General features: G+C 33.9%; 16 protein-coding genes and 1 non-coding gene across 26 annotated transcripts in view; 10 read left to right on the top strand and 7 right to left on the bottom strand.

The window, feature by feature from the left end:
• Positions 1-2,554, bottom strand: part of LOC133702176 (galactan beta-1,4-galactosyltransferase GALS3-like) — a 3,327-nt gene extending 773 nt beyond the window's left edge. The window contains exon 1 of the mRNA XM_062126432.1: positions 1,048-2,554. Coding sequence (XP_061982416.1) covers positions 1,048-2,297 — 1,250 coding nt within the window. The 5' untranslated portion in view covers positions 2,298-2,554. The remainder of the gene's footprint in view (positions 1-1,047) is intronic.
• Positions 2,555-13,291: 10,737 nt separating this feature from the next.
• LOC133700714 (uncharacterized) lies at positions 13,292-16,017 on the bottom strand. Its single transcript, XM_062124347.1, has 5 exons — positions 15,224-16,017; positions 15,057-15,114; positions 14,896-14,979; positions 14,664-14,799; positions 13,292-14,278 (listed from the first exon to the last, which is right to left on the bottom strand). Exons 1-5 carry the CDS (start codon positions 15,885-15,887, stop codon positions 13,967-13,969), a joined length of 1,254 nt encoding a protein of 417 aa, XP_061980331.1. The 5' UTR covers positions 15,888-16,017; the 3' UTR covers positions 13,292-13,966.
• Positions 16,018-27,979: 11,962 nt separating this feature from the next.
• Positions 27,980-32,659, bottom strand: LOC133701332 (uncharacterized). Its single transcript, XM_062125211.1, has 7 exons — positions 31,128-32,659; positions 30,858-30,988; positions 29,690-30,121; positions 29,090-29,564; positions 28,863-29,004; positions 28,474-28,567; positions 27,980-28,370 (listed from the first exon to the last, which is right to left on the bottom strand). Exons 1-7 carry the CDS (start codon positions 32,187-32,189, stop codon positions 28,253-28,255), a joined length of 2,454 nt encoding a protein of 817 aa, XP_061981195.1. The 5' UTR covers positions 32,190-32,659; the 3' UTR covers positions 27,980-28,252.
• A 4,497-nt stretch (positions 32,660-37,156) lies between these two features.
• On the top strand, positions 37,157-43,543 carry LOC133701667 (uncharacterized). The gene is made up of 3 exons (XM_062125678.1): positions 37,157-37,318; positions 37,430-37,567; positions 43,208-43,543. The coding sequence occupies exons 1-3, from the start codon at positions 37,228-37,230 to the stop codon at positions 43,222-43,224; spliced, it is 246 nt and encodes an 81-aa protein (XP_061981662.1). The 5' UTR covers positions 37,157-37,227; the 3' UTR covers positions 43,225-43,543.
• Positions 43,544-43,747: 204 nt separating this feature from the next.
• LOC133701666 (LRR receptor-like serine/threonine-protein kinase GSO1) lies at positions 43,748-48,155 on the bottom strand. Its single transcript, XM_062125677.1, has 2 exons — positions 44,268-48,155; positions 43,748-44,185 (listed from the first exon to the last, which is right to left on the bottom strand). Exons 1-2 carry the CDS (start codon positions 47,656-47,658, stop codon positions 43,812-43,814), a joined length of 3,765 nt encoding a protein of 1,254 aa, XP_061981661.1. The 5' UTR covers positions 47,659-48,155; the 3' UTR covers positions 43,748-43,811.
• Positions 48,156-60,259: 12,104 nt separating this feature from the next.
• On the top strand, positions 60,260-62,105 carry LOC133702274 (peroxidase 7). Its single transcript, XM_062126585.1, has 3 exons — positions 60,260-60,768; positions 61,070-61,412; positions 61,518-62,105. The coding sequence occupies exons 1-3, from the start codon at positions 60,322-60,324 to the stop codon at positions 61,928-61,930; spliced, it is 1,203 nt and encodes a 400-aa protein (XP_061982569.1). The 5' UTR covers positions 60,260-60,321; the 3' UTR covers positions 61,931-62,105.
• Positions 62,106-68,795: 6,690 nt separating this feature from the next.
• Positions 68,796-74,193, bottom strand: LOC133701221 (uncharacterized). Of its 3 annotated transcripts, none has more exons than XM_062125062.1 (7): positions 73,954-74,193; positions 73,784-73,870; positions 72,510-72,685; positions 72,054-72,154; positions 71,137-71,292; positions 70,191-70,246; positions 68,796-69,482 (listed from the first exon to the last, which is right to left on the bottom strand). In XM_062125062.1, the coding sequence occupies exons 2-7, from the start codon at positions 73,813-73,815 to the stop codon at positions 69,404-69,406; spliced, it is 600 nt and encodes a 199-aa protein (XP_061981046.1). In that variant the 5' UTR covers positions 73,816-73,870; positions 73,954-74,193; the 3' UTR covers positions 68,796-69,403. The 3 variants fall into 3 exon arrangements, with proteins under 3 accessions (XP_061981046.1, XP_061981047.1, XP_061981045.1); XM_062125063.1 differs by having other exon boundaries at positions 73,784-73,848; XM_062125061.1 differs by having other exon boundaries at positions 73,784-74,192.
• Positions 74,194-77,365: 3,172 nt separating this feature from the next.
• Positions 77,366-78,870, bottom strand: LOC133701431 (transcription factor MYB86-like). The gene is made up of 2 exons (XM_062125344.1): positions 78,690-78,870; positions 77,366-78,535 (listed from the first exon to the last, which is right to left on the bottom strand). Exons 1-2 carry the CDS (start codon positions 78,859-78,861, stop codon positions 77,685-77,687), a joined length of 1,023 nt encoding a protein of 340 aa, XP_061981328.1. The 5' UTR covers positions 78,862-78,870; the 3' UTR covers positions 77,366-77,684.
• A 9,801-nt stretch (positions 78,871-88,671) lies between these two features.
• On the top strand, positions 88,672-90,746 carry LOC133701326 (pentatricopeptide repeat-containing protein At5g66520-like). The gene has a single exon (XM_062125201.1). It carries the CDS (start codon positions 88,916-88,918, stop codon positions 90,197-90,199), a length of 1,284 nt encoding a protein of 427 aa, XP_061981185.1. The 5' UTR covers positions 88,672-88,915; the 3' UTR covers positions 90,200-90,746.
• A 2,325-nt stretch (positions 90,747-93,071) lies between these two features.
• On the top strand, positions 93,072-94,949 carry LOC133700704 (uncharacterized). Its single transcript, XM_062124332.1, has 2 exons — positions 93,072-93,374; positions 94,683-94,949. Exons 1-2 carry the CDS (start codon positions 93,146-93,148, stop codon positions 94,811-94,813), a joined length of 360 nt encoding a protein of 119 aa, XP_061980316.1. The 5' UTR covers positions 93,072-93,145; the 3' UTR covers positions 94,814-94,949.
• On the top strand, positions 93,850-93,937 carry LOC133702447 (small nucleolar RNA Z43). Its single transcript, XR_009843737.1, has one exon. It is a non-coding gene; the product is annotated as a small nucleolar RNA Z43 (small nucleolar RNA).
• A 7,273-nt stretch (positions 94,950-102,222) lies between the features above and the next one.
• LOC133700335 (vacuolar-sorting receptor 6-like) lies at positions 102,223-108,177 on the top strand. 2 transcript variants are annotated; one of them, XM_062123834.1, is made up of 13 exons: positions 102,232-102,847; positions 103,877-104,569; positions 104,649-104,737; positions 104,936-105,005; positions 105,623-105,706; positions 105,805-105,881; positions 106,023-106,104; positions 106,279-106,361; positions 106,499-106,562; positions 106,679-106,807; positions 107,287-107,390; positions 107,512-107,629; positions 107,733-108,177. In XM_062123834.1, exons 1-12 carry the CDS (start codon positions 102,529-102,531, stop codon positions 107,626-107,628), a joined length of 1,911 nt encoding a protein of 636 aa, XP_061979818.1. In that variant the 5' UTR covers positions 102,232-102,528; the 3' UTR covers position 107,629; positions 107,733-108,177. The 2 variants fall into 2 exon arrangements, with proteins under 2 accessions (XP_061979819.1, XP_061979818.1); XM_062123835.1 differs by lacking the exon at positions 107,733-108,177 and having other exon boundaries at positions 102,223-102,847; positions 107,512-107,632.
• Positions 108,178-109,430: 1,253 nt separating this feature from the next.
• On the top strand, positions 109,431-115,991 carry LOC133700544 (protein PLASTID TRANSCRIPTIONALLY ACTIVE 14). 5 transcript variants are annotated; one of them, XM_062124106.1, is made up of 13 exons: positions 109,431-109,585; positions 109,680-109,874; positions 110,124-110,261; positions 110,505-110,630; positions 110,867-110,995; positions 111,865-111,954; positions 112,073-112,223; positions 113,545-113,654; positions 114,165-114,236; positions 114,643-114,748; positions 114,859-115,059; positions 115,484-115,526; positions 115,610-115,991. In XM_062124106.1, the coding sequence occupies exons 1-13, from the start codon at positions 109,529-109,531 to the stop codon at positions 115,686-115,688; spliced, it is 1,497 nt and encodes a 498-aa protein (XP_061980090.1). In that variant the 5' UTR covers positions 109,431-109,528; the 3' UTR covers positions 115,689-115,991. The 5 variants fall into 5 exon arrangements, 3 of the variants coding, with proteins under 3 accessions (XP_061980090.1, XP_061980088.1, XP_061980089.1); XR_009843431.1 differs by having other exon boundaries at positions 109,445-109,585; positions 109,674-109,874; positions 115,366-115,526; XR_009843430.1 differs by having other exon boundaries at positions 109,445-109,585; positions 109,674-109,874; positions 115,358-115,526.
• A 1,671-nt stretch (positions 115,992-117,662) lies between these two features.
• LOC133700856 (small ribosomal subunit protein mS33) lies at positions 117,663-120,372 on the top strand. 3 transcript variants are annotated; one of them, XM_062124558.1, is made up of 3 exons: positions 117,663-117,805; positions 117,960-118,191; positions 119,894-120,372. In XM_062124558.1, exons 2-3 carry the CDS (start codon positions 117,965-117,967, stop codon positions 119,988-119,990), a joined length of 324 nt encoding a protein of 107 aa, XP_061980542.1. In that variant the 5' UTR covers positions 117,663-117,805; positions 117,960-117,964; the 3' UTR covers positions 119,991-120,372. The 3 variants fall into 3 exon arrangements, with proteins under 3 accessions (XP_061980542.1, XP_061980540.1, XP_061980541.1); XM_062124556.1 differs by having other exon boundaries at positions 117,699-117,848; XM_062124557.1 differs by having other exon boundaries at positions 117,761-117,870.
• A 2,203-nt stretch (positions 120,373-122,575) lies between these two features.
• On the top strand, positions 122,576-126,798 carry LOC133700825 (uncharacterized). Its single transcript, XM_062124510.1, has 9 exons — positions 122,576-122,895; positions 123,139-123,288; positions 124,049-124,225; positions 124,488-124,576; positions 124,662-124,726; positions 124,946-125,048; positions 125,669-125,779; positions 125,883-125,978; positions 126,321-126,798. Exons 1-9 carry the CDS (start codon positions 122,715-122,717, stop codon positions 126,411-126,413), a joined length of 1,065 nt encoding a protein of 354 aa, XP_061980494.1. The 5' UTR covers positions 122,576-122,714; the 3' UTR covers positions 126,414-126,798.
• Positions 126,799-128,525: 1,727 nt separating this feature from the next.
• LOC133701534 (pentatricopeptide repeat-containing protein At4g20090) lies at positions 128,526-133,568 on the top strand. Its single transcript, XM_062125469.1, has 2 exons — positions 128,526-130,747; positions 130,947-133,568. Exon 1 carries the CDS (start codon positions 128,721-128,723, stop codon positions 130,737-130,739), a length of 2,019 nt encoding a protein of 672 aa, XP_061981453.1. The 5' UTR covers positions 128,526-128,720; the 3' UTR covers positions 130,740-130,747; positions 130,947-133,568.
• A 1,367-nt stretch (positions 133,569-134,935) lies between these two features.
• LOC133701535 (cationic amino acid transporter 5-like) lies at positions 134,936-137,630 on the bottom strand. The gene has a single exon (XM_062125470.1). The coding sequence runs from the start codon at positions 136,853-136,855 to the stop codon at positions 135,086-135,088; it is 1,770 nt and encodes a 589-aa protein (XP_061981454.1). The 5' UTR covers positions 136,856-137,630; the 3' UTR covers positions 134,936-135,085.
• Positions 137,631-140,912: the final 3,282 nt, after the last annotated feature.

Here is a 140,912-nt window from a genome sequence, read left to right as displayed (position 1 = left end):
TTATGGGAACTCAGTATCATGATCAAAATCATAGATATTTTCGGTGAAGAGGTAAGAACCCCACATCATAACAAGTCCCAGCAGAAGCAGCCTCGGTATTGCAATCCTCTATTTCCCATCCATATTAACATCAATGCAATCTCACTATATTCTATGTCAGCATCGCTCACAGCTATCCAATTGATTTTCATTCATTTTCAAAGTTCATTTCGTCACCACAATCCAGTTTCCATTCCACAATGAACTCTTAACCTTTCTCTAAGAAGTGAACATCAGCGATCGAGCCTCAGTTTTTTATTATTCTTGGAAATACAATGACACTTGAACAAACACAAGATTGATAATAAAAAAAGAAATGACAAGCCCCAAAGTATAGTAATTACTAAGATAATATTGTTGGAACAAAATTCAAACCACCCCACTTCCACCTGCCCTAATACAACAACGAGAGAAAATCAAAGTTACGACACCAGAAGAATAATTCCAAACATGAGCAAACCACTGAATCATTTGTTTATCTGTTCAACATCAGTTCTAAAATGTTCCAATCCAGCAACCACCGCATTACAAATGGGTAAAGTATCAATACTATATTTCAAAAACCCAATAATGCTCTTAACATTTTGCTCAATCATTGGTTAAGTTAAAAACCCAATAAATACACGCGTAATTGCCAGAATGGAAAAGGAAAAGGAACCAAACAGCAAAACTAGAAAATTCAAAACAAGCTAAAAGCAGCCGACTGATGAGCTAATATCCCAAAAGCCTCAAGCAACCAACAATCCACCCCAATCTTTTAAGGCCTAGAACCTAATTTTCACCATATAAAAACTTCACCACTACTGTGCTAGCAGGACCTTCCTATGAACCTGCAGATCTCTGTTTTCACTCAAATATATATATCACAAATACTGGAACAAAAAAAAAAGAGACCCGTTTTGTAGTTCTGACTGCTTGAAATCAGTCGTGCTAATATAAAACTAAACTCAATTGTGCAAAAAAATAAAAAAAAGAGTGAAACTGGAAAGGGAGTGAGCATGGATATACCTGTAATATCTACCATAATCAGCAGAGAGGCAGAGCTTGCTACTCATAGGCATTTGCTCAAAAGTGAACTGGGTATAACCCGAGAGGGAATCCAGCACGGACTTGATAGTATTCTTCGGTGGCAAATAAATATACTCATCAACATCAAAAAAGAACATCCACTTAGCCATAAACTTATATCTATGCAGACAATCATTAACAACCATAAACTGATTATGGTAATACCCATCAAACCTCTCTTGTTCTTTTACATCTTGCAACGTAACATAACCCAATTCCATCCATGGCTTCAAGACTTCCAAAACCTCCTCATGAACCCCACCAGCATCATGTATCACGAAATGGGATCTTTCTCCAAATAATCTCACATGATAAGCAATCCATTCCCTCACTCTTTGTGGACTTAACCCACCATATAAAGGTGAGCCACAATACAAATAATCATATTTAGGCTTCGAACTAAAAACGGACATGTTTAAATCACCTGGAGATTCGTTTAAAACCTCAAATCTATCAGTAATGTTAAGATTTTTATCACCACCGCCTGATGTTGAGGCTTCCAAGAACAATTTCCCACCTGAATTCTCACCATTAACTGCCTCTGAAAAGGTACAATTCACTACAACAACAGTGTAAACACGACCATAGCCCCAGTCAGGGAGGATCCTGTAAGAGACGGTGGAGAAAGTAGAATTAGATGCAGAGGACGATTCAGGGACCCATTCACATTGGTAAGTGGGTGTTGAGTAGAGAAGGAGAGGTTTAGAAGCAAGGCCTATAATAGCAAAAGTGTTGTGTCCACCTCGGTAAGCACCCATGGTGATGAAATTATAAGCAGCTGAACCATAGGGGTTAAACACTCGCTTTATAACACCATTGTCAGCCACTTGATCTTTTTGAGGGGAGGGTGGAGATGGGGTTAGAGGTATGGTGGTGGTGGTGGAGTTGAGGGGGGCAATGGTGGTGGTGGTGGTGGTGGTGGAGTTGAGGGGGGCAATGGTGGTAGTGGTGGTGGTGGTGGTGGTGGTGGTGATTCTTGATATGCAAAAACGGAGATCAGAAGCAGAGATGGCGAAACGTGAAGGAAGAATCTGGAAAAGAGTAGCAATACTGCAAAGAACTAAAAGAGCTGTTAAAACAAGTTTAAGCTCTGCAGCACACGAGTTCATTACAACACAAGACACGAACATATTCCTCTTGTTATGCTCTCCCCCTCCAACTTTCTCTTTCTCTGATCTCTCTTTACCCATACTGGACGGACTTCTTTTATTCTCTCCGCGAAACACTTAAGATCAACGGGTTCTGCTTGAGAGAGAAGATAGAAAAGAGGTGACGACGGGGCAGAGAAAGCTAGCTAGCTCTCTTTACTCTTTTCTCTTGTTTCTTTTTTCAGTGCGTGGGACTTTTTCTGTCTGTGGGTGTTCTTATAACTGTTCTCAAGGGTAGATTCCAAATTGCTTGGCTGTCCATGTTAGGACATGATTGGTAGAGTGGAGGTAGTAATCTTTCTTCGTTGGGTGATTAGTTTATGTATTTTCTGAAATTAGAGTGGATTTGTCAATTATGTGGTTTGATTTGATTTGTACTCCGAAAATGAGAAGCTTCAAATTTGTTTGTAAATTCTAATTAATTAAAAGGCCAGATTATCCCGGAAAGATGGGGGGACAAAACACTCATTGTCAGTTTGTGAAAGGCAATTTTAAGGCAATTTTACGTTAATTATATATATATATATATATATATATATATATATATATATATATATATATATATATATATATATATATAAGACTGAGGGAGGGAGGGAGGGCATTGAAGAGAAAGTAATTAAAGAAACGTTGCAATTAGGAATTTAATCTTGATACGTATCACTTCTTGGCTTCTTGCGAGAAAATTCCACTTTTTTTTATAAAAAAAGAAAACGACTCGAAATCGAAAAGTAAGTAAGAAGAAAGACTCCACCAATGCAGATTCTAATTTGTGGTGCTATAATTTTCTATCTTTGGATCTTACATTTTTCTTTTAGGTCTGTTAAGTTTCTATTTCCTATATTTTTTTTCCCAGTATGTTTCTAAAGTTTCTCTATAGCCCCGCGTTTAAACTTGGTCTCTTTCAGCCACATGATTTTTAAATCCACTAGAGGCATTTAAATCGCAGTATATTTAATGGACTGGGTTTTGAAATGATACACACACACACACACACTAATCTTTTCTTCTTTTTTTTGTTAAAAAAGATTAAGATTATTCCTATATTCTACTTGGATTAACAAGAGGGATTTTTATTGTATCATGTGAGTAAAAATATTGTTATTTAAAACATTGTTTTCCTTATTCACACCAACATCTTTGACCAAATTATCCAGAGTAGAATAAGTCATTTATCATTTTAATTGCACAATAAAACAATCAAGATACTCATGAGATTAAAATTATAAAATTGGTGTTAAGTGGTATTTTTTTATTCTTCACAATAATTTAAAAAAAATAATAAAAAAGAACATAATAAAATAACCAAAATACTATTAAAAGCTAAAAAAATTAAAACTAGCCTTCAAGAAACTTTTTATCTTTTCACAATGGTTTTTTGTTATAATCATGTCAATAAGGGGTGATTTAGTATTTAACCAAGTATATAAAAAAAAAGTCGGGGCGCGTGTGGTGCACTTTGCACGCTTGGAAGGTGCCCATGCCCTTTGAGCGGCACATACATCATCTCCTAACATCCCAAAATACTTTTCCATCATGTCTTTGAAAGTGTCGCTGTATCATTTTTCTAATAGTGTGGTGTGTGTCAACGACAATAATCTGATTTGTCATTGGTGAGTTTTTTTCTCTCTTCTCAATCACAGTTAGGCCCTCTTTGTTGTTGGTATCTCAACTTCAATCATTATTTTAATTTCAATTTTTTTTCTTTCTAATTATTTGTCTTCAATTTCATAATTCCATCTCAATCCATCATATATATATATATATATATATATATGATTTGATCTTCAACATCTTGATTTTTTAGACTTTTTATTGAGTTGATTTTTCTTTTCAATTCCACCATACAATCAAAAACTTTGTTTTTATTTTTTATTTTAAATTTGATCATCATCATTTTGATTGTTTTTTGGTCTTTAGTTCAATTAATTTTTTTCAGTAACACCTTTCAATAGAAAATAAAATTTATTTTTTATTTTAATTTTAACCCCTATTATTTTAATTGTAATTTTTTAATTTAAATCCTTTTGTGTAATTGATATTCCTTTTCGAAGTTAATCCTTCAACATTTAACTGGTTGATAATTGAGTTTTGTGTTTTTTCAAATAAGATATTTTTGGTTCAATACCTTAGGTCATGAGTTTGAAAACACTATACAAATACTTTTCAGCTTTGTGATTGTTTATGTTTTTTTATCTATCTAATTATCCTGATTTTATGACCTGAATCGCAGGTTTGACAAATTAACCAGGGTTGGCTCACCCTTTATTCTCCAAGTTACAAGTCTATCAGACTAATTTGGATTGACTCGAGTCGAGTTTTTTTGTCATTTTTTATCTTATTATGTTGTATTTAACGAGCTAAGAATTTAATTGTATTGTTTGTTTTTTTTACAAAAATATTTTTTCTCGAGATTATTATTATTATTATTTAAATTTAATCTATTTATTATTATTATTTATTTTTTATCATCTAAATAAATAAATAAAACTAACTTATTTAGTGCATTCAAAATTTATAACTGGAGTCATAATTATTTTATTAAAAAAACATGTTTCCACTATTTATTTTAAATGCAAAAAAAAAAGAGCCTCGCTACGAAGCGTGGCTACATGTAAAGTCTACCTTGCAAACGTCGAGCTTGTAAAGAAAACGGCTAAAATCCAAAACTCAGGTCAAAGCGCGGTGCCAGGGTTGCATGGAAGAAATGTCTCTTAGATTTCCTGCCCCTTATTTCTGGTAATCGCTTATAATTCTATAGTTATTTTAATGGGATCCTCGTATTCAGCTTTAAATTTTTGTTGCCATGACTTCCCATTCACAAACAAGTTTCAATGCATCTTTCTATAATTATTTGACAACATCTGTCAAACAACTTAAAAAAAAAAGTGAGAGAGGCAAATGTTCACTTATTTATTTATTTGTTAAAGTGGATGTCCGGGTCAGCTTGCATGTACCTCGACTAATCTCATAAATCCTGAAGTTAACGACTAAGTAAACCTCCTGTGCCCCTGAGATTTGTGAGATTCAAATTAATGATTTTTAGAGAACAAATTTAGAATCTGATCAGTTAACTTATACCCCTCTTAAAGACTTGTTTGACAGTGTGATTGCCGGTGCTTTTTAAATAATTTTAATGTTTTTTTATTTTTTAAAAATTATTTTTGAGATCAGCACATCAAAAAGATTCAAAACGTACAAATCATATTAAATTTTAATAAAAAAAATCAAACTTTTTAAAAACACGGATTGAACCCCATTCCTAAACATTTTCTTAGTATAAAATGTTCATTTATTCGTGCAGTTGAATGGGCCTTCGACGAAAGAAAGAAATCTAGCACCTAAAATTATTAATATCGCTAGCATGGTTAAAAACATTTTAAACTAATTTTTTTTTACACCCTTATTTTCCTCCCAAGAGATTTTCTGAACGTTTTCATTTACACGTATCAATACATCATTAAAGATATTTAATTGTTATGTATAAATCCGCAACGTTTTGAATTGGAACAGAATATTAAGAATCAAATACAAATGTACAAGTGATAGCCGTTTTCATTTCTTCCTGTCCAATTAACATGATAAGCTAACCCTATCAAAATTCAATATGCACGGAAACGTGGTTTTTAAGGGATTGGACAAGGGTAATCACATTTTATCTCAATATTTTCTTCTTCGTGGCTTGTGAAATCGATAGTCGGTGATAGAAAATTTAACACTTATAAAATAGTTTTTTTTATGGTGTTTAGAACTTTCTAATGATAAAGTCTATAATTTTTAGTAAGTAACTGTAATAAATAAAAAAATGAGTTTTAAATTTTAAGAATATAAATGCTTGTTCTTGTTTTTTGTAGGATAAATATTTTAAAAATTAAAGTACGAATACTTAAAGAGAGAAAATTACAAACTCTTTAACTTAGCGGTTAAAGAGGTGTGTATATATATAACTCCTGAATCTTATTATATTATTTTAATGAAGGAATTAAAATATTATTTTATCATGATAACATTAATAAATGATAAATATCTTAAACACAATATTAATATTGATGGAAATATAATAGATCATTAAAAAAATTTTATATACTTAGTGGTGTAAAGAGATGATTATTATTGACATTAACATTTTATATTAAAAAAATCAAAAAAATAAACAAACAAAATATTGTAGCTCAATATGGGATTTATAATGTTTGAGAGATCCATATCCACTTGGGCTTGACATCGTGTTAAGCTCACGATGATGGGTCCGACAATTTATTAGGCTTATATCAATTTAAAATCAGCATGTAATTAAACCTAAAAAAATTAATCTGCTGGCCAAACCCGTTTTGAAAACAAGCCAGAACTATATCATCTTAAAAAAAATAATGAAAATTGACAATATAATTTACCAAAGTTAAAGTGCACAAAACACCAAAGCATAATTCCGAGCATGAACTTGGCAATAAAAAGAGAAGGCAAAAGAAGTGAACCAAACAAGGAATATTATGATCAGGGAGCATGCAAGATTCTCATTAAGTCAAATGAGAATCATACCTCTTAACATAATAAAAGCAAACAAAGAGGGAAGCGGATTGGAGACACTAGACAGATGGAGTCTTCTCTGAAACGGTGTGCTTCGTCTGTCATGGACGCTGTCCTCCCCCATAAAGGACACAGGCCTTAGATGGGACCACAAAATTCGCCGTTTTAATAACCAGAGAAACTAAAACCTCGTCATCAACAAGACACGTAGCTCATCTTGACACGTGGACCAATAAAGCTCCCACACTCAAAAGGTCATCAGTAGCATTGACTCGGTTAACGACTAGTCGGTAGGGTTCTGGACCTGATAATTCCTGCCATTGCGGGAATTCTTAAACAATTAATTTTATGGAAAGGATTTGCAGAGGAAGGCAATCTGTACAAGGCGCGAAAGAGTAATGGACGCGTGTCTCTTACTTGTTGAGTTGGACCCCGCATCACCAAACAGCTCAAGTGATATCATTGAGACTGGTTGTACCGTATTTACTCCTCTCGAATTAATTTTATTGTATTTTTATTTTCTTATGCGAGTAGAGTCGTTTATTTGTTGGAATTCTCTTCCATGGTAATTCTCCATTTATCGTCCCTTAATTCTCTTTAACAAAGATTTTATGGCTGTCACTGTTTTTTTAGCACATTATTACCTGTTCCTAGAGGTAAACATTGATCATTGATCTTGGATTACAGAAATCATTACCTAGGATTTGATTTCTCGAAAAATAATGATAATAATGGATGATCCGTTTAAAAGGTGGCCAAACAAGTAACTAACATGAAGATTTCCAACTATTATGATAAAAAATATATTTAAAAATAGGATGTGACAAGACCTTTTTAATTTCTTAATGATTTCTTTGGTTAAGTAAAATGCATCAATCACTGCAAATTGTCTCAATATATATATATATATATATATAGCAATAAGCATCGGGAAGGGACGCGTTGCCTGCAAGGGAGCTCTAATATTTTATTGATCGGTCGTCACCTTTGTCAGATGCTGCTTGACCCAAGACCATATGGTGTTTACTTGTAACCTTAGTTTTGTTTTCAATCACCACTTGTATTTCTGAAAAGGAGGACAGATAAAAAAGACTTAAATAATTTTTAGGGTTGCATGTTGTTTTTGTTTAAAAATTACAGGGATTAAAAATTACAGGGATAAACAACATGTTGTCAATCAATTAAAAATAAAATAAAATAAAAATGGTTTAGTTGTCTAGACTTGCCCCGGGCATCTTGGGTCACCAATGTCCAAGCAATTAAGTTATTTCTTTTTTTTTTTTTAATCTTATTTTTTAATATTTAATTTTTTAATATTTTTTAAATACTTTATTAATTTTTATTAATCTTCATGATTTATTTCAGTTTGTTTTCTTTAATGTTAAATAAATATCTTGATATTTGGTTAACATTTAATTTTATAAATATCTATTTTTGTTATTATATATATAAAGTTATTAATTCAAGTGGAGTTCATGACTTGAGTTGTATGTTTATCAAATCAAGTCATAAAATTCGAGTTGATCCAATATATATGTGAATATTAAAAAAAATAACCAAACCATGTTTTTTACCTATTATTCAAGTTTTTTTTAATTTATTAAATCGATTGTGTCATGTCATGTTAACTTTTATATAATTTAATTTTAATTTAAAATTAGACAATTAGTCGAACCACCAATACATTTAAAATTTAACATGTTAGACCAAATTTAATAACAATTTCAAATAAATTTTTACAATCAAAATATATATTTTTTGACCATCCCACGCCATAGCATGAGTGGGTAAACTAATCTATAGAATAATGCTAAATTTAGAGAGAAATTTAATTACGATGACAACTAGCACGCGTAAAATGAGACACCATCAAACTTATGATCTAGTGTGAGAACGGAGAAGTTTCTCTCGGATGGCACGGAATAAAAAGAATGGTAGTCTAGTCTGCGTTTTCTTTTCAATACACTTTTATTATTATTATTATTTCTAGAATGGTGTTTTTGTTTTATGTTTTTTAATTCAGATCAAACGCGAGAGAGTAAATTTAAATATTGAGAAAAACTATGCATTGGAAAATTGTTATTAGAAAATCGGAACGCGGTAATTAAGACGTTATTTAAATAACCCAGGTGTGGCCGACAGCACCGTTAACCTGGGATTAGGACATCCCATCACAGCTACCTTGTCATCATTAACATATATTATGCATGCAATTAATGCAGGTGTATCCTTACATCGAAATATGATCGTTAATATATATATATATATATATATATATATATATATATATATATATATATATATAACTTGTATATTTCTAGCTAGGACAACAGAAATCCAACTGAAACGATCATGGCATAGCAGCTGTGACTTGTGGATTTAATTAACAAAAAAAATAATAATTAAGATAATACTAAGGACCATTATAAATATTATCTCATCCAACGAAGATACCATCATACGGTACATACTACATATTACAAAGAATACTAAAAAAGCTCACTTTGCTGTATCCCCTCTTACAGTTCACCGTGAATTCTCATAGTGAATTTACTAAATTGTTTTTTTTTTTTAAATACAAAGACTAGTTTTAGGGGCATTTTTAAACTTTTATACCATATAAATTTTGTATTGTAAAATTAGTGAAGGGTATGTATTTTTTTTACTCTTTTTATTGCATAATGTAAAGTCTTAAATACCTTTGGAAGCAAATTTTTGGTTTGCTTTGGGAGAGAGGGTTTTTCTTTTCTTGAGGACAGTAAAATTACCAAAATAACCTTGAATTTTAAAACAAATGCTTTTGTCTTTAGGGGTATTGGCGTCTTTTGAACTCCAATTGTCATAACCCAATTTCCGACCCTTTTATTTTAATTATTATTATTATTTTATTTATTATTTATTGAAAAAGATAAAAAAAACAATGTTGAAAAGTAATAATAATGAAAAACAAGAAAAATGAAATAAATGAAGAATGAATTAAAAATTTGGGTTAAGAGCAACATGATTGGAAGTTTTGAGGTTTAATTAAACTTTTGAATTAATCTAATTAATCCAATCACGGGTTTAATTGGTGAATTAATAAATTTTGAGACTTAATTAAGCTTGAAATTAATTTAATTAATCCAATCAAGGTTTTAATTTGAGAATTGATAAGTTTTAAGACTTAATTGAGCTTGAAATTAATTTAATTAATCCAATCAAGGATTTAATTGGAGAATTGATAAGTTTTGAGACTTAATTAAGCTTGGAATTAATTTAATTAATCAAATCAAGGGTTTAATTGGATAATGGATAAGTTTTGAGACTTAATTAAACTTGAATTTAATTAAATTAATGAAATCAGGAACTTAATTGAAGAAATAACAAAGTTTGGGGTTAATTGGGGTCAAAATTGTAAAATTAAAATCCAAGAACTATATTGAAAATGGCGCGCAAATGCAGGGGGCCGATTATAGTTTAAACGAGGGGCTCAATTACAACAATTTTAAGACTTCAAGGGTTAAAATGAAAATAACCATTAAACAAAAAACAGTGCCGTTTCTAGACACTGTTCATCTTCCTCAACGGTTCAGCCGCCCACCGCCACCATTACACCTGCAATCAATGGATGAAACGACATTGTTCTCTGGCTATAAAAGCCAGAGAAAAAAAGGCCACAAAAAAAAAGGGAGGCTAGGGGGGAAGGAACCACAGAACCGGGAGAGACTAGAGAAAAAAAAAACAGACTTTCGTTCCCCTGTTTCTTCTCAAAGAAACAGAGTAGGCTAAAGAAAAAAGCCACGAACAGGAGGAAAGAAAAAAAGGAGGAGGCCAGGGGGAGAATGAAAAAAACAGGAGAGGCAGAAAAAAAGAAACCCAGAAAACAGATACAAAAAAAAGAGCCACGAACAGGGGGAGAAAAGAAGACCACGAACAAAAACAGAGAGAGGGGATTTTTTCAAACTCAAAACAGTAACACAGGGGAGTATAATAAGCAACTAGACAGAGAAAAAGCAGAGAACGACACAGGAGCATACAACGGAACCAAAGCAGAGCTTTGGCCGGTCTTCCATCACGCCTCCGTATCCTAAATCAGAGAGCAAACTAGGCGATTAAACATAGAGGAGGACAGGGAAACAAGAAACCCACAGAAGAAAGCATCAGCATCACAATTGGCTTCTTCTTCTCCATCGCCGACTTCCAAAACCAGAGGAAGAAGCTTGGAACAGCCCGCCATCACCTCCATCTTGCTCCCAGGTAAGCATCTCCAGTTTGCAAAATAATTCCCCATCACTGTGCATTAGAAATATAATTACATACTAACTGTTGCCAGCGTGCGTAAACAATTCACGCACGCTGGCGGGTAAAGGCCGCCTGGCCACTGGCTTGGGCCAGCGGCCAGGCTGGGCCGGATGGGTCCAGCCCAGCCCAGTCCCCATGGGCTGAGCTGAGCCCAGTCCCAAAAACAATAAAAAATAGAAAATATAAAAAATGTGCATGCATATATTTAAATTTAAATTTATTTGGTTTATTCAAAGAGTTAGAGTTAACAACACCATTTATTTTTGTTTTGGGTTACGTAATACTTACCAACACCAGAGTTGGAAGTATCCGTAGTCGAATATTCACTGACGCCAGAGTCAGGAATATTATAAACAAATCATCATAGCATAAACCATTAAAAATTTAGCAATTTGAGACAAAAATAACAATGCAGTTTGCCTTATGCAGAACGTTTAAGAGATGATAATATCTTTCCTTTTACGTAACCAGTCCCGAACCATAAAATCTCTGTTGACTAGTTAGGGTTCCTAGTGACCATAATACTAGGTGACGACTCCTCAAACAAGACATTTTCCTTTAAAAGAATCAGATGCCAGATATTTGTTCTTTTTCCACAGTCGAAGATCATTTTTAGGCTGCCGCGATGTCGGTTGCGACACCAATGTTTTTTTTAATATAAATTTCATATAGATCAAGAGTGTTTTAGTATTTATATATATAAAAAAATTGTTGGCACGTGATAAGAACGTGCTAGCGTGTGGAGGTTATTCGCGCCATCTGAGCGGCGCATGACACTTCTTTTAGTATCCATTGATTTGATGGGTTAACCCGAGCTAACTTAGATCTTTTTCTATTGTCACTTTTTTTACGTCCTGGATGTTAATTTTTTATCAACTCGGTTTATTTGCTATCATTAATTTTTTTTTAAGTATTACTAGATTAGATAAAGTTATCAAACCTAGTCGACTTAATGACTGAATTATCTAATTTGTTTAAAATCTCAAGTTTCGTATAGATTTTTTTTTTTTTTATAATAAGAAAAATTACCCAGCTTGCACCAACCATCTAGTTAATAGTCTAACTTTTGTATCAAGACGTTTGGTACTTGGAAGTGAATGAGAAGTGGCTGGATGTAGCTCCAAGCTGTATGCTGTCTATGCTCTCTGCTGATTTAGCTTAATAAAGACGAGCCTTTTATTATTAAAAATAGAAAGAAAAAAGTCGAAGAGTCCGATCATATTTCCAGTCCTAATAAGAGGGACGTGCCATTTTTGTTTTTCAAGTTCTGTTAATGGATGCTGTGGTGGCCTGGAGTGGAAATTGAGAAGCCCATAAAATTGCAATGCATGGACTATAAATTCCCAGGCCTGAATACATTGGATTACGACAGCCTAGTCTAGCCTCAACTTTCAACCAATTGCTGAAGGCTTTTATTTTAAATTTCTTTTCGTTCAACAATTTAGCACGGATACAGAAGCTACCCAAAGAGCATAGCGGCAGCCTTCTGGTCACTTAGCCTCATCTCCAGAGACTTTGAAAGGGCCCCAAGCTCTTACTTGCACTAGCCCATTGTATTTTCTTCCAGAGATACAGAAGCTACCCAAGGAGCATATGTTGCAGGGAGGTTTTAATGACGAAGTAGCTCATGCCTATGTTCTTGTGAAGCATCTAAGAAATGCCATTAAATGCTTATGGCAATGCCCTTTGAAGATGAACATGTGCATACACGTTCTTATGATGCCAATAAACTTATAGCTCAACTGACAATCATGTACTTGTAACCCCAAAAGCACTAGATTCGAGCTTTTCTTTTGAAAAAAAAGACGCATTCTCATGCTTGATCCCACCAAAAACCAAAAGGAGTTCATGAATGATCTCGCATTGAATAAAGGGGAATCCTGTTTAGTAGTGCTAGCACAACAAGGGCATTTGGGTGGGAGGTAGGTCATCACAGCTAGCTAGATGTCCCTCAACCCAAAGCTAGTGCCTTGGATTCCCCTCCAATATATGCCCACTTTACATGAAGTTAAAACCACGAATTAACTGTCATCAATCACCACATGATACTTTGCTGCGCAAAAGTATACGAAAAAAAGTAAACAGCTAAGAAGATGAGAGCTCGTGGAAGAGGAAGAGCATATGATTACTTAGGAGTCATTCTATATAATATATCTTTATATATAATGAGCTGCTACTAGAGACACATGATAATAAATTTTGTAAGGCAAAAGTCACAGAACAGCAGGTAGCAAAAATTGCACTCAAACAGTACATTTAATCCATGATATTACATGAACTTGGTATCCCTTACAAGTTAGAATTAAAAACTGGCCAATACAAATGTATCTGGGCTAATTTGTTAGGAAATGAGGTGCAATGCGAACAAGTCACTACTTGGCTTGGAAGGATCAAAGTCTTGTATCTCCTGAGAATATAATCTTTATCCTCAGGAAAGCTGCAGATACAACAATTCATCCAATCCACACAGTATGTAGCCAAGGAGAGAATATTTTGAAGGTCTAGGCCAAGATCTCTGCACTGATTACCCTCTCATGGCCAGTTTAAAGGAAGCTTGTAATGGAGAAGGGTGTGGTGGTCACAAAGGCATCGGGAGTTGAAACCGTGCATTTGTCATTGCCTGCCAACCTGCACATGCTATCGCGTGCCCATATGCCCCCACTTCCTATACTCTAATTTTTCATTTCATCATTCCATTCTATCTTGGCTCCATCACTGAAAACTCCCACATAGTCTCTCTACATAGCAAGCACTATATTAAAACATTACAAAGCATCACCTAGTTTATATCTGTAGTAAGATACTCAAAATAATTAACTATATTTGCTTCTTAATTTATGGTCACACTAGATGCCACATAATATGTTAATCATGTTGTCCATGCCCCCCCCACTTCTTACGCTTCACTTGCAAATTAACTTCTTCTGCGAAGGTGGGGCTACAGTACGAGGAAGTTTAGATGCCAAGGCTATGCACTGAAGGTGCCTTGGACAGGTGATCAAGTGGTCATTACTGAGTCCACCAGCCTGCATGAATGAATGGATGACAGTTGGACCAACAAATCTAAACCCTCTCTTCACCATGTCTTTGCTTATGGTTTCTGATTTTGAGGTCTTCACTGGGATCTTTTGGCATGATTTGTATTGGGTGGAGATAGGTTTGTGATTAACATATCCCCACAAGTACTTGTCAAAGGATCCAAATTCCCTTTTAACCTGAAAATAAATTAAAGTTTGATCAGGATAATTTAGACAGTAAAGTCCCTTAATCATGTCTATTGACATCGTAATATGGCAAGTACATGCTCAGTAACAAGGCCAAGTTAAGACAAATAATGATAACATGGCCAAGCACTTCCAACTACTGTGGTTGGGTCCACATGGTAGTTTTTTAAATGATTTTTAAGGTCATTAATGAACTATTAAATCAGTTCCTTCCAAAGTTCTTTTCTAGAAGAAACTTAATTTTGCATTACTTTTATCAAACAGGAAACTCATTAGTGAAGTAAGATGTTAGATTCCACAGAAATTGGTAAGAAATAAAGTGGTTGAAATGACTGTTGAGGAATATGAACAAGTGATGAAAGCTAAGTCGCATTACCTCCAGAATCCTATTAGAGTTGTCGACCACTCCTCGGACTTGGCTTATGTCTAAGCCATACTCAGCACTGATAGATGTTATTTTCTTTTCAGTGAATTTGGCGACAATTTCTGCATCAAACCCTGAAAACGCTTCCCTGCAGTAGCGATTAATGTCCGAGAACCAGTTAATCACAATTTCTGTCAATCAATATTTCAATGCAACCATTTTTTTTCCGGTTTAAATCACACACCTGAATGCCTCTCTTTTCTTCAGGACTGAAGTCCACTCTGATCCAACTTGTGCACCTGTCAGTGCTAGCAATTCAAACAGCAGCCTGCATATTAATAACATATTAGTTTCATGATTCATGAGTGCCATTATATACACTGTGTATGAGTAAAGAGAACTTACTTGTCATCATGGACAGGAACCCCCCATTCTTCATCATGGTAAGCAACATAGACAGGATCTGGTGAAACAGAAGTACGGATTGGACACTTCAGTTTCCTTTATTTTCAGTGTATAGAAGGTTAAGTCAATCAAATGGAATTAATTAATGTGTGTGATTCTCTTGAAACCTGAATTAGGAGTGATAAAACTACATCTCTTTTCCTCCCGAGTGATGGTACTTGTAGCCGGAGAATTAGCAGGAACAATTTTCCCTTGATACTTAGCAGACTTGGTTCTTCCATAATGAGCAATTCGCATTTTTCTTTGTTCTTGCATAACAGCAACTTGTTCCCTCCTAGCAGCAGCTATGCTACCTGGAGCCTCAACTAACAAAGAGGAAGAGTATTTCATAGCGAAAGTGTCAACAGAATGTGGAACTCCTGCAGTGCTAGATTTCTTCGACTTCTTTACCGTACTAGTTGTCACTTTTGTTGTGCTACGTGGTGTCAAAACCTTTTCAGCACTAGTATTTAATCCGCCAGGTTCATTTCCTCTCTTAACTGCTGGAGGTCTAGGTGATTTTAGCTTGGGAGAGATAGGAGGGGACAGTGCTGAAGGAAGCCTAGTTTTAGTACCTGCAGCATTACAAGCTGGTTGCATCAATGGTACAGGTGGTCCAGCTGGTTCCCGAGAAGGAGACTTTGGAGGTGAGTTCTTTTTAAGTGAATTGTGTCTTTCCAAGCTAGGAACTTGATTGGATTTTGGCTGAAGTACCGGACGGCCATTAATTTTAGCAATGGTAGTTGCAATATTACTGGTACTTTGGTTCAGCCTAGATTTAGAGGAACACATGCTAGTGAGGATGTGCTTTGTATAGACAGAAAACAGAGATGAGCGAGTGATTTGGGTGTAAGAAATTATTGAGTGAGATGAGAGATAGGCAATGGAGAAGGTGAAGGGCTTGAGGGTTTGGGAAGGACGTGGGGTTTATAAACTGGAAAGTGGGGACAGAGAGGAGGGAGTAGTAACATGGGTGGGTCGGGGTCTGCCATACAACCCTCTTGTGAGGGGTGTTGCTTTTAGGGTAATGTGAGCTAGCACAAGGATGACAACGACTCCAGGGTCTAGATTAGAATTACTATTATTTCTCTCAAGAAAAGAGAGTGTATGGGGATGGTGGTGGTGCCACTGCCAGCCTTGTCATGGACCCTAAAATTGCCACTTTTTTGTGCCTTTACTGCTAAATAGCCCATGATCTCTTCTCTAATCCCAAGTTAGAGTGAGGATCAAGGAGAGAATGACCAATCATTGCTCCCCCCGAGCTTGCTGGAATTCTCAAGGCCGTGGCAAGCACTTAAATAATAAAAAAGAAACGTGGTTTTGCTATGGTATTTGCTCAAGTTTAGTTGCCGAAGTGAATCAAATTAAAGTAACTAAAATCTTTCCGAGAATTTTTTTTTTTGTTTCGGGTATTGCAGACCTTGTAGTCATGATCCTTGTTTAGAGCAGCTTGTCTTATTTTAATTGCAATCTTTCAAGATGGAAGTGTATTCATGTCAGATGGTCCCAGATCCCAACTGTGATTCAAATGGACCATCTTCATTGAACTTCGAGACTTCGGATCATACACCCTTGTGTGTCAACAACTTGCGGTCTCTAGTTGAAGCAAAACATGCTCAACTATCTCGGATACAATATCTTTAATGGCATCATCGACATTTCCGCACACATTATTGCTAAAAAAACACGACTTCCGAGTTAGTTTTGCTTGATTTTCAATCAATAGTGTCATTGATATAAATGCAAGAAGGATGGATTAATGGAGGTGAAAAGTATTTTCTCCCCACGAGAGGAATATCTACTTCACTAACCAAGAAAGCTGACACGTTGAACAATATTTGTCAAAATTGGCAGTACCCTTTAACCATGTGATTTTAGGCTGTAGCCACGAAGTGAATCAAAGAACCACTAAAAAAAATAAAAATCACTAAATTAAAATAAGTTTTTACAGCCCATTTTTGTTTGTTTGATATGATCCTCGAGCCAATAATTGCTCTTAATAAATCTATAATTATAACAAAAGGTATCATCAAAAATTAATTTATACAAATTTCACAATGAATAATGCTAAATAATTTACGCAACCCTATGAGTTTTTAAGGTTTTAAAATTTAAATAGCAAATTCATATAAATAATGGAGAATAATAAGATAGAATTTCATATGTATATAAACATTAAAAAAAAGCATAAATGAACAATAAGATAATCTCTAGTAAACCATTTAAATTTCAATTGAAATACATTACATTGGGGATGCTGAAGGTGGAGGGGAAGGAAAAGATGTTGAGGTGGAAGGTTTAGGAGGAGGAGGAGGAAAATGTAGACCCACAACTCTACTTAATTGAGCCTAGTACAGCGCACTTATTTTCTCCAACTCAACAACCAAACTTTATTTTACACAATCGGCATGTGGTGTGTTTAAAGTTAAAATAAAGTGGCCCTCCCTCGGTTCAGGTTGATATCACAAGCAAATTATAAACTTTATCACTTATAATAATCTCCATCCACGCATGAGAATCTTGAGGAGAATGGGTGAAATGTCTTGATTTGGGCTAATTTTTTATTACCAGCAACGATATAGTGACTGCTCAACTATTTCCAACTTGCATGGATATATATAAATCAAAACCTGAAGAAGTTTTTCTTGCCTTAGCTTGACAAGCTAGGAATATCACGGATAGGGTCGGGGACAATCTGACCCTAAGAGGTTCACGCGGAAGGCAGTGGATCCCAGTGGTCAGGCGGCTGCTTTAAAAACAATGAGAAATCCAGGACTGCCATTGATGTCCAATCTACATCTTGGTGCTTCCAAGCGATTGTTAACAAAGCAATGCATGCCTTGGACAGGATAAGGCTAGCGGGCTAGGGCCAATACGCATTGATATCATCTACAGTGAATCCTGTTGGGTCAATTACTTGAATGACCCCAAATATCTGTCATCTACAGTGAATCCTGTTGGTTGAACTTCAAATACAATCGTTTAAAGCTTAGATTTTGGTATACACACTCTAAATATGTCCGGGAATATACTTTTATTGACAGGAAGGATAAAATTACAGCTGATTTTGTGTTTTTATAATATAAAGATTTAATATTTTTATATAGTAGTTGCTATTAAATTTAAAGCAAATACAGTTTCAGGACTAATATAAAATTAAAATTATAAATAACCTTTGAATAGAAAACAATAGACGTTTTTAAAATCTCTTAAAAACTTATTTAATTTTATGTACAACAAGAGAAGATGAAAAAAAAAATAAAAATAGACGCTCGTAAAATTGAGCACTAATAAAATTTCAGGATGTTTATTTAAGATTGCGATAACTTTATAAAAACCAAACCGAAATAAATTATGAAGATGAATTCCAAATCAATAAAATAATTAAGGATGAAATTAAGAAAAAAACTAAAAATGATTCAATTAAAATAGACGCTCATAAAATTAGACATCAACTAAATATCATAATATTTGTTTAAGATAATGATAACATTACAAAAAGTAAACCGAAATAAAATTATGAAGTATAATTCAAAACTAACAAAATATTAAAGGATAAAATTAAAACAATTAAAGGAATTCAATAAAAAAAATTAAAGGATAGAACTTTTCTAAAAAAGAATAAAAAAATAAAATAACTCCTTCGTTGTTCTCCTTCATTGTTTATATAAACAGTGAAAAATCTATGATTTTACCCTAGTTTTTTAGTAGAGTAGATAATATATCGATATAGGTTGGCACAAAGCACAACTCACTGGTGGCAATACTATTTAGATATATTTAAATTTCTAACGAATATTTTTCCAAAAACAATACCTAGTCAATTGCCCGCTGTTATGCATGTGATTTGTTTGTTTTTTTTTTATAAAAAAAATTATATATATATTTTAAATATACTAAATAAAAATCTTTTTTAAAAATAATATTTGCTAAAAAATTGATAAGATTTTAGTGTATTGATCATACAATACACAATCTTTCAACAATAAATATGTTTATATTTTTGGTCTTTGTGTAATTTAAATTTTCTATTTTTGATTGCCTTTTCTTTTATTTATGGTATTTGCATTTTTTTTAAGATTTTATTATGTTGATCCTACATTGTATCCTTATTAAGTTAAAATATAAATTATATATAAAAAAACCATAAGTTTTGGCAATATATATTTATTTGAATTTGTTTAATTTAGATTTATTATTTTATGCTTTTGTGTATTCTTAGTTTATGATATTTCCATATGATTAACACAAAATCTTCATGCAATTAATTAGGCAATTAATATATTATTTTTTTTGGATTTGTTGAATTTATAAAATTTTTTATTTCATGTTTTTTGGTGCATGGAATTTTAATATTTTTATTAATATTTTATTATGTTGATGATATTAAAAATAAAATTAATTCACATGAACCTATCACACACATTTAGTAAAATATATTCATAGCAGTCACCAATCCACACGAGTAGTTGATTTCGAGCCTGTTTGCCCCCTCCTTGTCAAGTGTTTACTGCTTTTCTTTAAAGTAAATCATCAAAAAAATATTTAGTAAGGATTTCCAAAATCATTTACTTAACTTTTACGAGTAGAAAGCGATTCTTATTAAAGCAAGTTAAATTTAAATTATTTTCACTTCAAAAGTGATGTCTTTTGAGATGGAAGAATGTTTATTTTATTTAAAAGACAAAAATAACCTTAAATATTTTAAAATTAACCGACCTCAATTAATAATTTCTTATACATAGTAATTATCTAATTTTTAATTACATAATTAATGACCTTAAATATTTTAAAATTAAGTAAACTAAATTATTTTATTTTAATTATATTAGCTTCTAGTTGTATGGGTCTTAATTATAGTATTTAGTAGTTTTATTTACTTAAAAAGACTATCCATACATCACTCAAAAAAACTATATAATGTTTTTATTATTCCTTTTTTTATGATATTTGTGTGTTTTTCAATGTAAGAACTCATTGTTATTTTTAAAATGTTTTTTTTAATTTATATCCTTAATGATAATTTTAATCCAAATAGCACAATATTACATTATCAAATACTTTTAAAAGTGATTTCACTAACAATATATATAGTACATCAGTCGATCACCAAACAAATCAATATGTGTAATTTCTATGTAAAAAAAATTGGTTCTAGTGAGTTATAATAAAATCACATATCTTTGTTTGATACTCAATAGTTTCCTTAGTTTTCTTTTAAAAAACAATTTGAATATTTTTGCAGTCAAATCACATTGGATTTTTTGGAAAGGAGTTTATAGATATGGTAGAGAACGTTTTGGTATCTTGAGCTTTTCCTATCTGTTTTTTTTTCTTTTTTAATCTTTTATGAGAATTTCTTTTTCTCTCAGTCTTTTTACAAGTTCCTAATATTAATTAAACACTAGTGATAGTGTGAATATGGTCTATTTCTAGTCTAATTTTCTTCATTCAATTTTAAATAGATTCAACTAATTTGTTCGTACAAAGTGTGTTAAATTCATGAATCCTTATAATTAGTCATTAATTATGGATAATTCTAGTATTAATAATCGACCAAATTGAGTATGATTCCATGAATGCAAGATGGCTCTTTATGATTATTGCCGTATCTCCAAAACTTTTAAAACAAAAACAAACAACATTCATCCTTAACAACTCCTTTAAAAATCAATAAATCATATATAATTAACCATATATTAAGTGATCTAGTTATAAGAGTTTGAGATTAAGATATTTGCTCTTTTTATAGGCTTATATTTGATCCATGTGGTTGCTAATATAATAACCACTAGAGGCTTATATGGTCGTTAACTTCAGAACCAGTAGGATTAGTCGAGATGCGCGTAAGCTGCTTTAACATCTACGTTAATAAAATAATAATAATAATAAAAAATCATAAATAATTATTAAATAAGCACATCTGGCACCCTATATACATTCCCTAGCAATCAAATCCCTCGAAAATTACAAAGTCATGAATCGTAATTAAGTAATCATAAGTGACAATTCTCAAAAGAAAAAGATCAAGATACATGCATATAGCATCACCTATTCTCCCCAGTTTAAAAGGCTGAACATATCATATACTCCTAGATATCATCACTACACACCTTTGATTTTGTTTTACTATATTATTATTATTATGCTATGCTATGGTATAAATTAAATTATGTTAAAAGGAAAATATTATACAAGAGATTGCAAGTAGTTTAAACAATAATATTGATGACAAAATCCTGACAAATTAAGGGCCATAATACTTTGAAAAGCATGTAAAGACTTGGATGTTGGATGTCTTTATGCATTGTATAGATCTGGCATGCAATCGATGAAAGCTTCTATTTCCAAGAATGACAATTAGCACTTTGATGCATTTTCAACACAATAATATTACTTGACTTGTTCTGTTTCCAAGAACATTAATTACATGGAACAGTAACACTTCTCGTAATATAGGTGGATGGCGTTTTGTCACTGGTAGAGCCAATTTTTTTGCGATGTAAAATAGCAATGCTCAAACGCTGTTAGTATATTTTAAAGAAGGAAAAACAATTCACGACTCGATATCATCGAGAGCAAATTGGATAAAAATAATGATAGCCAATCTTTGAAAACTCAATTAGAAAAGGATAATTTGTGCTTGATATTGTTGTAATTGCTGTAGTTGTAATTTTAAAAAAATTATTTTATAAAAAGATTTTTAGTTGAAGTTGGTTTGGAAAATATATGTTTAGTTAAAACTGTAGTTGAAATTGAAATTGAACAAAAAGTAATGTAATGTGTTTGGTTAAAAATGCTTTTGAAATTGAGATTATAAAATAATTTTTTTAAAAATATATTAATGTTTATGGTTTTTAATTTAAATATTATAAATTTAACTATTGCTACTACATCATAAAATAAATAATACTTTATATAAAATATTTTTTATTGTTCCATTAAATTATCTACAATTCCATCACGTATAAAATACATCCGACAAGGACTACAGTTTTCACAAAGTTCTTAAGAGCGCAATAACATCAAGTAAAATATAATCAGAAAAAAAAGAGATTGCGATCAAATTCTGCAAATGCTATGTCATCAAGCGATCTCCGTCTAGTTAATATAGTGTCATTGAATAATGTTTAACACTAGTTTTTTCGAATAAAACACAATATCTGTGAAATTTTTTTGGATTTTTTTATTTTACTGGGTTATACCTGGGTCAATGCATTTAGGTTTGGGACGGACCCGGGTCAATGTATTTAGGTTTGAATCGGACCTAGTCTGACCCATATGGGCTGGGCTAAACCCAGCCAGCTCGCCCCGGTCACTGGCCCAAGCCAGTGACCCGGTTGAGCAAAGCAACACGCATGTACTAAATTTACTCGTGTTGCTACACTGTTCAAGTGAATTAAAATTCACTTGAACAGTGTAATGTTGATTAAAGCAAAGCGGGATGAAGATGAAAGTTGAACACTTTTCTATTCCTCTGTTCTGCTCCTTCTCCTCTCATAGTGTCTGCTTGGTGCTGGAGTTGGACTCTTTCCATGTTTTCCCTAGCCCCTCATTCTCCTTCTTCTTCTTCTACACTTCAATGTTTCCACTGTTCACATGAACAATGGAGACATGGAAATGAAGAAAAAGAAGAAGAAGAAACGCGCGCTTCTGGTCACTGGAAGAAGAAGAAAAAACGCGCGCCTCTGGTTACCGGAAGGAAGTTCAGTTGCGCGCCACTGGCTACTGTGCTGTAACACAGTTTGCAAAAAAAGCAGCTCTAGGCTGCTTCTTCTCCCCCTACGTTGTAAACGCAATAAACAATGGGGCTCATGCACAGTAAATCCCATTTTTTTCTTTACCAAACAGCTTAAATTTGCGGTTTATTTAAAACGCAGTTGCAATTGTGTAAACAAACGGACTCAAAATAGAAAACAAACCAATGAATAAAAAAAAAATTTAAAAAGCAAAGTCCTAGCAAACTTGGGTGAAGTAGTCAAGAGTCGTGAGCGGGATTATGTGAATGAGATAACTCAATAGAAGATAAAACAAGAAAAAATACAAAGCTTAATTTTAAAAATAATTGGATTTTGAAGGACAGCCGAAAAAGAAAAAAAACGACCTCAAAAGATACCTGAGCCATCTGGTCAAACTTATTGCCTACGTCATGAGAAATGAATAACTTGATTGAAAGGAAACCAAAGAAAATCACAAAGTTTATTTTTCAAAATGAATAACGTCGAAGGATGTTATCGGTAAAAAAAAAATCAACCTGTGTTCATTTTTCAAACCGTAACCTTAACTAGTGACTAAATCAAAAGTACTCCATCTGCAAAATCACTATTTTAAAACTGTTGGTCGACCCGAGGTTTAGGCCAAGCCAAGTTTCAAAAGAAATTTAGGGATAATTGACCTAATATGAAATTATCAAAAAATTAGATCAACTTGTGGCTTGCTCAACTTAGAGCAAACCTGACTATAGATTTGGTTGACTCAGTTAATTCAGTTCAACCCACCTGACCCGTGACTTGATACTTTTTCTAAGTCGACCCCTGGATCGGGTCTAAAAACTATGGGAAAAACCATGAAGACAAACTCTCAAGAAATCAAATATCGAATGATAAAATAAAAAACATCAATTATATAAACGGATAAAAAAATAGCAATAAAGAGAATGATAATCTTATTTGAAAAATAAATAAATGAGAGAAAAACCTAAAATTTTGAATTGAAAGACAAAATTGAAAAGAAATATCAAATTTACAACGGAATCCAAAGCAAAAAAATTAAAATCAAGAGAATGAGGAACAAATCTGAAAAAAAATAAAAACAAATTAAGATTATGGATCCAATAATGATATTGAAGACAAATTAAAATTTGATAAAAAAAGAGCTAATAATCAAAATTAGAAATTTAAACATTGAGGACCAAACCTGAAATATCATCAAATTTTAAATTGAAGGGGAAAATTGAAAAGAAAAATCAAATTCATAAAAGAATTCAAAATATGAAATAAAAATTAAGAAAATGATGACCAAATTTGAAAGAATAAAAAATCAAGATTATGGATCTAAGAATGAAATTGAAAACAAATTAAAATTTGATTATAGAGCTAAGAATCAAAATTAAAAATGAAACATTGAGGGTTAGACCTGAAATATCATAAAATAAAAGGACAAATCATATTTTTTTAATGACCAACACAAAATTCAAGAAGGAGAAAGAGAGAAGAGAAAAACAAAAGAAGGGGCGGCCGACAACAACTATCCCTTGAAACACCACACTCGTCGCCCTATTTGGAAGGTTGCATCGTGATGTTTCCAATGTCATTGCATAAGCCAACATTCCTCAACTGGATGGTCTCTCACGCACCAATTATATAACGTCCAGCTGCCACATGCTAGAAAGCGCTATGTGCGAGCTTTCAATTTTTCTAAAATAATTTTTTAAAACACAAAAAGAATAAATTGCTCCTAACCTAACATGATAATAATAATAAAAAATATTTTAGAAGAAATTTAATCATTTAAGTTTTTAAAATAAAGTAAAAAACAAAAAATACTCGTGGATGCTAATTAGATGAAACAAATTTTAAGGGAAATTTAATAATTTGACGGTGTAATAAAAATATGATTGGGTTAAAATGCACCTAATAAATTTGGTAATAACATTTGTATCCCAAGAAAAAGACTAAATTACCCTCCCAACTAAGATAAATGGCTTTGTGTGGTAAGGGTAAGACGACAAATTTACTTTGCGAATCACTGTATATTCTGAGTGTATGTACAGTAAAAGTGAAATAGTGAGTTATTTTAGTTTTTTTTTTAATCAGTTCCTCACTTTCTTGACGTATCTCTTCATAGAGAAACCCTTCCCAAGTGCATTATTGTACTTTACAAAAACCAAATGTCGAGCTTGTCTTCTGTCCTGAGCAATCCGCTACATTTTTGAAACAATTGGTCACGGATCATGAAAAGTACAGCTCAATCTTGTTGCTAAGTTACCTACTCTTTGGTGGGACATCGGCGACATCCCCAATAATATGTATGCTGATGTCCACTACAGAAAGTTTGGGAAACAAAACCTTACACAACCTGGGAACTAATTTGCTGGAGCTGTTTTTTTCTTTCCCCTGTATTTATCTGTCTCAACATTACTGGATTCAATTCATCCCATGTAAAATCATTGCCATTATAGCAGATCTTTTAGTTTTTCATCTACATGTTCTTGGAATAGCTTGATAAATTTTGTTTTCAAGCTCTACTTTTGAAGGTTTTATTCATGGTCTATTACCATTGATGAAGCATGGTTTTGGCAGCTCATCTTTTTTCACAGTTTGCATGCCACAGTTCAACAATTCCTCTGAAACTCACATCAAATTCCAATTAACAGTAGCACAAAAAGGGGGGGGGGGAATTTGAAATGAACATCAGTACACAAGTTGTCTTATGAGCTGTAACAAGCTAATCTTGATTCCATGAAAGGGAAAAGCTAAGTGGCTATGTCCTATTTGTTTACGCAACAAGGTAACAGGAGGGCAAAATACCCCAGGAGGTGGACCTTGATGCCGGCATCTCTCAGTGTCAGCATTCTGGATGATATTTACCAAATCATTTATAAAAGAAAACGTAGATCAATATACTTGCTGAGAACAGAGACTTCTCATATTGTATGTTCAGATGATTTTAGACCCAGTATAAAGGAAGCCGTTGGCAATTTCTGAATTCATAGGGACCTTGTGTGTATGGTCACTTAAGAGTTAAATGGTAGGGACACATTAGTCATTGTTAAATTTAATAGGTTCAAACCTGTCTTTTTTACATTGTTTGAGAACAGTGTTATGACTAAAATAACCTTAAGAGCAAAAAAAATAATAATCTGTGTTTAGGGGTTTTATAAATATTTTTGTTTTTAATGCACAATATAGTTACTTAAATGCTCTTGAGTTAAAAAAAATTAAAACTTTTTAGGAGGGTTTTGTGGTCTTTTTCACTTGTTTTTTTTTTGTTATACTCACGCTACATAAGAGGTAATTTGGTTTTTTTATAAATAAAAAACATTAATATGTACAGTGCAATTACTTAAATGCTGCATTCAGGTGAAGCCAAGTTCTCCATCCATTTCTTGATTTCAATATCAGAAGCTCACGAAATTTGTAGTCTTTTCTTTGTAGTTTTATCATATGTAAACAATTACTTACTTGTTGGAGAGGAGGGTACTATTCACTTGGTTTTATTATACTTATGTTTTATGAAAGATGATTTGGTCTTTTTATAAATTTAAAATATTAATAAAAACAAAGTAGTTGGCGTAACCCATATCTTTTTGGTGGCATATGCATTGTCTTACGGTGGTGAAATGCTTTTTTCTATGATATCATTATAATCACATCAACGTCTTTTTTCCAGTGGTGCAACACATGTGTGTAGAGGTGTAGTGGTTGGGCTTTGATGAATTTTTTTCTTCTCATCCTTCTTTTCTCTCTCTTCTTCTTACCAAAGTATGAAAGTGTCATCTCATTTATTTTTTATATCTAATTTGGTTCTTTTTTTATTGTTATTTGTTTTATTTGTTTATCTTCTTTTAATTATTATTTTTCTTCAATTTTGTTTATCATTATTTGGTTTAATTTGATTTGTACATCAAATTTAGCCCCTATTCTTTTGACTTTTTAACCCTTTTACTAATTGAATTTTGTTTTCAATTTAATCTAACAACATTTAATTTTAATTTATTTTTATATTGAATTTGGTTCTTGTTTTTTTTTTTATTGTTGCTTATTTTTATTTTCAACTTCATCCCTTGGTTTTTTTAGTCCTGACCTCATGATGAGGTTATGGGTTTTTGAAGGTTAAAACAAGTTGACGTTGGTCTTTTTTAGGTCGTTTTTTAAAATTAATTTTTTTAAAAAAATTCATCATTTAACATTTAATTTTTTGAAAATTGATCTTCGTATTTTATTTTTAATTTTCCTTTCTATGGGGCTATCCAAATCCTGTGCCCAAGATCACGAGGTTAATGAGTTAACTATCCAAATCTTTATCTTTCATTGTTTTTTTTAAAAAATTATTTTTTCCAGTTTGCTAATACTACTGATAAATATAGATGTAGGTTGAAATGGCTGACTTTGTGATAAATGGGGCGGTTGCTTGTTTTTTTTGACAGGAGGTGGAGGAAGAGGAGGAAGGAGGTGGAGGAAGAGGAGGAAGGAGGTGGAGGAGGAGGAGGGGGAAATGCTTGTTATAACATATTAACATTTTTTTATAGAAAAACTCCATCGGTAAATAGTGACATGTAAAATTATTGACAGAATCAATGACAAATTCTTAATCAATTTTTTAAATATTTTAATTTGTCGGCTATTCTATCAGTAAGTATTGACTAAACATAAACCATCGTTATTTCTATTGAAAATTGCTAATGAAAATTCTCCATCGTCATTTCCAGTGGAAATTAATGATAATATATTTTTTTGTCAGTGTTTCTGTTGCTATTTACTAATTTTCTGGTTGTGGGAGTAGTTTTACATATCAAAATGTGGGGAAATTTCATAGGATAAGACTCTTGTCTTTTTCTTGAAGTACAGAGATCACAGAAAACCGTTTATGCAAGTTTTGTTCATTTCTGGCAAGTGAAAGGAGGAAAGAATGTGACACATTCTTTATTCTGCAGCTAGCATGCCTCCTTTTAATAATTTAAGAGCACAAATAGCTTCTGATTTTTTTTTTCTTAACATCTGCTTTCTTTATTCTCCATAATTATCATATGTGCGTCCACACACATACTGCGAGTCCATGTCTACATTTTTCTCTCGATTAGCTAAGTCATGATATTCAATAGACAGGAGACTGAAGAAGAAGAGGAAGAAGAGGAAGAGGAAGAAGAAGAAGAAGAGCCTTGGTAAATTAAATAGCAACAATCTCCCTAGACTGTTAAAATCTGTTACTCCTCAAAAACAAACAAAAAAAAAAAAACATTTACAGAGTAAATTTGGAAAGGAGAAACAGTATTGATCACAAATTAATTGCAGCTACACAGATTTGATGGTTATATTGATCAAATCAGGTAAAAGAAGCAAAGTAAAAGGATTTTCCGGTTTCTGAAGTCAGCATCAATTGAGTTAAGTTATACAAAAAAGACGGTCCTCTAGAGCAAGAACTCGTTCACCAGTGCATCATGAATCCAGGTATGCTCGCACGACATCCAATATTGGAGCTCGACATATTGGACATTTTCCACTACTCTGCAGCAGCTCGTGCGCACATTTGAGACAGGTGCACATATGCCCGCATCTGAAAATATCAGGCATCATATTAAGCTATTACCAATGTTCATGATATTGAAGAGGAGTAGCAATGAAGTTTCAAAATGACAAAGGGTTTCACAAGCAGGTACCTATACAGAAAAGAGTCGACCTGCGTTTCGTAGCAGATACAGCAGCTGCGTTTGTTTAGTCTCCTATCAAATGAATTCTTTCCATTCCCTTGAACTGTAGCAATAATTCCGGACTTGAATTGTTCATCAGGTCATTCCTTAAACAGCATAGGAATAGAGGAATATATGCAAGTATGCACTAAAGATTAAGGTTGAATTTGCTGTTGCGCCTACTACCTAGTAATACCTTCTTGGATGACTAGAGACAAAAAAATATAAAATAAAGAAGGAAATATTTGTAGTACAAGTAAGATAAAATTCCCCATTAAAGATTCTATATGATACAATATTAGGTTGATTAAATTGTTTTAACTTGTTTCCAGGAAAGAAAAACGGTTTTCTCAGCTCACCTGGATGTACTTCCGGCACCTTCAAGTAGTTTTGCGAATTCATTTGCATTTCCATGCAGCTCTGAATTGATTTTCGGAGTTCAGACATTTCACGCTGAAGTTGCTCCATGTGCCCTTTTAAATCGTACAGGAGTTCCATTTCCTGTGAGTTTAGAGTGTTATTTATTTTTCCATTAAGATATTTAAGAAAGGTAATTAACTTGAAACTGTGAAGTGAAATAACTCACAATTGATGAATGACTTAAGGAGGAAGAGTAACGCCTATCTTGATTGGAAACTTGAGATGGAGGAGTTAGGTGTAAAGCTTTTGTTTGAGCCTGTTGGCAAGCATCAGCAACTTCATGTTCATCAGAAAAATTCCATGACCTGAACGGATATTTAGAATGCTGACATGATGAGGATTGATCAAAATAATCAGTAGCTTCGATATTGTGATGGCTAGTTGGACTTCCTTCTTCTGATATGCTTTCTTCTCCTGCCGTTTCTCCTCCTCCACTTCCTCCATCCAATTCTTCTTCTTCTTGACTGTCTGCTGAGTGTGAGTGCCTTTGGAAGTAAGACAACATCAACTGTCCCATTCTCTCCTGACTGTCCTCATCTAGTTCTTCATCTTCTTGACTGACTTGTCTTTGTACACGAGACATCATCAGTTGGTCTATACTGTCTCGCAAATCGCTTGCAAGAAAACTTGATACTGTTCTTCTGCATTTGTAATTTGAAGCATCGAATTTATGCACCACATAATTCTATTTCTTCTTCTTTGGAAACTACTCTTAGTGATTTTTTAGTGGCAAAAAAAGTGAGGAAAACAAGGTGGACTATCTTACCTTTCAAGGAGTTGCCTTATGTCATCATTGCCTGAGCTACCACCACGCTTCTCTTCATAACGTGCTTTTCTTTGATCTTCCCAATAACTTCGTGGGCGAGCTATATCACTAAACCAGTCAGAATTGGTTTGTTCAAAATATTCCTCCTCTTCTATCTCATTATCTTCCCAGTCACCATTCAAGGGTGATGTTGTTTTGGAAGTTTCTGGAGGATCAAAATTTCCAACCTGCAGGCTTATTCCTTGCCATGTGACATCCGAACTTGCACAAGTTTTTTCATTAACTTTTTCTTGGACTTCACACGTGTTTGATGTTGAGATCTTAACTTGAGGTTCACTCTGCTGCTCAGCACTAGTAGAATTTTCTTGATGATGACCATCAGCAGTTGGCTGATTCTGTATGGAATTCTCAATGCCTGCACTGAATCTCTCCCTATGTTGAATTCAGGTTCCGGGTTAGCATAGGGAAGATTAAAAGAAAGATAAGTAGCCAATATTAGATCCAACATGTATATATTACAGTTGGCCCAAAGAGGCTGAAAGTTGCTAAATGTTTCAGCATCAACTCTCTCAACAACTTTTAGAGTTTCTACGGAAGCAGCAATTGGATATAGCTAGCAATAGTCTGGTTTTGAATTGGCAAAGCAATGACAATGAGAACTCTTTCAACAGCTTACCCAGGTTGATCCAAATCTCATACAATATGATTGTTGTTGATAAATGAACTTATATCCTAAATTTCGATTTCTAATTAGTAATTTTCTTTGTCTGCATCCAAATCTCATTCTTCATGATGGATACTTTTACCACATGACCTCAGTGCTCATTATTGTGCCTGGCAAACTTCAACTTCGTTGTAAGATGTAAATGACAGATATCATCAACTTGAGCAATAAATTTAGAAAGATTGCCTTGAACTGACCACTTCACATAAGATCAAATGGAATGACATCAAGGAAATAAATGACACGGCAGACATAAAATTCTCATATAAACAATATAATACGAGCAGCATGAACATTGGCGTTCACTTTGAATACATAATGTTTTCATATAGATGTTGTCAGCAATTTTAATATGCTATGGACCAATAACGCATGAAAATGGGTGAAATTGACATTTTTAAAGATGGTTTTCATTTGGAAGCCAAAATATGAATATTGTGATACCTGAGATGCATGATGGTAGACCCATGTTGTGATCGATCACTACTGGACGAGGCTGTTGATTGAGATGATCGCGGCCGCTGTTGATCTTCAAACCCCACACCACGATGCAGGAATCTCAGGCGAAGCAAGCACTGTAAAAGCATTGCAGCACACAAATAAGTAATTGTTCACATATGATAAAACTACAAAGAAAAGAGTAATCAATTGCACTGCAAATTTCGTGAGCTTCTGATATTGAAATCAAGAAATGGATGGAGAACTTGGCTTCACCTGAATGCGGCCGCGTTGAGCGAATTTTGAAACAGCGTGGCGCTCCCCTAACGAGCCGAGCTCCCTATGCCTTTCTTGTTCCATTTGCAAAAGTAAATCATTAAAGGCTTGTCGCCCTCTTATCTTTGGTGAATTTACAACCTGTGACAAGACTTTCTGCTCTGTCCGATCAGAAACTGAAGAATGCCTACGCTCTCTAGATAGGCCATCACCAGCACCGTTCAACGGCTGATCATCATCATTGCTATCAGATGTCAGTCTCCTAATGATGTCAACAATTTTAACTTTCTCGGGCTCTCCTGCATCTGTGTTCCTGAAATGTATGGATGAAGGTGCACTCTTTGCCGAGCCACAATCCACAAAAGCCTCCTTCTTCGTATTAGAGTCAGCTATATCAGATTGCCTTGATTTCTCCTCGGTATTGGGCGATGCAGTTTCAGTCTGGCTAGATACAGAACCGGTCCTGCTATTATTCATGCTATGGGACCTTTTCAGACACGCCTCCGATTGATTTAGCCTTGCCTCCCATATCTGAACAAGAGAAGAGGCCCCGCGATTCTTATTCATGCGGGGGTTATTGGATTGACCTGCAGGATTTTCAGAGTCTTGAGAGTTCTGCTGCATTGAAGATGGTTTCTTCAAAGATGCAATCAACAACCCAGCCTTCTCCCTCTGCATCTCAATTGTCGACACCATTTCTCGAGCCTGCATAGCGGCCCATTGGTCAAGAATCCTCGCTTGCTTGCCGCTCCTAATCGAAGAATCATGTGCATTCTTGGGAATGTTATCTTGGTTATCGGTCAAGCGCCGCAAGTTTTGATGATGATCATCAGTTTTGCTATTAACACGATTTGTTGGATTCTCATTAGAAGCAGAATCAGAAGTCACAGAGATGCAAGTACGGAGATTTTCTCCAACCAATCCTTTGAGATTCTTTTGAAAAGCAGCAGCAGCTGCTGCCCTGGCAGTGCTCTCCCTACTACATCTTTCATGCCGGTTGTGATCTCTTAGAACACAACCAAACGGTGAAGACGAAGCAATCTCAATTTGGGAAGAAGCCATTATTCTAACAAATGTACATCAGGACATACATTGGAATGAATGCAGCAATTTTGTGCATGCCATAAATGAGACACAACCCATTTTTCAAGAAAAAAGGAATGGATGGTGGGAGGGTTGTTAACAAAAATCAAACCTTCCAATACCTCAACAGATAATTCTATACCACAAAGAAACAGAGGATCTCTTCTGTTTTCAGGATACTAAACTAACAACCACCGCTAGCAATACAGGACATGCCTTAGCTTTTATTTCCTATTCTTAGGACTCTATGGTTGAAAACTGTTGTCTTGCCCTACAAACGAATGGCACTCACAGGTCAAAAATACTAGCAAGCAAGGCAAAGTGTTGGGTATCAATGTATTGGTATGGTGCGACTGGAAGGAACAAATTATGACTCGGGAAACTTCATAGATAAACTGAAGACATGGGGAGTTTTTGGTTTGGTGAAAGAAAAGGAGAGAGACGTTGGGTTTTTTTTTTGGATTTTAGCCGTTGTATTTTGTAGGGTCCATAAATTCAAGTTTAGGGAAAAAGCAAGAATCGTTGTCCTAAGAGCGTATCTCTTTTCTGTACATACCAAACACCCTTTCTAATCTTTTGACCTGACAGGTTTAAATCTGCTAATTGCTTAATTAGGTTGACATATTATTTACAGTAAGCTTGATTTGAGGGCATCATTTCACATCCTCATCGGGGTTTAATGGGATTCTTCTATCTCTGTGGACACGATCTCTATAATGGAATTCAGTTTCCTCTGTGTACTTATCAGCTAATTTTAGTTCCCTTCTTCCGTTGTGTATGCCTTGCTTTATTAATTTCCATTGTCATTTAACCATGTGGCTAGCACCACTAAAGAGTGGAAAAAGAAGGGACCTTCTCTGACAAAGAAAGGGTCTTGGATTACATGGAAGACTTGATGCAAATGCAAGAACCAGATTCTCAAAAAAGAAAGAGAAAGGAGAAGAGAAATTAGGAGGACTGGCAATTGATGATTGTGGAGTCCTCGGAGAAGCTGAACGAAAATATTGCCAAGGATAGACCGAATCATTTATTAAACTAAAACATTTTGAAAGATTTTCAACTTATTATTACTGACATGAAAGTAATTGGTGAAAATGGAACTATGTTTTTTTCTTTTGTTAAATAAACAGAAAAAGAAAGAAGAAAAGAAGGCAATATTTTCAGTAAATGTGTGATTTTGTTTTCATAATTTTTCGAATGTTCTTACTCTACAAGTATTATTGTTTTTTCATCCCGTACTTGTTAATTAAGTTGTTGGAGGTAACAGTGAAAGAAGGCAATATTTTCCTGGCCCTGCAAAAGTTTTCTGCATGGTAACTAAGCAAGTACAGTCATGGCAAAAAATCAAATAGATCTCTTATTATTAATGTTTTTACTAATTATGCAGGAATTCATGCTAACTTGACTCGGTCATTGTTTAAGGTCCTAGTTTTCGGTGGATTCCATGCTTATTTTATTATTCCTTTTTTTTTCTAATGTTAAATTGCGCATAACCAATTTCTTTTTATCAGTTTAAGAATTCTATTAACAAGAGAGAATTAATTAGGCTTATATATTTATTTTAGAAGGATCGCTTCCCATGGATCTTACAATTAAGAAAACTAAAAAGAATATTAATTTATAGAAAATTACAAAATATACTAAAGGGCTAGATAAATTAATGTAGTAATTCCTAGTGCCCAATTTTTTTCCATTTTCATCCTCAATCTTTTTTTTTCTATTGCAATCTTCTTTGTCTAATTTCATTATCAATTTGTCAAATTTTAAGAAAAAAAATTCAGCAATAGAGGATCAAAATCTAAAATAACAAGAAACTCCATGTTCAATCTCAAATTCAATAGAAAATGAATGTCTTTGCAATCCATTTAGTTTTTGAAATTCTAATTTTGATCTAAAGATTTATTTTTTTAACATTTCAACCCTGAGTTAAGAGAGGAGATAGAAAATCATCTAAAACAACGAAGGACAAAGAAAGTTGGTGAATCAAATGACCATTTTTTAGCTATAAGACTCATTGTTCTTAGTGTCAACAATTCTATTCTATAAGAAGAGTTCGATAGTGATGGTTTTTTCTTTGAACATGCTTGAAAAGCTAAACCAAATTAGTTTTTTATTTTTTTTATTTGGTTGATTTTTGTTTTTTAGTGATTTTTTCCTTGATTTTTTTTTCAGTTTCATCTTCAACATTTGGTTGATTTTCAATTGAGTTTCATAATTCGTTTACATTTGTTTTCCGTAGATTTGTCATAATCTCAAACAAATATCTTAATATCTTAATTCAATTTGGCATGGAGTGTAGTGCAGTTAAGTTATCTAGAACTTTAGCTAAAAATAATAAGACAACTTTTAAGAACATGAAACTTTTTTATAAAACAAAGTACCCTAAATTTACTCATTTCTTTTTCCTACTAATCCTTAAAAAAGAGTTCGATTAAAAGGATGCGTGTCACTTATGAATAATTTAACAAAAGCAACGATCTCCTAGTTCTTGATCTTATAGGTGAATTTGAACTTGCAATCTAATTTCTTGCTTTATTCCTTCAAGAAGAAAATTAAGGATATAACTTGATTTTGAAGACTATATCTAATACCAACTGATACTACCTTCTTAATCACGTAGTCAAACAACTCTCAATAAAGTAGATAATAAACTAGAAAGCTAAAAATTAAATTTGATAGAACCCTGACCTAGAGGTAACCATGTGCCTAAGAAGAATGAAAGGTATAAAAAAAAAACTTGAATCCAAAAATAACCTTGCATCTAAGAATCTTAAGTATGAAAATGACACTACGAAACTAGTTAATCTTTGATAAATCAGTGTATGATTTTTATCCCTAGAAAGAAAAATTATTTTGCCACAAACAAACAATAAGACAACCTATGTTTATTCTTTAACTTGTTACCCAAATTTGCAGCTCAAAAAAACATAATATAGTATCCTTTACATAACCCTGATAGACCCCTTTTGAGTTGCAAGATAATAAACCTAAACTAGTAATCAACTAACATAAGTCCAATAATAAAATAAACTATTAAACAATGTTTAATGGGCCAGAACAAACCTAAATTAAAAATAATTATTCAATATTATATAAATAGAATAGAATAGAATAGAATAATAAAAACAAAATCTTAATGTTAAAATTCGTCAATGTAGCCTGAATCTCAAATTTTCATATATTCCTGAAAAATTTTATTCTTAATTTCAAACACATCGTTCTCTTTCATATGAATGAATTACCGAGACTACAATATATAGTTGGAAATCTTGAGATGTCCTACACCTACCTAACTCGATTCATAGTACAATTCCACATATAGCTCCAGATATGTCCCAAACAGTGTACTAAGATCTAGTATGATATATTTGACAAGATTCATCTAGTAACTTCGGCCCTATGAAATAATATATTCTCGAACTCTATTTGACCTGAAAATTTACCACAATATACTTCCATATGTCTAGTATCTACATGTAACATTTTAACTTTATTTGATGTATAGTTTGAAAGATATTACTGATCTTGAAAAACTAGTCAACAAATATTTTAAGGCCAAATTCAAACTTGATTTTGTTCGTATCATTGAAGTTAATAGCCATAATGTTTTGTTTGTTAGTGAGATTGTAAAGGTTGTTATGGCTATGCATTTGATGCTATAAAATTGAAGTGGAGGTCTATATGAAGGTGATGGGAATTGAGGCTTCTTTTAAGAAGTAGATGAAAAGCATGGCTAATCAAGGGACTACAAACTTTGTGATGTATTGGCACTGGAGTACCAACAAATATGAATCTTGTAAAAAGATTCCCTTGGAAATTATGCAAAAAAATAAACAAATTAGTAAAAATAACTTAGACAAGAGGAAGATCTAATTTCACAATTTCTAGTGTTCATGGTTCAGGTTTTGAGGGTTTAGAAGTAAGATATCATGAGTTTTAGAAGAGACATATTAAAACTGAAGAGAAAGTGTATAATATGGATGTGATCTGTATATTCTCATATATTATATATGAAGGCAATTTCATCTTTTGATTCTTTTTGAAATTCTTGTTTAACCTATGATTTAAAATATCTCAAAGTACGACAAGAAAGTGAAAATGCAATCAAACCATGATTGTTTGTAATTATTCTTTTATACACACATAATTTTTGTATAAGATAAAGCTCCTACTTAAAATAATGAGATTTATGAATGATATGAAGGGTAACAAAGACATTATCTGACCAATTAGTTTATAGGTTGTACTATGTTGTGGATCGAATCATTTTTTTCTTAATATAACAAAAAAGGTTTAGATCTTAGATAATTATTTTGTATTATTATTAAACCTAACCAACGAGTCAATCTTGGAACCTTCATACTCGACTTGTTGTCTAACCCAAGTTTTAAATTAAATTGAGTGTGAGTTGCCTCTAACATAATTTAGTCAACTTAGTTAGTTCAATGGTAACTTAGTCGTTATGTAATAAAAGTTTGAAGATGAAATTGAAAAAAAAAACCTTTTAATTTGACTTTTTACTTAATTTAAGTTTAAAATTAAATTGTGTGAGAACTGTTTTAACATAATCAATTGATTTTAATATTAAAAAAATACCCCAAATAATTGTTGAAAAAAAATTAAAAAAGAAATTGACTTAACTAATGAAACCATTAAACTCCACAAAAAAAGGTATTTTTTTTGAAAAAAAAATGGGGTAGGATGGTAAGATCGAATAGGTTTGGATAAAAGTCACATGCAAATATAAAAATAACTCACTCATGTTTATTTTTATATTTTAAAAATAATTTTTAAAAAATTTATTTATTTTATTTTAAATTAGTAATTTTTTTAGTATTTTAATATTATTTTGATATAGTAATATTAAAAATAATTTTTAAAAATTAAAAAAATATTATTTTAATATATTTTTAAATAAAAAACATTGTAAAATACAATTGGTGGAACTGAACCAGAAAATGAAAACTCGAAGTCAAGCGAAGAAAGACTGGATTTTTGGTGAGAGAGAGAGAGAGAGATGGTGTTGAGTGCAACAGTGATTGGAGCACTGTTAGGACTGGGTACCCAGATGTACTCCAATGCTCTCCGCAAACTCCCTTACATGCGCCGTAAGTTTTTTTCAACACTCTTTTACCAACAAAATCACTAATCTTTTTTCTCTTCTTTCCATTTTATTCTTCAATTTTTTTATGATTATTTTTTTTTGTTTATGTTAATAGATCCGTGGGAACATGTGGTGGGCATGGGATTAGGAGTTGTTTTTGTGAATCAGTTGGTCAAATGGGATGCTCAGCTTGAACAAGACCTCGACAAGATGCTTCAAAAAGCTAAGGAAGCCAATGAGCGCCGCTACTTCGGTACTCTCTCCTTTTCCTATCTTGATCATATCTTCCTGCTTCAACAATTTTTCTTTACTGGGTTCGCATTGTTTTTCCTAATTTCTTCGTCATTTAGTTTGGGCCCTCGGTTTCTTCCTCTCAAGTTTGGGTTTTTTTTTTTTCTAATGTTGTTGATAATTGGAGGTATCAATTTGAGAAAACAAGTGTTTTTGTTATGATGGATTGAGTGCAGTCGAACTGTTCATATTTAGTCAAAACCTGTTAATTGGCATTGCGGTGTTAGTAATTCACTAATCAGTGCTATAATAAAAATCATCAATATTGAAGGGCGAAGTTGGAAAGAAAAGATGTGTGTGTGTGTGTGGGTAGACGAGGGAGACAAGGAAAATTGTTTCTAAAGTGGATTTTTAGGGAAAGAGGAAACGTGTAAAATGAGAATGAAAGAAATAGGAGAAAGTAGTGGACTAGTGGTTTTTGAGGGAAGAAAAAGGAAAAAATGGTGAGGTTGTTGTTACAACCAAAGATTGAAGAGTTGAAGTTTTTGTACTAGGAATGTACAAACATGATGGAGCTGGCAACATCTATGACAAGTCTGATTCATAGAAATGGCTTAGAGTCTGGGTTAGATGATGCTCCCACTGGAATTTAAACTCCTGTTGAACATCACCAAGTTTCTTGCTTTATGCACCATCCCCAAATCCAACCATACAAAACCTTGTTATCCCCTAGCAGGTGCATTATCAGTGATAAAGTTTATGTCTTCAAGGCTGTACTAGTTAGGTGATGGTTTAGCTGGACCTGTGTGAATTTTTGTTGTGTTGGACTGCTCCATCAACCTGATTAATAGCCCTGGCATTTCCTTTGAGCTAGTTTCTACCAAGAATTGAGCTGTGGATGTGATAAGTTGTTGTGAACATCTACGAGATGTAAAAGTACCGAAAAACTTAGTAAATGACCTTATCACGTGGATGTCTCTGTCAATTTCAACCTGCAATCATTCCTATGTCGGGTTATAGGAGGAATGCGTGCTGTTAACTTATGGAAAGTTAAGAAATTTTGCATTGAAACCTCATAGGAGTGACTATGTGCTTGTGTTGATTTAGAGTTTTCCAATGGGTTTCACTTACATCCACTATAGGTGCATCAGACCTATCTATAGATACTCTAAAGGATACCCTTATTCCATTCCAGTGCGGATCTCAGTTAATAGAAAATGGGCGCATAATTCTGTAAGACCTATTCTCCAACATGCTGATCTCTTCAATGGTGGATTTATTCAAAGTCCAAAGTGGAAGCCAATTTCAGTCTTGGTTGTGAATTTTATGTTGATATCTTTTCTTGATTTGGGAGGAGAAAAGAGTGTAAGACTTTGTGATTTTGTGCCATTGTGCAATCCTATGGTGTAACTAGCTGAAGAGAAACGCTAGAGTTTTTCAAAACTATCACACCTCGAAAAATGTTATGGGTTAGGATTGTGTCCTATCTTCTTTGTTGTGTCATGCTTTGGGTGCTTTTAGTCTACGCCATTAAATCTGGCTCAGACAGTGACCTGGTCAAGCTTTTGGGTCACCGAGTCATTTGTCAAACTGTTAGGTCAGAATTGGTTGAAGATAACAAGGTGTTTTGAATAAAATATTTGAATAAGATAAGAGCATGCTCTTTACTTCATTATTTAGTATTTGTTATATTTTTATTTCTTATAATTATATTAATTTGTTATAACTAATTATTTGTTGTCTCCACCAGTCAAATAAAACGGATCATTTCTATGGGAATACACATACAGGCAATAGAAAATATATGTTTTCTAGATTTTATATTTTATTTTCTGTTACTCTTTATATTAAAACGTTTATATGAAAAGGGATAAAAGATGCCTTTGAATACTTGTTTGTACTATAATATAAATATATCTTGCAAGGTATGAAGCATAAACATATTTTAATTACACTGCTTTTAGGTCTGTTTCCACTTGGCTGATTTCATTGGTTCTGGGCCGTCATAGTCTTTCTTCTTTTCTCTTGCTTTCATGTTTTGGATAATAACTTATTCTCCAACATGCTTTTGCAATTCTTTTTAGTCAGTTGATATGATTTTCCTTTATGTGAAAGTATCAGTACCTAGGGTTATTCAGAATCCAATTATTTCATGTCCAAAATCTATTCATAGTTCTGATGGTAAAATTCGATGATGTTAATGAATGAACTTAATGTATCAAATTTGAATTTTATATGATCTGATTTTATTAATATCAGAATCTGCTTATTATACGTTCATGTGTGTGCATTCTGTATATCTATGGAAATATGTAAAAATTGTCTATGAAAGTGTTATGTGTCTGTTCTGGATCTTTATTTAATGTACATCTCTATAAATTTGTTTGCGCATACACCTCCATGTGTTGGTTTGTGTGTTTGTTAATGCTTATATCTACATGTGCATGCTCCGTGATAAAATGTTTAATGAAATATAGTTAATCATAATTTGCTAGTCGACATATCCATGTGTTCATTTTTGTCTTGTAATAGGATTCAAGTCTTTTTTCTAATTTTAGATTTGGATACAGATTTGAATTTGGTTTTAGTGTTTCAGTAATCATATTAATATCCAAATCCCATTAAATCTGCACTGAACCCAACTTGGTTGCAGTCATAGTTGCAAACAGATGAGTGTGTTGCCACCTTTGCAAGTATTTCTATTTTATTCTACCCTATCAGATATTTGTATACCTATCCTTTCTGGCAAACACTTCTTTCTATTGCCATGCAACATTCAAAACTGTAATTTGATAATATAAAGAAGAAAATAGGAATAAATGTAAAAGAAACTTTAAACACAAGATTTAAATGACCTAACCAACCCACCCTTTGGAATATTATACTTTCATCCTGCATTGTTAACATCGATCAATCAATTATTGAAATGAGAGATCTTCAAACATTAAATGACCTAATCCTTCGTTCCCATTTGTTACCAGTTCCTTTTCCATCATATCCTTTTTTGTGTTGCTCTTTACCATCAGTATCTTTTGACAGACTGACTCTGTTTTTTGATAAGCAATAACAAAGTCTCGCTTTAACATTCTTAATCAACAGATATTCAAATTTTTTGTACATATGACTTGGCTGTATTCCGTGTTGTCAAAAGCAAAAGGAGCCCTAAGGCGTCAAGGCCATCAAATGCCTGAATAAAACAAGGCGCTATGCTATAAATTCAAATAAATTATATGTATAGCATTATAATATGTAAATCACAAATATATATGTTAAAAATTAAGATTATAAAATCAAAATCAAACTCAATATTTTAAAATAGTTGAAAAGGTTATACTATTCACCCTTAAAAACAAAATAAGACAATTTTAAAGAGCAAGTAGATTAAAATAGTGAAGCTTAAAATGCTAAAGTTTGGAATAAAGTAAGTTAATTAAAAAAATAATTATAAGCTAAAGTTTCACAAACGGTAAACACATCAAGAAAAAAAAGTCAATTGTGAAGTTTGAAACTAAAGTTTCAGAAACAATAAACACGACAAGGAAAAAATCAATTATGAAGTTTGATGAGTGATGAACTTGAGATTTGAGAAAGTGTTCTTTTATTAAAAAAAAAGGGTAAAAATTTCAGCAACATAACACCATGGATATTTAAAGAGAGAGAGAGAGAGAAGAAGACAGGTAAAAAAGAAATAAGATGGAGAGAGAGAGAGACCACATAAGTGAAGAAGAAAGAAAAAGAAAAAAGAAAATAAATGAAGAAGAAACAAACAAAAAGATGTACCGATTCTTTGGAAAAGCATGGTTGTCAAATGTGCCTCCCAACTCTATTTTGATGGTCCTTTTCTTCTTTTTCAACCCTACTCTTTACTATTACAACTATACTCTTAAATTATTATTGGTGGTGAATAGAAAGAATACGGGAAACATGTCAAAACATATATCAATTAAAAAAATGAAGAACAAAAAAATGCATATTTTGACTGGGCACTCGCTTCAGTGCCTGGTGCTTACATTTCAAGCGAGCGCCTAGGCAACACCTATTTAAATTGCCTCGCTTGGAAAAATAAAGGGTGCTGGGTCTCACCTCGCCTAAAGCGCCTCTTGACAACACTGGCTGCATTTGAGCATTATCTTTTACACTGCCTCCCATCGCTGATCTTCCAGTGCAGCGCACATGCTCTCTCTGCATGGACCCACCCACCAACGCACAAAATATCCTTGTAAAACATGAGTCAAACTTTGTTGTAATCAATTAATAGTTTGTCTTTTGATTAAGTTAAAGAAGCTTGAGACTGTAATTTTGTTCTGCTTCTAACAAATCTGAACAGCCCTTCGAAATAATTACATCCTGCCATTTGAGCAGTGGCGAAGCCAGGAGTCATTTTCAGCAGGTTCTTTTAAAATACTGAATCTTATAGTTCATATGAAAGCATTGTATCAAGTATTTTTAAAATTATTTATTAAAATTGAGTGAATTCTCAAATAGTAAAAAAAAAAAGTTAATCAAACTAAAAACATGACAATATTTTGGTCTATTTTAATTTCATGATTAATTGATAATTTCAACTCAAATAATATCATGTTAAAGTCCTTAAAAAATTAAAGATAAAAAGCACCATTGCAAGGTAGGAATAAAATAAGTGTTAAATTAGGGAAATGATTTTAAATACAATTTTAATAAAGATACAAGGAAAATATTAATAGTAAGAAAAAGTTGATTGTTTAAAGTTATGGAAACATTAAAGAGAATGAAAGAAATATGAAACAATAGCTACTATTTTTTTGGAATGCAGCATTTGAATTAACCAACATCTGATAACTTTTATTGCAACGGGGCTTTTATTTTTTATTCTTTTGATTGGGCCGGGGGGTTGTACAAGTGATGCCTCAATTCAACATCACCGAGGCACTTGAGGGTGCAAATGCAGAAGCTAGAAGCCACATAAGGTTCCTGCTACCACCAGCCTATGGTCCTGCAAAGTGACTGCATATCGTATCATTTTGAGAGGAGGAATTGTAAGAAGTGAGAAGCAACATGAGGTTAAATAGTTACTGATACTGTCTATCTGTTTTCCCTTATATCTGTAGGCCTTAAATCTGACCCTAAAAACACTTTCCCAACTGACCTTCATACATTAATATTAAAATTGGCCTTGTATTGGGGACTATTTTAGTGGGACATTGGGGTGGAAATTATTTTCTGGGTTTAGTGTTAACTGTGTTAGAGTTTGAAGCACGAGGACAGGCATTGGTTTTGGCATCTCTAGGCATGTTTAGTGTAAAACATGAAGTTATGGATTTCATTTGCATCTGCTTTTTCATGTTCATGTGTAATTCTTTACTTCACTTTTCTAGCTCAGTTTGTAAATGCACCCGCGTAAACATGTGTATGTGTACACGTTCTTATGACACTTTTTCCTTATATTGTACCAATCTCGACAGAAGCAGCATGTAGTATCATCCATTTGATCTCTTCTCCTATCCTGCCATTTATACTTGCTTTATTTGAAAAACCCTAGTTTTGGTTATGCAAGACTCCTATACCTATTCCCCAATGTCTGACATTTTTCTTTCCAGTTCAAGAAAATTTTTCATTGCTTCTGTGTCAGTCTTCAAGTATAATTATCTTTCTTCACTGATCTAACTTTTCATTTCCTTTGCAGATGAAGATGATGATTAGAACCTGTTCTTGTCTTCTGAAAATTGTGGTCTCAGAACTAATGTTCTTCAAAGGGCCGTATATACACTTGTTTTCTTTTTTATCTTTTGATGCTGTGCTTGTGATCTTGTTAGTTGTTTTTCTTGCTTTTGCGACAAATAAAGATTTAGATGCTTTCATAATGTGGACAGCCTGGGTTTGGATCTTCAATAATACTTTGAAGCAATCTAGTGATTTTCTCCACTGGAAATATGATTGATGTAATGGATTTTTGGGCCCTTCGTGATCACCGTTTGATCTAAAGTTTGAAATGAGTTAATCTTAGGATTTGCTTGGTATTGCCCTGTTGTGTTACTGTTGCTATGTTTTATTTTACGGTTTCTTCGGTCTACACCACACCACCAAAGGTGCTATCATCAAAACAGCTTCCACCATGCTTTGGGGATCAGATTACATGCTTGTGGTTACAATAGTGAAAATACCATCAAGAAATGAAAATGACATCTTTTGAAGACTGACCTAGTTAGCACAAGATCTAAAAAAAAGGAGGAAAAAGAACGATGCTTAGATTGATAATCGGCTTCGATCTTAAAAATAGATTTCATCAGTTATGAATAAGGATCATTATTCATCTTGTCAAAATCCACCACCCTATTCTTGTACAAATGTAGTAACTGATCACACGCCTGTCGGGATGAGGGCCTCTCTTGTGGAGTGGTTTTTGTGCATTGCAGTGCTATTTCAAGCAATTGATACGCTGCCGATTCTTCACAAGGCAAGAGTGGTTTCAAAGCAGGATCGATCAACTCTTCACGTCCACATCCACCTTGCATTTCCATATGTTTCTCCACCCATCTCACCATGTCCATATCGACACCAAAGCTTGCATCAGTTGGCATTTTTCCACTTACGAGCTCCATCAGCACGATACCCATGCTATAAACATCACTCTTCTCCGTTGCCTTGAGCGAGTATGCATACTCTGAAAATGCATGATAAGTTATGACATGTGGGGAATGATGAACTTAAAGAAGCATAATTCTACGCAGAAATTGCTATAATACCTGGAGCAATATAACCATAAGAGCCCGCAAACCATGAATGCGATTCTGTATTGGAGTCGTAATTCTCCTCTAGTGCCTTTGCCAGTCCAAAATCCCCTAAGTGCGCCTCCATAGTGGAATCCAGCAATATATTGCTTGATTTGATATCTCTATGAATGATCTTTGGTACACAGTCATGGTGGATGTACTCCACTCCCTGGGCCAATCCCAAACCGATCTTTAACCTCGTCTCCCAGTCTAGGCTTTGCCTCTTCTTGATATTCACTGGTTGTTGATGCAGCCAATCCCACAAGCTCCCATTCTCCATGTATTCATAAATCAAGAGATTACAACCCGCTCCTTCGCTGCTACAATACCCTATCAGCTTCACTAAATGCCTGTGCCTAATCCTGCCAAGTGTCTTCACTTCTCTTGCGAAGCTTTTATTAAGTAGAAACTCATCTTTCCACAGAATCTTCTTAACTGCTACAGTTTCTCCACTTTGAAACTCAGTTCTGTAGATTGTTCCAGACCCACCTGAGCCAATGATGAACTCGTCACTAAGATTATTCGTTGCTGCCATAATGTCATCCCACCTGTAGTCTCTCTTGGCAGTACCCTTCCGGAAGAGTGGTTTGCGCTGAGCTTGGGAAGAACTGGAAGAGTAAATGCATTTCACTTCACTCACCCTTCTGAGAAATTCCAGCCTGTGTTTGATGAAGAGAGCAAGTCCAAGTGCGAGCAGAGCAACGGCAGTTAAGGTTGTAATTGCTGAGATTACCACTACTGATGACTCACTTAGGCCTGAACGCTGACTTGACACAGAGCAGTGATCAAGAGGGCTTCCACAGAGCTGCAGGTTTCCTTCAAATGCCTCAGTTGGCCAGTGTGAGAATTGCTCGCCTAATTTGCCTTGGAGATTATTGAAGGAAAGATTAAGCTTGCCAAGACTGCTCATGTCACCAACTTCAGGAGGGACTGCTCCAACTAGCTCATTGTGAGACAGATCAAGAGCTTCAAGTTTAGACAATTTTCCAATAGAAGAAGGAATTTGACCGCTGAGATTGTTGTAGCCAAGGTCCAAAATGCTTTGCAGATTCTGGAGTTGCCCGAGTTCAAAAGGTATTTCACCACTGAAGCTGTTATGCGAGAGCTGAAGCTCATACAGCTTGCTCAGCTTACCTAGGGCCGCAGGGATTGATCCTGATAATTGGTTTTGTTCGAGGTTGAGAACATTGAGAAACTCCAGCTTACCAACCTCAACAGGAAGAGTTCCATTCAGCAAATTACCATCAAGAGAAAGCACCAACAGTTTAGAACAATTGAACAGCTCCGGAGGAAGAGACCCGGAAAATTGATTGGAGGAGAGCTTGAGCTCCCCTAACTGTGGCAAATTTCCTAGCGATGACGGCAAAGGACCAGAAAGAAGGTTGTTGTTGAGATCAATGTGTGTCAATTTCTTGCACAACATAAGCTGTGGAGGTATTGGCCCTGTGAGCAAATTCCCTGACAGGTCTAACAGCGACAATTCACGGATTTTACCAAGCGTCCAAGGGACATTGCCAGTAAACTGGTTGTTCCCTAATCTAAGCCTTTCAAGAGAAGGCGAATTTCCTAACTGGGCAGGAATCTCATTGGCAAATGAATTGCTTGTAACATCAAACGAAAGAAAAGAACTCGAGCTACATAACGCGGCAATGCTACCATTGAATCTGTTTTTAGACAGATTTATTCTGGTCAGATGCCGTAAATTGGTAAGCGAATAAGGAAGATTACCTTCAAGGGAATTGTTGTAAAGCATGAGCTGCTCAAGAGCCTGGAGAAATCCAAAAGTAACAGGAATGCCACCAGATAGGCCATTGTCTGCCAAGTCTAGAATAATTAGTTGATGACAGTTGCCCAAAGCGGCGGGAATATGACCACCAAGCTCATTTTGCCTCAAATGAAGCAAATTCAGTCCCTTCAGCCTCCCAATAGTAACAGGAATCTCTCCACTGAAATGATTTCCAAAGAAATCAACCATTTTCAAGTTTGAACAATTGCCAATCTCCATAGGAATCTCCCCAGATAACTGATTGTCATAAAGATACAAGACTTCAAGATTTCCAAGCATTCCAATCTCCTTGGGAAGATTGCCTTGTAAACTGTTGTGATACAATGCAAGTTCCTTCAGGTTGCTTAAGTTTGCTATCAAAGGAGATATTGAACCCACCAAGCTGTTGTTGTGGAGATAGAGATGAGTCAATTGAATCGACTCGTAAATTTCAGTGGGAATTGATCCATTAAGGCTGTTGTTTGACAAATCAAGCTGCATCAGAGATGGACATAGTCTTAATTCTATCGGAATTGGGCCAGAAAGTTGAGTCTCAGACAGAATCAGGCTCTCCAAATTGGTATTGTTTGTACATAGGCTTCTTGGTATGACACCAGAAAGATTGTTATTTGACAAAACCATGTAAACAAGCTGATTCATGCTGCCAAACTCCTCTGGAACGCCTCCGGTGAGCATGTTCATTGACAAATCAAGATTCTGAAGATTACTCATTTTTGCTAGTGACTTTGGGATTGGGCCTTGAAGCTGGTTCCCCATGAAATTCAGATAGACGAGTTGACTCAGTTCGCCGAGTTGACTCGGTATGTCACCAGAGAGACTATTGTTTGCCAGGTTTAGTGTTTGGAGATTTTGAAGACGGCCCAATGCTCCAGGGATTGATCCATTAAGATTGTTGACAGCTACAGTGAAGACGGTGAGGCTTGAACAATTCCCTAGCTCGGCAGGAATCGGTCCTTCAAGTTGGTTCTGCTGTAAAATCAAGCTCTGGACTTGACTGAGCTGTCCAAGCTGGGGTGGTATTGGACCTGTGAGACTGCAGGAGGCCAAACCAAGAGTGACCAGGTTGACAAGATTACCAAATGAAGCAGGAATAGGTCCACTGAGTCCATTATCACCGATTCTCAGGACTTGGAGACTCTTGAGGGAACCGAGTTGAGTTGGGATGGGACCAGTGAGTTGGTTAGAGAACAAAAGCAAAGATTCCAACGAAGAGAGGTTTGAAAGAGTAGCAGGAATGGGACCCGTGAGGCCGTTAGAAGAAAGATCAAGTTGGAGCAGCTTTTGTAGACTACCGAGTGAGGGTGATATTGAGCCACTAAGAGATGAGTCAGATAAGTTTAAACTCACAACTTGCACTGAGCCATCAACTGAGTTCAAGCCACATGTAACTCCGGTCCATGTACAGAAGTTCGGGTTGCTTTCATTCCAATCAAGCAAAACTTTTTCCGGGTCTCCCTCAAATGATTTCTTCACCTCCAAAAGACTAGACAGCTCTTGGTTCTGGCACAGAACAAAACCAAATGAAAAGCAAAATAAAAGAGCAGCAAAAAGCAACAGCACTCGTTTTGGCACCGCCATAATATTTTTTATCACAAGATACAAGTTCAGAAAATGGCTTATAACAACATATAAATGGAAGGTGATTTCATGCTGGGTCTATTGCATGAAATGGTAGGTGGTGATCATATTGGCATTAAAGACAGAGAGCAGGTCTGTGTTGGTGAAGGTGGGTGGTCTTGGGGCAAGGGAAGACGCGTAGTTTGAGCAAAGAAGGCAGCAGCAGCAGCCATGTGAGGGAGCTTCATGCATGGCTCTTGAATTGCAAAGCAGATGGGCAGTGTATTGATGGCTGAGGCAGTGTTGGAAAGGTTGGCAGTGTCTTTTAAGAAGCCTTAAAATGGGTGACAAGAAGGGATAAGAAACCGTGATGAGTGAGTGAGCAGAATTTTGTCCAGGGCAACAAATGCCATAAATGACCGCCAAGCTGCTACAACTGGAACTGCGCCATTGATTAGAGTATGTTATAGGCAGTCTTAAATGAAGGGATATAGCTAGATTCAAAAGGTCAAACTTGGTCAGAGAAAGAACATGAAAGTGTGAGCATAAAAGGTCCAATAAATGAGAGAACACAAAAGAGAAGTCAAAGAATAATACTAAATAATTAATAAAATAGTTGTGATTGATTAAGAAAGGCTCGGACCATGGGTCGGATATGTTGATGCTGGATAATAAAAAATTATTAAAATATCATCATTTAAAAGAAAAGGTTAATCAAGTTTTCAAGGCTTCGTGACCGGTCAATTTAAGATTAATTTTTTTTAACACACAGCCTCCATCAGGGATGCATCAACTAAGTCCACTTTAAAAATATCAAAATAATAACTACAGGGATGCATCAACTCAGTCCATTTTAAAAATATCAAAATAATAATTATGAAAATATAATTTAATTGATCAGATTTTAAATTTATATTTTAAAAATTACCAGTTTGAATTTTATAAATCTTATGGCCACTGAAAACTTATATAGTCATTAATTTTAGAATTCATAAGATTAATCAAGACACGCGCAAGCTAGCATAGACATCCACGTCAAAAAAAAATTATCAAAATAATATCATTTAAGTTTTTAATGGACTATGAATTAGCTTTCTTTATCTAGTGAGTTAATTTCATGTTGCTTTTTTTAACACACAATCTAAGTTAGGAAATGGGTCAACTGTTAAAGTTTAAAAATAGTAAAATAACATTATTTAAAAAAAATTCATCGAATTTCTAATCAAGTTATGAATTAATTACTTGATTGATCAGGTTAATTTTAGGTTAATTTTTTTGACACACAACCCGGGATAGGGATAGGTCGACCAAGTCTAAGCTCGACCCTCCCGGACTGGATTTAATAACAGCGGAGCGAAACAAAGTAATGCAATGCTGGTAGGTTTTGATTGAATAAGAAAAGGTATGGGATTACATGGAGGTAGATACAGTGGTTACATGACCACAAGGGGATGAGATATTCGTGGGTTTGCTAGTTTTCTTGTTGTAGTGTGTTAGCTCTGACATACTGAGAAAGTGAGCGGTTGGATTGCTACTATTATTTCCCTTTTGTTTAGTTATAAGGCATCATCAATTTGTACTTCGAAGCTCTACAAAGTCAATGGATTCCTCGCATGAACTTGTCATTCCCCACGTAAGAAACACAACTTCCAAATCGCACCTTACCAGCGTATACATTACAAGTTCGATATTTTGGTTCAAAAGTATTACAGATTACCTAATCTGAAAAGCAAGTCTACAGAATATAATGATGCCATCACGATTTACAAGTTATTAATGCGTTGAGCTACCAAACCCTAGTGTCGTTTTGTGGCCTTTAAATTTGGATTGGTTGCATGTATGTAACCCTGTTGCCCACTCCAAAATGCCCTACTGAACTGTTTCCCCACTCAAATTATGCAAATTGGGTGTTGAGATGCTTTCAGGAGCAATCAATTACGTATTTTATTGTTTCTTATACTCTTCTTTTAATTTGTTCTGTGCAAGCAAACAAATCCATTTCCAACCTGCTTCAGCTAACCATTATTGTGGCACAAAACCTTTATCCATTTCCCTGCATTCGGTGTGGGAAGATTGACTCTATAATTTTTTTATCCATACAAAGTTCATCGATCTCAAGTGAGAATAAAAACATTCTTACAAATAAGTAAAAATGATGGCATCCCAAGTTCACAGAATCTTAGGATCCATGAAAAAAAGCAAAAAAAAAGAGAGGATATTATTTGTTGCCTTCATGCGAAGTATCTAATTATTATTTCGTGGGTAATTAAGTTTCTATGATCAAATTAATCCCCACAGATCATACTGTATGTGTAATTCAACATAGCCCCGAGTATTTCTTTGCAAAGGCACGTAGGTTTAAGATTTTGAAGCGTTGCAAATGGTAACTTGTTCATTGATCAGAGGGTCCATCCTATCAGTGATACGCAATTCTTTTAAATGGGAAACAATAATAGTACTGATGATCTAATTACCATTGACTAATTAAAATGGAACAAAAGAAGGAGAATCTGGTTAATATATTCTAACGTTGTCTGGTAGATCAGATAGAATTTTGTATTATTTCATTCTAGTCCTTGTTCTATAATTCCAGTGGCCACTTCATATAGATTAAAGGATAGAGACAACAGGAGCAAGAAAAAAGGATTATCCATGAAATGATTTAATAATATTTTTGGCAGACAATACATTTTTTCTACGTCGATTGTGACCACTAACATACACAGTTAACATAGCTTGTGGTAGATGTAGGGATATATGACAAATTATATTGTATATTTTTTTAAAAAATAAAGCTATTAATAAATTATTTTCTTTAAAAAAATAAATGAGGTCAGGAGAAGTTGTTGGGTCGGAGAGTCAAGCCTAGCTCCTGGCCCACCCATAAAATTAAGTCCATCATGTGAGCTTTTAAATTTCTTTTTTTGTTAATAGAGCAGGCGACACATTGTTTACTGAAATAACGGACGCATCGTCTATAAGTGCCTAGAATCCGGTCAATGATGTGTCTAAAAAAATAAGTTTTTTTTTACTCAAAAACTCATCTTTAACTTATTTCTTACACAAAACACCTAAGAAATATCTTGAGAACCTTGTTAAACCAATACATGACTTCCAAAAACACAAAAAAAACCTCCCCCAAACCCAAATTCAGATCTTAGATTTGTTTTTAGGTGTTTTCAAGGTAAAAAAAAACAACAACATAATATTAACTCTTATTGTCATATGAAACCATTTGACATAAAAATAAATCATTTTGGAGGTTGGAATCTTTCCTAACGACAACTTTCTCTATCTAAATTAGAATATGGTGATCTTCTCTCTCTCATTCACCCAAAAAAGGATTAAAAAATGAAAAATAAAGTTTAGTAAAAAAATATATGTTTAACATTTATAGGAACTAGTTACCTAATAGCTTAAAAAGATGAGGGACAAAAATGAATTTTGTAAATAAATTGAAGAGATATCATCTATTTTACTTATATTTTTCACTGCAGTTCTCTGTCTTTCAATTCAATTCTCGCCCCCTAAAAAATATGCAATTAGACTCAAATTCGAGTTCAAAATGGTTCAATTATGAGAAAAAAATGTTTAGGGATTAAATTTAAAATTTTCAAAAAAAATTGCCACTCAAAAGCAAAACAATAGTCTTACCATGTAATTTACATAATAAATAATAAAACACTGAGCTCTTTTAATTTTATATATAATAATGTAAGATCGATCGTGTGTTTATCATTTTGTACCTCCTGCATCCCCGAGTAAAGTACTAATGATCTTAGAGTGTGAGTTTTAAGCTCTACTTAGAGGTTGAGCTTAGTGGATATAATTTAACCCGTTTTATTTAACTAGAAAAAAAATGATGTTACACACATACATATATAAATTGATTAAGTCTTAATTAAAGATTAAAAAAAAATGATGTTATTCTCGCATACATAAATATATAAATGGACGGAGTCCTCATCAAGGATAAAAAAAAAAAATTACTACCTGGATAAACATGTTTCCAAGGGCAGTGGTTGGGCTTCAAACATTGTTTAAAGGAGGCCAAATTAAGTATTGTTTAAAAATGAGTACATATACGGCATCGTTTTTCTTATAAAAAAAGTAGTATAGTGACAAAAAAATATATCCAAACTAATATATTTGGAAACTTATTTTTTCAAGATAGCACAGCTGTACAAGATGTGAAGGTGAGACTTGTGCAATGTGCATCCAATTAAATTAAAAGTGGCACAAACTCTTTTTCCCTTATTTCTCTCGATCTCTTTCTCGACCATATCCTCTCTCTCTCTCTTCTCCCATGGCATCAAATATGGCTGTCACTGCCGTCACTCACAACACCTCTGTTTCCTCAATATTGAGTTTAATTAATCCCTTTTCACCGTCTATTAATTTATTTTATTTTTGTGATAATTTGTGTTAAGGTTAGGATTTTTGGTTAATTTAATAAATATCTTATTTACATATTATATATATGATGATATATGTTTTTTTTTTGTTATGTATTAGGTGAATTATTTGACATGGGAGGGTAAAAAGCCATTGAAGCCACTAACAATGCTGTGCACCTTGCTTTCACCACTTAGTTCTCCTCGTGTTATTTTGTATTTAACGAGGGTAAAAAAATCTAGTTAAATTGAATGGAAAAAAAAAACATAAAATAAAATTATGATAAGAGAACCAAACTCAAATATATATATATATATATATATATATATATATAAACACAGGCACTAAAGTAAACAAGAAATACTTTAGATACTTACCACAGCCAGCCGGATATCCTTTCAAGTTATTATCAATATAAATATTAACAATATACTAAAAGGCGTGGGGAAAACACTGTAGCTTCCCCACGCCTTTCACATCCTTTCACTTATTAATATATTATATTATTATAATTGTTATATTATATTATTATAATTGTTATTATTATTATTATAGAACTCTTTATTTTTTTTATTTTTTTAATGAATGTTTATTTGTTTGATTTAGTTTATTAATGTTAATTTTTTTTATTTAGTTATCAGATTTTCATGATACGGATCTCGGGTTTGATAGGTTAACCTGATTTGACGAGTTAACCCGGATTTTTTTCTTTTTAATTAATTTTTTTCATTTAGTTTAGTTTGTTGATGCTAAATTTCTTTCTATTTAATTTTCATACTTTCATGATACGTATCCTAGGCTTAACGGGTTAGCTTGGTTTGATGGGTTAACCCAGTTAAATCTAGGTAAACCCGTCAATTTTTTTTTCTATTTAGTTATCAAACTTTCATGACGCGAATCTCAGGTTTTACGGTTAACTTGGTTTGAAGGGTTAACCCAATTAATTCAATTTTTTTTCTTTTTCTTTATTAGTTTTTTTTCTTCCTGTTGGTTTTTTTAATTAATCTATTTAATTATCACACTTTTATGAAACGATCTTATAGCCGGACCCACATCCAATATTCTTAAATCCAGTGTTGCAGTCATGTTCAGTTAAACTTGGATCATGTAAGTTTAATGTTATTATTAATATTATTAATATTATTTTTAGATCAGGCGTTGCAGCCCAATCCAAGACTTTTGGGTATAGCTTTGCAGAAAAACTCAAAACTTTTAAATTTTAGTTTTTTAATATATTTTTTATGAAAAAAATAACCCGCGGCATCGCGCGGGTTATGTAACTAGTATAAAGTAAAAGATGTATATATGTTGCAAATAAAAGTATGTTGGAATTTAAGATTTGTACGAGAACATTCTCGGGTTATTCAAATCCTCGAAATTATGGGATGAAAATTTAGATATGAGAGGCCTCTAGAATCCTTATGTATAGTCCAAAATCCATCAATTCTCTCGTTTAATTTATTCTCTTAAGGAAAAAAACTAAATAAACATGCAATAATCAAGCCTCAATGTTGCATACTCTATTGCCACCAAAGATTATATCATGAGTTTCTTTCATCCGGCTACACTGCCAACCATTTTTGCTTTTAAAATCTTATATATATTAATTAAATTATTAAATTACTCTCCAATATAACTAAAAAATAAAAATGAAAATATAGAAAAACCCTTAGATGCAATTTAATTAATTTTTGGCTTTTAGAAATAATTCAGACATTTCTAATAACAAGTTTATTAATTTTTTACAGAGAAAAAAATCATCATTTTATAGTTTCAAATTAATTACAGTAAATAAATCTATATCTCACACCGAAAGTCTGAGTTTTTTAAGTTTTTGTTAATTGACACTAGTTTATTTATAAATAACTGAGAATGCTTCTTGGCTCTTTGCTCTTCTTTAGTCCTCTCCTCGTCTCCATCACCTCCTGAAAGGTCGTATAATTCTCAATTAATATATGAATTAATTAATTAACACTGGCTAAACTATTCCATGTCTCTATCCGATCGTTGCCCGAGACAAGCTGGTACTGGAAATAGCTTTCTGATGATAGTTGTGGATAAACATTAATTAATATTCACATTATTTCTTGATCATTGTTGAGAATACGACAGCTGTTATTCTCAAGAATCACAGGATTATACTGTGTGGTATTTGATGATTACGAGCTCAATCACATAATATATTGTATTTTTTTTGTAGGTAATTAAACACCAAACAAAATTCCTTAATTAATTAAAGAGTGGTGCATATAAGATAAGATAAGATAAAATATATTATAGTATAGTATTATTTGCCTTATGTTATATTTTGCCAGAATCATATCACATGTGGCAAGCGGAAAATTGATTATGTTCAAATTGATCAAACACAGGATGCTACGTCCAAGAGAATGAGACAAATGTATTTCTTATAAAAAAAAGTCTTAAACATCGCAGTCCTTCCTAATGTATTTCTTCTAGGGTTCTACTAATTACAGCAATATTATCTCGTGATTGTCACATTTTGCATCTATCAAATGAATGAGTTGCGGACTTGAAATTAAGTGATCTCAACTTTCTAAGTTAAAATGAATTTTAAAAGTATTTTTTATATGAAAAGTCACTTAATTCATGTTTATTTGAGTGATTTTTGATGATTTTGCTTTCTCATATATATTAAAAGTACCGTTTATAACATATAAAATTAACATTATTTTTAAATTATAATTTTTGAAAAAGAAAAGGCACTTTAAAAGACACTCGAAATCTTTTAGAAAATATTTTTTTTTTTTATATTTGATTATGATAATAAATCTTTTTGGTGTTTGGCATATATAAAGAATATGCTTTAAAAAGAAAACAGCAATAATTAATTAGTGGTGGAGTCTACGGTGTATTAACAAAACTAATTTTTTTAAAATATTTTTATCTTATAAGAACCGTGAGTTATTTTCTATTGTTTTATGTTTATTTTTCCTTTTAATATAAAACATTTCATATGAGAAATGAGAAAAATATTTTATATGAAATCATTGTAGCCTGAGGAGAAACAAATATTAATTTGTTGAAAAGTTCTATACCAATTGTTAAAAAAAATAGACACACAAATATTTAATTTTCTTGACAATTATTAATATATTGGTTACAAGACTTTTATATTTATAGAAAGGTTACAAGCTTAAACAATTATAATTTAATAAAGATTCTAATTAACTAGTGCTTAAAATAAATATTCTAAACATATATCCTTTTTTTATCAAGGATTTCTATTTAAAACTAGGATTTCTTAATATCTCAACAATCTCTTCTTTAAACTGATGTTCTTAAACACTCAATTTAACAATGGAAGACTCTCCTCTAAACAAGGTCTTCTTAAGTGCAAATACCAGGTAATCTTATAAGCGTCACAAATGACTTCAATATGAGGGATTTGATGAATAGATCAGCGGTTTGTTCTTCACTTTTATAATAAATTATCTCATTTGTTCCATCATTTATGAGATTTCTTAATAAGTGAAACTTCACATTAATATATTTCGTTCTACCATGTAGAACTGGATTTTTAGAAAGTCTAATGGTTGATTTGTTATCGCAAAAAAAATACCATAGGCCTTTGTCTCTTGATATTGGAGATGAGTTGCATAATATTAGTCACTAAGGTAAATACAAAGAGAATTAGTTAGTGATTCATGTATCTTACATTGATCTCTGGACAACTATGGGAGATCGTGTTTTTAAGGAGCGGGATTCGACAATTAATATGGATACCTACATGACATGGTATCTATTCATTACAAGTTGTTTCATTACACCGATCAGGTCACATTTCCTAAGACATCCATGCAATTCAATGCACTATGCCTCTCGATATCCGAGACAGAATCAATTGGTATGTAATATTGTTTTACATTTATTAAATATCAAATTAATTTTATTATGGATGATGATTACTAATTGGCTTTCAATGTATGTAATTAGATTAATTACTTGGTACACAAAGTTCAGAAAGTGGCAACGACTATCCGTGAATGTGTCGATGGAATGGGACGTATTGTGGCTAACACTATGCTTAATTTATATCATAGTGGGCTTCAAGAGGTTGAGCATCTTAAAGCAGTATTAATAGAAAATGAGATTGCTTATTATAAAAGTGTTAGGGATGGTGGTCCGTCCACGAGCATCCTAGGCCTTTCCACGAGCGACTCGGGTTCATCCACAAGCTGGGATGTTATTAGTCCTCCTTACACCTATATGGATATTAGAGACCCGACCTCGAGTTAGACGAGTTGGGGTGATGCTCCAAACCCGTACACGAGTGTTTCAAGCTCTTTTACGAGCTGGGGAGATTATTAAATATAGTTTACAAGTTATTATATGTTATGAAAATTATAAATAGATATATAATTAGTTTAGTTTTTAATAAAATATTATATTGTGTTAATTATCGGTCTAAATTTTTTATTTACGATTGAATATGTTATATGTTGCTCATATGAATTATGTTTCGATACTAGAAAATGATTATTTGTGATTATGCAAATTATTATTTTTTTAGGCAGGAAGGTGATGATAGAATAGACAATCCCAGGTTGTCTCTGTTAAAGAAGTTGTAAATACTATCTGCAACTTGCATATCACGATGGTATATGCGATAATGAAATCATATATAATATTCGTGACTCACATATTGCAGATGCTAATTGCAACACTCTCAACTGTATTAATTTTTTAAATATTTTTTTACATGTATTGCTTTAAAAAATAATTTTTTTAATTGTGCTAACTTAAAAAAAAAAAAAAAAACTCTCATTCGGTATGTATGATCGTGCATGATATCAAAAGCAATTAGGATAACCCATTTCAACAAGTAATATAAAATGTGTGTTTGACTTGAAGATACAATGATTGTTTTTCAAAAGTACAATTATTTTAAATCACAGACAACTCCTCATAAAATACATACTTTTTTAGGTGTATCTCAAAAAAAAAAAATTACTATATCTCCGAACCAAATAACCCTTGTTAATCGAAAAATAATTTTTTCTTCTCCTTTTCCAAAATTGGAGTCGAGACTTGTTTAATTAAAGCAAAAGAAGATAAAAATTCCCGGAAGGTCTTTTTCAATCGCATTTCCCTGCCCCTAGTAGTACTTGTCAGATCCCCATATAGTTCAGGTCTTGTCACGGGCCATTTATCCAAGGGTCGCTATCCCACGGACAGGGATGCATTGATCTTTGAATTTGAAAGGTAATTTCAGACCAAATTTCCGAAGAAAACATCCATATTGTCAAAACTGAATGACTAGAATAACTAGTCTAAACGTACAGCATGCGTAGCAATATTATTATTTTTTTATCTTGTCCAGTTCGTCAGTACAATCTAATTTCTGACTTAAGCTCACGTGACCCTTGGCTTAGTCCTTGGAGCTTTTGGTCCCCAGAACTGATCGATCTGTTTGCTTGGATTCCGAAGTTCACATGATGGGTCTAGCATTGGACGAGTCCTTGTGACTTTCAAGTTTCAAGGGTTTCGAAGAATGGTAGCTTCCCAACTTTCTTTTAGTTGTTGAAGTATTATCAGACAAGATTTCCACCGAGAGCAATTCGGTTTGGTTTGTTAACACGGACTTGTAACTTGAAATTGTAATAAGTATGACGTCACAATCACAACTCTTCGCGGTGTCACGTTCACACAGCTAGTTTTAGAAGACTTTCTCGTACTTGTCAAGCCAATTAACGACAAAGATTTCGGATCAAGCTAATCCAAGCTAAAGTAGGGCTCGACGAGCTGGTCAGTCTACTTAAAGGTTGGAATCGCTTGATTGGGTCGACGGCTTCTTTTGTGTTCAATGATTGAAGTTGAAAGTTGCCGTTTGGAGAAGTGAAATTTAAGAGAAGATTAGGAAAGTTCATTTAGAACGAGGATCAATCATGGCAACAAAAGAAAACGATAAAGGGACGAAAGTGTGTGTTTACTAATGGAGTCTAAGTTCAAATAGTGAAAAACTAGGGGCCAGGCATTTTTTTTTTTTGCATAAAAAAATGATATTTGTAGTAAATGTGTTATATAAAAAAATATTCGTGATTCGGTTCTTTAAACTAACTAAGATGAATAAATTAATTTTAATTTAATTAAATAAAAAAATGATAATATATGGATCTACAATTCATTAAATACGGAAGAACAAAATGGTTAACATCACCAACATAAAATTAAAGTAGACATATCAACAACAAAAAAGATCAAACAATAATTTTCAATGAAGAAAAAAAAAATTCATTGGTGATAAACGAGACCATCAACACGTGGTGCACCAATAAGAAGAGGATACATCGACACTTCTAAAGACACCACAAAAGACATTTTTTGATGCTGAAGGCATTGCACATGCTGCTCAAAATGCGAGGCTCCTATCACATACCTCTGGGTGTCATACATGTGCACCCATCTTTTTTCATTTAGTTAAATATAAAATTGACCCTGCACTGATTTTATAATTACGAAAAAACCTTTGTGGAAAAACAAAAACATCCCTTGACCTCAGACTTATTTTTTTTTTACTTTAAAGGTATTTTCATCGTTTTACCATACATTTTAATAGTTTATTATTTTTCATATTTAGTCAAATACCAAATTCCCCCTCATCTTAAATTATAATAATGAAAAAATTATTGTGAAAATAAAAAAATACCTCTTCATGTCAAGTTTAAATTTTTTGCTTTTAATAGTATTTTAGTCGTTTCAATATGTATTTAATATGTTAAAATCTTATTTGTCCAGGGTTAATTTGAAAATAATAAATGACTATTATAAAAAGATTTCAATACTCTTAAAAACAAATGTTAAGTTTTTTTAGTGGAAGATAAAATCACCATTTAACTTTTTTGGTGAAATTTTGTTATAAGTGTGCATCTACAATGATAGTCTGTTGTGTGGGATAAGTTCATATAGTAAAAATTTTGGAGGAAAAAACTCAAATTTTTCTCCAACTTTGTTTCCAAACTGAAAATTTGTGACCATATTATTCATTCATTTTTAATTGAATCCCCCAACTAAGAACTCTCCAGTGGGTTCTTGAAAGTTTAGAAATTCCTCAAATTGAGTTCTTCTATTAATATTCATGAATGTTTTCTGTTTAAAGTACAAATGACAACTGGTTTATGAAAAAATTTAACACTTTCATTTTAAGACTTGTGACCGTTTCAGATGAGATATCAAATTGGGAAATTTTACAACTTTGAAAATTTTATTAAAAAATTCGAGGGGCAATATTGAAAATTTTAGATTGTTCGAAATCTAATTTAAGGTTTCCGCATGATATAAACTTTTTTGTAGTAAGGACCACATTGTATATTTGGAGGAAAATGTGCACTATTAGCAAGGCTTTTCACACAAAAAACAAAAAAAAACGAAACTTGACTTAATATAATTGAAATTAGATTGTCATAAAATTAAACATGTATTGTAAGTGAAAATTGATGAGAGTGGCGATGGTGATTTTCGTAAATGTTTTTTTTTTCTACGGAGAATCGAAACGGAAGGAGAAAGAATGAACGGTTTGGATTATTTGGGCAAGGGGTGTGGGAATAATGAAAAAAAAATGATAGCATTAGCTTGTAATTTTCAAACTAGATGAACCAAATTAACAGTTTTTTCCTTGACATGGATTACATTATAATTTTATCTTTTATTTATGCTCTTGTCCTTTAATTTAATCTTCTTTTTTTTTGGATTTCTTCTTCTTCTTCTTCTTCTTCTTCTTCTAATGATAGAAATATCTTCGATATTGCTGGCTGGGAAGTCACTGCATCTCAGACGGGGTGCAGCCGAAACAACACAAGCATCTACAGTTGGACTGGGCCTAAACCACTGCTCTGTGATGGGTCTAGTATAAAACCAACCCGTACATTAATGACAGGCCATTAGCCCAAGTAGAATAATAAAATCGTGCAAAAAAAAGTCAATTATTTTTATTATGGCACCCCCCCACTACCAGCTTTGGCGTAGGGATACGGGCAGGCAACAATGCAAGCATTTTGAAGTCCATCGTTTTTTTTTTAAGAAAAAAAAATGAAAGTGACCGAGTTTCTGAACTCTACATTCTAGCAAGTCATCTCTTATTTGAGGGGGTGCCTCTCACGTAGTTCCCTACCTAACGAATAAAATATCCCATGATCATTTTGAAGAATACTAGCATACATTCTATATAAATTAGGAATTTTATGCATGACAACCCAATAAGCTCAAGTTTCTATCTTCTCGTCCGAACTAGTGTGCTTAACCCAAAAAAGAAAAAAAAAAGAAGAAGGAATGAAGTGCTCTTTTTCCTTTGGTTTTCTCCTCATCCTTGTTCTTCCCTTGATTTTAGCCTCAGCCCAGGACGGAAAATATGAACGCGCGGCCTACCATGATAATTACGAAGGAGCAGTCCAGAAAGATCAAGATTATGAGGGCCAATACCAAGATCAAGAAAAGGGACCAGCTAAGTATGATAAAAATTATGAAAAAGAAAGAACGCCAGCACAGAATGATCAACATTACGACCAAGAAGAACAAGATTATCATGTACCTTCATTGGAGATCTCAACATTGCTGGATAACTTGCCTTCAGATGATCTGGTATCTTTTGGATACTATAGCAAGAGCTGTCCTAAAGCTGAATCCATCATTAATAAACACGTGACCAAATGGGTTGAAGAGGACCGAACCCTTGCTGCGAGTCTCCTGAGGTTGCACTTCCATGACTGTGCCGTGCATGTAAGAATCCCTTCAAACTGTTTCCTTCGTTTGTACATTTATTTTGTTTAGCTATATTTACAATTTCTATTATTTGAATATTTTAGCTCAAATGCTCTTGTCAAATGACCTTCATACATTCCAATTCTCAAATCAACGTAAAAAAATAAATCTAGCAAATCATATCCCTCGGTCTTGCACCCCTGTACAATGCTCGTACCCAAATCCGAGCAACATATGTAGTTACAAGTGATTTTAATTAAACCCTACCTTTCCTCAATGGCATAAAATTAATTGCTTATTTATATATCGTTCTTTACAGGGTTGTGATGGCTCCATTCTGTTGAACCATGAGGGAAGTGAGAGAACAGCAGAGGCAAGCAAGTCTCTTAGGGGGTTTGAAGTAATCGATGCTATCAAAGCTGAGATGGAGAAAGAGTGCCCAAGAACTGTATCGTGCGCTGACATTCTTACCGCAGCCTCTAGAGATGCTACCGTTCTTCTTGGCGGTCCATACTGGGACGTGCCCTATGGAAGGAAAGATGGGAAAGTTTCTATTGACAAGGATGCTGAATTGGTGCCAATGGGCAGGGAAAACATCACTACCCTGATTGAATTCTACCAATCTAATGGTTTGAATGTCCTTGATTTGGTGGTTCTCTCAGGTGAATTAATAGCATAATTATTAGTTTTTAATTAAGAACTTGAGAGCCAAATGTGGATATGGATCTATACTAAATGTAGTTAATGCTCTGTTTTGTGTTTGACAGGGGCACATACAATTGGCAGGGCTACATGCGGTTCACTACAATATAGGCTGTACAACTATGCAGGAACCGGCAGACAAGATGAATCCCTTGATTATAGATACGCGAACTTCTTGAAAAGAAAATGCAGATGGGCCTCTGAGTATGTTGATCTAGATGCTACAACCCCACGGACTTTTGACAATGTTTACTACAAGAATCTTCAAGACAAGATGGGACTTCTGCACACAGATCAATCGCTATATTCTGATTCAAGGACTTCTCCAATTGTTGATGCGTTGGCTGATGCGCCTTCCGATTTCTTCGATCACCAGTTTGCAGTGTCGATGACAAAGCTCGGCAATATTCTAGTCCCTGCAGTTCAAGACGGAGGTGAAATTCGAACCAAGTGCTACTCCGTCAATTCTAATTATTGAAAGACTTTGTTTGTGTAATGTAATTGTTTTCTGAGTTTAATTTGCTCGTAATTTCCATGTTTTGTATTTTTTTTAAAATGATTTTGTCTTCCTGTTTATCAGCTGTGTATCAAAAATGAGAATGTTATTCAACAAATTAACCAATCTATAATGTCAAAATAGTTTTGACCGTCTATGTTTAACCTTAATTTCCAACAGCTAGCGAATTGCAAAGTGATGTTGTTTTTATCTAAAGCATTCCATGATGTTTTCATGTGTCTGACTCGGTCAGTGAGGAACAGGGATTAAGTAAACCTTAAACAAGATTAAATGGAATTTAAATCGGAATCCATAATAAAGTTTATGATATTACTAATTAAATATCCTATGAAATTGGTTAATATGGCTAGAAAAATTTGGAACGAAATACATGATTCAAAACGTGGAAAAGGCTAAATTTCCTTCCAAACAAATTGGTAATGCCAATTGAATCATGTGAAGATACTATTTTGCCCCCGTAACTTAGCCCTCTCCTTACAAATACGGAGGACAAAATAACAAATTGTGAGGGATACTATGTGAAGATACTATTATTAAAGATGGGTATGTTATATATAAATATTCAATGTGTATTTTAAATTTCCCAACAAATCTCCTTTCAGGACTCACCTGGTCAGGAGACTATAGGTTGTTTCCAAACGCTCCCTCACTGCCGTAAAGATCATCATCATCATCAAGCGGTAAACAAAAAAAAAAAAAAAAAAAAACGAAACCCCTCTCGTCGTCAAGCCCAAAAAAACATTATTTATCTAGCTGGCTCTCTGCATATTTTCACCGTCATTAGAACAGGACATTGATAAAGCCATCCACTTATCCCCATCACCCTCGACACATTGCTAAAGCAGTCCACCACCCTTTGCTTTCCTTCTTTTTATATATTCTTTTAGCTTGACTCCTCTCTCTCTCTCATTTGAAATATTCATATTACAAGTCTTTCTTCACAAGACACAAATCCTCTCTTTCCCTTTCAAGCTTGATTCTCACCTTTGCCAACCCTTAGTTTAACTGGACATGAATGTGTATATATATACATGTTAAAATCACTTAACCTTGTGTGATTCTTTATGGTTCATATATATTAATCCATTTTTTTGCATGGCTAGTGATGTAGGATCTCCCTATCTCGCTTCTTTAACCATATTATTTTTCCTTCTTATCATGTTCCACACCACCATGGCCAACAAAGACCATAGATTCCTACTTGGTACCACAAGGGATGGAGGATATTTCAAGAAAAGCCGCATGGAGTTTTCTTCTACGAGACCTGACATGGGCAATGCAAAGACAGTTTCAAAGGCTAATGTTATCCACATTCCTCCACAGAGTAGTAGAAGGAGAGGCCGGTTTCGAGCTCATAGATCTCCATTACCATGGCAAGAAGGAATTTTCAGTGCTAGCGCCCATGAAGTTCCTAGTGGTCCAAATCCCCTTTCCAATAGGTGAAAGGAGATTGAAGTACCAGAGTACTCAAGCTCAACTTTCTTTAATTATGTCTTAGTTTGTGTTTGTTTCTTCTTCTTTTTTTATACAGTTAATTAGGTTTTCTTGTTAGTTCTTATATATATATATATAATGTGAGATCACTACAGTTTATTCTTATAATTATTGGTTTCCCAAACAGTTCCTATCCACCAATCATTTAACCATGAGATATCTGTAAATGATGATAATGATAATATCTGGGGATTTCTTTTGATGTTGAATGCTCATGATTATGCCACACTTCTTCTTTTGTTTGCTTCTCTCAATTATTGCTGCCAATTGCCCTTGGTTTTACTAATTACTGTCCCCTTTTATTAATTTATCTCCCAAGAAAGAAAGAAAAAATCCATCCGAATCATGTAATTTATTCAGTCATCACCACTTGACCAAAAAGATTACAGAAAATAAATGAGTGGGTACGTAATTTGGAAGAATTAAGCCGAAAAGTAATTATATAAAACCTCAAAACAAAATGTCACTAGCATATATATATGTATATAATATTTTTCAGGAGTTATAATAAATTACTAGCATATAGTATTTTTTTTTTCCTTTATGTGAAAAATGGTTTTGCTTGTATAAATTGTATTATGGTTTACAGAAAGCATGATGTTCCTTTGTGAGGGCTGCCCTTCTTCAGTTGTATATGTAATATTTGAATACTCGCAGTCTACAACTGAAGTAATATTGTAATAATTAAGGTATCATTTAGGAACTCCCGTGTAAGGTAACCATTTCAAATCCTTCGAATTTTTTATTTGGATTTATACATCCTTAAATAAAAAGAAGAAAACAAAGTGGAAAAAGTTTGAGTAGTTAATTACTCGCTGGAATTCACTTTGAAGAGCGAGATCGATATATGATAAAAGAGAAAATCAAATACAATATCCATTAAAAATAATAAGAATATTTTCATGTAAGTTAAAAAACATTTTTTATTTTCTCTCTTTTTATGTTTATTTTTTAAAAATTAAATATAAGTAGTTATTCTTGTGGAATCTAAGATTTTTCAAGTGAAAGAGAAGAAGTACAAATTAGTAGAGTTAGCTAAAGCAAATTAAGAGATAGTTGTAATTTCACAAGCAAGTGAAAGGAGGGGACCGCCATTTCCACTTTTGATTCAATATGAAATCAATGTTTATTTGTTTTTTTTTGTTTAGAATTGCGTTTTAAAAGTATATTTAACTTGAAAAATGTTAAATTTATATTTTTTTGTAATTTCTAATAATTTTAATATACTAATGTTAAAAAAAATTTAATATATTATTTTTAAAAATACTATGAATCACACGAGAGGTGGAATAAGAGACATAATGATTAAAAAAATACTTGGGTTTGGGCTTTTGTTTAGGATGAGACTAAATACAATTATGAAAGGGGAAAGAAGGCCCAAATTACCATAGTTTTGCGTGTAAAGCTGGCGTGAAGGGTCCCTTTTCTTTCCTCATTTCAATTTCCCAAAATATCCCTGCTTCTCTCCTGTTTACCACATTTGCTGCCACTCTGTCTCTTTCATTCTTAAAGATGCATGAATCACCATGAAAGGGTCCTCTCTGTCCATATCTGCCTCAACCATGTCTTCATCCTCTTGTTGGCTACCTCCACTTGTATGTTTTTTAATGCAAGGAACTGCCTGTATGGCTGTATTAATTTGTCCCGAGTAAACTTAGACAGGAAACAAGGATGGATTTAATTCGAACTTTGAGAAATATATTTGAAACGATCGATCAAGTACTTATTCTTTATGATGACCAGCGTAAAAACTTGCACTGCCAAAAAGAAAAAAGGAAGTCCAATGCCTGGCCAAACAGAGAGAAAAGGGAATCTAGCTAGCTATATATTGTTCAAGGATTTTTTACTTTTAAGTTATGACGTTTTGAATGATCACATATTCCTTTGTGGAACGCAAGCATTCGTGCATGGAGTGGGTTCGAAATCATCCCATTAAGATTACGAGCTAGTTAAGATTCGACTGTAGATTATAATATAATGTTTCTTTTTTCTTTTCTTTTTTGGTTGATTGGTTTCTTTTTTCTTTTTAATACTTCAATTTGTTCGTATGAAGTTCTGTTAATTTGAAATCGAGTTTAATGGTTTGTTTTGGCTGTCTAACTTGTAGGATCCTAGGGTATCAGGAAAAAAATCTATTGCTCAGTTAATGCTTGATTTTGGTAAAATTAAATGAAATTTTATTAATTGAAACAATTAAAATTATGGGAATCGAATTTTACCAATAGACAAATATTCAACTGTTTTTTCTTTAAAGAATCAAGTACTCGATTGCATGGGAAGGGTAAAGATCAACACTTTTTTTCACTCAATTTTTTTTTCCAACTTGATCCTTTAAAATTGAGTTTATTTGGAATTGAACTTAATAATATTTTTTTGGTTTCCTAGAATAGGGATCCCTCAATATCAAGGAAAAATCTTGACGCATGAGATATGATTCAATTTTATTGATTTAAAATAATTAAAGCTTGATGAATCAAATTTAAAATTAATAAAAATTACAAGTGAATTCAACAAGTAGTGGCAAAGAGGTTAACATATACATTGCACGCGTCAGCGTGTGAAGGGAGCTATCGCGCTTTAGCAACGTGTGCAGTTTCCTCTAATGTCTAAACGCCACCATCCTTGGTGGCCCTGAAACGTCTCAACGAGATCTACTAGTTGTGCGACCCGTGTAGTTGATGGAGACATGTGGTGGCTTCCTTTTTATTTTTATTTTCCTTTTCCTTTCTCTTCTTTCCTTGGTTTATGCACTCATTCTCTCCAAATTACATTTATAATCTTTTTAATACCACCAACTTAAACACAAATAACTAGATTAACATTTGGTAAGTGGATGTGCTCTTCACATTATTATCTGAGATTTGATTTCTAATTAAGGCTACAAGAAAACAGTTTACTGTTTGTAAAGTAAGACAAGCATTAAACCTAGTTGCTTCACTACTGATGAAGTAATTAGAGAGTGTGCCTCTACTCTCCAAACCGTAGAATCTACTGAAGCCTCAAGATTATACTATTTCATGTGTTTATGTATCAATACATAATCATAGATGAAAATGCACACAGTTTCACAACTCAATATATAGCCGTTATACTTGTAGAGACAGATATTGACAGGGAGAAATGCAAAGAAATTTTCAAAGAGAGCCCGTTATAGACATTGTTTCCATCTTCTCGTTTTTGTTAGTTTTTTTTTTTAAAAAATTATTAAAAACTAATATTTTGTTTATATGCTGTCCATGATAGTCTTAACCCCTCTATAGATGTGTTTTATACGTGGACTCCTCATCATGGGAGATATACGTACCAATCTATATCCCTATAAGTTTTTTCTTCTAAAATATTAACGTCCATTTCAACTGCCTAAGAAGCAGGTATCAGAAATTCGAACTTATAATAAGTTATATGAATCTTGGATTTGGGTTTACCCCCTCATGGGAAATCCATTCATGATTCCAGTCCAACATTGTTGATGCATCGGTTCCAATATAAATGACCTATTTAAAGAGTATCTAAAATCTAAACTTGCACCAGGAAGAAAGAGGAGGAGGAGGAGGAGGAGGAAGAGTAAATTTGCATATCTAGCATGCCTAACTAGGAGACTGTTATAATTTGCTTGAAATAACCATTGATTAGTATACTTACATGTTTAATAATCTTACAGACTTATAATTTACAAATTCACAAATTAGTGTTACTATAACACTATGTATACTATGATGCTGCATATATATAAAGGTGACAAGATATTTGTAATGGATTATATTCCCTCACTTTCAATCATTATAAAAACTTTGCTAAAAGCAAGTTTAAGTCAAGACAGAGACGCCCATATGCATGTTTTGTTAGTATTTGCCATTGCCACAAGTCTAGAAGAACGGGCAGTAAGATGGTTTACTTTTGGCAATCAAAGCATCATGCTGTCTTCGCTTTTGATTTTGAGGAGTTCAATCACTTTAAGAAACTTTTGTAACAAAGACTCAAACCATACCTGCCTTCCTGTATTGCCTGCACTATATATGAGAGACTGTAGTTTTAAAACAACGCTTTGAAACATCAAACACCAGCAGTCTTGTCATCTTCAAAGGGAAAAGAACTGCTTGTCTCCCTCGATCAAAGTGAATAAAGGAGAATTTTCATAGCTGTTTTCCTTTCTTTTTACCCTTTACTAAAAGTTAAATTGTGGTCTGGTGCCTCTGCTTTTTGCATGGATAAGAAAACTTGAAAGCTACAGTTTTGGGGCTGGATTGAATGACATTTGGGTCACCTCACAAAACGCATGCACGCATGCATGCTGAACATCTATATATGGGTATAAAAAATTTGGTGTTTTCTTGGTTTTTAGCACAATAAAAAAAAAATAACACGGTAGAGAGAATATTAAAGATCTAGTATAGTTAAAACCCTACTATTGCACAATTTTATACAAAAATAAAACCATGATCCTCATTTTTTCCCTTTCCCCTTTTATTTCCCCTTTCCTCGTAGGCAATTGCCCCCACCCCCCAACTTCAAATCGAGATCACCACCGTCAAGCCATTTCCAGTCAAAAATACCACCACCGATCATCATAACCACCACCCATATTATATACTCGAATCGAGATCACCACCGCAGGTCAAGCCATTTCCAGTCAAAAGTGCCACCACCTGTCATCATAACCACCACCTATATTCTATATTTAGATGTATATTCAACACTTTTTTTATTATTAATTTGATGTAATTTATGCTAATGTGTGTTAATTTAATTTTAAAAAAACAACAGGCTTTATAATCGGACAAAAACCTGGCCACCTCACTTTACTATAAAACAGTACAACCGATCAAATCCATATGATGTGCTCTCAATCAGAGAAAATGGATGCTTAGTTAGCAGTATATTAGGAAAAGAAGACAAAAACTAGGTGCCTCACAGTGTAATAGCTAGGAGACAAACTTTTGGTTGTGCTGTTTAGTATCTATCCTCCTCTAGGAAATTGGTTTTCTTGCCCCTTGAATTATAACACATGCATCAGTCAGGTTCATATTTAATATTTTTTTACTAATTTTAATAGATCCTTAGGGTTTTTCTTGATAAATTAACGAGTTTGGTTATTTATTGAATAAAAATGTTTGATATTTAATTTAGTATTTTATAAAAAAATCTTCAAAGTTTCTAATTTTAAATCACATAAAACATATTTATTCAGTTAAAATTAAATTCATAGTATATTTTTTTTATTTGATTTTGAGATGAATGTACATGCTCCTATACAGCTATACTAAGAATAGGAAATAATAACAAAGACCATTAATTGTTTGAATAAAATTAATTTAATATGCATGAACAGATATCTATTAAAATATGATAGCACATATCACCATTATCATTCCCTTCAATTTGTCCAAAGCATTCTAAGGTAATGAGAAATAATTACTAGAGTTCAAGTGATATACAAATTAGAGATGATGACAGCACCTGAGTCTTTTCTTTTCCTGTAAAATCTCTATTAGAATAGTCCTTCCTGCTACTCTTGATGGACTGTATTTTTTTCTAATAACTTTTTGTTTTTAACAAGGCTCAAGCCCTAGAAGGATCCAAAAATAGATTTGGGTCCAGGCTCCGTGGCCTGGGCCTAGTGCCAAGAGCGCAACCTGGCACCTCTTAAGGCCAGACTTGGCATCATGAAAGATGGAGCGATTATAAAAGATATTGTCTAGAATTTAAAACTTGATGTGGAGTCCATCAATCTATCAGTCTTAGGGGGAGGAAAGTTATCATTTGGTCAAGCCTTGTTCAAATCCATGAAGTTCACACACATCTGTCACTTGCCAGTGATTTTCTTCACCATCACAACATTTGCCAGTCAGTAGTAGGGGTACATCACTTCTCGAAAGAAACCAGTGGAAAGAAGTTTATCCACCTCCTCTGTTATTGCCTTTTGCCTCTCTCCCCCAAAATTTATTTTCTTCTGCCAATGCCACCACCCACCATGGCCAAACCACCATCAAACCATGGCCAAACCATCATTGAAACCTTCCTAGCAACACTCCAAACGCAAGCAAAAGATCAAAAAGCCTTTTTGAACACAAATTAAACACCCACGTACATATACATATATAACACCATCACCCACCTAGGACATATTCCATGATCAAACTACCATCAAAACCTCATTTACAACCTCATTTACAACACCCGCAACAAGGGTAATGTGCCTAGCAACATTGAAGTTGGTGCCGACATCAATGATAACAATGACAGTTTTAGTAACAATGATGATGTTCACCTAAGCTACAATAACAATCACCGCGGCCTCAACCTTAGCCTCCTACACTTCCACAGCCACCACATCACCATATCCAGTGCCACTGCCACTGTTCTAATTTGCATATTCATAATTGAAGTATGCTAGTAGGCATTTGGGCATGTCAATGGTATTCTCTTGCTATAGAGTTGTTGTTTGGTGCAAATGAATGAGATTGACACAACATGCATGAGTTGAGAACAAACATTAGGCTTCTTTTTTTCCTCTTTATTCATCTACCTTTTGCCTCGAAAGGACCGTACGGGAAAAACAATTCTTAACAGTTAACACTAACAAATTGCCCTTAATTGGCTATCACAAAGAAAAATCCTTAAAGACTTTCTCAATAGCTACTCATGGAGCAGTTTGCCTTTATTTTTTAAATTGAAAGCAAACATTAAAACTAAAACCAAGAATTACATGTTTTAGAAGCCCACTAACCAGCATATAGATGAAGGCATAAAAATAGTACGAGAAGAGTACATGTTTCCTTTGACCTGCAAAACATCACATCCAGGGTATTTACCATAATTTCACTGAAATGAACAGTTCCAAATGCTCAAGCTCATGTTCAATGCATCACACAAGAGGAGAAGTTATTGTGTTAAACAATTGCTGCAGGAAAGGAAAAGAACTGAAAAGGAAAGAAAGCACTATTCATCTGAAATCATCAAGTTCAAATATTGCACAAAACAGAATTGCTGCAATGACCAAGATTTTCACAGACTAGCTCTTCACTGAACAAAATAAATACAAAACAAAACAACCAGCTGGGAAGTTGCCACTTGCTTTGCTGTAGGAGGAATACAATGCAAAAAAAAAATTTAAGTGCGAAATTCCAATGATATTGATCTCTCTATGATTTAGGTTTTAGCTAGCAATATAAAAGTAAAAAAAAAAAAAATGGCACGGTAAAATTGGGATCAAACCCATGAACTACTGCTATTGACCTTGTTTTTTTTTTACCAAACTCAAAATTTTATGTTTTTAAGTTCATCTATTTCCTAATAATAGCACTTCACTTCTTCTTCTTTTTTTTTTGAAAACTTTAAATGAAGTGCAATAAATAGGAGAGATATGATCCAGGCATACCTTCAACAATTTCTTACTTACTCCCTTAATTTTTATTTTATTTTTTTCGTTTCACTTTAACTTAAGGTTTTGAATGGTGAGACAAATTTAACACCTGACTCAATACCTATGTGCTAATGCTAATTTTAGTTCTATTGGTCTTCGTGACTCCTAGACTAGAAGTCAATTTATTTACATGATATCATACTCTCAAAGTTCCATAATATTATTTATCTAAGATGAATGTTCACTTCCAGGACTACTTGGCAACAAATCTGGTGCCTGCAAAATTTATCATATCTAAAGGATTTAATACCTCAAACCATTGTTTACTAGAACTGGGACCTTGTCTGCCCAGTGATGAATAAGGTATTCTATGCCTTATAAGTCTATCTGAAACCCTTTCTTGTTTTTCACGAACATCAACTGTCAAAATTGCTCCATTTATTAGCCCACATAAAACAACATTCCCCTGCAGCAAAATAAAAAACAGATATATTTCAGATATTGTAGGCAATTGATTGACAAAGAAAGTCTGTAGTGACAAATGGCAATAATCCTTTGTAATTATGTTCCATGTGCCTCATGATCTTTAAAATGAGATTAAATTTATGAATGAAATAATGAGCAGAAAGCCATCCAGATTACTATACCACTAGCAGCTGGAGATGTCAGCAAGCCAACCTAAACTTTAGAAATAGAATCAATTTCTTTTTCCATCATTTTCAGCCTGTCAAGCTGCTAAACCACAGATATAAATGCAAGATGGCAACTTTTTCACTTTCGTCTACCCATCAGATAGCATTTAGTTACTGTTTTAGGACAGAAAAAACAGAGACAGTAGAGACAGGAGGGGCATGTCTCTCATGTACTTCGGAAGTACAAAAATTCCCTACAAGATTATAACACAAACAAATTTATAAATTTATTTTATGTCTCTGTCTCTGTCTATTTAATCAAGCATATTTTTGCCCCCACTGTCCCCGTCTCTTTTTTCCTAAGATGGTAACCAAATGCCACCTTAGAGAATGATTCACTTTGTGGATACTGAAAATTTGACCAAATAAGTCGGTTTGGTTTTAGCTCGAGGTTCAGGAGAAAATATGCTTTATCAACTTATCAAACCATTTTCACTTCTTTAACAATCATAGTACAGTCATGTGAGATGATAATGTCCTGGTGGCCATGAGGCAACTTAATGCGGGTGTTGTACCAAAAAGATTAGAATGTTACCGATGGATTGAGCTGTTGAGCCAAAACATCACTTTTGCTTCTACACACCCATGATGCCATTCCAGTTACCAAATTGACCAGGGCAGCTCCCAGATTTGTTCCTGTAACAGCCAAAATAAACAAAAATGTTAATTCATGAAAATAACATAGAATTAATGTCAATGCGTTGTAGCTATCCCTGAACTCCTACCAAACTAATCATTAACACCCAGGTGGTCAATTATAGATACAGACTGGGACTGGCAAGTTTCTATTTATCTTTTTAAAGCATCAATCTGAATGAGAAAAGAACTAAACTAAACCTGATAACATGCAAAACTCCAAGACACGGTTTTCTAGCTAAGTTCTATTTCCTCACTCCAGAGTAGTGAACATAACACATATCTAAGCTAATTTCAAGACTGATAAGCTACAATAAAAACAAGACAGGAAAAAAAAGAACAAAAGAATACTTGCCAATCACTGCCTGACTTGAGTTAGGATTGCAATCTGCAGTCCAAATGGTGCAATTGAAAGATGCAGCCTTAAACAACATTCGACCTATAGCAGAACTTGAATCAAAATTGACTGGTTCAACAAGGTTAAGAATATAAACAGATCCTCCAGATGTCTCTGATCCGAGAGTAGCTAACCTGTTTCCTTAAATTAAGGAATTACAAGTGTGAAATAGAATTCCCTGCTTTCATAACAAAACAGTAAATAACAAGTATGATAAGTGAAAAGGGAATGGCTAAAGCAAACAAGATGTGCCAAGAGTAAATTGGAAATACATAAGTTACAAAGACGACACCCAAGACAAACAAATATGTCAAATCTCCTGAACAATCAGGACAGTGAAATCAAACATGGGATAAACAAGTTCAATTGCACATATATTGAGTTGTGATTTTTAAAAGAAAAACCATATGTACATGTAAATTAAAAGCAACGGACAATTAATTTAAGTACAGCATGAAATTCAAGATTAGGAAAGTTACCCACACCATAAAATTTTTTTTCCTTCAATCTCTTTGTCTACCAAACTATTGGCTTGGGAGCAAAAAATGCAATATAAAATGATGGAAGTTCTATCTTTTGCCACACCATTTTGCTCTCTTTATCGAGGTGAACACCACAACATTTTACTATTGAGCAACAACTCAAGCTCTAAAACTGAAAGATCACAAACTTTCGTACCTTTTTAGAGCATTTCGAATTTATTAAGTAAAAGCAGGTTCTTCTTAAACCAGAAATAGCATAGCATATGAAACACATGCACGAAGAGAAAATAATTGACCAATGAAGTCCCAAAATTTGGGAAGTGCAAATGTTACTAAAAGAAAGAATGGAAGGTGATAAATATGCCACATCACCTGAAAGGGGTTAGAAGAATTGTAAACGATATAAATAAAGTAATTGATTTTATTAATCCTTTGCTTCTCATAATACTCGTGTATGAAAAGGCATCCAATTTTGATCAATTACGACTAATGTGCACATAACCCTCAGTCCTGCAAAGCTAGGAAGAAGGAGCAAGTGTTGGAGTTGAGATTCTACCTTTGCCATAAAAGAAAATGAAAAGCAGAGCTAATGTAGGAGCACACTACGGGACACATTGCAATATATGTCATCAAAGGGTAAATTTTGCTAGGCAGCCGAAATATAAACATGCTTGAGGATAGGGCTTAGAAGCTGTAGTCACCAAGCCACACACACACACACACACACACACACACACAAGAAACACTGACCTGGGTATTGGCTGTGGATGGTTCTTGAGCATTGTTTGTAGAAGAAGAAGAACCCGGAATTGAACCTTCAAGAGGGGAATACCGATTCTTCTCTTTATCATAATAAAACCCCAGAAGTTCTACCAGCAACTTATTACTATTAACAACAAATCAAATTAAGAAGAAGAAACCTTGTGGCATGCTTTCCCAAGTAATAAAGAACTGTCTTTGTGAGTATCTTCTTCGTTTGTTTGGGCTGCGGAAGAAAGAGAGATCAAGGGAGAAGCAAGCGGCGGGTAACGGCGCTCTTGAAACAGTTGCTGATGGTTTTACGTAGCCAATGTTCCATCTCGGGCGGTTGGTTCGAGTTCGACCCAAGCTGAGCTACCTCGGAAGTAAGTAATAACGGAAACCCCGTTCAGGTCGTGTGGTGTTGGGTCGGGTTTTCCTGGCGTTGGTTTATACAAAGTTATCAAACCAATTTGATAGTTGATCTGGCCAAGAAATTGAGTATTGAGTTACACGAGTTGAATCAGATCAACTCAAAAAATTAATTTTTTTTTAAAAAATTTAATATTTCATATAAAAAAATTTAAAAACAATTCATGTGAATATATATTATATATGTTATGAATAATGAAGTTTAAAACATTATTTTAAAAGGTTTTTTTATTCTACATTGAAAAAATATTATGATATTATTTTAAGTTGAAGTATTTAAACTAATTTTTTTTATTATTTCACATTAAAAAAGCATAATTTTTTTCTTTCGAATATAGAGTATATATATTAAAAAATTTTAAATCTCATATTGAAAAAATAATTTTTTTCTTGTAAACATAGAGTATATATACTAAAGAATTTCAAATCCTACATTATTAAAATAAAACATTCTTTTAGTAAACTTTGAAAATAGTTAATAACCAACTAAAAATATATATAAAAAAAGAGAATATCTAGTTAAAAAAAAAACACGTTTTAAAAAAAAAATTCTATCGAGTTTTGCTAGGTTGCTTGAGTCATGGATTAACTATTTTTTTATTCTTGATGGTCTTTAACTTTACCCAAACCGGTCTATCTACTATATCGAGCAGTCCTAAATTGATGGCGGGGCCTATCTTGATTTAGAGCGTGTTTGGCAGTGTGGTTGCGGGTGCTTTTCAAATAACTTTTCGTGCCAAAATGCATGCCAACGATGTTTTTTTATTTTTTAAAAATTATTTTTGACATCAGCACATCAAAACGATCCAAAACGTACAAATCATATTAAATTTTATCAAAAAAAAAAAAAAAATTTTCAAATTTTTTAGGAACACGGCCGCAGCCGCGTTCCCAAACGGTGCCTTAATATCTATGGGTTTACAAGAAAGAACATTATTCGGTTTAATACGACAACTAAATAGAATAATTAATTGTTAGACTGGATTGAAGATTACCTCAAGGTCCTAAACCTCCTAAAAAGTTGTGCCTCTAAATTAGTTGTTAGATGTTAAGAAATATTTTTTTTTCAAGAATTATATGAATAAATGGTGGAAATTATGAATTATATGAATAAATGGTGGAAATTATGATAGAAGAAAAGGAACTTGTTCAATTCTTATTCTTTTTATCTTTTCACTCCTTACAAAGAATATTCACCAACATAATGATTCGCTAATATTTTTTTCATTATTTTCTTAAAAAATGAAAATTTAATGAATGAAAATCATGATATTACCAATAAAAAATTTAAATATTAGAATTTTTAAAAAAATTATAATGATATTACCAATAATTTTGATTTTCTTTCATTTTGTCTTCTTCAAATATTCCAACAAATCTATTAACATAATCAAGCATTTTAGTGATGGAGTGATTATGGAGATTTTTGTTCACGATTTAATGATAAAATATTCAAAATCTTCATGGTTTTATTGTAATGGATGAAAAAAAAGAATTAAAAAAAAAAACCTTTCTGGGCTGGTGGAAATTTCATATTGTACGTGTTGTTGCTATTATTAGTAGTCGGGCCTCACACGATTGGTAATAATTTACCACACGAGCTAGTTGTTTTTACACATGTTGCTTTTTATTAAAAAAAAAATTGTATGAATGAGCAGCACCTCTAGAAAACATTACACATATATTTGGGAGGAATCCAACCTAAACCTATCTCAGATACCTTTTAAGAATGGTGCAAATCAACCACAGATATATGATTTTTCAAAAAATTCAACGACAAGACTCAAAATATGAGACATGAATCTTAGTTTTATTGTTCAAATCATATTAATGAAATTCATAACCTCTTGAGCCATAAAAAACCAAAGATTTAATTACCCAGCATAACAGGGATGATCTATTAGGTTAACCTAAATTCTCGGTGGCCCGACATAACCGGAATAAAATCTAATTTTTTAATATATTTTTAATAAATTTTAAAAATATAAAATTAATTTATGAATATTTAGCCTCATATTTTTTTATAAATTATATCCACATGGATTATTTCTTAACTTTTTTATATGAGATATCTATATTACACCTTATACCTCACATTTATTTTTTATAGTTTATATCCACATAAATTATTTTTTATTTTTTTGATATGGGATAACTATACTATACTTCATGCCTCACATTTCTTTTTATAGTCTACATCCATATGAATTATTTCTAAATTTTTAGATACTTAATAACTATAGTACACCTCATGTTTCATAATTTTTTTTTTATAGTCTACATCTACATGTATTATTTCAAAACTTTTTCATATAGGATATTAAACTTTAAGTATTTTTATTTTTTCAGATTAACCCAAATCACTCCATATATATATATGACCTGGAACTAAGCTTTTTGGCCGAATCAATTTCAAACCAGGATTAACAACTATGAGTTCAACTAAACCTTTAGGAGCTTTTACACTTGTTGTTACTTAAAAACAGTATGAACCAAAACAATCCATTTCTATTCTGATGATTGAAATTGAAAAAAGAAAATCATTTTAGAGAATGATAGTGAAAGAACCTGTATATAATTCAATAGGTACTGTAATTAATCTGTGAAATTGATGACGGAGAGGGAATTCAAAGTGCAATCTTGAAGAATAATTTAAGCATAGAACCCAAAGTCTTCCCTCCCTAATATTTGCCAAGGCAGTGGCATTGATCATCACGCGTCATTTTTGGTTTGAATGTACAGCGCCCTTAATTTAATTAATTTGTAGCTAGCTAGAATGGGGTAAATTACCACCAAACTACATAATTGACAGCATCATGTCTCCTTGAATAATATCGTAGGTTGTCTTTACAAGTCTTTGCTGTTGTTCTGGTGGACAAAAGGTCTCTGTTTTAAAAGGGGAAACAATACTTTTTGTATAAAAATGGCCCTAGCTCGGTACAAATCGTTATTTTCGAAACGGTTTTAAGCATGAAATTACAAGATATATTAATTATTTTCACAAACCATTACATAAATTAATTAAACATGAGAAAAGAAAATCCAACTAATTATAATTATATTGTGTTCATCAGTTTATTAAATTCAGATCCTTTTAAGAAGTTAGGAAACTGTAAATTAAAGATTTTCTCATAGAACAACAAAACAATGAAAGAAGCTAGCTAGACACAATGATTTATATTATAAAAAAAGGGGGGAAATTAACAAGGGAAGGGACGTCACTTAATTATTGGATACAAATTTACAAAGCCTTCTTCCGTACTACCGATCCATCACAATCCAAGTTACAGAATTAATTAGTCCACCTGGCTAGAAACTATACTTAAAACAATAACACAAGAAAAACCCCATTGCTTTAACTCTTCATAGCGTCTTTCAGAATATATTACGTACTACTTCTTAATTACCAATACCATTCACAAGCATACCAGTACTAGTTTGAAAAATTTATGCAGAGTGAAATCTCTCATCGCCGCACCAATCACTTTTTCTCTTGCAAGGCCCATGAATTCCATGCAGGTTGAACTATGGGACTAGGGTTATAGTACATCCCACAAGGCAATAGAGTAGACTCCACAAAATCAAAATCGAAGGTGGAAGTTTCAAATGAAGCAACCATATTCTGCCCAGCACTTATTAACTCATTGGTCTTCTCAATCGTTTCCACTTGCTGTTCTGGCTGCTCTTTTTCAGATTTTATGGATTGAATGAGTTCATAGCCACCAGCCCACATGCAGCTCTCATCTAGCATGCCAAACTCAGATGGATGTGAAGCAGAAGAGGATACAGGGACACTTCCGATTGAAGACTTGCTTCCAGACTCCAAGAAAGCTAGTGTATTAGGGTTTTGGTATTCACATGTTGATATGGAAGAGAATTTGTGCAACAAGGGGGGATATGGATTGGTATCAGGAACTTGGGGAATCGTAGGGAATGGAATGAGGGGTGCTTTCATATCCATTGAAATATCATTGATTTGTGAATCTACTGTGAAAGTTGAGGTGGTTTGTTGATGGGAATATTGATAAGAGATCAGTTTGCATGCATTATTGTTATTGTTATGTTTGTAATTATTAGAGAGGAGATTATGAGTTTTTGGATCTAACCCTTGTGCAATGAGCTTCTTTTTGATGCACGAGTTCCAGAAGTTCTTGACCTCATTGTCAGTTCTACCAGGCAAATGCTTAGCTATTTGAGCCCATCTATTGCCTAGCATTCTGTGAATCTCAACGATGATACTTTCTTCTTGTGCAGTAAACGAACCTCTTTTGAGATCTGGTCTCAAGTAGTTTATCCATCTCAATCTACAACTCTTTCCACACCTTTGCAGCCCTGAAAGAAGAAGCCTCCATTAGAAGGAAAAGATACAATACAACCGGGGGGTTTGGCTTTGAAAGAACAAGAATTAAAGACCACTTCTTCATAAAAGAAAAACAAATAAACGGATCAATTAAAGAGCACCAGAGTGTGTGCGTGTGATCAGTACCTGCTAGCTTTGGAACAGAACTCCAAGAACCATGGCCATGGGTGGTTATATATTTTATTAGCTTCTCGTCTTCATCTGGAGACCATAACCCTCTCTTCACCTTCCGTTTGCTGCAGCATTGGTGGCCCGTTTTATTTCCCAAACCCTCCTGCATATCATCACAGCTCACCATTTAGATTTTTTTTTTTTTGGGGGGGGGGGGGGGGGGGGTGGGGGCTTTCCTTCCTTCTATGTTCTTGTCCTCCAGGTTTAATTAAATGCTTCCTCTCATGCACCTTTATATAAAGGCAGTCTCCCCTTGTTAATTTTGCATTGTACGTCTATATGCAAATTAATATGGAGAGGGAGGGAGAGAGAGAAAAGGTTGTGGAAATTTAACTTTGGGTGTACTCATGAGAGGACCACTGGTCTCATTGAGTGTCTTGGAAACTTCAAGTGTTGTTTTGAACCATTGCTCTCGACTTGATTACTACTTTCCTTTTAACCAAATAAAAAACATGTTACTACTAATTATTGGGTTGATTAGTAATTTGACATAATTAATTAGTCATCACAAAACGTGATACTTGAAGAAGCAACATACTTGTATAGCACATCTACTTTTAAGTATTTGTTTACTCAATATATCTTCATGTCTAATTAAGCTAGCTGTATGAAAATGAGTATGGGTTCTGAGGATGATTGATCTATGCAGATATTTTTCCGCTCGTTGCTTTTTAATCATGTCTTTTCCTTCCAATTTATGAAGAAGCTTGATGCATGCATATTGTTCTTGGATACGCACACACACACCAACACACACACACACCGTTCTGCTTCATTTTGCACTTGCTGAAATGTTTTCGTTGTGAATTTGTTGATAACCCACTATCCCTTTCCTGCATGCTTGACAAATTCAATGAGGAAGTAGGGCATTTTTTTTTAAGAATTACGAATGATTTATTAAGCAACTGTTATACTTAACAGATCGAAAAGGTATCAAGAGTCTGTAGAATCAGGAGATTTACAAACAAAACAAGAGACCCGTGCGGAGTCAGAACATATATAAACTAGTAAGTTGACAAGTGAAGTTAACGAAATTTGGTTTGAATTTAGTAAAACATAGGTGCAATGGAGCTGTAATGAATACTACATAACTAGCTAGCTACAAAGACCAAACCAAAAGTAATGTTACGCCATTGTGAAAAGGACATAATTACGGACGTTGGGGGATTAATCATAATATGGCCATTTAGGGAAGACCTAATGATTTAAAGATAAGCACATCATTTCTTGCATCTAAATTCAACATGAAAAAGCCCTCCACCCAGAGTGCTGTCTCCTTTTTTCCTTTTCAGAATATAAAACACATGCACACTACTACATATGCATATACACACACCTGCTCATATATAGATGTCAATATATATAAAAATAAATATAGTAAGCATATGATACCCTTTCTTCACTCAAACAGTTGCTTGAATGTGAGAATTTCTTGGTGTCAACGAAGATCATTATGATTGGACATGTCTGCTTTCATCATTTTCACCCTTCGCTTTCCTTGTTTTTCCTGTTACAGTTTATACCTTTCAGGGGAGAAAATCACGTGCTAAAGCAAAGCAGCAACGATCGAGGTCACAAATAATCTAGCACACAAACTTTAGGAGAAAAACCTGACCATTCAGCCTTTTGGGTTTCATTTACAATATCTTTGTTCATTTGGTTTCCTCTAATATAATCATTGCACTTAATTAAAGCAGGTTAAATCTTTCTATAATCTACAAAGCTTCTTTCACTCTTTCGAGAGGTGGAAGTCAAAGTGTCATCTATATATATATATATATATATATATATATATAGATATAGATATATATATATAGATGTTGTCAAGGCATGGTTCGGAATTCGTCCCCCGTCCTGATTGATTTTGTTTGGTAAATCGTCATTATTATATATGAGACTCTATAATTAGACCCTAAGAACTATATCCTTAGCTAGGTATAAGCAGCCTCCTGTAAATAAAACAGTGAGACGTTGTTAAAAGCTTTCTTTTAATTGTTGATAATTAAGTGGGCAAATTAATCACCCAATGCTCAAGTGGTAATTAAGAGCAACTGTGTATGACTAGCTAGGTTCGTTAATAAATGTAAGCCAGTAAGTGTCTCTAGCTCAATTTAGTGGGGCATGTATACATGCATAGATCATAAATATGGAAATCAAACTTTTCCTATGTACCTTAATAAAATGTATTGAATGAGCAACAACATGAGAATTAGCTTAGATTTTTAAATTTTCCCTCCTAAAAGGAGGCTCCAGCTCGAGATTTTTTGAGAGCAAAGAGACATTAATACTAATTGAGTAACATTTCAGCTAACAATTGGTTAGTTTGTCTAGCTAAGAGAATTAGGTAGAATGTATAGGATAAGGCTTTTAGGCTGTTAATGCCTCTCAATATATTGAGGAGTAAATTAATTTCAAAAGTCCGCCCTGATCTACTTATATCTGGTTAATTACATCTTCCATATATCTTGCAACCTTGTGTATATATCACATCATTAGTTTAAACCTGATAATTACTAATTACATCCTCTATATATCAACACAAAAGTCAGTAAAATAGTATTAATTTAGTGGCAAAATAACGGGAAAATAACCACATATATATATATATATATATATATATATATATATATAACCCATTTTAAGGGAAGCAAGGAATGTAGTGTCGATGGGAGGGTTTTAGTTTCAAGGATCATTTATAAGAATGAAAGAGAATATTTGTTATAGATTGAATCGGATTTGATCCGACCGAAATAGTAGAGACATGCTTCACTGTTCATTTAAGTGAATAATGACAATTCTGGGAATTTCACTTTCTTTCTTATTTTTGAAATTAGGTTACAGACTCTTTCTCTTATAGAGAAGCTTTACAAGATGACTATGAAAACGGCAAGTAATTAAAGAATCCCTACAAATCAGGATACAATGAATTAGGATCAGTTACGGAATAATTCCTATATTGGACTCTACAGCTCATGCTAATATTAATTCCTAAACTGTACAGCTCACGCTAACATTCCCCCTCAAGTTGGTGCAAAGATATCTTCGATGCCCAACTTGCTAAGTGAGTCCTGAAACACTTTGTTTGAGACGGCCTTTGTGAGCACATCCGCAAGTTGACCTTCTGATCTAACAAAAGGAAAGCATATCACTCCTTCTTCCAGATTTTGTTTGATGAAATGTCGATCTATCTCGATGTGTTTCGTTCGGTCATGCTGAATTGGATTTTGAGAAATTGCAATTGCGGCTTTATTGTCGCAATATAGATTCATCCTTGACTTGGGAGTAAATCCAATCTCGGAGAGTAATCTTCTAATCCAAAGGAGTTCGCAAAGACCTTTAGCCATTCCTCTGAACTCTGCCTCCGCGCTTGACAAAGCAACTACCTTCTGTTTTTTACTTCTCCAGGTCACCAAATTTCCCCCAACAAATGTAAAATATCCGGATGTAGATTTTCTATCAAACACATTTCCTGCCCAATCAGCATCTGTGTACCCTTCAACCTTCAAATGATCGTTCTTGGAGAACATAAGCCCTCTCCCCGGAGCGGACTTTAGGTACTGTAGTATTCGACTAACTGCGTCCATGTGATCCTTGCTAGGGCAATGCATGAATTGGCTAACCAAGCTGACAGCGTACGAAATATCTGGACGAGTATGAGATAAGTAGATTAATTTACCTACCAATCGTTGATACCTTTCTTTGTCAGCTGGTTCTTGATCGGGATACACTCCAAGCTTTTGATTCTGAACTGTTGGAGTGTCTGCCGGCTTGCAGTCAAGCATTCCTACCTCAGTCAGTAGATCTAATACATATTTTCTCTGTGAGAGAAAAATTCCCCGTTTTGATCTAGCCACTTCGATCCCTAAGAAGTATTTCAGTCCGCCCAAGTCCTTCATTTCGAATTCACCGGAAAGCTGCTTTTGTAATCTTTTAATTTCTTCCTCATCATCTCCTGTAATGATCATGTCATCTACATAAATTATCAGGACAGTTACCTTTCCTCGTTGCCTCTTAAGGAAGAGGGTATGGTCCGAGTTGCTCTGCTGAAACCCATACTTTCTCATAGCCACGCTAAATCGGCCAAACCATGCACGTGGAGACTGCTTTAGCCCATATAACGCTCGTTGTAATCTGCATACGGTTCCAGGTGTGTTTGAATTATATCCTGGTGGAATATCCATATATACCTCCTCTTCCAGGTCTCCGTGAAGGAAGGCATTTTTCACGTCAAATTGGTGCAATGGCCAATCTAAATTTGCAGCTATGGATAACAATACTCTGACTGTGTTAAGTTTTGCAACCGGTGAAAATGTCTCCTGATAATCTATCCCGTAAGTCTGTGTGTACCCCTTTGCTACCAGCCTTGCCTTGTGTCGCTCAATTGACCCGTCTGCCTTATATTTGGTTGAAAATACCCATTTACACCCAACCGTTCTCTTCCCTTACGGTAATGTGACAATTTCCCATGTTTGGTTCTTCTCTAGGGCTGTCATTTCTTCTTGAATTGCTTGGGACCATTTGGGGTCTGCTAGTGCTTCATGAATTCCCAAAGGAATATGGCCAGAGGACAACTTATATGCAAAGGCTTTGAGAGGCATTGGCAGCCTTTGTGTGGAGACATAATTTGAGACGGGATACTTTGCTTTTTTTCCCTCCGTATCTGGTGAGTACCGTGATGGAGGCCTGCCTCTGTTCTGCCTGAAAGGTAAGTGATAGCTATTTGAAGAATTCAAAATATTTCCAGTAGGGGTTGTATGAGAAATTACCTCAGGATCATCCTCATGCAAAGGATTGTCATTGTCAGGTACTAGAAGAGAGGGGGATTTACTGATACTGTCGGATGCCATGCTTTCTGTCCCTTCATCATCTTCATCTATTATGATCACATTCTCTGCATTTTCAGTAGTTCCGATGGGAGTTCCCTTAGTATTCTCAGCAGCGTCAGTTACGGTGGAAGTCATGACCACCGTTTCAATAGCTCCAGTAACCTCATTATTCTTAGCATCTCCAATAGCTCCAGTACCCTCATTATTCTCAACATCTCCAATAGCTCCAGTAACCTCATTAACCTCAACATTCTCAACATCTCCAATAGTCCACCACTTCTCATCTTCATTCTGTATTTCCCCCTGGAGAGGAGAAGAGAAAGTCGTGAACGGATAGAAGTATTCTGATTCTAGAAAGGTAACATCCATTGTAATGTAGAGTCGTTTTGTCTTAGGATCATAGCAGCGGAATCCCTTTTTATTCGAGCCATACCCCAAAAAAATACACCGAACGGCACATGGTTCAAGCTTTGTTCGTAGGTGTTTGTGTATATGAACAAATGCTACACAACCAAACACTCCTGGTGGAAGTAACAAGATGGATGGTAGAGTAACATATTGTGATAATGCCTGTAGTGGGGTCTTGAAGTCCAAGGCTTTGGACGGCATCCTGTTCAGTAAATATACAGCGGTAGTAATACTGTCACTCCAATATCTACCCGGCACCTGTGCTCCAAATAATAATGCCCGTGCTGTTTCTAAGATATGTCGGTTTTTCCGTTTTGCCACTCCGTTTTGTTGTGGAGTCTGACTACAGGACATTTCATGCAAAATCCCTTTCGTTCGAAAAAATTCTACGAAGTTATGATTCACATACTCCCCCCTATTATCCGATCGAAGGATCTGAATATTTGCTGAAAATTGAGTATGAACCATAGCTTCAAACATACAAAACACATCAAACACTTCATCTTTACGCTTCAATAAATATAACCATGTCATTCTAGTACAATCATCCACAAATGTTACAAACCAGCGTATGCCGGAAACAGTGGTAATTGGTGACGGACCCCATACATCAGAGTGAACCAGGGCAAAAGGAGTATCACTTTTATTCAAGCTAATCGGAAAGGATACACGATGACTCTTGGCAAGAATGCAAGTTTCACATTTAAATTCTGCATAATTCAAATTCAAAAACAATTCTGGAAACAAGTACTTCATATAGCTAAAAGATGGATGTCCCAACCGATAATGCCAAAGCCAAATCTGATTTTCTTTTGTCAGTAGTGATCGTCTCACGGTGTTGACATTGCCGATGTTGAAGTCATCCACGTAGTATAACCCCTCTCTTTTAGTACCACGCCCAATGATCTCCTTCGTGAGGATATCCTGAAAAAGGCAGAATTTTGGATACATTAGTACAACACAATTTAGGTCTTCGGTGACTTGGCTCACCGATAACAATTTATTTGAAAGAGAAGGCACAAGTAACGTGTTGGTCAATAATAGAGAGGTTGATATGTGCACGGTTCCAGCCCCTGTGACAGGGTAGACCACCCCATTGGCATTAGAGATACCCGTTCTCCTCGGTTCTGTGGTGTTTGAAAAATCATCTGAACAATATGTCATGTGGTCCGTTGCACCAGAGTCCACAATCCAGTCATTTTTAGATTCTGTGTTACCTTGGTCGTTGGGCAGACTGGTGGCAGCTTCTCCGGATTCAACCAACGGTGCTAATGATAGTTGGGGTTTAGTATTTGCCAATGATGCTTGGCCTGTGTCCCCAGATGAGGTTCTATGTTTCCTTGTCTTCAATTCACTCCACCAATCGGGATAACCATGCAATTTAAAGCATGTCTCCCGTGTATGTTTCATATTTCCACAATGGGAACACCCACTGCCTTCACTCTCCACCTGTCCTTTAGGCCTTGCTAAGTGATGCAAGTTACGCCCTGCTGTCGGCGCCATCCCTGCTCTGTTTATTTGAAGTGTTTGCTGTCGTGGTAAATAAGTTTTCCCCCCTCTAGAAACCATTGCTGCAGCAGTAGAATTTCCGTTATTAGTAAGCATGACAGTCTGCCTAATTGCTTCCCTCCTGACATAGGCATAGGCTTGTTCAACAGTTGGGAAGGGTTTCAATTGGAGTACATCACTCCGTATATTGTCAAGCCTATCGTCCAGCCCATCTAAGAAAGTATACACTCGATTCTCTTGCAGTAGATCATTGAATCGTTGTATATCAGCAGCACATTCCATAGGATTAGGTCTACGGAAATCAATTTCCCTCCATAAACCTTGAAGGCAATTGTAATAAGTTTCTATGGATTCTCCTGATTATTTCATCCTTGTTACTCGCCGCTTTAAATCATATACTTGAGAAGTATCAGATCCATCAAAATAAGTGGTGGCGATCGAGTCCCATACCTGTTTGGTAGTGGAGAATCGAATAAAATTGCCTATGAGAGAAGGATCCATTGAGTTAATTAGCCATCCTTTCACAATCGAGTTTTCTGTTCTCCATCTCCTGAAGTGGGGATCATTCAGTTCTGGTTGGGGAAGATCTCCATTTATGTATCCCAATTTGTCTTTTCCAGAGATATACATCTCCACAATTTGGGACCACAAGGCATAGTTGGTACCATCAAGTTTGATACCAATTGATGCAGCCGTAGTGTCATAGATAACCGATGGGGTCTGGGTCTGGGTCTGGTTTTGGGTTACAATCTGAGCCATTCTCGTCGTGAGATCATCAAGAGTTGCCACCGTATTTTGCTGTTCTTGTTCTGTCATTTCAGTTGGTGTTTCCATTCTGTATTTCACCCTTACGCCTTCTGTCAGATTTTTGAGTAGCAAAGAATGAACCTTTGCTCTGATACCATGACAATTCTGGGAATTTCACTTTCTTTCTTATTTTTGAAATTAGGTTACAGACTCTTTCTCTTATAGAGAAGCTTTACAAGATGACTATGAAAACGGCAAGTAATTAAAGAATCCCTACAAATCAGGATACAATGAATTAGGATCAGTTACGGAATAATTCCTATATTGGACTCTACAGCTCATGCTAATATTAATTCCTAAACTGTACAGCTCACGCTAACAAATAATAAAGAATGATTCCTCCACACAAGAAGCAGCGAAGAGCTGCTTTGTGTCACCTTGCATTTCAAATATAAATAACAATAAGGTCCATAAACAGTAAATAATGTTTTAATTATTATCAAACAATTATTTTCTATAATTTATTTTGAAAACAGAAACAATCACGAAACAAACAGTATCCAAAACTTACGCCAGACCACATATCCAAGAGGCTAAACCACATTATATAGTTCCGTTCTTTAATCAATTGACAAAAAAAAAAAAAAAAAAAAAGAAGCCAGACGTGGCCTTGGTTTTTGCAGCAGTCAATTAAGCTCGGCTTTTTTGGGCTAATGCTGAAGGAGTGGGGCTTGCATGTGGGTGGGGGGGTGGGGGGGCACTGCTTTTAATTTGATGGTTAAACTTCTAGATAACAAATTCAAGACGGTATGGACCACCGTTCCATTATGAAATCTCAATATCTTTAGATTAGAGTTTTACCGACAACTCCATGATTATCTCTTTTAAGTTTTTAATAATCAAAAGCCAAAACAAAATTGATTATCCCCACTTGTCATGCTATCAATATGTAATAACCCCCCCCCCCCCTAATTTTGTGTCTCTGTCTCAAAATATCTCTCATTTAATCTGGTACGTAAGTATGGCTAATTATATTTCTTAGACGTCTTCATTTATTTAATGTTTTATTTATAATTAATACCTCCCAGACTGTATTCCTGTAAACTCAAGGTCAAGGCAGTGTCGTAACATGTTATTGAAAAACCTTCTTTGATTTAAAATAGCAAATTGGTGTCATTTTCCATGATTAACCCATTCATTCATCCTCTCTTTCTTGTTAACCATTGATTTATCTCCGTATTTCAACATTCAACAAGAGTGTTCATGTCATTTCTTGTTCGTACGGATCACATAGCGTTGTCCCTTGTCCAAATGGCGTCAAATGGTCAAGTTATTTAATCTTTAACATAAAAGAAAATACACCGTACAACAAAATTTAACTAGCTTGTGATTTAAAATGATATGCCAGTGAAATCAATTAAATAATTAATAAAAATAAAATTTGATTTCAAATAAAATTTTAAAATAATAATTTTTTAATATCAAGATTGTAATATATTAGATCGACTTAGATCAACCCGAATAAATCTGTAAAATTCATGATTCAAGTCACGTAACCGTGATAATCTTATAAAAATCAAATCAAAATAAATTTTAAAGTTTAATTATCAATCAACTCAAAATAATTGAAGGATGAAATTGAAAAAAATTAATTAAAAAACAACAACTTGAGTCCATTCATATTAACATGTCAAACACGCAATCTCGAATAATAAGATTAAGATAACATCGTAGAAAATAAACCAAAATAAATTATAAAGCTCAATTTAAAATCAACCCAATATTGAAAGATAAAATTAAAAAAATCAATGAAAAAAACATAAATTTACTTTAGCTAACTTGTCAAACCTATAAACTAGATCGTGAAACTAGAATGATCTTATAAAATATAAATTGGAACAAATTACAAAATTTGGATTCATAAAAAATTTAATATTGAATAATAAAATTTTAAAAAATAAATCTAAATAACAAATAAAAAATTTTCTTTATAAGCATCTGTGTGGAGTTTTTAAGTATTTGCGGGGAGGCGAGCAGGAAATTCACCTCTTCTTCGAGCTTAAAAAAAAATAAAATTCCTTACAGTGGGTATAGAACACCAAGCCGACAAGCCCCCTCGCCTGGCCTATTGGCGTTTATGGGCCTAAAAGGATAGTTATTGTAATATATATATATATATTAAAACTTTTATTGTTAATACTGTAAATTAGTGTAATTTCACTGTTTACCTAAATATAAATTATTGAAAATTAGAGCAGTATAATAATGAAATTGTTATTAATAAAGAATTTTTTAAGCATGCAAGATAGAATTATTATTTTTATAAGATATATTTCACATTAAAAAAATAATTAAAAACAAAATAGTCCATTGCGTTTTTTAAACTACAAGATACTGATTTATCTGTCAGTACATACAATTTTAATTGAGAATTTTTTTTTTAATCTTTTTTTTTAAATAAACAGTTAAGATCGCCGAAGAATTAGTCATCCTCCCAACCTACTTAATTTTTTTTTTAACTCAACACTGGGTGATAGCTGTTTCCCAACTCGTTTCCGCTGATTCGATGCCTGTATCTGCTTGTGTTAAAGCAAGCCAATGGAATTATTGTCATTTTGGTTTTGACTCTTCTTCATCCATGCCAATTGCACTGTTTTAATGGAACTAAGCACCACCACCACGCAATGAGCCATGCTAGTTCCTCTCTCACACTTCCTCAAATCCACAAAATGGCAAATCCCCAGAAAAAGCTACAACACATGGGTTTTAGCCATAAAAAATGCCTCTTCTCCTCACAAAGCATTGCAACTCTACACTCATATGCACCGCCAATCCATACCTTTTGACACCTTCTCAATACTCTTTACTCTAAAATCATGTACCCATTTCAAGAACCTCACGATAATTCACCACTTGCATTCCCATATAATCAAACTTGGCTTCAATACACATGTTTATGTTTCCACTTGCCTCCTGCATGCATACGCTGTCATGTCGTTTGATCAAGCGTGTGATTTGTTCGATGAAATGCCTCAGAGAAATATAGTTACATGGAACACGATGATTACTGGGTATTCAAGGTCAGGGAGTATCAATAAAGCACGTTCTCTTTTTGAGGCTATGCCTGTGAGGGATGCAGCTTCATGGTCCGCCATGATTACCTGTTATATTAATAATGGGTTTCGGGATCAAGGGTTGTCATTTTTTCGAGAAATGATGGCTAATGAGAACCCAAAACCAGACCAAGTGACTGTAGGTTCTGTTTTATCGGGTTGTGCACACATGGGTTCTCTTGGATTGTTAGCTGGGAAATCAGTTCATGGCTTTGTAGTGAAGAATGGGTGGGAGTTGAACGTGGATATTGGCACGCTTCTTGTTGACATGTATGCCAAGTGTGGATTCTTTAAGAATGCTGTCTGGGTTTTTGTTCTGATGCAAGAAAGAAATGTCTCGACTTGGACTGCATTGATATGTGGTGCAGCGCAACAGGGCTTTTGTCAAGAGGTGTTATCGTTGTTTAAGATGATGCAAGAAGCAGGTGTTAGGCCTAACGAGATGACTTTCACGGGGATTCTTAATGCCTGTGCGCGTACGGGGTTGATTGAAGAGGGTCGCAAGTATTTTAAAATGATCAAAGAGACTGGTTTGGAGCCTAGAATTCAGCATTATGGATGCATGGTTGATATGTTTGGTAAGGCAGGGTTGTTAGAAGAAGCTTATGAGGTTATTAAAGAGATGGAGTTTGAGCCTAACATTGTCATCTGGGGTTCCTTTTTATCAGCGTGCAAGATGCATAAGCAATTTGACATCGCTGTTAGAGTGATAGGGCAGGTCTTGAGGGATATAAAACCAGAGAATGATGGAGGGATTTATAGTCTTGTATCTGATTTGTATGTTTTAAATAAGAAATGGGATGATGCAGAAAGGGTGAGGAACTTAGTGCTTAACCAAAATGTGAGAAAAGCCAGGGGCTAGTTGTATCTGAAGTGGATTCCTGTTATCGAGAGCTCAGTTTTCCTGTCTTCAGGCTGCACATAAAGATTGAAGAACTGTGCGCTAATTAATGAAACCGCATGCTGATTGTAATGGGCTTACTGTCTCTTGTTCATAGAGAGACGATCGCATATTCTTGATTTCCATCTAACTTCGTTTCAATTCTTAAAATTCTTGAGTCAACAGAATCTCAGAAGATGAACATGGGCAGTGGGGAAGAAGAATTTTTTATGCTTCGTGCTCTGTCATTTGTTTTGGATAGTGACTACTGAGAATTCGAGGTTGACTAACCTTTGCTCTTCAGCTTGGATCCATAAATCAGCTGGACTTTTAGTGTTATTTACACGTCGATATATTCATATATACTTTTGTTTGGGATTTTTCATTAAATCAAGGTGAATAATCAGTTCTACTGGTTTTCTTATCATAATTTCGAGGTAGGTTTTGTTTGTTTTCTACTCGTCAAGTAGATCAACGTGTACTCGAATCTTTTTCACTTGCATCTCCCTTGAAACTTATTGTCATCAAAGTTGATCTGATTTGGGATTCTGGCAAAACCAGAATGGGGGAATGTCATCACAAGCTAGCACCAAGGCTATAACCAGGATGTTTTTGTTTGTTGCATGTTCTTTTTAGCAATCAGTCTCTCCAAAGATATTGTGGTTTTATTTGCAAGACAAAGAAATCTATCACATCAACGTTTTAACACTGGGATTTCTGGCTCTGCTAACAATATCTGAAGTTTACAGACTGTTAAAGGAGATTATGGTTTCACAAAATGTGCTTCATTAGAAGCTTATCCTGTAAAATATTTCTTCTGATTGTAAATTGGACTGTGCTTGAATCTTGATAGCTTTCTTTTTAACAGTTCCACCACTAAACTACTGTTTCAAGAACCCAATTCTGTTTATCTCTTTCAAATTTCTGGGAGTGGTCATTTTCAGTTGGGAATTACACTCCCAGAAATCTCAGCACACCCAATATAACACTGCCCACTAACAATTTTGAAGCAACGAAAGCACCAACTACCGAATTCTCCGGCCACCATCAAGAAAACTTTTCTCAACAGCCTTAGCTGAGTGAAAGCCAAACTTTTTTTCAAGAGAAGAGAAGTAATTGGTCTAGGCTTCTGCAAAAGCTTCCTTGATGTTATTTTACAGCTACAGCTCAGAGCAACAGCAGAAGAAGCTCCTTGTGAACTAACAGTTGCTCCTTCCGGGCTTGCCTTCTTTGAAAAAACTGTGGGCACTGGCCCTGAGGCTGTCAAGGGACAGCTCATTAAGGTAATTATGAAATTCCTTCCTTCTTCTTAGCCATTTCAGACTTCAGAAGAAAAGCGGGCAACCAAAATCGTTAGTTATGTCCACAAGTTTCTGTGGGCAGCCACCGTTTGGCAATTTTTATGAGCTATATAGTATATACCATCAAATTTGAATCACACCTAAGCCGGTTTTAAAACTTAACCATGTGATATATTGGAGATTTGCAGTTTTTTATATGCTTACCCGGGTACTTAGTTATGTGGATGAACAAATGCACAGACACATTATGTCTGGAAATTGGAGAGTGGTAAGATTTTCGATAGCAGCTATAATCGTGGAAAGCCTCTCACGTTTCGAGTTGGGGTTGGTGAGGCATGCCCATATAATTTCTCGAAACTTTATGCTGTGCCTGCGGGGGGGAACGAATTAAATGATCAATTTGTTCATCTTGGAATATAAAAATCTAAACTTTATGCCGTGCCTGTGAGGCATGCCCATATAAACGCAAGTTGAAGCTCCCTCTATGGCAAGAGAGGGGCTGGGTGCAAGGGAGGTAATTAGCATTCATTATGTTTCTTGACCAATATAGCTTGTTTCTATTGATTGCATCTGGGCTTCTGTTCATTGGAAAGGCTTGAAAGTTGAAGCTTTGATGCTGCTCAACTGCCTTTTGAAGGTTGTATTTGATAAATTATAGTATGGCTTCATCAACTAATTAATCATGAGGAAGTTGTATGAGATTTTGGTCGAGCTGAACTTGTCAATCAAAGGCTGGCTTTTTGTTTGTTTGTTTGTTTTAATTTAAGTATTTAATGAGTTCCACCTTTCTATTCAGTGCAGATGTTCGGCATTGCTGCAACAATGAGAAAAAAATAATTATTATTGATATATTAATTATTTTTTGTATGGAATTACATCCTAGTTATTTCATTCTCAGGAGTTATATGGCATTTTTCTTTTCAGATTTTCAAGATTTCTATCGAAAATATAAGAGTTGATGTTAACCTGATATTAGATCCATATGTGTATGTAATATGCTTTTTAATTGGGTCAATGAACGGAAATCTAATGAGTATGATATAGTTTTAAAGTTAATCTGAATAGTCCTACAATTACGGTTTAAAAAGAAAAATTTATTAAAATAATTAAAATAATATCATTTTAATTATTTTTTAATAAAAATTAATTGATTTTAATTAGATTTTGCTCGGGATTTTTTACCTGATTATACAAAGTTAATTCTTTTTTTTATTGTTTTTTCAATTTGAATCGATTTAGATTACAGGTTAACATGCAGGGCCATATTGGATTTTATACAGCTGTGGTACATCATTGCCTTGACCTGGTAATTCAAGAGATTGGAATTAAAAAAAATTAAAAAGTAAAGGGTTTAGTTGGATTTAACCTCAAGTTTAGGAGATCTTTGGACCAATTAGCCAAAATTGACAAAGTGAGGACTCTAGTTCTAATAAAGCCATTCAAGAGCTGAGATTCATTTGAACTCGTACAAGCAAATCCCAATCCGGAAATAGAAATACTAATCCTCAAAACCAAACATCCTCTAATCGCTACACCGATTAAAATCACACAAACCTACAGAACCCTAGCAGCCCCGAAGCTAAGCCACCAAAACCTCTACAGCCAAAGCAAAGCTTGTTCGAAAAAAATGGCGAAATCTATGAGATCGAAGAGAGAGAAGAGGCTACGAGCAATAAGGAGAGATCTAGTACAGCCTCTTTGTGACAAGAAAGATGAAGCAAAGTTTGCTGTTCTAGAAGCTGCCCTCGCAGCTCCCAAGCTTCCAGTTAAACCCTCTCCATTCGCTTCTTCTTCCTCTTCTTCTGCTATGGACACAACGATAACCACCACCACCACCACCACAGATACTCAAATTGGTATGTCTAGTTTCGTTCGTTTCCTTTTTTCTACTATGATATGTTCTGTCTTTGGTTTTTTTTTTCTCTTGTTGATTATTTAGGTTCAACGAGGAATTCATATGGGTTTGGAATTAAGTTTTAATGGCTATGTCATCATTGTTGAATACTGGAATTTGATAATTGATGTCTACTTTATGCCAATTCGTAGTAATGCAGTAGTACGGAGAACAGTATTTATAAATTCCTCATTTAGGGGTTGTTGCTAGAATTGAACGAAGTATCTGCAAGTGGCTACTAGATTCTCCTTGGCATAAATTGTGATTGCCCATGATGGTTTACTCTTTATTAGCAGCTGAGAAGGGTTACAAGGTGTTTCTAAGCCTAATTATTAGATCCTCATGTAGGGTGTTTACTTTTTACTACATCTTCACATTGTTTGGTTGTTGATTTAGGAGTTTCTGTGTTTATTTTCCTCCCTGCGAAGATGCGGAAGGGACTGTGATGATTTCAGTGTGAAAGGTCTCGTTCGTCGTAATTGGCTTTTACAGGCCTTGACGACCATCCACCCATATTCTGAATCTCTTTCATTTTAATCTTTTAATCTTCTTTTTTTTGTATTTTTTTTCATTTTGTTATGATAGTTTATTGGCCGATGATTAGACTAACATCAAAGACAAGCATATGTCTGAAATTATGTGTTGAGCAATCTAATCTTCTCTATGAGGCCAATCCTGTGTATTATATAGGTATTTGCTTCATATTTTACTGGGTTTGGTTCTCTGGAAATTTAATTTTGTTTCTATTCTTGGTATGCAATTGCCTTTGATGAAACAAATGGTGTATCTATCACATGAATATCTGTGATTACAAACTTACTGCTTCCTTTGTAGGCTTTTTACACTCTGTTTTTAGAGTTGCTTGACTAAATGAAATCTTGCTTGTTTGTCAATGGAGATCTTTTGAAAAGTAGATTGACACAATTGGTTACATAATGATTATAAGCATGGTTCAATTGATAATATCTGTGGTTATTAAAATCGCACTTCTTTTGCATACAAGTACTTTCCTTTTTGACAGTGCTAGAATCGACACTTTTGCCCAGAAAGCTCAATCGATGATCTTATAGACTTTCCAGTTTCTCATGTTTGTGGCTTTTCCCCAATTCTTTTCCCCCTTTTCAAATTTTATTGCAACTAGCAATAGATTGATATCTCATCTGTCAGAAGCAAATTTAAAAATTCAACGAGTTAATGACTATATATTTCCTGGTAGCACGTTCAAAAATCCCAATATGTTGACTATGATATTGCTTTGGCCCCACAACAGATATGGAAATGGACGATGGCAATCAAACAAAGAGGTCATTGAAGCCGATAGGGAAGAAGCTAAAAAAGAAATTGAAGCTGTCAAGAAAGAAGAACCATGGAAAGGGGAGGATCAGGAGGAAACATATTTAATTTGCATGCACTAATAATGCTATTGACATTTTCATCTCTTGCTGACTTTATTTCGTAATTTAGGTTGGCTAAGTTTTGTATGTTTGAGGCTGCTGTTTTACATTTTGGTAATCGTGTTTTTGAGATTCTATTGTCATTTGGAAGGTGTTGAATTTTGGAGGGCACGTGCCATGAAATCCATCCTGTGCAGATGGAAACTTAGGATCGTAAATGGATTGGAGTGTGTGATTTCTTACTCAGATCCTGACCAGGTCTGAGCTTCCCAATCTCTATGCTGCTGGGGAACTCTGCAGCCTAGTCTGTGAGCGATTGATCACTGGATTTTGTTCGAAAAAGGAGCTCTTTGCCATTCGGCCAAACAATTATTTGGTTGTGCCATTTTGGGATTTGGAAAATTGCGAAGATCTTCCTTGCTTGGAGCTCTTCCAAGTCAAAAACTTTGCTTAAAAGTTTTGTGCACATGCTCAACTACAATTTCGATGGGATATTCTAAGTTTCCACCAGGGATGGGGTTTCAATTGCCCGAACCATCCTAGAATGTTCTCTGCAATCACAAACGAAGGCAAGGACCATTGGAGAAGTGCAATTCTAGCTGGTACGAGTCTCATTGTGTGTTTGTTCAAGTAACAGCACGTATGTTTTTTTAAATTTTTATATTATTTTAATATATTAATGTTAAAAATAAATTTTAAAAAATAAAAAAAATATTATATTGATATTATAAAAAATAACTGCTTTAATAATATTAAACACTATTTTTTTTGTTTTTGCAGTGGGAGGAGGGCTTTTAGGTTTTCCTTGGCACTTTGAATCAATTATGTTTTTTTAACAAAAAGAATTTTTTAAAATTTTAAATTAATTTTTCTTAGAGTTTTTAAATTGTTTTTATGTGTAGAGATTAAAAATAAATCTTTAAAAAAAGATATATTTAAAAAAGAATAATAATCTTTTTACACCCTCAAACGAAGCTAATTCTCAGCTAACCCCATTCTCAAAGCAAGGATCGCTGTACACGGGCAGGTCTGACAGCAATGAAATTGGCAAGTCAGGTGTCCTGTGTGAAGTATGAACGAAAATATTCTCTTAATTCTTGCCTGGTTTCTCTCTCTCCATTGTCTTCCCCCTCCTCTTCTTTACTGCTCACCTTTTCTCTTGAGATTTATAACAAACACCTTCAATACAGTTTTATTCGTATTACTAGTGTAGTACACTGCAAACAAATCAAATACGATTTCTAACTACAATGGTGGTTCTCAGCATCGACTGTCTTTGTGAATGCTTTCATGCCATGCATGGAACAGTACTGGAATGAAAGGTCTGGTAGAGCCCTTCCACTATTGACTTCTCCATCGCTGTTGTAATATTTAATTTCTGATTCCTTGTTTACTGAACGTTTGAGTCAATGTTTCAACTCTGGAGATTTGCACGCACATCCTCCTGATGTGTTCTCTTGGAGGAGAATTGGCCACTTCTTAGTCCGTACTTTTGGAAATTAGCTTTGGGGCACTGGCTGTATTTCAGTAACTTTCCGCAGCACGTTGATTTCTTTAGCTTGATTTGAACAAAAATATATATTTTTATTTTAAATTATTCTTATGATATTTTTATATCGTTTTAACATATTATATTAAAAATAAATTTTTTTAAAAATATTATTTTAATTTTTCGCAGCTCATTCCCGTCTAATCTCATAGCTCTTGATTGCATGAAGACGGAAATAGGACTGACTATTCATTTCTCCCTTTGTAGGAGTGAAAGAAACGGACACTCAACACCATTATTGGATCACCTCTCTTCGGGCTCTCTCCTTGATCCATTTTTCGTAAAAATAAATAAATAAAGTATTTAGGAATTTCTACCAGATCAAATTCATCAAGGTCAACTGTTGGCTTAGTTGACCAGGTAAGGCGTGACGTAGCCACTGTTTTAACCTAGTTAAATAAAACGGGCTTATCGAATTTAATACCACGCGTAATCTTTTTGTTTATATAAAGTTTTTTTTATGGTATTTTAATAAATTCAGACAACGACCTAACCGCCCAACTGTAACTGTTTTGTATTTAGAGCAGTAAATATAAGATAAAATAAAGTGCATGAGGCTGGCATGCACAGCGACAAGTTGCCATGTACATACGTTGTTTAACGCCTTTTCTAACATTAAAAAAAAAAAAAATTAACAATGAGAAATATTGTCATGTTACTAATAAATGTTTAAAATAACTGTTAGCCTAACTATATGCTAAATAAAAAGATGAGAGATAACATGAGAATATAATATTTGATGTCGTTAAGCAAGGAACTGTTTAGATTTTTTTAATTTAATTATATGTCAATAAAAAAATTATTTGTAAGAAAAGTAATAATTTAAATTACTTTCTAGTATAACTCCTCCCTTTTTTATTAAACGATTTTTCTCTACCAAAAAATAGCTTTTTTGTGCTATGTTTTTTATTTGATTAAAAACAAAAACAATTAAAAAAATTGGACGATTTGGAATAAAAAAGGGAGTATGTCTCTAATTAAAACCCTTTTATTTTATCAATATGCTTCCTTTTCTTCTAGCTTTTTTTTTAACCAAAAATTCTATTTTTTTTTAAACAATAACTTATCAAGATTATAAAAGCAAGTTTTAATTAAAAAAAACTATGTTTTGATAATTTTAACACGAATATGTTAAAAAAAAATACTAAAAGCATGCAAACGTCTGGCCAACCCTTTTCTTTTGTTTAAAATGGGTGGGTAACCCTTTGTTTTTTTAATTAAAAAAAAATCAAATGCATGTTGTTTATTGATAAGATTCTGACAACCTGAGTTAGGTTATGACATCTTGGAACAAAAAAAATAAATTTATTTTTAACTTTTTTTTACCTTAAAAATATATAAAAAAACATCTTATATATATATATATATATATATATATATATATATATATATATATATATCCTCAAACCAATTAATTTTTAACCGGTAAAGAAATAAAAAAAATTATTTTGAATAAAAAATTTTCAAAGCCCCGATCTAGTTTTTCCGGTGTGGATAAAAAAAATATCTCAACAATATTTTTATTATCAAATAAAATTTATTAACATCAAAATTAATTTTTTTTATTATTGAAATGTAATTAACCAGTTATTTCTTTCATTTTCTAACCTCTTCCCCTCTTATGTCTCATGTTTAAGAACTAAAATGTAAAGAATAAATTTTCATCCAAAATCTAAAATTAAAAGGACAAAAAAAATAAAAAATCAACATAGACTATGTGAACACTCCTCCCCGTCTTCATGTCACAAATACAAACAATTTTCAAACACGTTTAACCACAACTCACAGGATAAACAGGACATGCAAAAATTCAAACAAGAAAAAGTTGAGAACTATAAATGTGTACTCGGTGCAACGCGTCACAATGTTTTCCCATACAAATTAGTTTCTCTTGTAATAAATATCTTGTGGAGTGACGTAGTGCACATTTAACTTGAAAATAATTGCAACTTGCGTAGCTATTACCTCAATCCTTCCTTCTTCCTTCTTCTTGTTTTTCTTCCCTGCATTCACTGTCTGAGAAAAGGACTTCGGAAGGAGAAATACAGAAAATGGGTCCCTTTTTGGATCCTATCCGGTACTGCCATCCACGTCGAGGTCGAGCCTCCTATGCGGCCCTTTTTGCAGACTGCCGCCCGCCAGTGTATATACGAGACTGCACAGATAATGTTTATCCGCATCCAGTTTTTTTCAAATTACCCATTACAGACCCTGAGATTCTCGACTTAATTAAGCATTGACAAGGCGTTTTATATGGTTTCGAAAGCTTAAAGAAGAACTGGTAAATCTATAACTCATAGAAGTATCATGGCTTAACGGTTGTGTATCCATAACTTGCTTCAATGAAACATCAATTCTGAATTCTGATTATTTTAGCTTGTTTGGTTCTAATATAATCGAGAATTAACAGCCTGTTTATTCAGCTCGGAGCCCAGTGAGTCTGCTCTCGATGATGGAAATGGACATATATCTGATCAGTTGAAGAAATCTATAACATATATATTCCGCAAAATCTAAATTATATAACAATAAGGTATCACGTATTGGGATATTAGTATGAAAGGAACATTAATAGATAAAGCATTTCCCTGATACACATATAGGCTATAGCTAATTCAGGCTAAGTTCCCATTGATACACACACGCATTTATACATGAAGAAGAAGAAGAAGAAGAAGAAGATTGAGCGTGGCAGCTTCTCCGCCACTCCTTTCTTCCAATTCATGATTTGACTAGTTGAGTGCCACTATGTCATTTTTTGCTGTATAGTGAATTTGAATGGAAGAATCTTGAATAATAAGGAAGGGAGAAAATGGCAGATTCGTCATATTCTCATTTATGGAATGTCTCATTGATTGAATGTTTAAGAAAAGGAAGGATAAAAAACGATACGTGCATATTCAAAAGAGAATGAAGACGTGGTCTTGAGTAAATTAGAAAAGAGGAACCTTCTTTTTTATTTCTTTAATAATTATGAATATTCTAATCAATTTACACGCAATTCAATTAATCAATCATCTGAGGCCTTGAAATATAAACTAAAAGAAACCCATTTTTAACCATACGGGTAAAAGACTTGTTCATTAAAGTTTAATTGTCAAATTATACTATCTTGGATAAATAATACCCTAATTATTATTGATTCTATAAAAAATTAAATTTTTTCAGACTCTTAACTTAACTATAAAATTAACAAAAAATTATTGGTACCCATTAAATTACCTATTATTTTTTTAGTTTTAACACATCCAAGTTATAAAACTATAATCAATTTTATCAAGTGACAAATTCAATATATTATCTTCAAATCTCAAATAATCCCTAAATTACAAATCAAATATTAATATAATAAAATTATCGTCATAAAATAAGTAAAATACTAGAATATACAAATAACTTACAAATACTACAAATAAATTTTAACTTAAAATATAAATGAGTTAGAATAAAAATGGATAGGTTTACTTACTTTGTGGAGTGAAACTTGATAAGAAATAAAATCAAGACAAGGAAACTTACACTAGTAATTGCAGGCGAAAATTGTAGATAAGGGATTTTCATGTAAGTAATTTATAGTATCTCACATCAAATAATTATTTTTTTATAATGTTACTAAAATAATTTCCATAAGTAAACAACGATTGGAATATTTTCTACCGGTGTTTTCATTATTATTTTTTAATTTTCTGATAATTAACATGCATTTTCAATCTAAAAGAGAGAAAAAATGCTTATTTACAATCACTACCAAAAAAATATCCTATTTATTTTGACGTTTCTTTAATTTAATTATTTTGAGCATACATTCTCTCATATTTAGAGATACTGATTTGTTCGTATGGGTACAGTACTCTTTAATAAATTTATATTTTGGTTGATTTGTTAGCTTCTGATTAGTAAACAGGGAAGGGTGTTTAATTAAGTTTGATTATATTTTGTATTATGGTCTTATGTGGATATTTTCATTAGAAGGCTTCTTTCAGGAAGATAAATGATGTCTAAAACTTTTAATGCAAACCGAGAAATCCCTCAAACTTTATAAAGCGTTGCCTTTAATTTGAAGGTGGATTGAGTCCTCTACACTAATAATTTGTTTAACGTAAGCTTTATATTAATAACGTCGTTAATAATAAACAATAATTATAATAATAAACCAATTTTTTATTCATTTTTTTGGGTCTAATTTTAAGCCAACCAACACTTGCACACCACATGTTGCCTTCATTGAAAATAATAATAATAATTCAAAGATTAAAAAAACTAAATTTCCCCTTCTCCAGTCAAGTGATAAAAATTTAAAATAATAATTCAAAGATTGTTAATATATATGTAAATATATAACATTATATTTAAAATATTAATTATTTCTCCATCTACCAAAGTGGTTATTGGATTAAGACAAATACAGCTCCGAGATCATATATAGAAAGGTCTTAAAGAGTTCAGATAGCAAAACAAATTAAATAATCTTTAAGGAATTAGTTGAATTTTGTGTAAAAGAGAAAAAATAAAAAAGAACAACCAAAGACGTATATTTATAGTATTGAGTGACAAAGTATTTTATTATTATTATTATTATTATTATTATTGTAAGAAGTGCAATAAACTATTTAAAAACCATGACTTTTGGATGAAACAGCACGGAAAAAAACAACCTTTAAAATTGAAATACTGCTACTCTCTTACTAATCAATATTATTAATATTAATATTATGTAAAGATATTTTATTCATTAAAGTTTTTAAAATTAAATGACTCTCTATCTTTTCAATAAAATGATAAAGTTTAGAGCTATAAATATTCTTTAAATTATCCAGATAAAATGTTCATATTTATATTCTCGTATCATACATCCTCAGAATATTTATCATGTAAAAACTAATAACAAACATTAATTATGGTTCCTAAAATCTAATAATTAATTATTATCTTATTTATTATAATTTATTATTAAAAAGTTAATCATTGGAGATTTCTAAACCCCATAAAAAATAATTTTTTTTAGCAAGAATCAAATTTCTATCACCAACTATTTGCTCCATCAACTTTAAATAATGAATTACTGTTTTGAACATATGATTACTTGTTTTCTAATTAAACACTCAACACTTAATAACTCTATTTCCGAGCATTGCTGGATTCTAGAATTACATCAAATAGGAGCAAAATTCAACTTTTAATTTATTTAAAGTTGCACATTTTTCTTTTGGAAAACAGTTCCTTTATTCTTCATGCAAATGTCGGGTGTTTAAATAATAATCACATTAAATGTACGTTTTTATCTAATGATGAAGTTTCTCTTTCTTTTCTTGATGTAACAATTGGATTATAGGAGAACAATATTTTTTTTTTAATATATGTATGCGAATCCATTTCATTTGGGAATTTTATTATCCCTCCAACAAATAGAAAGGTATTATTAACCGCAGTGTATATATATATATATATTAAAGCCTCCTCTACTTACTCGCTGCCTATGTAGAACCCCCAAATAGCAGTTGCAAATTTCTGGTACCTAATAATTAATTAAGAATAAATTGCTGAAAAAAATCCCACTTTACCTTAAAATTGAAGAAATCAATCCAACAAATTGAAAAATAAAATACAACTGCAACAACAATAACTGGTTTTCAAATGATATTCAACATGTCTTTCGCTGTCTCCAGTCGCTCTCACTTCCAAGTAGTTGCACGCAATATAAAAAGAAGGTAGGTCTTGCTAACTCTGTCAGCTCCCAGCCCCTTCTGTCTATACTACTCGAATTCCCCCTCCCCTCCCTCCTTCCTTCCTTCCTTCTACTCTCATGTTGTACCCTTTACGTTAGAGTTATTTTCATTTTCATGGGGTATACGACGACTCCAAGTTAAAGTAAACGTACCCTTCAATTTTCCAATAAATCTCTTCCTCTCTAAAATACACCTTTGTTATTTAAACTAGTAAGCGAAAAGATTCTTACACCAAACTCCAAAAAACTTAACTTGGAATCCCTCCAACTGTAGACCGTTGCAAAGTCCACTCTCGCTCACACCACACGTCCTCCCCGTTTCCTTGTCTACCTCTCCCTCTTTCTTTCTTTCTTTTCTGTCTGATTCTTTCTTATTCTCAACAAGGATTGATCATAAACCAAACCAGCTTTGTAGCTAGTCTTGTATGAATATTCTTTCTTGATCATCATGGCGATGATCACTTGCATGACTGCTTCTCTGAAGAAACTCGTGTCTTTGTTTCTTGTAATAACATTTATAGGGAAGAGTTGTGTGTTTGGTCATTTTGTGGTAGAGAAGAGTAACATAAGAGTGCTTTCTCCTCTGAGTTTGATATCAAAACATGACAGTGCAATAGGTAACTTTGGTATACCAGATTATGGTGGCTACTTGGTTGGTTCTGTTGTGTATCCAGATAAAGGAGCTTATGGTTGTCAGGCTTTTGATGGTGGTAAACCCTTCAAGTCTAAAGGCTCTCGCCCAACTGTCCTACTTCTTGACCGTGGAGGTATAAATAAATATATTACTCACGATTATTCTCTTGCCTCTTTAGTTTTCATAGATTGATGTTAATCTTGTGTAAATTTCGTTTCTTTGTTAAGAATTTGATTCATGGATTTCCTTTGACTTTGACTTCAGTCTGCCTGTAATCAATCTTTTTATTGATTTGCTTAATGATTCGTTAACAATTTGATTAACTCTTTCGTGGAGTAGCTAGTAAACCTGGTATGAAATGGGTTTTTGTTTGATTTTGCTCACACACTCTGCTTTCTCTCTTTCTCTTCAACTTTCTTATTAGCCCAGTGAGATTAATTTGTTACGGATTTGATTGATGGATCACTAATTATGGAGTCAGCATTAATGGCTAGCTGTTTTCTGTTTTTATGAATAGCTTACAAAGGCATATTCAGTTTTTAGTAATGCATTGGAATCTAGTTGTTTGCTTATTGCAGTTGATTTTATTTGAATTTGGTGAAAGTTATTGGGAAGACAATAGATTACTGTTTTGCTTTTCTCTCCATGTGTTTTGAAGCAACTAATAGTTCCACATTCGTTGTCAAAATCCTCTGTTTTATACCCTTCTATTTTGCTCTCTGGCTTCAACATAGGCCCACATTCTGTTCACTTCGAGGTTCGATAGGTTGACTGTTTGATCTGGATCAACTGTGAGATAAAAAGGAGGAGTATTCTCATTCATTTCTTAGTTTTTGATAAATATTTTAGTCACCATATAGAACCGCCATTAATTATGTTTAATTAAATATTTACTTTCATTTTTCCATTTATTCTCTTTGTTCTTGCCTTCTGTAGGCTTCAATTCTTATATAAATTGATGATTTAAAATACTATATGATCTTATGTAAATGTTACGATTGATGATTATTCCCCCAAAGATTTGAATTCATACAGTTCAATGATGATAAGCTCAATCAAGCCCGCTGGATTTCACAAATCCTGGAGGTTTTGAGCTTTCTGTAATAGTTTTTGCTGATGAAATCAAATGTTGATCTTTCTGTTTTTCTTATTGAAAATGTAGAGTGTTACTTTGCCTTGAAAGCATGGAATGCTCAACAAGCTGGAGCTGCAGCAGTGCTCGTGGCCGATAACATAGACGAGACTCTAATAACCATGGATTCTCCAGAGGTGAGCAATGACGCTGACGGGTATGTAGAGAAGATTGGAATCCCATCAGCTTTCATAGAGAAGTCATTTGGAGAGAGCTTAAAGGAAGCCTTGAAGAATAAAGAAGACGTGGTCATAAAATTGGACTGGAGAGAGTCAGTGCCCCATCCTGATCAGAGAGTTGAGTATGAGCTTTGGACGAACAGCAATGACGAATGTGGTGCTCGATGTGATGAGCAGATGGATTTTGTGAAGAATTTCAAAGGTCATGCTCAGATCCTCGAAAGAGGGGGATACACTCTATTCACTCCACACTATATTACTTGGTATTGTCCTCAGGCTTTCATTCTTAGCAGTCAATGCAAATCTCAGTGCATAAACCATGGAAGATACTGTGCTCCTGATCCAGAACAGGATTTTGGGGTGGGATATCAGGGGAAGGACGTGGTATTTGAGAACTTGAGGCAGCTTTGTGTCCATAGAGTTGCTAATGAGAGTGGAAGGTCTTGGGTTTGGTGGGATTATGTGACAGATTTCCATTTCAGGTGTTCCATGAAGAACAAGAGATATAGCAAAGAATGTGCTGAAGATGTTTTGAAATCACTTGGTGAGTTCTTTTCTACAGTATAGTATTTACAGAATCCTGCTTGCATTAGTTTTGTGATGATTACAATCTATGGATGCAGATTTGCCTGTTGAGAAGATCAAAAAATGCATGGGTGATCCTGAAGCTGATGTGGAGAATGAAGTGCTCAGTATTGAGCAGGAACTGCAGGTCATACTTGTCATTTGGTTTGCAATTTTCCGTTCCTGCAGTCCAAATCGGCCTTCAAATAGCACCACTACAGATTTCTTTTCTAAACTGAAATACATTGCCCTTAATTGCATGCTTGTGTATTTCTGTATGTATCTGTGTCTGGACATATAAAACACTCGCCGGCTCTTACTTTATATTCTGGTTTATGGAATTCAGGTAGGACGAGGATCTCGTGGTGACGTTTCCATCTTGCCAACATTGGTGATTAATAATGTTCAATACCGAGGTTCGTCTTCCATTGTAGAGTGTAAATGAAATGCATTTAAGTAGTGGGAGATTGTGTTTAAGCATGTTAAAGAGTTGGGTTTGCTATGTAGCTCTGCTTTCTTCGAAGTCGGTTTCAACACTGAATTTGATTCACTGTTTCAATTTTGGATTTTAGATCTTATAGATCACTTCCCGTAATCCAAACCCCAGTTGATGATTTGTATGCTTTTAAATTGCATTAATTTCTTTATAACCTCTCCATTTTATGTTTCTGGCCATTCTAGGGGCACCAGGTTAATCATGATCTGCCCTGCCCACTCTTCGTTAGAAGTGTTTCCATATGCATAGGGTTATATAATTTTTTTCCTATGGGCTTATCTCATGAATCTTGATGTTTTGGATTTCTGTTTCCTTTTCCGATGTTTGTTGGTTATTTAAGTTTTCTTCCCATCTATTGAAACTTTAATTTTAGTTAAAGGAAAAGACACTATATTCCCTGATTTTCACTCGCCTATTGCCAAAATATTCTATGAAATGGGATACCTTTTACAGCTAACCTTGTTATCCTTTTCGTAGAAGTTGTATATATATCATGGCATTATGAGTCTTTTATTTATCTTAACTTTCTTTCTGTAGGAAAATTGGAGAGGACTGCGGTGCTGAAGGCCATATGTTCTGGATTTAAGGAGACCACTGATCCTCCAGTTTGTTTAAGTTCTGGTTGTTGAGACATTTACTGTCTTTCACTCAAGATTGATACTTCACACTAGGGGAAATTGCTGATAAATTCTCTCTTTTTCCTTGATGTTTATTGACAGAACTTGAGACTAACGAGTGTCTCGAAAGGAATGGAGGCTGTTGGCAGGACAGAGAATCTAACACGACCGCTTGCAAGGTAATACAGAAGAAGTATTCCAATATGAGATTTTTTTATCGATCCCCGCATAAGAATTGCCTGGTTAAACCATTCTATATAACTTGTTGCTGTCCTTTGTGTTTTTTGTTTCACTAATAGTAGGATCTTGAGTTTGTTCAGGACACATTTCGGGGAAGGGTGTGTGAATGTCCAGTTGTGAATGGTGTTCAGTTTGCAGGAGATGGTTATGTGTCTTGTACAGGTAGGCTCTTTTCCTTGGCTATACGTTCATTAAGATTGGAAGTGCCAGTCCCTGTCTAACAATCTCAGTGAAGGAATGATATTCTGTTTCTTCTGTTGTGTTTTCAACCTTCTTACCTATGTGAAATAGACAATTGTACTCATATATAGGCTACTCACACAATTCTTTTGGCAGCTATTGGACCTGGAAGGTGTGCAATAAACAACGGAGGATGCTGGTCAGAAACAAGACATGGATTAAGTTTCTCAGCTTGCTCAGTTCAGTGATATTATCTTTCGTCTTCTGATTACACTAATCCTCTTCCCTGTCGATATAGTTCTTTTTTCTAAATTTAATAACTACCCTTGAACTTTGTTCGTTCCATCTTGACACCATCCCTTTCCATGCTGAGCAGAACTCCCTGCTATCTGGTTGCCAATGCCCACAAGGGTTTCGAGGGGATGGTCACACATGCGAAGGTGTTTTTCTTCTATCAAATTGACTATTGGAACTGTTTCATTATATCACTCTCCATCTGCAACTTTTTTGATCTTGTGAAATATTTCTCTCCTAATAGTTTTCTACTTTGCACCAGATATTGATGAATGTACCGCGCACACTGCTTGCCAATGTGATGGTTGCTCCTGTAAGAATAAGTGGGGTGAATATGAGTGCAAATGTAAGGGGAACCTCATTTATATAAAGGAGCAAGATGCTTGTATTGGTAAGAGAAACAATCTCAGATTAAAATTTTTAGATGACCTCTTTTTCTGCAGGAGATGTTAATGGCATCTGTGATTTGATATAGAAGCCGGTCAATGACGAGGTTCTATTTATAGTTTCCAAAGTAAAACTGGCTCTTTCATTTGAATGTTGAATTTCGCATTACCTCGTTTAAGTTCAGTTGTCCCCAGCAATATTCCATTGAATCCACTGTTTAGGTATTAATCTTATCAGGTTCATTTTCTTAAACTTCGATATACTGATTAATTTTATATTAGAAGGTTTTTCTGCTACTTAGCAATCCTTTCTGAGTGGTGTCTTTATGCTTCATCAAAACTTCCATGATTGGAAACAAAATGCTATGAGTATGAGATAGTCAATCAGCAATATCATCCAAGTTTAATCAAGTAAAACCGAAGGCAAACTTGTCATCAATTATTTCCTGTGAGATATTTTGACCTTTGTTTGTCAATTCTGCAGAAAGAAGCGGATCCAAATTTGGATGGTTCCTCACCCTTGTGATCCTTGCTGTTGTGACTGGAGCTGGCATTGCTGGTTATATATTCTACAAATACAGGCTTCGGGTATGTCCACATGCATTCAATATATGGACCAGCTTTTTCTTGTCTATCTTGGGTTATTGATTTGTATCTTTACTTGCAAGAAATGATGTAATCATCCAACATTCTCTCTTTCCAATTGCAGTCTTACATGGACTCGGAGATTATGGCTATCATGTCGCAATACATGCCACTTGACAACAACCAGAACAATGAAGCTTCAACCGAAGCCCAGCCACTACGGCATGGCACAATGGTGTAAGGTAACAAGTCCTTTTCTCGGTGGTTACATATTCTGTCATTTGTCTAACTTTGGTGCTCAAAATTTTCTGCAACCTAACCCCTCACCTTGCTTTCTATTCACAGATACAAGAACTAAAGCAATCAGTCTTGCGAAGAATGATACCATTAGAAGGGCGGATAATGTTGCTACTGGATGTAAATTTTCATAACAAATGGCAGCTCTTATACACAGCAGAGAGAAGTCCAGTTCTCCTGCTACCATACGGTTTTAGAACAATACTCTTTTTCATTTTTATAGAAGAATCTGGTGATTTTTTCCTACTGTACAGAAAAATAGCTGAGATCATGAACATGTTGCTCCAAAGATGAATAAGAACACGTAAAGGTGACTAATACATATACGATGAAAAGAATAAATAGATGAAGGATGTGTAAAAATGAGATGCTGCTCTGTATTAAGAACTTTAAGACCCTTCAACAGTTGCTATGTGCAGAGCATAGTTGATGCCGTGTAAAGGAAAGTTCTGTAGTCTATAAATTAATAGGGACTATATTTTGCCATTTGCCATATTGAGATATTGCTTAAATGTCCTGTTGGCAGTACTGTGAAGCTGAAGTAATTTTATGACCAAACATCAGCAGATAGCGCCTCCTTTCATGGCCAGATCACGACTACCTGGCTGAATTTTCACGACAGAACGAAATCCTCAGTCTAATCCCTAATCTGTGGGATATTTGTACCTGAAGATAGAAAGAGTAAAATCCATGCCCCATGGAAAAAGGCTAACTAAATTTTATAATGCTCTCGTTGAGAGTTGGACTCAAACGGGTGCTCTAACCAACTGAGCTACGAGAGCTGCTTGAATCTTTGTTTATTTACAATGTATTAGTAAGAATCAACACAGAACATCATCTCTGCAAAGTATAGCAGACCAGTGGGCAGTAGGGTAGTAGAAGCACCATTGATGAAAATGAAAACACACCCCCTCCCACTCATCTTCTTTACTAAATTCACATGAACTTCGAATAAGGCAAGCTTAGTAAAATTAGTTTTCCTTTAGTATGATTCTTGCAAATCGGTTTAGACCATGTTTCATGTTTGGTGAACTATAAAAAAAATCTCGAACAAAAACAAAAACAATCGTTTTCCATAAATCAAGTGTTCTTCTCTTTTTAATTTCGGAAAACACTTTTTTGTTTTTCCACGCATAATACCTTATACAAATCTTACTTTCCTTGTCTTCATAAAAAAAAACACTCAAATATAACTCTCTAGTAATACTATTAATAATTTAAAAAAATCAGTTTGATGTTTTAAAAATGAAATTTACTTAAAAATATATTTAAAAATATATTTAACGAGGTTATAAATCTATAATATTATATTTAAAACATTTATATTATATATATATATATATTATAAAATAAGCTATATATAAATATATGATTGAATATATTCTTTTTTTCCCCATAATTATACTTTTTATATCTTACATGTTCCTTTTGATATGATTTTAAGCTTTTTTTTTAATTTTGAACTCATTTAAAAACAATTAATTTTTTTTGTTAGAAATAATTTTTAAATTAAATTAAAAATTATTAAGTCAATATTTTAATTTAATAAAAAAATATAAATTTTAAAATATAAATTAGAATTCCAACTTAATATATCTATCTCAAAAAAAAAAGTTGCTTCTTAAAAATACTTCGAAACTATTTTTTGTCAAAGGTTATTTATAAAAAAAAATTAATTATATTTTTCGTAAGTCATAATTAAAAGAAAATAAAGAGAACGGGCTGAAAAAAAAGAAGAAATGAAAAGTGGATAACGTTTTTACATAAGTTGAAAGAATCAGCACAGGAGCACGACATGCCATATCTATTCTAGTGCGAGAGTGAGAGCAGCATTTTGAGAGCAAATGGCCTCTACTGCTCCTTTACATCACCACGTCGCTCACTGCTTCTCCATCTCCCAGGTCCCCTCTCTCTGTCTCTCTCTCTGTCTTTGCTGCTCATGTATTATTTATTTCTATGAATTGACTTGTAGCCATGTTTATGTGAAAGAAACAGTGTAAAGATAAGGAGGTTTTATTACAGCATGGATGGACAGCAAGACCACCACCCAGATATTCATTCTTCAGAAACAGGGAAAACAGCATTAATCTTACCACTAGTGTCAGCAGACCCATTAAAGCTTTTTCAGTTGATATACCTTCGTATCCTCTCCTTCAACCTCCTAAAGTCGAAGAAGAGTCTGACTCTGAGGTACCCCAATTTCACTTTCTTCTTCATTTCTTATTCTCCCTTTGGTTTCTGAAATGTTAAATGATTTGTTCTTGAATTTCTTTTCTTTGTGCCTATTTTATTATTTTTGTTAGAAAGCATACAAATTTAGATTCTATGATGTGGTATTTTTTGTTTTCTTTTATTTCCCTCCACTTCTCTTCTAATTGGCAAATATTTCAAAGCAGCCCTTTTAATTGAAATGTTCTTGGTGTTCCCCTCTCGTGATAGTTGGAACCAGCAGACCCTGATTTTTATAGGATAGGGTATGCTCGAAGTATGCGTGCTTATGGAATTGAATTTAAGGAAGGGCCAGATGGATTCGGAGTTTATGCTGCCAAAGATGTTGAACCACTTCGCCGTGCAAGGGTGAGTAGCTTCATTTCATCATAATTGTTATAATCTAATTGGTAGCAGTAGTACGCTATCTGTCTTTTTTCCACGCAGCAGTGCGTGTGAATACTTCTTGCTTTGTATCTGTTATCAATCAACTTGTCACTGTGTGTATTCCAATACAATGTATTCGGATCTTGGTTTGTTCTTCCACTGAATTCTGAAATGGACTCCCCTTTGTGAGTTTTCTGATGTGTGATTCTGTAATTGAATGAACAGGTGGTTATGGAAATCCCAATAGAGTTGATGTTGAATATAAGTAAGAAGCTCCCATGGATGTTTTTTCCAGATATAATACCATTGGGTCATCCAATATTTGATATTATTAACTCAACAGATCCAGAGGTAATATTTCCATGCTATTGGGGTTTTATTTTCTAATTTTAAATGCTATTTTGATCCTTCATTGATGATTTTTATGTCATTCTATTCCATTATGATCACTGCTTATTGTTTATTCTTTCTTTCATTCATTCAGTAGGTTGATGGGATGATTCACTTACTTTATGACAGTCATTTATCTTTCTGTTCTTTCTGTGTGTTCTTTCCTTGTACTTATATTAGGTATTTCTCTGTGCCAGACAGATTGGGACCTGCGGTTAGCATGTCTTCTTTTATTTGCATTTGATTGCGAGGATAACTTTTGGCAGCTATACAGTGACTTTTTACCTAGTGCGGATGAGTGCCCCAGCTTGCTTCTAGCAACAGAGGTGTGTGCAAGTGTTCCATTATTCATGATTGGCAACAAAGACAGTGACTTCCAGCTTTCATGATCCATTTGTTCTACTATTCATTGATGCCCTTTATTTAGTTAAACCAGCAATTACTTCCAGAATTGGTCGCTTCCAGGCATCACCTACTGCCAAGGTCTTCCTTTTGTATTTTGATAGAACTTGTGCTAAGATTTGTCCACGTAGAGTTCTAATGTCTGTTTTGGGAGTACAACTAAAAAGCTGAGCCTCAGCCAGAGGCAATGAGAGTGAAATTCACTCTAATCAATGTTAGGGCCCATGCCTCAAACTTTTCCTCAAATTGATTTTTGACGCGCGTGCTTAATGTGCAAATGAAATGTCTGTTTGAATCATTGATGCTTATCTCTGATGTTTCTTCAAGGTGATAGCACGTACAATACAATCTTTTGAGAAAGCTATGGCTTAAAACTTTTTTAAGTTCTTTTGTTTGCTATAATTTACAATTCAAATTTTAATTTGTTATTGTAGCATCTTTTAAAACTTCAAAGGGTCAATCTCTTTGTTCTTGGCCTGTGGAGTTCTTTTTATATGCTCTATTATATTGTCATTTAAGCCACACCAAAGCTTGTGAGTTAGCTACCTGTACGCTTATTATTGTCAAGGGACATCTGATTCTAATAGCACTTGAAACTAAACTATCAGTACAGACTTTTTCAATGGTAAGATTTAAAATGAATGAAATTGTTATCAAATTGGAGTCACATTGTTCTGAAAGGTCAGTTGGCATTGCTTTGTTCCTAGTCTACGTGTTTTCTGTGTAAGCTTTTTGCTGAACAAAAGCATCAGTAACCAAGTTTCTCATTTCTATTTCCAAATGTGTGCTACAGGAGGACCTTTTGGAGCTCCAGGATGAGAATCTTGCATCAACTATGAGAAAACAGCAACTCCGAGCCTTGGAGTTTTGGGAAAAGAATTGGGTATAAAAAACATCTTTCTGACAAGATCTAATGCTGTTGCTTATCATTTTTTCATCATATAAACTGCCAAAATGTTATCCCATCAATAACAACTTGTTTGTGCATGTAAACCACTCAGCACTCTGGTGCTCCACTCAAAATAAAGCGCCTTGCTCGTGATCCTGAGAAATTTATTTGGGCAGTTAGTATGGCACAATCACGGTGCATTAACATGCAAATAAGGGTCGGTGCTTTAACTCAAGATACGAATATGCTGATTCCTTATGCTGGTAAGCTTCTATCTCTTAACACTGCACTGAGTATATTACCTAGTATAGCACACTGGAATACCATTACAAAATTATAACCACAGAGGCTTGTTTGCATTAAACATATCCCTGTGATTCCCACGGACACCTATTGACAGATTGGTTACACCTCTAATATTGATAAATGGCTTATCAAGCTATGTTTCCTGTACACTAAATACCAAACCATTTTACTTTCAATTACCTTCGTATCATCAGATTTACACAGTACAGTTTAAATTTAAGCTAGTTGCTTCATTGGAGAGGGGAGAAATCAGCCCGTGCAACATGTGAAGCCACCGTTTCGTATGTTGTTGACCTTTATTGTAAAATTATGAGGTGCATTATTGCTTTTGGTGCTTGAAATCCATTTCCAGTATTATATGCACGCAATGTAAAATATTTTATTTTATAACAAAGAAATTACTTAAGCCTGTCATTTAATCTCCGCAAAATGAGGATGCACTTAATTTTTGCTTAGCAATATTTCCACAGCATCTTCTTCATAGGAAAAATAAATTAATACAGCCAATATAACTTTGGTAGAAGTCGAGTCATACCTGTAGATTGACAAAATCTGAAAATATGGTTTTATTTTCAAATTTTCTTTCTTTCAGTCATATAGCATCCAAGAGAACATATTTCATAGAAAAGTTTAAGAGAATGGCATGTCTTCTTGAACAATATGTCAAGTAAAATGTATGTCGGTTTTTCCCCTAATGTTAAAGTTCAATTGTATAAGCCATCTTTCAGATATTTTTCACTTTGAAATTTCCCATTGTAATACTTCTATGTATTTTGCAAAAGTTTAATGTGGTATCTAGTACAAGTGACACATTGTAATTTGCTTCCATAGGGACATCAGCAAAACTTAACAAAATTTAGACTAAAGGTATCACATTAAAATTTTCACAGTTGAAGATTCAAAATTAGAATGTTTGGCGGTTTAAGAACTGTTCATACAATCAACCATAATGTTAACGCCAATTCTTAATGAGATATAGAACATACAATCTTTGTGCAATGAGATGATTATAGTAAGTTACATGGAGAAGTTTATGGAGAATATGTGCTGCAAAGTAATGATGTTATAACTATTTTTGGTCGAAAGTTCCATGACTTGTTCTTGGGATCAGTTGATGTTTCTCTTTTCCTGAATTCCAGCCTTAAATTTTAGTATTTACATCCTCCACATTCAGATTTCCCTTTATATCTCCATCACCTTTTGTAGAACACTAGTGTTTTGGCTCTTTTGTCAATTTCTCCAATATCTACGCCAGGTAAATCTAGTGATCTTTTGCAGACATGCTAAACCATTCCTTTGAGCCAAACTGTTTTTTCCATTGGCGATTCAAGGATCGCATGCTTGAGGTTATGATAAATGCAGGGCAACAGATAAGGAAAGGAGAAGAGGTACGATTTTGTATATTTGTCCTAAATTTTGATTTTTATTCTTAAATTGGTCTGGTATCTCCATCATGGAAATGCATACACAACACTTATTGTTGGAAATTGAAAAACTATGCTAGAAACTGTGTTTGGAATTACATGGGTATGAGAAATTCATTGCTCAGAAACTTTAAGATTCTGCTATCGTTATAATTCCTTATTCAGTATTACTGCTTTTTTTATTGGATAAAATCTTAGTACAACCACTCATGAACATTACTAAATGTTGAGATTTTCTTTTATAGGATGAAGTTGTAAAAAGGTCGTAGCAGCTTCTGTAAATAGAAGCATGGTGTGATGTTATGGTCACAGCTCATACTCATTTAATTGTCTAATTCGAATTGGTTACTCAGTTAACTTCTTATGAACATTTCTCCTTGATACGTTTTTTGCAAGTTAGAGAATAGAATTATGTGCGTTCTTAACTTGCTCCAGTATGGATATGATCCTGTTGGTTTCATAAATTTTGTACAGATGACTGTCAATTACATGAGCGGACAGAAGAATGACATGTTCATGCAACGATATGGTTTTTCATCACCAGTGGTAATTTGCCCTTAGCTCCATCTAAAATGAAGACAGTTATACTGTAGTTTACAGCATGATGGGCATGGGAATTTTTTGTTTCAAACCACCAAAATCCTGGTTTAGATTTAGCATTTGCTTATTATGATATTTTTGTAGCATATGTATAGGACCATTTGTTTGAGAAAGTTCTTTTTTGTTTCGATTATGTGAAGTCATGTGGGAATTGTTTGCAGAAGCATTCAATTGAATCAGGATCTTTGTATTTCAAATTATAGGGAACATTTTAAAGTAATGGGTGGTTACTTTTATTCTTTTCTTAAAGTTATTCTTGTATGTTTGCTAGTCATTCAAATTATAATCCTGTACTGTCATTCTTTGGCCTCAATGGCCCAAAGAATTAACACAAAATCCTGTCATGTTTCAGAATCCTTGGGATGTAATCCGATTTTCTGGCAATGCACGCATACATTTGGATTCTTTCCTGTCAGTCTTCAATATATCTGGCCTGCCTGAAGAATATTGTCATAACAGTACGGGCTGTGTATTTTTCACGAATTCCTTGCATCAACTTGCTATACTTATCATCTATATGAATGAACTCTAGCCCTTTATCAAAAATATTGAGATGAAAATTTTCTAGCAGGTCTGCTATCCAAAGAGGGAGATGCTTTTGTTGATGGAGCTGTTATAGCAGCAGCAAGAACGCTGCCCACTTGGTCAGATGGAGATCTGCCTCCTGTCCCAAGCATAGAAAGGAAAGCTGTGAAGGAGTTGCAAGAAGAATGCCAGAAGATGCTAGCACAATTTCCTACAACTTCTAAGAAAGACCTGAAAATACTAGGTAAATTATTGAAGCTAATTATGGATGCTTCGCACCAATTGGATTCTTATGCCACCTTTCTGCTTTGCAAAATATCTTAAATTTATGTGCTTATCATCCTGAAAATAATTTCTCAAAGGACTGGAGCAGTTGGTCTTCTCTTTAAGTGCTAGATTTCCCTATCTGACAGTATCCTCAAGTCGTGACAGTAGAATGATTGGACTGATACTTAATGTGTGAGGATTGACCGAATGCACAATGTTCAGGGATATTCTGTTCATTTCGGTCTGTTCAGTTGATAGAACTTATTAAATTTCAGATTTTCAGATTGTGGATTCCTTGTTCTGAAATCTTGAACCAGCTTCAGTACTGGAAGATTTTAGTACCAAGCATGGCTTTTCTCGGTGAAACTAATTCTGAAGATAATTTTTCTCAATCATAACAGATTCTATGCCAGAAGCGACGAGGACCCTTGAAGCTGCAATCAAGTATGTTTTTATGTGATACTGTTCTCTGTACATTTGATTTCAAAATTCTTTTCGTTTCAAATAAATAATCTGAATTTACACAGGTATAGACTGCACCGGAAGTTGCTTATTGAGAAGGTCGTCCAGGCATTGGAAATGTATCAAGAGCGCATATTGTTTTAAGCATGGAGTTTTCCTTTCCAAATGAGTCATGACAATTTTGTTATACATCTCTGATGCACCAAATGGCGAAAGCATAGTTCATCAACTGTTTTTCATGCGCTGCAGTCGTCCATGTTCCTGTATTCAGACATGATCAACAATGTGTGCAACTATGTCTCGATCTGGATTCAGGCCATGAATGTAAATGGGATTGGTAATTAGCATTTGCAGCTATTAACCAACCTCAATATTGGATTTTATCAGAGTATACCACCATGCTTTGATCCCTTTGGATGCAATTGACAAACTTTTGCTTGCAGAAAATCCATCAGAAACCAACTCAAAATGCCTACAAGAGAGGGGGAAGTCGGTTTATCTTGACCTAATTTTGGATGTAATAATATTTGACACTTTTTTACGAATCTTTTTCTCGGAATATCACCTTAATAATCTCTTGTGTGGGCCAATATCTGTTTTCAATTTGAAAATATAAATTAGTAGAGTTGTAGCTGCGGGGGTAGCAAGGAAGCTTTGAGAGCAAATTTTAACATAAAATGCTAGTAAAATGTTTGTGTATTTACGTGTCATTTTTCAGAATTTATTTTTATTTAATTATATAATAATTAAAATAAATATTCATTAGAAACACAATAGTTAAGATTATGTAAAAAAAATTACATTTTCTTAGTGAAAATTATCTTTTCTCGTTCATATAATTTTTTTTTGTTTTCATAATAATTGTATTTTTAGTAGTAGAATGGTTTATTAATAAAAGTTAATAAAAATTTAAAAAAATGATTCATAAAAATTCTAATAACTTAAATTAAAGAGGAAAGATATTTCTTTTTAATAAAAAAAATTCTATTTTTTATGTATATTTTTTGTTTTGACAGAAAAATATTTTCTTTCATTAGAGACATTTTTTAAAAAAATAAAAATTTATTATGAGGTCAATAAAAAAATAAAAAATTAGAAATCAATCATTTTTACGCATCTATATTATTAAATAGAATAATAAATCTATGAAAAATATAATAAAAATAGATATTATATTATATAGTATAATTACATCAAGCCTCCTATAGTTAATCATTTTTATTTTTTTTGCTTTGCCTCTATATTTTAAAAAATTATACTCTGGATATTTAACTTTAATAAATTTATAACACTTTATATCTTCCAGTTTTGGTTAAAAAAAATCAACAAAACAGTCATAATTTTTACAAGTTTATTATTATTTTAGATTTAATGAATAAAAAGTTCATATTACTTAAAAATAAAAAAATTGTCACTGCATGATCATTGTATATGATGCTAGATCGTTGTCAATTACATGGGGTTTGGATAAAGAATCACAACATAAAAGCTAATTTTGCAAGTACAAAATTGTTAGTGGTAGCTAATTAGGGTGTGTGATAATTACAATATTAATCATCATGATCAAATAAAATAAATAAAAATAGCAAATTATATTTGAATTGCATTAAACATAAATTAAAATCCTATGTTTCATGACATCAACAAAAGATTCATGAAATATTATTCATTATATCTAACAAAATGCAAAACAAAATCCATCATGATCATATATTATTTTTTTACATTCTTTAATCAATCAATGTAGCTAGTTTGAGTTGAGTGTTGAGATGATAAAGTTCTGATACTAGCTTATAATTTCAAATTGAATTGATTGTTAGTAGAATAATTAATAACATTAAATAAAAAAAATTAAATTCTAAGATAAAATTAATAACTAATAAAAATTAAATTCCTTTTAAACTCAAAACTTATCAGTTTTTTTACAATAATTTTATTTTTCACGTGTTATATATATTAATTTAACAAATCTTTAGATCTTGTAGTTGCAATGTGGGCAATTAACGGATTGTGTTCAGAAGGGAGGGTGACAGAAGGATGCAATTGAAAACATTAGATATCTTTGAGGGTAAAATTGATATAAATTTTGTTTTTGGAAAAGAAAGAAAGAAAAGAAATGGGCTGATGAATGGATTATGGACCCTGAAAGCCAAATCCAGGCCTAAAGTTTACCGGACCTCAGTTGCAACCGTTTTGATAATGTGTGGCGGTCCCTGATTATCGAATCACTTGCTGTAATTTCTAATTGATACCCGGTTCAGGTTTGCAATTCCCTCGCTCTCATAGTCGTATTTTGCAATCCAGGTGTTTGTTGAAATACCCGAAAGTAATTTCTGTATTTATTCATTTAACATCGATTTCTCTAAGGGAAGTGACTAAAAAGTGTGTATTTTTTGTTTTTATTAAATTAATTAGATAAGATGAGTGGCGGTGGAGGGGGTAGGCTAAAGCAATTATTGGCAGTAGCTGTGACCAAAGGAGTGGAGGAGGCGAGGGCGAGGATATTTGGTCACGTACTTAACCCAACTGGCCTAAGATCTCCTCACAAGATTTTGCGAAAGAAACTCTTTGGTGAAAAAGTGGCACAATGGTACCCTCATGATATCACGAAAGATGACCCTCTTAACATTGATCGCCGCGAAGAAAAGTAATCACTTCTTCCCCCTTCTCTCTCTCGCTCCTCGTTTTTTCTTTATTTTCCCACTTGATGTTTGATTGCTTTGATGTGTTGATTGTTGGGTTTCTGTTTTTTTTTTTTTTGTGATTTTCAAGTGGGTTTTGTTGATTTAGTTAAGAAATTATGTTATTGGAAAGGTTTGTCATTTGTGTTTAGGGAGAAGGGGATTGTATTTATAGGGAATGCGGTACTGGATTTACTCGTTTAGATTGCTAAGTGGATCTTTGAAAAGAAAATAATAATAAAGGGCCATAATCTCTTGAGTGAAACAGTGTGTTATAGGATCAGACAGGCAACTGTATTTAGAAGGATGTCTTATTAGTGCTGCTTTGTGTTTTACCATGCTAACTTTGTTGAGGACGATCATGCATTGCAAACCATGAACGTTTTGGGTTTGATTAATCTTGCTTGTTTCCAAGTCTCAAACGTAGGATATATCCTGAGTCATCTTGCCTGTCTCCCACACTGCTTGAGTCAGCCAAAAGGCAAACATAATATGTTGATCAAAAGCATTTAGTTACTTTGGACTGTCATTTCTCCTTCCATGGAGATGAATTGCTGATCTTTATGTTCAGGCAGTATCAGTCCAAGATGTGTAAATTGTATGCTATAGCTAACCTTAAATAAATTGAACACTGAGCACATAATGCAAGAAAAAAATGAGATTTAAGATCTTTCTTGTGAATGCAAAATGTTTATCTAGCTAGAAGAATATTAAAGATTTGTGAAGATAACCATAAGAAGAGGGCAAAAGAAAGAGCAAAGAGGTTGCTTAAGTTGAAACTCTGTAGCAGTTACCTTCTATAAGATGTTTTTGCATTGAAATTTCTTGTTGTTTTCCCATACCGGGGACTTCACACATGGGGATAATTTTCATGAGCAACAATATTTGCTTGAATGGATATTGAAAAGACATTAACATCCTGTCATGATTAATCTTTGGCAGATCATAGCCATTGGACTAATAAAACTTGTGTACCATGGAACCGATTCATCTCTGATAATAAAAATGCTGAATTGTCCCTCTATCTCAAGCATTTTCAGAGAAGTTGTCTTAGAAAGTTTTATGCCATGTTAAGAATATTAAATTTTAAAGTCTTATCTGAAGTGATTTTCTTGACCACCAAAAATCAATCCTGAGCCTCTGAAAATCATCTTCTTGATGTCACATGTATTTATGATTAATCCAAGGCTTCTGTATATCACTTTATTGTGACTGTTTTGAATAACTGCATAAAAATGGCAGTAAAATTTCAGATCAGGTATATCGATATTTGTAATAGATTGATTTTAGAGAAGCTACTTCTTAATTAGACTACTTGCGGATAAAACGTTATGCGTATTTTTTAGGTGATCAATTGTGAACATTAACAACAACAAACCTTAATCCCAAACTAGTTGAGGTGATCAGTTCTGAACATGAATTTTTAATTATCATTCAAAGAATGTCATTTGCAGTCCTATAATGTGTAGACTTTCGTTTTTCTTGTGAGTTTATAAAGACATCGGTTAGCTTTGGCATTTCATTTCTCTTTGCCCGGCATTCAACCAAACTGCATTTTTCCTTAGGAGATGATTGATCACAGCACTTGTGAGAATATCAGCTTTAAGTAGCTATTTGAATTAAATCTTGCATCTTTTTCTGACATCATTTTCTATCATGCTTTGCTAGGCGGTTATCAAAACTTGAAATTTTGAAGCGTCGTGGAAAGGGGCCGCCCAAGAAGGGACAAGGGAAGGGTGCTGTGAAGCGTAATAAGGGGAAATGATGATTTTCTCTTGTTTTTCGAATCAAATTGAGTGGTTGATCAAGAGTATTTTCTGGTTTTGTCACAACTTTAGGATTTGTATGCCTGTGCCATCTTTTCTCGCACGGCGTCCACTATTTGGGGAAGAGTACTTTCTATGAAAATGGGCGTACATTGATGCGGAAAAACATTACTACCCATCTAATGTTGTCTATGGAATCGCACACTTCTTGCTTGTCTTAAGTGACTCTGCAGTGCAGGTGCTAAAAAGAGGATAGAGAATTTGAGTTCGAACTCTATTTTTAGCAGTTAAGCTAGAACGTCTTCTTTGAGCTTACTTCAGGGCTAAATTTACAGCGCGGAGAAACTAAATAAGACTCCATCCTTCTGTGTTTTCCCCTCATTTGATGGAAGACTTATTCTGACTTCTGAGTCGCGTAAGGTTTTTTGCACTTTTAGATAGCTAGTGCTCAATAAAATGTTGGTACTGATTTAAATATATAGGTGAAATACAAAAAGCAATGGAGATAAAACAAAAGCTGAAGATTTTTCATGGTTTAAGATTTCAAGGATGTCAACATGACAAGCCAGTCCCTAAAGCAAGGGAAGGAATTTGCTAGTCTCTATGCTGTGTGGCACAAAGAATAGAGATGCGGTTGACGAGGCTTCAAGCAGAAATTTCCTGAATTACAAATGATTTGAATGAGCCTGCACCAAAATTAACTTAAATGATTAGTTTCTCCTCTCCATATTCTTCATTTTAGCTGAAACATATGATTATTAAGTTCTCTCTGTGAGAAACACCACCGGAAGATTCTCCTCTCCATGCAACCATTGAATGCACATTCCGGATTCCTGGTGCTTGTTCAGAAGGACTTGAGATCTGCTCATAGATGAAAATTTGGGGTGTGAGATTCTGACCTCCGATTTAGTGTTGTCCTAGATGAGTTTTCTTTCAAAATGCAGAAAGGAAATAGAAGTAAACCCCAAAGATTCTGTAACTCAACTAGAATATCTGACAAGTCTTGAGGAAGAGCTAAAAAACTACAGGTTCTGTGCTTGATTTTCCTCTATATTTCACGTTGTCGAGGGTACAATAGATTTTAGTTAAAATATCAAAATATCAGAGGGTGGAAACCTATGGGATTATCTCGATATACATGTACAGGAATATGGGAATACTTTGGCCCCTGTAAAGCTGCTTGAGGTCAATTTTTCACCAATAATCGCCACAAGAACAGGTTCCATCCCTTGATATGATGGAACCGCCTCGCATCACTTAGAATGATTTCTCTGTCTTCTATCTTTGAGATAAACTTTGGAGCGGTATGGCAGTCATTGTAAACTCCAAGGTTCCTGGTAATAAAAAAAATTTCTGGACATAAATAATATTTTTATAGCAGAAAAAAATATCTTGTAATGCTGTATTTATTAAAAATATTATTTAAAAATAAATATTTTTTTATTTTTAAAAATAAGATTTATCCATATAAAACATAATAAAAAATTATAGATGAATCAAAATAATATTTTAAAAATTAAACACATACAAAATAATTTTTAAAAAAGTCTTTATTAAAAACAGGCTAAATAAACAAAATAAAAAAAAATTAAGTAGAGATATCAATTAAAATTAGAATAAAAACATAAGAAAAAAATAGCAATAATCTAGGTGCCTCAAATGCTTTTAAAAGAAATAAAACAAACAAATAATTGAGGCTATAAACCCGATCAAGTTTAATAAGTTGGACCTATTTTAATTAAACAATAAAAAATTAGACAATAATAATAAATAGATATTTTTTTTTACAAAAAATAAGATTATGATAACTTTAAAAAAAACCTTGAAAGTACAAAATAGAATAAAAAATAAAAAAATATATAGCTCAAGTCAACCTAAATTAATATAAGAAACATGTAACTTGGATAGCAATAAGCGAGCCAACTTAAACTTAACTACTTTTATTTTTAAAATAACTGCTATTATATCAATTTTAAATCCAATGATAGATTGGTTTGGTTACTTTTATTTTTAAAGTAAAATAAATGAAAGAAATTAAAAAAAATACCAAATTTCCTTACAATAAAAGCTAAGCATGATGCTACTATTTAAAAATACTTATTAGATTTAATTTATTATTCAACTGTGTTGAAGAAAAAAAAATGTTATAAAAAAACCATTTTGATAAAAAGAGTTTTAATCTCAAAATGTCTAATCATTAAATGTTAAATAATTATCTCAATTTAAAACACTTCACTCGTTAAGCAAATCCAAAAAATAATTTTATCCTTAATTATTTAACACGTTTTTAAATAAAAAAACAATATATTAATTGAAAACATCAAATAAGTACACATTGTAATATTCTTAAGCATTGATAATAAAGAAAAAAGGACATAAAATAAATAAATAAAATGGAAAACGTGTTAATTGAGATTGGAAGCTTGCCTGCATCTTATCAGTTATTACATTTGTCTGTGTTGTCTTGTCCGTCGAGGTCATGGTCATACACTTATCACTTAATTCAGAATAAAAAAAATAATAACCCTGAATTTGAAATGAATCACTTTAACTTGGAATCCAAATTGATTGGATTAACAAAAGTAACAAGCATTTTCTGATGATTTTAATAAATTTAATCTATTTTCAAATTTGTTGTCTTTCAAATCTATTGAAATCACGCGATCGATCAATATTTTATATAAACAATAATAAAACCACCATCTCAGCAAAAAGTCTGCTATATGTGTAACGTAGGAATTCAAAGAAAAGACGTCGAGGCGACCATTTCTCACCAGTACAACCCTGAGTCAGAGAAAAACAGAGAGAAGATGGAGGCAACTGCCAAAGTATCATCAATATTTATATACCCAGTTAAATCATGCCGTGGAATTTCCCTCTCTCAGGCACCTCTAACTCCTACTGGTAATATAATAAACCACTACTTGTTCTCTGCTTCTTCTATGAATTTCCTTTTACCCCACTTGATTTTCTTCTCATCTCTTTATTTTTTTTTAGTGTCCCTTTATCTGTTTTTTGTTTTTAATTTTCTGCCTGGTCACTATATCACTCACTATCTTGGTTTTTGATATGTTCCGTGTTATGTTTGTGAACATAATTTTGATGATTTTTTGGTTATGGTTATTTGTGCTATGCTTGGATACACAGGATTTCGATGGGATCGGAACTGGTTAGTTGTGAACTACAGAGGAAGGGCATATACCCAAAGAGTTGAACCAAAGCTTGCTTTAGTTGAGATAGAGCTGCCGGATGAGGCATTTTCGGAGGGCTGGGAACCTACTAAGAACTCATTTATGAGTAAAATATCTGTTAAATTTAATGTTTCATCACATAAATCTTTCGTATCTGCTATTCAGTTGGTCCCCCCAAAAAAAAATCTTTACTTGTTTTGTTCTTTGAGATCTTATTAGAATTCTAACCTCTGTTAGCATTTCTCACTAAATCCAGGGTTTCCTACTGCTATAGGTCCATTATTAGATAATACTATTTTCCCCACGACTTATTTCAGTAAGATGATTTTCTATTTTTTCATGGAGTTGTATTGATAAAGATTTTAACAATAAAGAATTGTTCATATAGAATGAAAATGAGATGGGGAAAGACGTTAACCGAAGTTAAATTTGAATGAACTTCAATGGTCTTCCTAAGGATTGTGTTTTTGTTAGGAAAGCTTTGTTTACTAATAGGTTTATAAAAGAGTGAGCTACAAGATTTCTAAAGTTTTACGTCAGCAAATATCGATGCTCTTATGTTGTCATGGTTCTCAGGGTTGCATCTTTTTAAGGATTACGAATTTTCTCTTTGATTATGTTGGACATGATGGTATTTGTCACCAGGCAAGTAGAAGAAATTTGGGTTGTTGATGGCAGTGCCTTTAATTTTTCACAAATAACAAACAGAAGATACCTCCCGACTTCTCTCCAACTTTGTTGTTGTAGTAATAATACGAGTGCTTTTTTTTACCATTCTCAGTGGTTCATGAATCATGTTGTTGCTTCTTCTTTTTTTCAGGCAATTTTCAGTGTAAGTATGATCCAATGTTCACTTTCTTTTACAGAAATAAAGGCTCCTGGGATGAGTGTGCTTAAGATATCTCTGATGAAGCCAAGTGAAGTAGTGGAGGGTGTCTCGGTATGGGAGTGGTCTGGCTCTGCATTGGATGAGGGAGCTGAAGCAGCAAAATGGTTCTCAGATTATTTGGGGAAACCCAGTCAACTAGTACGTTTTAATGCAGGTCAGGATTGATTTTGGTGCATTTAGGATAGTAGGACATCAAATGACTGGTTAGCTGAATTGCTCAAATTCAAAGAGTACTTTACATAGGACCTTATTGCAACAAAAGCATTAAATGGTATTGAAGAGCGGACATAGGCGCAAACTATATCTTGGCATGCTAAGTTTTGTATAGTGTTTTTATTTGTGAACTTAAGCTAAATAGTGAATCTCTTGGCTGCAGTTATTTTATTATTTTCTTACCATTCTGTTTCCTGCTGCAGCTTCAGAAACAAGGCTCATAGATCCTAATTATGCACCTGGACACAAAACTATGTTTTCTGACCTCTTTCCGTTCATGCTGATCTCCCAGGCTAGTTGACTCGAGAAATAAAGCTTGATTTATTTGGTTTTCTCAGAAATCTCAGATTGGGATCCTCTCAATGTATCTTTTGCAGGGATCTTTGGATGCACTGAATCAGCTTCTCAGGGAACCTGTTCCTATTAATCGTTTTAGACCAAAGTATGTACATAGGCCCATGCCTATATATTTTAGTTAAAGCTTCTGTTTGTCTCTTCCTACAATAACACCTTGCTGGCAGTGCATTACCTGCACAGGAATCAGAAATTATAAATTTATCAATTGCTTTACATTCATTGCTACCTTTTGTCACTGGTGAATTTTGATCACAATAACCTGTTCGTTTTCAAATCTCTTAGTTTGTTTTCTTGCTTGTCACAGCATCCTTGTTGAAGGCTGCGAACCATTTTCTGAGGACTTGTGGACTGAAATTAGGATAAGCAAGTTCACATTTGAAGGTGTCAAGCTATGTTCCCGCTGCAAGGTACAAACCTATCTTTTAAGCAATCTGCTCATATTTATTAAAGCTACATATAACTTTCAATAGATGTAATCAATTTTTGTAGATAATGATCATATAATTTATAATTCAGCATGTTTTTTGAATCTTAATCTATCACCCTTGTTTAACCATGGATGAGAACCGTGACAAGTTCTTTTCCAGACAAGTATTTTGCCCCTGCCCCTGCAAGTCAACAATATTATAGGTTATTGTATAAAATGAGGAACACTATAGCTCAAAGTTTGGCTGGAGATTGTTAAACCAGATAGCTCATATTTAGTGGTGAAGAATCACTTGAAGGTCCTGTCGATGCACACTCGTGGTCTTCAAGTCATATTTACTGTTCCACGTTCATATTCCTCTCTGCGTGTCCTCTTGTATTATGTTGCCATGACTTGTGAAATACTAACTAGATAAAGTACTTGGAAATTCCCAATGGATTTCCCTGGATTTTCACTCAAGACAGCTTTTGACATTTCTTTTAGTCCTTACTTATGCTTCGGCTTTAATTTGAAAATTACGACATTTAATTCAATGTTTCATATGTTTGGCTGTAATATATGTTCCTATATTTACAAAGACGCCATTTTTTTCTCTTGCAGATACCTACAATCAATCAAGATACTGGGATTGGAGGGACTGAGCCAAATGAAACTCTAAAGAAAATCCGATCAGATAAAGTTTTGCGCCCAGATAAGAAACAGCAGGGAAAGGTTAGAATGGGATTATGAGATAGAAAGTCTTAATCATGTTCTTTGTGTTTTTTTTTGGCAGATGTAACTTCTAAAATACCTTTTATGTGCAATGCTACTGCAGATCTATTTTGGACAGAACTTGGTTTGGAAGGAAAACCCTAGTGAAGGGCATGGAAAGATTGTTAAAGTGGGAGATCCTGTTTTCGTCCTTAAGAAGGTCTCCTCTGTAGCTGAAGCAGCAGCCTAAACTTCGTAGAATATAGCAATTAGTATAGCTAGGGAGTTGGCAATAAGATGTCTTATGTATGGTAATAAAATGATTAGACAATCCTAAAAGGATAATCTAAAGCTAAGGCTTTGGTTTATCCTGATGTGTGCATGCTCATTTTATTCATAACAAGGAGTCAAAGGAAAGTATTAATAAAAGAGATTAAATGCTCAACTCTGAACTCTAAACTACGTTGAAGTCTTAATCATAAACTAGCTAAAGAGGGATAGAAATGATTTGAACGTAAAAGCATTATTTGATGTTTTCTCTCCTTGATGGAATGAAATGCAGAGGATAACTGAATGGAAATGGAGTTCGTGGAGCGAATTCGCTCATCTCTCTCCTGTAATCGCAAATCCAATTGATGCTCTGACCTCACCATAAATGTTCATGATTCACAAACTGACAAGGCATCAAGAATCAAGGGGCTTGGTAAGAGGCTTGTTTGCGGGGCCGTGCATTAAAACAAAGAGGTGGTGGTTTCAAAATAGGTGTGAAAAGTTCAATTTAATCCTTTTAATTTTTTAAATGATCACTTTTCAGCCTTTTTAGTTGTTTAAAATTAAATTTTGACATAAGATTTTATTTTTTAGTCCTTTTCTTGGCTTGAGAGAGAAGAAAGTCTTGATTAACATCTATTTCAGCCATCAAGATAGATGATCTTGATATTAGTGAGTTCTATTCGATAAAGAAAGTTCCAATAATGTATATTTTGGTATTATTGTTGCTTGATATAGTAGATCTAAGCTTAAAAAGTTTTTGGATTCAAGTTTATTTTAGGTTTTTGAACTAGTTTTTTGGTTGTTTAAGATTATAAATGAGTTTATTAAGGTCTTTAGGGTGTTTTTGATAAAAAAAATATGTTGAAAATCAAAGTTTTAGCCAAAAAATATCATTGCCTCGATTTTCAAGTAACCATCTAGTCACTGGATTCTTAAGTTGTAGATGACGCATTTTTTATGATTTTTTTTATTTTTAAAAAAATTAAAAAATAGATAACATGTTGTTTTCCTTTTAAAATTAAAAATTAATAATTAAAAGACTTGTCACGGGTAAGCCTTTTCTAAATGGGTCAAGTGAATGCATGTTTTTTTTAAAATAATTATTTTGTACAATTATCATGATTTTATAACCTGAACTATCTTATAACCTGAACTGTATGTTTTATTGGTTTATCCATGTTAATTAAATATATTGTTATCTTAATATTTTAAAAAGATATCATTTAGTCTGTGTATCAAAATTTAAAAAGAATTTTGTTCAATATGCAACATGTTTTCAATTCATGGTATATTTTTTTAATTATATTTGAAAAAACTTTTGATCCATCTCATGATGTAGCGCAAACCAGTAGTCTAGTAATGAACTATTTGATATTGTTATTAAACTTGATCCAACAAGTTAATTTTAAAATTTTCTAACTTAACTTTTTATTCGGTATTTGTAAAAAAGTTAAAATGAGTGAGAGTTGCTTTGACATGACCGAATCAAATTAATATATATAAAGACAATTTGAATAATTGTAAAAAGCATGATTTTACTTATAAAAATCAAGAAGACTTTTTTTTTTATATTGAAACATCAATATATTTGATAAACCCGAGTTTTGTAGCTTAACTCACTAGATTCACGATCCGGGTGATAAACTTTCTTATGTTTAAAAAAATTATTATTTTTTTAATTTTTACTTAATTATATAACAATAAAAAATAAACGTTTATAAAATCAAGCATAAACGTCAGAATATTTATTTAAAAATGTGATAACTTCACATAATATAAATAAAAAAAATTAAAAATCAACTAAATATTAAAAAGTTAGATTAAAAAAAAAACCATCTCCTTTACTGTTGATAATAGGAGTTTACACGCAAATTCTTTTAGATGTACTGCATAATAAGGTTAAGCTACATATCCCTTTTTGACACGATGCGATAAAAACACGAAAATTTCCTCAAATTCATAACAGAAGCCAAAAAAATAAAAAATAAAAAATACAGTTTTTCGCGAAATATATTTGTTGAGAATTAAAGTAATCAACGGAAATTTGTGCAAAAGAAAAGTGAAGGGATAGTGCTATCTATACAAATAAATAGAATTTACAACAATTTCATACAAATTAATAGAAGATCAAACCACATATCAATAAATAGAAATTAGTATGGATAATCTGCTGGATATATCTTAATCAATAATGTGAGAAAGTAATTAATTATATAAATGTTCCAATACAACAAAAAAGAATGTTTGAGATTATAATAATAGTTATTTTTAAAAATATATTTTATTTAAAAATATATTTTTTATAATATTTTTATTTATTTTTGATAAAAATATGTTAATATTTATATTTGAAATGGTAATAATTAATATTTCTTTTTAATATCAAGCAACTGGTAACACATTCTAATATCACGAGGTTTTAGCTAAATTCTTGTCACCAACGTTATGTCGTTTATATGTTACCAAACGACTTGTCATTATGGCGTGGACAGACAGACATACAGACAATAAGAAGAAACATCAGTAGAACAAGAAGTGGACTCTCCTCCTCGTCACTCTCCCCTAAAACCCGCAAAAACCCATCTTGCAAATTTTCAAAATCTTTCATTCTCTAACCAAATTCAAGCTCCGCAAAATTTACAAACCTCAAAGTCAAAATACCCACAAACCAAACCCTCCTTTCAACTCCATGCCCAAATGCCCACCTCTCATCACCAACTCCATCTTCAAGGCCCTCAACAACTACTTGTATCCAATCCCAAGTAAGTTCCCTTCTCTTTCCATGAACTCTAACTTTTCAGCCCTTGCAATTCCATCGACCAAAACTATTGAAACTGAACCCCAAAACCACCCTCTACACCGTAACGCCTCTGACCGAGAAAATGGCATTGAACATGACCCCCCGATATCTGATAAGATATTCAAGTCTGGCCCCAAAATGGGTTCGTACAAGTTGGGTGATTCGACTTTTTATTCACTCATTGACAACTACGCAAATTTGGGTGATTTTAAGTCATTGGAGAAGGTTTTAGATCGAATGAGGTGCGAAAAGAGAGTGGTTGTAGAGAAATGTTTTGTTGTTATCTTTAAGGCTTATGGGAATGCTCATTTACCTGAAAAAGCTGTCGACTTGTTTGATAGAATGGCTTATGAATTTGAGTGTAAAAGAACTGTAAAGTCATTTAATTCGGTTCTTAATGTGATTATACAAGAGGGTTTGTTTTATCGTGCTTTAGAGTTTTATAATCATGTTACTGGTGCCAAAGGTGTGAATATGTCCCCTAATGTGCTTACTTTTAATTTGGTTATTAAGGCTATGTGTAAGGTGGGATTGGTTGACGATGCGGTCCAAATGTTTAGAGACATGCCGGTTAGTAAATGTCAGCCTGATGTGTACACTTATTGTACATTGATGGATGGACTTTGCAAGGCGGATAGGATTGATGAGGCAGTTTCGCTGTTGGATGAGATGCAAATTGATGGTTGTTTTCCAAGCCCTGTTACCTTCAATGTGTTAATCAATGGCTTGTGTAAGAAGGGGGATTTAGCACGGGTTGCGAAGCTTGTAGACAATATGTTTCTTAAAGGATGTGCTCCTAATGAAGTAACTTATAACACACTTATTCATGGTTTGTGTCTGAAAGGGAAGCTGGAGAAGGCAATTAGTCTTTTGGATCGGATGGTATCAAGTAACTGTGTGCCTAATGTGGTCACATATGGGACAATCATTAATGGACTTGTTAAGCAAGGAAGAGCTCTTGATGGGGCTCGTGTATTAGCTTTGATGGAGGAAAGGGGGTATCATGTAAATGAGTATGTTTACTCAGCGCTGATTAGTGGGTTGTTTAAGGAGGGGAAATCTCAAGAGGCGATGCAATTGTTCAAAGAGATGACAGTCAAAGAATGTGAGCTCAACACTATTGTATATAGTGCTGTTGTTGATGGTTTATGCCGAGATGGAAAGCCAGATGAAGCACTGGAAGTTGTTTCTGAGATGACTAATAATAGATGCAAACCTAATGCTTACACTTATAGCTCGCTGATGAAGGGATTCTTTGAGGCAGGTAATGGCCATAAAGCCATTGAAGTGTGGAAAGACATGGCAAAGCATAATTTTACTCAGAACGAGGTTTGTTACAGTGTACTCATTCATGGGTTATGCAAGGATGGGAAAGTCAAGGAGGCTATGATGGTGTGGGCACAGATGCTGGGCAAAGGATGTAAGCCTGATGTTGTGGCTTACGGTTCAATGATTAATGGCCTTTCCAATGCCGGCTTAGTAGAAGATGCTTTGCAACTTTATAACGAGATGCTTTGTCAGGAACCTGATTCTCAACCAGATGTGGTCACATATAACATACTTTTGAATGCTTTGTGCAAGCAGAGTAGCATCTCTCGTGCTATTAATCTTTTAAATAGCATGTTGGATCGGGGATGTGATCCTGACTTGGTTACATGCGTCATATTCTTGAGAACGTTGAGAGAGAAGCTGGACCCGCCTCAAGATGGGAGGGAGTTTCTAGATGGGCTTGTGGTTCGTCTTCTAAAGCGGCAGAGAGTTTTAGGTGCTTCAAAAATTGTAGAAGTGATGCTGCAAAAGCTTCTGCCACCTAAACCCTCTACTTGGGCAAGAGTTGTTGAAGATCTTTGTAAACCTAAGAAGGTTCAGGCAGCCATTCAGAAGTGTTGGAGCATCCTATATTGCTGATGTATTGGGTATGCCTATTTTTAGCATATTACTGCTATTACTTCAACATGAATTGGATATGATTTTTTTGAAGATCAAACCTTAGTTCTTCTAGTTTCTGATTGTAGTTTTACAATATATGCTTCTGCATGTGTGTGTGAGCATGCGGAACACATGATCATTCATGTGCATTTGTATGCCCCAGCTAACCTATTTTCTTGTAAACAGGTTCTTGGTGACATTGTTGTGAAGCTCGTATGATCATAATGTCACGTAAGCCCCTAGCTTATAGAGCATAGACTTCTGTCACAATTAATATGGAGTGTGTGACCAGGGAAGATGTTGGTGAACGACGAATCTTGAAACAAACTGTTGGAGAAGTCGAGTACATTGTGTTTGAGGTACTAACTATCCATCCCTTCAACATGCTTTTATTTACGTCTTTTTATTTTTTCCCCCTTTTCTAGCATGTGCTTTCGGTTCTTGTCTCTACTCAAAATGTACAAGTTGGTCCATTGAGACGGAAAATGCATCCTTCAGAGAAAATTGAAGATAATAGAGCTTGCCAATTCTTTTGAATTTCAGCTAGGAAACACCGCTGGAAGTCCAAAAAAACAGTACCCTGAATAGAGGCCAGAACACATCTTATCCCATTTTTGTTTCCCTCGAAAGAGAAAAAATCCATAAAAATTGCAGAGCACCACTCCACCCACATCTGCTAAAGAACTTCAAACAGAACATATCTCTGCAAGGGTTTATGTTCTTTCTTCTTTTCAAAACCTGGAAAAGACATTACCAATAGATCCTATACTTGATTAGAGATCACCAACAACCCTGAAAAACTGAGGAAAGATGTGCTACGTATCCCAAGCATCTGGATAGTGCAAAAAGAATTGCTCTGCGTCTGTTTATTATTGCAGACCACACATGTATTAGGAGAAATCTTGTTATGTAGCCTCCTTCATGCAGATGTTGTTGGTATTAGTTCCATGGTCTGCATCGCCCAAATGAAAACCAAGCTTCAGATAAAAGTTTGTTTTTTTCAGACACAAGTGGCCAAAGAAAAACAATGGCAGGCTGCGCCTAAGTGATGTTAAAAAAAAAAAAACACAAAATTACCAGAATATTATCAAGTTCAAACTCATTTCCAAAATCTTGAAAAAAAGAGGAATATTAGTTGAGGAGTAGAAGCAACAAAATGAAATCCTATAACATGAGTTGAGGAGTAGAAGCAACGAATCAAATCCTATATTTTCCTACCATTTGGGTTTTCAGAAACATGGCAGCCCCCATATTACCTTTGCTATGCTGTAGAGAAAAAGTGGCAACGTTGAAATTAGAGCGGTCATAAAGATGGGGAAACACAATGGTGAAAGAATACACCTTATTAATAGTTCGCTCTATAGGATAATTGCTGTAAGGGTGCCTGTGAATGAACTTAAAAGGATTCCTGTATGGCTATTTAACCCAAAAGGGTTAAATGTTAACCTTTCAAGAGGAGTGAAGGATCAAGGGGAATATTTTTTTTTTGTGCTTTTCCTCCAATTTTTTAAATCTAATATTAATTTATTAATTTTTCTTTTATGAACCACAAGTTTAGTATTATTTAATTATTTAATTTAATTTAAAACTTGATTTGATTTATATTGGGCCTCCTTTTTATCCTTATTTTTTTCAACTACTACCAAACATTCTTAACATTTCATTTCTTAACATTTTTTACAGCTTCTTCGCCTTTTAAATCCCACTCCGTTAATATTTCTCCAAATTTCTAACACCATACTAAACACAACCTTAGAGGCAAGAAATCTTTTTTTTGAGAAATATAGTAAACGTTCCAAATGACAAAAGGGTCTCTATTATTTTTGTTTTCTTTGAAACATTAAATGTTCAGCATAATCTTTCATCTGACTGGCTACTATCGCCAGAATCTTACAACGGCATTGATGATGAAGAATGAGAGTGGCCTGCCCTAAAAGAGAAAAATGCACTTTTCTGCCAATTGTTTCTGTAGCTAATAGAATATAAATAGGACAGATTTCATTGCAAAGTTTTGTGGTTTTTTTTTTTAAAAAAAGCCACCACTCGGTTTGAATACCATTTTCTGTCTTGACGAGTTTGAATACCATTTTCTGTCTTGACGAGGGAAAAATGGCCCAGGAAGCATGGTTTTAAATCAAAAGCTCTTTGGAAGTGCATGAGACTATTTTAATTTGGAGATGGGTAACACTGGAGATAAGTTGTTGGTGTGAAGTACCGAGGGAACTGGATGAATGTTGGCAGGAATGGTTTCTCCAGTAAGCATCTAGAAAGGCATTTTAGACTTTATGGTTTTGAAATTAGAGTTAGGGAGACCCTTCTCCTGCATAAAGAGATCACAGTTCATGGTGGGTTGTTGGGTGGTGCTTTATGCAAGTGCAATGAAGATGGTGTTTTGACCAACCTTTTCTGTTTGCATTTTTTCCAAAGGAGGTGCGGGTCTTTTGGTGTTCTCGAACTTTTGAGACTGTTTGGGCAATGCCTAGCATGGTGCTAGGGATGCTGATAAATAGCTGGAATAGAAGATTTGAGGGGCAAATTAATCTTAAGATTTTGGAAATCCAAACTTGTAGTAGAGTGGAACTATGACTTTTGAGGGTCTGAGCTTCCTTTTCATAGGATTGAACCTCATTCTTGGGATTTTTTTCTCCAACATTGGAAGCTTTTCCCTGAATATCCATTTCCAGAAGTTTTGGAGCTTTCAGAAGCTATTTTTATTTCTTTCCTTGTTCTGTTCTCATCATTTTGTGGTTTTACTTGCTTTCTTTGGCTCTGTTGTCTATACTTCGAAAAGCTAGTTACTTTCTCTCACTTCTGTTTCTTTTATGCTCATTATAAGAAATATGGTTTCAATTTTTTTTTGTGCCTTTCAGTAAGTGTCTGTGGACAAGCTCAAGGGTAATTTGTGTTCCTTTTCTTCTTTTTTTCCTCTCATTGCTATCTCTCTCCTACATACTTCCCTTGAGCTGGGTAGTTTTCTTTGCTTTTTTATTTCTTTCACACCTGTCATGAAAGACATAAATAAATAAATGAGACTTCTCTAGTGTTATCTTTTTACCCTAGTACCCGTATAATAATTGTATGTGGAATATGCTTCAGTGTATCTTTGCTTTAGGTTAGCATTCTCGTGTACAGTTTGGTCACTTGGAACACTGGATAGAAAAGCTTGGAAACAAAATTTTCAATATTTTGCAAGTAGCTAGAAATAATGACATTTTCAATATTTTGCAAGTAGCTAGAAATAATGAAATATAAGACATTACAAGACAAAAGGCACGGAAACTTTTAGGAGAATATGTGATTTGCAAATTGCAAGCTATGGTGCTGCTTCCTATCTGAAAATTGACACATTAAAATATTGTTTGTTCTCTTCAATGAGCCCAAGATGTCCTAGTTTTAAATCGCAATTGCAGGGGTGAAACTCCGCAGGTGTTAAATAATGGACGTGGCTATCGTTGTTGTGATTCATTTGTAATTCCTAATTAATTTTAGCACTACATACTTTTTCAGTAAATAATGTTTGCTGTTATCTTTGTCATGAATCATTTGGAATTCTATGACATTTAGTAATGCATTTTTTTAATAGTTTCACCAAATATAAACAATAACAACACTTCTAGTATCTAAATGTCGTATAAACAATACATTACAACTATCAAAAGAGTGAAAAGTTGTTATTGTGAAACCATGAACTGATCATATTATTATTTAGTAATTAGACTGTTATCGGGCTGTAATTTTCCCATTATTTTCACAATAATGGCCATTACCGTTATTTAAGGACATTATGACCTTTTTTTTTCTCCCATCATGACTTGCTGTTAGCTACACTATAACACCGAATAATGGCAACGGGGCTCTCTGTTTCCTTATGACTGTTATGTTTCCTCATGGCTGTACTTTAAAACTATGCAAGATATGGTAAGGATGCCTGTATTGTTCCAGGTTAGGTCTGAAATAATTCTGCATAGATGATATTCTGCTCTGTTTTTCTTATCTTATTCAAAATAAACATGATCAATGTACGAGTTTCGACCAACACTGATTTTTCCTCTTACTAAACTGTGACAGTTGAAGCATATTCTGAATTTGTGCATTGGAAGCTATCTGATATATTCTTTGGATTACTGGTTCAGAAAGTAGCATCTTATTCACAGCAAACATGATTCATGCATTAATTTCACTCTGTAATGATTTTTCCTTTCATTAAATTGCAAAGTAGTACATCTTTTGTTTATGCTTGGAAACAATCAGATAGTGGTTCAGATACTAATATCAGGACATACAATAATTTGGCTATTGGTAACTTAGGGATGAAGAAAATAATCTTAAGGTCCTTTTCTTCCAATCATATCTTCATTATTAACTTCCGTTGATTGTGCCTTGCGATGCAGATGAGCCATGTCATAGGTTGCATGGAGACCAAAGAAGACATAGTAAATGAGCATCACCACTGTGCAAATACCAAATCTTTCAAAAGCCTCAGCACCCAAAGATCCCATTAGAAAGATGTTTATTGCAATTGACAAGGATGGAAGCCATGGAACCAGTGGAACGCCCCAAACCTTTGGCTCTCTCTGTTGAGGTAACATTGATAATCCAATAGTCCCCAAGAACCAAAAAGGAATGGTTACAGCATATCCAACCCAACCATTGGGACTCAGTCCCCAGTAAGCTGAAGTCCCCATGGACGAAGAAATAATGATTAGCAGGAAGAGGGCTAGCTTCAAGTGGTTTGTTTGTGGTGTGATTTCTCTGACATGGTATCTCCTCACAAGTAATGCAACAGCCATCATCATGAAGATAAATAGGGTGCTTACTGACAACAAACTTGCCAAGACATCCAGGCTTGAGAAAAAAGCAATGAGAGCGCTTGAAATGGTGATAAGAAGTGTTGCATTTATTGGTGTTCCAGTCTTTGGATGGACAAGAGCAAACCATGGAGGGATCATGTGGGCTCGTGCAATATGAGTAGTATATCGTGCTTGTCCAAGCGCCCCTACCAGAAGAACGGTGGTCATCCCCTTGAGAGCACCAAGTGCTACCAGGTACCTTGCCCAATTCATTCCCACACTCTGAAATGCGACAGAGTAAGCTGCTCCTTTGTCAATCTCTGTGTATTTTTGCATCATAGATAGGGTAAGTGCCATTAAGCAGTATATCACGGTAATGATTGACATTGATCCAAGCAATCCTATCGGTATGTCTCTGGATGGGTTTTTTGTTTCTTCCGCCATGGTGGCTATATTGTCAAAGCCTCCGTAAGCAAAGTAGACAATTGCAGCTGCTTGGAAGATCCCTTTTGCCCCATAAGGCAAAAATGGTTTCAGATTGGATGTATTGGCGTGAGCAAACCCTGCAATTATCACAAACAAAATTACAGCAGTATTCAGTGCTGTGGCTATCCAATTGATCAGTGAAGTTTTCCTTGTGCTGATAATTGCAATTGTTGCAGCAATCACCAAAACTCCAACAGCTATTGGATCCAGGAGATTGAAACCTTCAGCTAGATTTGTATGGATCCGTAAAGAGTTTGAAGGACGATTAAGAAGATTTGTGAAGTAAGAAGTCCATGCCCTGGCAACTGCTGCAGTGCCCGCGATGCTTTCAAGCAGTATGTTCCCTGCAGTTATGAAGGCCACAAAGTCTCCTAATTCAATTCTCAAGTAAGCAAATGACCCACCCGCTACAGGGACTTCGACTGCGAATTCCGTGTAACAGAATACAGAGAGCATTGCTGACACTCCAGAAGCAACATAGGACAACACAATGGCAGGTCCAGCATGTTCATGGGCTTCTTGACCAGTGAGCACAAAGATGCCTGCTCCAACGACCGAACCAAATCCAAACCAGGTAAGGTCCCACCAAGTGAGGCAACGTTTCATCTCGTTCTCACTTTGTTTCCGAAGCTCCCCAATCTCATTGACATCATCTGACCGGCTGATGAGACGGTCCTTGAACCGGAAACATGTATCCGACAATGCGGAACGGTAGTTTCCCCAGCTTTGGAAGGACTCTTCTGGTAAGAAATCTTGTTTGCTAAACCTCCAGTAACTTTTGTGTTGAATCTCATCACTCATATCTCCAATGGAACTCATTACTGTATTCTCTTGTGTTCAGTGGCTCTGTGGAGTAAACAGCAGTTGATATGAAGCTTTAGCCTTTAGGTAGACTGTCATCCAATAGTTATTCAAGTGAACTTGTTGTTTATAAACTGGACCCTCAATTATTGGTCATGGAATCTAAGATCGCGAGATCCCTGTAAAGGAGCTGACTTGGTGACGATGCAAACAAAAGATAAGACTAGTTTTGTCTATTCTAGACGGCTCCTTGTTTTGGGTGTTCAGTGCTAAGAATTGCCAGGCATGTTCTCGGAAAACCCAGATTTGGACCGTATTGGGCCAACTTTCAAGGACTGCGGGGCCACCAAGTAAACTCTTTGTTATATTCCATGCTTCCGGGGCATGGCATGGGATATGAAATATGATATTTTTTCGAGACGGAGATGAGCATGCGGCATGCCCATCTCCATGATGTGTGTGCTTGACTTCAAGTCAACTGGAGTGGGTAACAATTATGATTATATTGGCATAAAACATGACGCATGAAAAGAAAAGAAAAGAAACAATAAAAAAAATCTAATAATGGCTAAAAATCAACCTCTGAACTGCTCTTCACTGAAATCAAGGTCATTATTGCATTTTGTTATCCTTGAAAGGTAATGGCGAAGGTTTGATAGCAAATCTTATTGACACAATGAAAGAAGCGTTTGGTTTGAGCATTCATAGATTTCATGTGACGCCTGGCAACGAACCCGAAACGCAAGACCAAGCTCCGGCTGCTCTCGGCGTGTGCTGGAGAGGGGAGGATCTTGCGTGCTTGTACTTTGAAATTGTTAGATGATGAGAATTCAGTGGTTTGCCCAAAATTAAGGTCAGATGATGAGAATTCAGCGGTGCTCGTATTAGAAAATGAAGGGTGTAAGAGAGACAAAACATTTCAAGGGCCCACTCAGTGAAGTTGATTGATGCTGCAAGGAGGATGAATCTTATCACCTAGGTAAATCTTCTTCATGAGAACGGCGTCCGAAAGGTAATCAAGATGCTCCATCATTTCAATGCTTTGTTTAGACGAAGACTAAGAGAAGCGACTGGTGGAAAAGGAGCCCTGGACTGGTTGGTTTTCAAACCTGCCGTCACGGCCTACTGATATAGAGACTCCAATTTCAAAGTTCAGACGAGCAAGAGAACAAACAAAAAGGTCCCAACGATCACATGCTTTAGATAGCAGAGTAGTTGTAGTTTTTAAATATATATTAAAATAATATTTTTCTTTTATTTTTTTAATATAAACACATTCAAACAATAAAAAAACAATAAAAAAATTAATTTAAAATAAAAAAAAATCAACTTTTTTTTAAAAAAACTTTTAAAATACAAAATCAATCAAAATCTAAAATTAACACGGAAGACAGTATACAAGTCAATACAAAACTTCTCTCCCCAGAGAAAAAAAAAAAGAAAAAAAAGAAGGGAAATTCAGTAACAAATGTAGTAAGGAAATAGTAAAATGCTCCACCACAAAATAAAGAAATGGATCAGCGAATATAAAACTTGCTACCCTGCAGCGTATTTTTATAATGTGAGAAAAAGATGTCAAAGGAATATAAATGCTTTTGAAAAAACAAAAAAAAAATCTGAGAATTTAATCATATGATTATAAAAACAAAAACATCAGCAACAAACAAAGAAAAAAAATCATCAATAATTCAATGCAAAAAATAAATGCTTGTTAACATTATAAAAAAATATCTTTATAATATTCTTAAAAGGTCTTCATAATCTTATTCATTGAGTAAAAATTAAATGAGGATAAGATAATCACATAAAAAGCAAAATTAAAAAAAGTCGAATATCATTTCTTAGCAAATAAAATGTCGAAGGATGAAATTAAAAAAAAATTTAACCCGAGTCTATCTAAGCCTGCACGCCAAATCCGTAACCTAGTTGTAAGACCAGGATAACCCTCTGAAAAGAAAATTGAATAGAATTATGAAGTTCAATTTTCAAATCAGCCTAATATTAAAGGGCAAAAATAATTTTTTAAAAAAAAGCAAGGCAAAAAAAAACCAGAGTCAACTTTGGTATACCCGTTGAATTCATGACTAGAAACATAAGATCAGAATAACCGTATGAAAAGTAAAGTTAAAAAAATAATGAATGGCAATCTCCAACCAATCCAATGTTAAAAGATGAAATTAAAAAAAATTAATTTTTAAAAAAACTGAAGTCGGCTTGGTAAAAATCTTTCAAACCTGTGACACGGGTCATGATAATAGATTACACCAAAGCAAACCCAAAAAAATAACGAAGTCAAATTCTCAACCAACCAAAAAAATGAGGGATAAAAATAGAAAAAACTAATTCAACAAAAAAAGAATAAAAAAAGAATTGAATAGAATGACGATCAAATTTGACATAAAAAATAAAATCAAATGGTGATAAATGAAATTGAAAAACAATTTCAATCAAGAGAAGGATAAGAAAAAAATAAATAACAATAAAAAGAATGAGGATGGAATTTGATATAAAAATTAAATGCTAAGAGATGAAATTGAAAATAAAAATCAATAAAAGATTCAAAACCAAAAATATTGCAATTAAAAAAAAATAAGTACTAATTCTGATTCAATCAACAAATGACTAGACTTATTTAGATTTTTGCAATCCCAATGAGTTTTCAAGGAGAAGAGTAAGAAAAAAGAAGAAGAAGAAAAACATATCATTGGAGCTCAATTGTTGATCTCCAAAGACAGGTGCTGCACCACCATAAAGAAGGCGACAAGATGCTTCTAATGCCGCCTTGTAAAGTGGTTTTTTGCAGTTGTATGACACCACAACTTATGCCCAGAGGGTGAGGATGACGCCGAATGATGTCCAATAATTTTTTTTATCAATATTTTATATTTATTAAAAAGCAAAATTGTTTCTCATTTTAAATTAATTATAACTAAAAATATCATGATAATAATACAAATTTGCCTCTATAATCATTTTATTGCGCTAGAGAAGAGAAAAGGACAGAAAAAAGTTCCATCTTACAAAAATTATCTTTAATTGTATGTAAATAATTTTACTGTTTCGGATGACTACAAAACGAATAGCCACTGAAAACAAGATCATCATCCATTTTAAGATTTTTTTAAAAAGGTGAAGCAAAAACAAACCAATCATAGAATTAAAAAAATGAGAAAAAAATGAAAACCAAAACCTTGTCATTATTATTTGGAAGGAGAGATGAGCCATAGATGCATCAAAAATCAATTGGGGGGAAGAACCTTGAGAAAACTCTTCATGAGCTCGGCAATTTTGTCTAGTACAATAAATGCCAAATTGTAGGGGCAAGCTCCAACGTTTCATGAAAGTAACCGTGCTCACAACACTGAATCAACACAATTCACATACACGGATGATAGAAATAAATGAATAACTACTAATCTAGCAACGTCAAAACACAGAATCATTCTGAAAGTGGGACTATCCTTGTTAAAAAATAAGCATTCTTCAAATGGGCCATAAACCCATCAAGTCTGTCTATCAAACCAAGAAAAGGGTCATTTGATTTCAGATGTAAAAATCATCTTTAACACCTCGTGAGGCCTCATGTATCTATCAATGGCAATGAAACAACAACAGGAGTAAGCAACAGATGCATCGAATTTGCGACTTATACCCAACTTAGCAATTAGCAAGTGTAAAGAGCATTCACATGCATAACTTATGCAACTTTCCAAATAGTGATTTTTGTGAGGCATTTTATTAAACAGTTGATGTGCATGACAAAAAACTTGATTTCCTTTGTGAGGTCTGCTCATGAATGCATAGGAGTGGATTTGTAAATGGCTTTTCATTACCAAATAAAAAAAAAAATACAAAAAGAGAAAATGTGAGATTGAGCACGGAGTATGAAAGAGACATGAGCTCTCAGTTTTCATTTTCCATTATTCATATGAATTCATAAGTGATTAATTTTCAAAGTGTTTGTTGTTTAAAAATATATTAAAAAAATATATTTTTTAAAAAAATTATTTTTAATATTAATGTATTAAAATAATTTAAAAATATAAAAAAATTAATTTAAAAATAAAAAATAAAA

This window comes from Populus nigra, chromosome 8 (assembly GCF_951802175.1).
Source record: "Populus nigra chromosome 8, ddPopNigr1.1, whole genome shotgun sequence".
NCBI lineage: Eukaryota > Viridiplantae > Streptophyta > Magnoliopsida > Malpighiales > Salicaceae > Populus > Populus nigra.
The sequence above is the reverse complement of the archived record's forward strand: the minus strand, read 5'-3'. Positions and strand labels throughout refer to the sequence as shown.

What these genes read in the sequence shown, in the direction of transcription:
- LOC133701326 (XM_062125201.1), top strand. Translation starts at nt 88,916, where the DNA reads ATGCTAGTTCCTCTCTCACACTTCCTCAAATCCACAAAATGGCAAATC.
- LOC133701666 (XM_062125677.1), bottom strand. Translation starts at nt 47,658, where the DNA reads ATGGCGGTGCCAAAACGAGTGCTGTTGCTTTTTGCTGCTCTTTTATTT. An exon ending in TTATGGTTATATTGCTCCAG is followed by an intron (nt 44,186 to 44,267) that starts GTATTATAGCAA and finishes ATGCATTTTCAG; the next exon opens with AGTATGCATACTCGCTCAAG.
- LOC133701534 (XM_062125469.1), top strand. Translation starts at nt 128,721, where the DNA reads ATGCCCAAATGCCCACCTCTCATCACCAACTCCATCTTCAAGGCCCTC.
- LOC133700335 (XM_062123834.1), top strand. Translation starts at nt 102,529, where the DNA reads ATGGCGATGATCACTTGCATGACTGCTTCTCTGAAGAAACTCGTGTCT. An exon ending in CCTACTTCTTGACCGTGGAG is followed by an intron (nt 102,848 to 103,876) that starts GTATAAATAAAT and finishes TTGAAAATGTAG; the next exon opens with AGTGTTACTTTGCCTTGAAA. An exon ending in GGAGCAAGATGCTTGTATTG is followed by an intron (nt 106,808 to 107,286) that starts GTAAGAGAAACA and finishes TCAATTCTGCAG; the next exon opens with AAAGAAGCGGATCCAAATTT.
- LOC133701667 (XM_062125678.1), top strand. Translation starts at nt 37,228, where the DNA reads ATGGTGTTGAGTGCAACAGTGATTGGAGCACTGTTAGGACTGGGTACC. An exon ending in CAAACTCCCTTACATGCGCC is followed by an intron (nt 37,319 to 37,429) that starts GTAAGTTTTTTT and finishes TTATGTTAATAG; the next exon opens with ATCCGTGGGAACATGTGGTG.
- LOC133700856 (XM_062124558.1), top strand. Translation starts at nt 117,965, where the DNA reads ATGAGTGGCGGTGGAGGGGGTAGGCTAAAGCAATTATTGGCAGTAGCT. An exon ending in ATTGATCGCCGCGAAGAAAA is followed by an intron (nt 118,192 to 119,893) that starts GTAATCACTTCT and finishes ATGCTTTGCTAG; the next exon opens with GCGGTTATCAAAACTTGAAA.
- LOC133700544 (XM_062124104.1), top strand. Translation starts at nt 109,529, where the DNA reads ATGGCCTCTACTGCTCCTTTACATCACCACGTCGCTCACTGCTTCTCC. An exon ending in TTAACTCAACAGATCCAGAG is followed by an intron (nt 110,631 to 110,866) that starts GTAATATTTCCA and finishes TCTCTGTGCCAG; the next exon opens with ACAGATTGGGACCTGCGGTT. An exon ending in ACCCTTGAAGCTGCAATCAA is followed by an intron (nt 115,527 to 115,609) that starts GTATGTTTTTAT and finishes GAATTTACACAG; the next exon opens with GTATAGACTGCACCGGAAGT.
- LOC133700704 (XM_062124332.1), top strand. Translation starts at nt 93,146, where the DNA reads ATGGCGAAATCTATGAGATCGAAGAGAGAGAAGAGGCTACGAGCAATA. An exon ending in CACCACAGATACTCAAATTG is followed by an intron (nt 93,375 to 94,682) that starts GTATGTCTAGTT and finishes GCCCCACAACAG; the next exon opens with ATATGGAAATGGACGATGGC.
- LOC133700825 (XM_062124510.1), top strand. Translation starts at nt 122,715, where the DNA reads ATGTGTAACGTAGGAATTCAAAGAAAAGACGTCGAGGCGACCATTTCT. An exon ending in GGCACCTCTAACTCCTACTG is followed by an intron (nt 122,896 to 123,138) that starts GTAATATAATAA and finishes TTGGATACACAG; the next exon opens with GATTTCGATGGGATCGGAAC. An exon ending in ACTAGTACGTTTTAATGCAG is followed by an intron (nt 124,226 to 124,487) that starts GTCAGGATTGAT and finishes TTCCTGCTGCAG; the next exon opens with CTTCAGAAACAAGGCTCATA.
- LOC133702274 (XM_062126585.1), top strand. Translation starts at nt 60,322, where the DNA reads ATGAAGTGCTCTTTTTCCTTTGGTTTTCTCCTCATCCTTGTTCTTCCC. An exon ending in TCCATGACTGTGCCGTGCAT is followed by an intron (nt 60,769 to 61,069) that starts GTAAGAATCCCT and finishes CGTTCTTTACAG; the next exon opens with GGTTGTGATGGCTCCATTCT. An exon ending in TGATTTGGTGGTTCTCTCAG is followed by an intron (nt 61,413 to 61,517) that starts GTGAATTAATAG and finishes TGTGTTTGACAG; the next exon opens with GGGCACATACAATTGGCAGG.
- LOC133701332 (XM_062125211.1), bottom strand. Translation starts at nt 32,189, where the DNA reads ATGGCTTCTTCCCAAATTGAGATTGCTTCGTCTTCACCGTTTGGTTGT. An exon ending in CCTTAAGTCATTCATCAATT is followed by an intron (nt 29,005 to 29,089) that starts GTGAGTTATTTC and finishes CTAAACTCACAG; the next exon opens with GAAATGGAACTCCTGTACGA. An exon ending in GGTGCCGGAAGTACATCCAG is followed by an intron (nt 28,568 to 28,862) that starts GTGAGCTGAGAA and finishes TTATTGCTACAG; the next exon opens with TTCAAGGGAATGGAAAGAAT.
- LOC133701535 (XM_062125470.1), bottom strand. Translation starts at nt 136,855, where the DNA reads ATGAGTTCCATTGGAGATATGAGTGATGAGATTCAACACAAAAGTTAC.
- LOC133700714 (XM_062124347.1), bottom strand. Translation starts at nt 15,887, where the DNA reads ATGTGTTCCTCTAAATCTAGGCTGAACCAAAGTACCAGTAATATTGCA. An exon ending in TTTTATCACTCCTAATTCAG is followed by an intron (nt 15,115 to 15,223) that starts GTTTCAAGAGAA and finishes CTGTTTCACCAG; the next exon opens with ATCCTGTCTATGTTGCTTAC. An exon ending in AAGAAAAGAGAGGCATTCAG is followed by an intron (nt 14,800 to 14,895) that starts GTGTGTGATTTA and finishes TCGCTACTGCAG; the next exon opens with GGAAGCGTTTTCAGGGTTTG.
- LOC133701431 (XM_062125344.1), bottom strand. Translation starts at nt 78,861, where the DNA reads ATGGTGAGCTGTGATGATATGCAGGAGGGTTTGGGAAATAAAACGGGC. An exon ending in TTCTGTTCCAAAGCTAGCAG is followed by an intron (nt 78,536 to 78,689) that starts GTACTGATCACA and finishes TTCTTCTTTCAG; the next exon opens with GGCTGCAAAGGTGTGGAAAG.
- LOC133701221 (XM_062125061.1), bottom strand. Translation starts at nt 73,884, where the DNA reads ATGATAAAGAGAAGAATCGGTATTCCCCTCTTGAAGGTTCAATTCCGG. An exon ending in CATCCACAGCCAATACCCAG is followed by an intron (nt 72,686 to 73,783) that starts GTCAGTGTTTCT and finishes TTAAGGAAACAG; the next exon opens with GTTAGCTACTCTCGGATCAG. An exon ending in CTCAACAGCTCAATCCATCG is followed by an intron (nt 71,293 to 72,053) that starts GTAACATTCTAA and finishes ATTTTGCTGCAG; the next exon opens with GGGAATGTTGTTTTATGTGG.